The sequence below is a fragment of the Polypterus senegalus genome, chromosome 12 (genome assembly GCF_016835505.1).
Source record: "Polypterus senegalus isolate Bchr_013 chromosome 12, ASM1683550v1, whole genome shotgun sequence".
NCBI classification, from domain to species: Eukaryota; Metazoa; Chordata; class Cladistia; order Polypteriformes; family Polypteridae; genus Polypterus; species Polypterus senegalus.
Genome location: NC_053165.1, coordinates 71,098,227 through 71,240,879, shown reverse-complemented (window position 1 = coordinate 71,240,879; position 142,653 = coordinate 71,098,227). Strand labels below are relative to the sequence as shown.

The following is a 142,653-nucleotide window of genomic DNA, read 5'->3' as shown; positions in this document are numbered from 1 at the left end:
TGTTGTGAGCACATGTGAAAAACACCAGCTAGCTTGACCGAGTTGATTGGCATGCGACATTAGGCTACTGGCTTCATGGGAGAGTGCTGCTGACTGTCCCCAACTTGCTAAGGTTATGTAAATGAAGGCTATGACTGAAAATTGCCAGAAAAGTCCCATGATGTAACCTGACATTACGTCTTGTCTTTGGTCAGTGTGCCACAGAGTTGGCGTAGTCTTGAGTTTAAATCATATATCTGGTCTGGTTATTTTCCATGTGAAAGGTACACATCCTTCCTGTGTGGGTTTTTTTTTTTTTTTTGAATATTAGGAATTTATCTCTTATGTCGTTTTTTGGTTTTGACTTATTTGCATGTTGTTTTATCTGTATTTTGTTTACTTACGGACACCTTCGTTTTTTTTTTGTTTTTTAAACTGGTTACCAGGGTAACAACTTGCCTATGTGCGGCCCATGACGTCAGAGGCAACAGTGAAAAAGGTCATTATTTAGTTCACGTCTCTGTCCGAGATTATGGATGTCACCCTTGTTGTTTGCAGTTCCAAATTCTTATTTTATTAAAGACTTTTGGCTTTCCTTTTTGACATAGATTTTTGTTTCTTGTTAATTGTTTTGGTGCAACAGGATCAAAGGTCATTATTTAGTTCACATCCCTCTCCAAGATTACGGATATCACGTTGGTTCTTTGTGTTTCCAAATTCTAAATTTGTTTGTACTTTGGTAGCGACTTTTGATTTTTGTTTCTCATCTCATGGTTTTGGTGAAACAGGATTAAAGGTTATTATTAAGTTCGTGCCTCTGTCTGACATTACGGATATCACGTTTGTTCTTTGTGGTTGTAAATTCTAATTTTGTTTGTACTTGGGTAGTGACTCTGGGCTTTCCTTTTCGTCTTTTGCTTTTTGTTTCGTCATATGATTTTGGTGCAACAGCATAAAAGGTCCTTTTTTAGTTCATGTCTGAAAGATAATATTAAGTTGTAGTTGTAGAATTAGGCTTTTTTATGTAAATACTCGAAGCCCCCTGCTTGCTTTGGTCACCAAACCCAGGCTGTGCTACGCGCCAGCCACTTAACGTTTCTGCTGCTCGGTATTTGGATTTCACTTTTACCAAACAACAAATCTTTTAATTCTCACAGATATGCCTCTTCATTGGGAAGAAACACTACTTTTACCTGATGGCAGCACAAATTAGATAATCTACAAGTCTCCGAACAATATATTTGATCTGTTTTCACTGTTCCGTTATTTCACCGAGTAATAATTTCCATTTGTTAGCATTAAAACGATCTCTACTGCAAATTTTTGAGACCTTCGAATTTTCGTACTTCCATTACTTCTAACCTGCTCTGCATGTGTATCACACCGTTTTTGAATTCTTTACGGCGTTCTGCTTTGTCATCTACTCTTTGTCTTTTATTTCCGGCCCCAGGGGTAGTTAAATCTCTCTCTCGTCTCTGGATAAAAAGTCTCATCTCGTCCCAGGAAAAAGAGAAAATCAATTAGATAATGTTTTTTTTTTTCTTAGATAACTATGTCCATCGTTTGGTTGCCAGCAAAACTGATGGAAAAATTGTGCAGTATGAATGTGAGGGAGACACTTGCCAGGATGAGAAAATAGACGCCCTGCAACTGGAGGTACTGTATAGTCTGCAGTGCATATACACAAATCGGTGCAAAAGCACCCAGCTAGTGTACTTGGGAAAATTGTAAATCTCCAAAAATCTTAGCAAAAGGCTCAGTGCGAGTGAAAATTCCATTGGTGCCATCCATCGGGCGAGACGTAAAAACCAAGGTCCTGACTCGCTGTGGTCATAAAAGACCCCTGGACATCTTTTCAAAAGTGTAGGGTGTTCACTGATGCGCTGGCTAAACTGACCATCATGGCTTTGTCAATTTTAGCCCCCCAGTCATCCCCTGTGTGACAGGTAGCCCAAACACCATCAGACAGACACCTGGCACTGTTATAAAAACACATTTTTATTAACAAGTCCCAACACACAGTCCCGCACAGCACATAGTGCTCCTGCACTAAACACCCCAAATCACAGGCCTTTCAACGTCTGTGGGCCGCCTTTCTTCCCACCGTCGCTGGAGCTTTGTCCTCCTCCAGCACCCGACTCTCGCTCTCTGACTGTAGGAAGGCGGCCCCTTTTATAATCACCTGGATGTGCTCCAGGTGCTCATTGATGTCCTTCCGGCGGCACTTCCTGGTATGGCGGAAGTGCCACATGAGCACCCAGAAGCACTCCGGGTGTCCCTGGAAGGTCCTTCCTCCACCTTCCCAGGTGTGGCGGAAGTGCAGATCTCCTGATGCTCAGGGCGCCCCCTGGCAGTGGTAACGGGCCCCAGTGGGTCTGAGCCTCCTTGCTCCGTCCCTGTGGTCCCCTCATTATCCAGGGCGGTTGCCCCCTTGTGACCCAGAGGACGTATAGACTGCCTCCCGGTCCTTCCAGGCGTCCCAACTGGGCTGGCCCTCAGGCTCCTGCCACACTTGTCTCTAATTGGTTATCTCTCCCACCACCTGGTAGCTAATATGTGGGGAGCTTACTGACTCAAAATTGGCTGCTGTCCCATCATCCAAATAGAGGCTGCAAATTAGTGGTGGTCAAAGTGGTTCTCCTTTATGTAAAGTAGTTTACACTATGTAAATTTAATTAATTAATTGTGAATTAAAATTATAGGAAAATTAGAGCAATAGTAACACCTGAAGCTGTTACACATATAGTTTGTCATGTATACCAAGAATCATAAGAGTTGTGAGTGAGCGCAATGTTTCCCAACCTCATTGGTGACACGACTCACATTTTCCCAATACAAGTGTCATGGGGGGAATAGAGTGTGATCCGCCAGCAGCAACCTGTATCCCAAAAATGAGGCCATGACCCAGTGGTTGAGAAACACTGAATTAAAGAGTTCCCAAGCACACAATGTCCGGAAAACAATCAAAATACCCACTTAGAGGGGGAAATGACCATCAAATCCCAGCCAGTAATGAAATGGGCCACATAGAATCTTCATAAATAAGTATGCTCTGCGGCACAAATAACCTCTGAAAAGTCTCCTTCAAAAGGCGATCTTAATCTGAAACCCAAGAGACAAAGACAAAAAATAGAGCAGAGGTTCAAAATATCCATTTAATCTCAAAAAGCACAATAACAGTAGAGTAGTGCTTCCCAATCCATTTTCTCTCGTGGCATCCTTTTTGTAACCCAAAACATGCCAAGGCACACCACTATTTTATTAACCACAAACAAATTATATCTCATATACATGCTCAACTGGTGCGACTACCAGAGAAGCCAATTAAAAAGCAACTCTGAGATGAGCGTTCTCAGATAGTGAGCACTTTGGTGGCATCTCCCACCTGCTTTGAGTCTTTGCTGGCCCCTCTCTGCAACAGAAGCAACTAGTTTGCCCTTTATCCACCAGCCCATTGAGGCCTGTTGGCGACCACACAACCAGGCAGATGGTCTCCTGCAGCCAGGAGACACATCCAGAGCGCTCCAACAGAGCGATTGCGGAACTACTTTTATGCCAGCTTCGCCAGGCAGTCCTGTACTCCTCAGACAGGTCTTGACCACTTGCAGATATTGTACGCCTCAATTTCAGACCCTGGTATGCTACACTGTTAGTTCCATGGCGCAATGCACTAGACAAACTCACCACCACTACAAGAGCATTCAGGGGCTGTGGGTTATCCTTCTGTCTGTATAAAGCAGAGGGCATTCTCTCAATGGTGATGGTTCTCCTTGGGAGGGACTACCCACAAAACACATGGCACATAGTTAAACGTGAAGAAACTAAACAACCATGAATATAACATAAACAGTGAACAAACTACACATACAAGAGCCATGAGGATCCTCAGGTAAAATAGAATGTTTAAATTGCAGTCCCTATTAACCGCTGCTCAAACTCTAGTCCATGTACTTAGGGATTGTTACTTGTAGCAGCCCACCATCCAGCTAGGCCCCACCACACATCTATCCACCTTTTTTTTTTTTTTTGCTCCCCTTTTCTCTTAATTTCTCCACCTCAGTATTAAAAGACGTTTTTTGCAGAAACAATTCATTTTCTTAACTCTGGTATGGAAGTGATAGATTATTTCCTCATGATTTAAGTTTGTATTATAAGGCTGAAAAGTACCTTACAGTGAGAGAAAATTAATTTTAATGTCTGGGTCTCTTTCTAGTATTCATACCTACTGACCAGTCAGCTGGAGTCACAGCGAGTTTACTGGGAAAATAAAATTGTTCATTTGGAAAAAGATACGGCAGAAGAAGTAAGTATTGTGGAAATTTATTAAAGTGTTGACCTCATCTGTCAACATGTTACCATTATCTTTAATGAATGACACCCCAACAGACATGAGACGAGCAATACAGACATTAGTGTGCAGAAAGATGAACTGCTTTTGTCTCTCCCTGCAATCACACGTGTGGGTCACACTTTGAGGATGTCATGGCAATGTGGGAGAAATAAGCGGGCTGACCGGTTAAATTGGGTATCTTTGTATTGTCCTTATAAAGATTACTTGAATCGGTTCACTTACGCTTTCATCTGTTTATTGGTGTAATGCTTTTAAACTGAAGTTCATTTAATTTTGCATTCATGGAGGGTACATTTTAATTCTTTGATACTGTGTCATCTATCGGAGCTCATTAGATGCCAACTATTATTTACTATTGTCTTTATGTTTTTAAGATAAATAACATGAAGACCAAATTTAAGGAGACTATTGAGAAATGTGACAGCCTGGAACAGAAGTTGAACGAATTAGTTAAAGAGAAGCAGTCCCTGGAGAAGAAGTAAGTGTTGTGATAGAACCAGGGGCGTCAGCCAGACTCAAACCCCAAAACACGATGTTTTGTCTTGATAGAGTAATATATTGATCTACTTTCCCCTTTTGTATTATAAATTTGTAGCCTTTGCAAAATTCCTCAAATCTCACAGACTTACCACTGTTTATAAGGTATTGTACCATATAACTTCTCCCCACTTTCCCTTCTACATTTATAACCTCAGGCAAATAGATGTAGTAAAATACAAGCAGGAGTTAAATTACATTTTAAATGAGATATTACTGATAATATTCAAAAGTAATAACAATATGCAAAGTACATTTGAATATTGGCAACCATACAACCTGATTAAATGTTGATGTGTAGTTTCAGGCGGCACACAGACTTGTTAGCTATTTAAAATGTCTCTTCTTAAGTCCTCATTTGTTGTCAGCTTTCTTCATAACAGGTCGCTTGCCTGTCTCAATATGGCTGCCAAGCTATGCTCTTCATTGTGTTGTCCTTTTCAGTTCATGGTGTGTGAGATGCTCCTTCATCAGTTTGGTGAGAGAGTGAGATAAAGCAAGCAAATTAATAGGTTTTCTGTCCAGCCCCTAGAGCCAATAGGGCGTCATGGTACTTAAAGGCTTCTGATACAAGCCAGTTCGAAACAGCCATACTTCAGACCAATGGGGGAATAGAACACCTTCACATCTGCCACCCTCCAAACCATATGTTAAGGTAAAGGTTGGCAGTTAGGCAGCCAGGCTTTCTTGTGGGGTTTGACTGAGAGACTCCAGCAGAGAAATATTAACCAAACTGGTTTGAGGTGCTTCCCCCCCAATCCTGTTGTAAAATTACAAAGAGACCCATTCCTAAAGGGGGGGGGGAGGTAAACATGAATGCTTCTCACTAATGTAACACTAATATTACATTTGCTTTGCCTAAGTTACAAATAAAGACATACAAAATATTTATTAACTTGTATGCAAAATCTCACATCACAACACACGAACACACAGAGTTCCAGGTTCAAATAAAGTCCTTCCACAAAGTCACACAAGCACAAGTAGTTTCTTCCCACAATACCTCTCCTCATAATATCCCTCACCACCGCACTGCCTTCCTCCATTTGAGTGTTGCTCCACGTCCTCCCAGCTCCGACTCGCCTGGAGTACTTCTGGTGCCTGATGGAAGAACTTCCAGGTCAAATGGAAGTCCCACTTATTAGGGAGCTTGTCTCCCTGCAGTGCCCCCACAGCAGGGCTGTGTTGCCAGACTACATCTCCCATCATTTCTTCTTGGTCCCCAAATGGGCACCAATACGGAGGGCTGCTGCCAACTTGCATTCTGGGGTAATAACACATTTACTGCAGTATCTTCTGATGGGCTGTCCATCCAGCCACTTCAGTCATCACTTCCGGGCCTGGTTCCTTCCTTTCGTTTGGTCAGGACACCGATCTGTCTGCTTGGAGCCTCCTGTTCGGGTAAGGGACCATCCCCTTCTCTGGTAGGGATGCCCATCCAACCCTTGTGGCATTTATAGTGTCCAGCTGTTGAACCCAGAACCATCAGTTAGTCATGAGCTGGGCAAATGAGGACACAAACAGTCAAGTTTTAAGAAAAACAAACAAAGTGGAAGCAGCACAGTACTCCAGTAAATAAATAAAAAAATAAGTAAATAAATAGATTGTGACCAGTAGGGGGCATAGCAGCACCCCAGACCACTACGTCAAAAGCACTGTAGTCAAACATTAGAAAAAACCTGGCTTCAAAAGAAATGTTGGACCACCAACCGGATCCTTGCATTCATTCATTTTCCAATGCTTATCCAAAGCTGGGCCACAGGGGCAACGGTAGTAGCAGTGAGGCCCTTACGTCCCTTGTCCCTAAACATACTTGCCAACTCATACTGTGGGGTCCCAAGTCATTCCCTTACCACCTGGCCTGTCCACCCTAAGGAGAAAGCTAATTTTGCTGCTTGTGCCAGTTGTCTTATTCTTTAGGTCATTATGCACTGTGGACCAACCAGGTCATCCCATTTTAATCCTTTTAGCAGAAGCAACCACAAATAAAAAGGAACTTGAACATAAGCTGTAGCCTTCCCTTTAATTCAGCTGTGTCACTCGAGTGAGCGGGTCTTGTCTATTCGTGAAGCCCCATCATTCGGTGTGGCTTGACTCAAAAGCGAGATGCCTCCTTCTGTGGATGCCTGGTTCTATAGGATTTGGCCTGGAAAGGGAGGAGTCAGTTGCCCTCGGTGGGTGTCATCTTGGAGCTGTGGAGTTGAGGAAGAAACAGGTAACAGAGTTAGCGGCAGCACCCCCAGCCCTCGTTTCGGAGTGGCATTACATACCTAAATCGAGCCCAGAAGGCAACTGTCTAATGCGCATGTGTGACAACACATAGAACTATATAAATAAATAAATCAATCAAACATTGTCAATGGCCACCGTGGATCCGAAAACAAGCATGGGTTATGCTACTGAGCTTACGTGACAGATGGACGGACAGACCTTGATATTTTATGTAAAGATGGATTCAATTTCTTTATTTGTCTATATTAAATGCATTTCAGTTTGAAAACCATAATGATACTGATTTTTTCATAACAATGAATTTAATTGTTATTAATCTCTACCATGCTTGTGTACATTGTCAGAATTAAGTGTCAGTGTGCAAATGCAGATTTTCAACATGATCTTCTTGTGTTCGGTTGACACAATTTGTTTTCTGGTTTATTTGACATTCGTTAGCAAATGGTGCTACCTAGAACGTCCTTACACGTTTCTCATTTCTTTCAAGGTGTACACAACTGAATGCCAAAGTAGCCAAGCTGGGTGTGGAACTGAGAGAAGAACAAGAGATGAACAAATGTCTGCGTGCAAACCAGAGCCAGCTGCAGATGCGGCTGAAGGAGGAGGAGCGGCGTTTACGTGAGATGTGCGAGCAGAAGGACACAAAGATCATGGAGCTGCAGGAGGAGCTACGGGACGTTATGTTCTACCTGCAGACCCAGCAGCAGATCGACCAGATGCCGGCCGACACCAGACAAGAGATCCAAGAGGGCCAGATCAACATTGCCGTCGCCACCTCGTCTGCCTCGGTCGCGCCGGGGGGCAACAGCAAACTGTCCGCACGGAAGGGACGAGGGAAGAGGGGCAAATGAGTTTCTGTGAGAGGATGCTCGTCCTCCTCCTTCTCCTCCTCAATCTGCCTTTACGCACAAGTCAGCTGTGACCCGCTTGGCATCCTCTACCAAATAGCATCGCCCCAGACTTGCCAGCCTCGGCACAAAGGGCGTGAGTACCTAAATTTGCACATCGGCTGCGGCGTGCCGTCTGACGCTCACAAATGCTGCTTCTGAACAGTATTACGTATCGACGGAGTCAGCCTACTCATCGTTTCTTGTGTAATTAACATGAGGTAAAGGAAACAACTGTCCAGCACTAATGGTGGTTTGTGTGTTTGCACACCTCTGTTCCCAGTAACAGCCTGCGGTCTGTCCTAGGACATTTTGAAGCTCTGCCCTTCACTGTCCACCTCCACATCAGCTTGTTTTGGGTTTTTGTCCAATGAAATCTTCACCGTCTCAGCTGTCCAAGCCTTTAAATAATGCTAGCCGGTCAGACGAGTCTTTACTTTGTGTTGCACCTTTTACAGAGAGCCTCACCACGAAGCTGTTTAATGGCGGTACATCTCATCTCCTCAGTGACCATTGTAGGATCTCACAGAGTCAGTGCATGACCTGGCAGATAGGACAGTGGCCCACCACGAGGCACACCCCGTCCACATACCCACCTTCAAAGGAGAATAACCCGCCCCCTTTTGGGATGTGGGTGAAAATTTAGAAACTCCTTGCAAAATCATGCGGATGAGGGAGGAAAGTTTAAAGTCCACCGATAACGGCAACTGGCCTGCGTCAAACCCAAGGTGTACCACCCTGGAGCTAGACACTACATTGCAGAAAGTCATTACAAGTGCAGAGCGATACCCGGAACCGAGCTTTGTCAGCTTCTGTGCTCAGGGGAGACAAGATGGTGGAGGAATTGGACTGGGGAGCACAAGATTTCACATTTCAGTTCCTGCCATTTGTGTGAAAGGTAAGGTGTTTGGAGCCTGGGCTCTCTATGTGGAAGGTGTTGAGAGAAAATAAAAAGTTGTTTTCCCAGTTTGAGGTTTCTTCCAGAATGTGAATATGGCATCCTTTAATTTAATTTATTTATTTCAATCTTCTTCCTCCTCATAAATGTGCACATTTTGTGCTTCACGGGTTCAATTATGTTTTTGAGACGACTGCTTTAGCTTTATGTTGACGTCGCGTCACGACAATCTCTCTGACAAATGTGTGCTGTTTGTTCATTTGTAGAATGTTACGCAATAAAAGGAGAGGTGTTTTACTTAATGGCGGTGAAGACTCTGGTGTTTGAACCCCTGGCCACACTTGTGCTGATGTCTGCTCTGTATTTAATACACATTCAGGTTCCTCACAACTGACCGAAAAATAGTGGATCTGCACTTAACATCTGGTGCCAGAGACCACAGGACACCTTCCGAGGTCTTCTAGAGTCCAAGTCTCATCTGGTCAGCATGTGGAAGATTCCCAGAATTTTGGGCAGGTGGTAAGAATGTGTTGTCTGTGAATTGTGACCAATTCAAAAACTCTGTGAGCGGTGCGCTTCCTATTGATGCCAGTGGATTTCGATTTGTCCAACCCCACCTTTTCTGTGTAGTGTCACCACAACACTCCACTACACTCCACCCGTCCAGAGTGCAAATCCCATCCTCGTTGCCAAGCACCACAAAGTGCCTCCGTTTGTAGATCTGCATAGTAGTGAACTGCCAGTGGGTCAGCGGCAAACCCCTCACATCTGCCTCAGAAGTGGTCTCCTTACATTGTGGACTGATGGGTGAGCTTTGGGCTTTGTGGGAACATCAGCTGAACTCATTCTCTGGGGGAATCAGGGCCCCACAGCATTTTTTGTGCAACACCTCCTTGCAGTATTTAAGGGAGACATCGTGTTAGTGCACCAGGAAAAAGAGTGTGATTCTGACTCAAGTTCTGCTGTGTTCATGTGGGATTCCTTTGGGTATTCTGGTGTCACTGGTAGCCCCCATGTTAGTGTGTTTTAGTTTAGATTTTGTGGCTGCACATGATGCAACCACTTGCCAAGATCAGAGGTCTCGTTGGCAGCTGGATGACAGCTCAACTTATTCAAAACAGGTGCTGTCTGAACCAACAAGTGATGTTGCCAATCCCACCACTAATACCTGTCAGGGTGGATGTGTAGTGGGCGATACACCCCAAGTGAATTTCTTGCAGGGCGACAGCAGGTGGCATCCCATTCTGAGTTGGCATAGTAGGGTGGTGCCATGCCTACTACTACTCCTTGAGCATTGTTTTTGAGTGGGTGTTGCTTGAATTCTTATTTGCAAGTATTTCATGTATTTGGAGGGGGTTTCCATTGCAGTGGAGTGGCCTTCCTTGCCTTGGTGATGTGCCTTGTCCTGTTTTATCCACAGCTGGTTCTTCTTTGTGGCCAGTGTGCTCAAATGGTTTCCTTCCTCCCTGTGTACCTATATAGAGGAATATATGGGTTCAGTAATTTAATGGGTGGGTGGTTGGATAGATTCTACCAGGCCTTGTTTCTCATGATTTGCCCTGCTGCTGCTATGTGTCATTTTAAAAGCAAGGTTTGTTCCCTGGCTTGTGTTTATTTGGTGTTTCATTGTTCAATGTAACTTTTGTTAATTTTAAGGGTTTTTTTTTTCTTTTTATTTGTTATTTTTGTTTTGTCTGCCATTATAATGTGTTGCTACTCCCTGTACTTTGTATTTGGAGCCTCAGGAGGTGGGGCCACACTGACAAGACCCCTGCTGGCTTCTCCCTCTGGCTTTATAAACTCAGTCAGACCCAGCAGTGGTTTAGTGAGTTAGTACTGGAGTCTTTTATTGTGAGTGTTACTATCGTATATACTTGCATTTAAGTTCTCCTGCAGATAATTCGGGGCTTGATTTTATCGTATACTTTCTTGTATTTTATAATGTCAGTCATATAAGTCGAATGTGGAAAAGTCACGCTATTGGTCCAAGAGATTACGATATGCTAACACCCACCTGAGGGACTAATTACAGAGCACACTGCCTTTTTTTTTCTATGTATTGTGCCTACTTGATCACACGGTAACACCTGAACTATTCCGAAGCAACGTTTGTACTGATTTGTGTTTTTTGTATCTCACACCCTCTTGTACCTTTATAATAAGAGCATTCCTTGTCTACAATGGAGCGTTTGATCAGAAGAAAATATGAAGCTGGTTTTAAATAAAAATGTGTTTAAGTGGTGAAAGAAATCTGTATCTGCGCTGCTGAAACAAAGTTCGATGCGTCTGAAAAACTGATGTGAGACTGGAGGAGGTAAGAAGATGGAAAAAAAAAATAAATAAAATGTATTTTTGAACAGCGAATAAGTCAGGGTCTGATTTTATGATCGATTTTTTGGGTTTCATGACCCAACTTATACGTGAGTATATACGGTACAGTGAGGGCTTGTACGGTACTCTTGTGGCCTCGGAACCCCTGCAGATTTTGCTTTTTTTTTCTCCAGCCCTGTTGATTTTTTTTTTGTTTTGTTTTTTCTGTCCTCCTGGTCACCTAACCTTACTTTATTATTTGTTACTGAGGGGGCGTCCTGTTTGTAGTTTTGCAAAGAAAGGTTACAAAACAGCTGGGAAAAAAAATGTATATATATATATATTTTTTTTAATGAACTCAAGGATGTGATTTATGAATCTTCTGCGAATAAGCAAGTTGCCACTTTGTGTCTGGTGCTATCAGCGCCCGGTGTTCATAGAGCCCGTTCTGTTGGACAGACAAAGTGTTCATTTGTTCTTTTTGTCCCCCTCCTTAAATTAGAGTAACATGTCTTTGACGTTTGTTGTGCCGTGTCACAGGCTGCTCGGCTGCTTAAGAGTTCCAAGAAAGAAAAGGGCAGTGGGAGTGCGTCGCCACCACAGGGACGCTGGGAATGGAGAGGAATTTGAAGGGAGAGCCTCATCACTGTGTTTGGTGGAGGCCGTTATGTGTTGGTAAACTGTGTCTGTGGTGGTGGCAAGGGTGGCTGGTGTGAGGGCATCCCAGAAGCAAATTCTCAAATAGGAGAAGGGGTTACACAAAATTTACAGGGGGGTAATAGGTATGGCTCCCCCAAAAGCTGAGCAGCGATCAGATAGAAGGATAACTACTGTTTCACATTTCCTGGATGTTACTTGCTCTTCAGTACAGGGGGCACTTGGCCTGAAATTGTCTGAAATCTCCATTCCTCCCTCACTCTATAAAAGAGCAGACTCCATGATGGTTGTGGCTCTCGGGTATATCGGGGGTTTAAGATAGGCCTTGAGTGGGCAATATGGTGTTGACTCTGGTTTGTCAGGTGGACAATATAAGATCGGCCTTGAGTGAGCAATATGGTGGTGTTTATTGAGCTTTTCCAAAGATCTAAGGTAGGTCTCAAGTGGTGCATTATGGTGTTGACTCTTTGGTTTGTCAAGTGGAAAATACAAGATAGGCCTTAGCTTGGTGGTGTGTCTCGTATTTATGAAGGATCTAAGATAAGCCTCATGTGGGTAATATGCTGGTGACTCTCTAGTGTATAATGTGGGCAATATAGTAGTGAGTGTCAGGTTTATTGAGGATCTCGGATAGACCTTTGATGGGCGATATAGTGGTGTCTCTCGGGTTTATCAAGGGTCTAAGATAAGCCCCGAGTGGGCAGTATGATTTAGATTCTTGGGTTTGACAAGTGGACAATAAGGTGGTGACTCTCCAGGGTCAGGGATAGGCCTTAAGTGGTCAAAATGGTATTGATTCTTGGATTAGTTCAGTTTGACAACATAGTAAAAAAGCCTTAAGTGGGCAATATGCTCTTGTATCTCAGGTTTATTAAAGGATCTAAGGTAGACCTCAATTTGGGAAATACGGTGGTGACTTTCAGGTTTATGAAGGGTCTAAAACAGACTTGAAGTGATCAATGTTAGTGTTGACATTCAACGGCTACTCTTGTAGGTACACCTTCTCCTCTAAATAGGCAGACCCGTGTCCGAAACTCTGTTTCTATAGCATGCAGACTGTTGTAAGTGCCATGCAGGAAGGATGGTCATCCCCACCAGGACTGAGGATGATTTGCCTGGCCTTGAGACTATAATAGAAGTGGAGACACAACCTGGCAGGGACACCTTGCAAACCTCGTCCTGGCTGGGGACAAAAAAAAATAATAATAGATTGGCTGGGTGATGTTATGCAGGGTGGGTGACAGTGTTAGTCTTGGCCAGTCCCAGGATTGTTAGTAACACCTGAAACAATCACGAGTCTTCCTTAAAAGGAGTCCGCCGCCACACCTGAGATAGAGTCGGGCAACACATGAAAGGAGAGAAAGGAGCGTTTAATTGCTCTACTACTGTGTTAACGTTGGTTGTGCTCACTTGGTAGGTGGTGATGACGAATAGAGTTTTTTTATTTGAACCAGGAACTGTGTTGGGTGAAATTGTATGTGAGGTTTGGGGCTCAGTGGTACGCCCCCTTGTGGCCACATTGCGTTCACTCCGAACAAGACAGTGAGGCCTTTTTAAATAAGGAAAGGATCAGACGAGTTCTGAACTGTGGCATGTTGGAAAAGTTCAACTGACCTGTCATCAAATGCAATTCACTAACCAGATGTTGAAGTTATTTTTTGGTTTCTGTATTTCATTCTTTTTCCTCATGAAATCTTGAGATCAAACAGTCAGTTTAGGGGGTTTTGAAGATCCCTTTTTTTTTTTGGTTTAAAGAGTTATGAAATTCTTTGGATCGTTTCGTTCACTGGTTGTCATTTTTCACGTTCGCCACCCTTTTTGGTTCTCGTCGTTGGGACTGGTGTACTTGGCAGAATCTCAGGGTCACACATAGAGTAAGAGCTCAAGGTCCAGCTACCCCGTAGAATGGTGGCATTTCAATTTATTCTTATTTAACTGCCAATACCCCCAATTCATTGTAGCACTTCCATGGAAAAAAAAATGAACCTGAAGATCTAATCAAAGTAAACAACGACGAGATTGAGCTTCTCACAAAACCCGGCAGAAGGGATGCCACCTCCCTAACGTGTACAGCAGCCCGTGACGTCAGATCTGCAGCAAAATGCAGGATAATCAGAGGGGGAAAAAAAAGGGAGCCGGCGTCGTCAAACGAAATGTGCCGAGCAAAGGAAAAAAAAAAAAAAAATGAATGCATTGCAGATAAAATCACTAGGGAACGACACGTGAGAAGGAAGTACAACTCGGACATAGTTGGGCAGGAACAGGACAGGTGAGGACCAGGCACAGGTTCAAAAAGGAAAATAAGAGGTCACAGGAAAGGCACTGGAGAGAGTGGCCATCTCATGTTTCCTGAACTCCGATTCGGTTCCTGGCTAGAGGAGTTTCTCATGTTCTCCGTGCAGTGGGGTAGCTTTTGCTTATACCACCCAAACTCATTCCACACCTTTTGTAGACAGACGTCCGAGACGGGTCCAGCTGCAGGCCTCTGTGACTCTAGTAGCTTTGTTGGACAGCCAATCGGATGGCAGGTTTTTGTCACTTGGTTAACTTGACTTGACTCAGACGACCCTAATCTTAACCACCATGTAACCAGGTGTTATCACTGACAGCGACAACCTCCCCAATGGAGCGGAGCTCCAGGGGTCTGCAGCTAGAGTCTGTTGGGATGTGTGGTTGTAGTAGACTGGTGTTGAGTTAAATACTGCCTCATGCAGTATTTGGTAGGAATTGCACAACTCGGACAAAAATATTAAAGGGATGGGTGGACACGTGAAGGACATGCCAACACAAGTGACGTCACCGCCTGCCATTTCACTTCCGTCAAGGCTGCATATTCTGTATGGTCAGAATTTTTGTTTTGCGTCTTCTTAAGTTCTTTCCCCACATTTGTTTTTGGGGTTTCTTGACCCAAGGATAGGATTGCTGGTTACCGGAGTAGGTATGAGAGGACAATGGAGGACGTAAAGTTTCAGTCTTCAGGTCTCATTCGATCGCACTGACGTACACACTTCGTTTTGAGCAGCAGCAGGCGTGAGGGGTCAGTCGTGATGATATCACGTCATTACAAAGACCATTAGGAACACCTATGGAGAATCAAGTGTGCTGACAGAGCATGAAGTGTTGGTGCATAAATATCATTCACACATCCGACTGTTACAAAGCCTGCTGGGCGGAAGACAAGAGGGTCTGGCACTCAAGTAACTCTAGTTAAGGAATCCATTTTTGATATGTTTTTTTATTACATGTATATATTTTGATTTCATAATGTATTTGGGCTGTTTTCACCACCCTGTTTGCTGAATACCGGGCAGTGCCATTTTATATTCCCACTCGGAGGTCATGACACCTTGTTTTCGACACCATGGGATAAAAGACTGAATGTCGCTCACTCCCGTATTTGAGTTTACGGATTCTTGAAACCTTTTGATTTTGAAAACCTTTGTTTGCTTACCCAATTCTCTCGATTTCCACTTTTTCCATCTATGCCCGACTGATTTTTTTTTTTTTTGCTGTCAAGAATGTGACTGTGGTGTCCATAGCAGACTTCGAAAACCAGGGGACGTCCTGCTGTTGCATATTACAGAATTTACTGAGCTTCTGCAAAAGCAGTGATTGACAGTTGCATCCCTATTGACGTTACTTTGGGTTCCCTGTGTGATGGTGCGGGTTCTGCTCCATGCTCCCATCTAGGCTTCTGGGGAGCTCTCGAACCCGAGACCGTTGGTAATGTCACCGATGAGCTAGACAGTAAAGACGCCAACAACGAAGCAAGGGGATGGTGCAAAAAGTGCTTTTATTGAAAACAAAACCAAAATCAGTGTCCAAATAAATAAGTGCAGTGTCTCAAATAGTTCTTAAATAAATAATCTGTCAAAACAGGTGAACTGTGGAGGTTAAAATCCAATAAATACATCCTTTTAAAATGAGGTTAAAATGATAATGGCTGGAAGCAGTCTTGTCTTAAAACTCCAGTACTTTCTACTTTCTACTATACGGGCCCCGCAACAGGGGAGTTGCCCTACCAGCAAATGCAGCCCCCCCTATTCTGGTCTGGTAGCCTGCTGCCTTCTTTTCTCTTAACCTCCATTCCCGTTCTTTCCTTTTTTTCTGACTCCCCTATCTGCCTCACGATTCTACTATATATTACGGGGACGTGGATCAGGTGTGACGATTAGCAACTCCCAGCAACAATTACGCCCGCATCATGAAGCTCCCAGGAGCCGCTCCAGCCACACTACCAGGCCCCCTCTAAGCCGTGAGTGCAGCGATTATCTGTTAAAACTGGTCTTTTCAATTTGAGCTGTAGATCCGCTATACCACCCCCTGATCACCAGAAATCCATCTCTACCAGTTCTCCCGAGGGGAAAAATGGCCCCGCCGGTATCTTGGAGCCAGTCGAATATTGACTCACGTCTGCAAGGACTGAATACTTATTTAGTTGTCGCTTTTTCAGTTGGCCAATTATACGCGGAGGTCACTATGGTGCTGCAACTCTTTACTGTTTCCTTCCATCCATCCATTATGCAACCCGGTATATCCTAACTACAGGGTCACGGGGGGTCTGCTGGAGCCAGTCCCAGCCAACACAGGGCGCAAGGCAGGAAACATCCCGAGCAGGGCGCCAGACCACCGCAGTCAATACAAAATATAAAGTAAAAATACATCAAACAAATGAACCTGCACTTGACCTTTGAAAAGAATCGTGGCTGGCTGGTGTGAGGGAGACGAGAGAGAGGAGGGTTATCGTGTAGGACTAAAAAGGCTAAAACTGTCGTATTTAAGGTAGTAGTCCTGTTAAGTCTGCTGTTAGGATTTAAGAGGCTCGTGGCTACAGTTGTCTTCATTTTTTTTTCTTTTAGATGGAGAAATCTTAGGGTGATGCTAAAGGACTTCATTTTTGTAAAATACATTTTTTTCCTCTCATTTCTTTTGCATACATTGATAATGTACATCACCATATAGTTCACCAGGCTTTGTAGACCCGAAGTTTTATCATCCATCACAAAATTATAGCTGGGCCTCTGCATCTTTAGTTAAAGGGTCTGTGTGTGTGTCTGTCTCCGCATATAATCAATACAGTAATCCCTTCTCGATCACGGGGGTTGCGTTCCAGAACCCCCCGCGATAGATAAAAATCCGCGAAGTAGAAACCCTATGTTTGTATGGTTATTATATATTTGAAGCCCTTAGAAACTCTCCCACACTGTTAACATTATTAGAGCCCTCTAGACATGAAATAACACCCTTTAGTCAAAAGTTTAAACTGTGCTCCATGACAAGACAGAGATGGCAGTTCTTTCTCACAATTAACAGAATGCAAACATATCATCCTCTTCAAAGAATGCGTGTCAGGAGCAGAGAATATCAGAGAGAGCGAGAGAAAAGCAAACAATCAAAAAATCAATACGTGCTTTTGGGCTTTGAAGTATGCTGAAGCACCGAGATAAAGCGGCATTTTTTAGAGGAGTGTCCGTATCCTCTAGGCAAACAGCCCCTCCGTCAGGCAGAGAGAGTGAGAGAGACAGAGAAAAGCAAACAGTCAAGCACCTCGAGGGAAGCATATCGTATATCATTGAGGAGTTTTATTTAATATGTAATACATGCTCTGATTGGGTAGCTTCTAAGCTATCCGCCAATAGCATCCCTTGTATGAAATCAACTGGGCAGACAAACTGAGGAAGCATGTGCCATAAATTAAAACACCCATTCCACGAACCAGTGAAAAATCTGTGATATATATTTAGATATGCTTACATTTTAAATCCGCGATGGAGTGAAGCCGCGAAAGTCGAAGCGAGATATAGCGAGGGATCACTGTATATATAAAATTGAATGGGTCTCTAAGTTTTTATTACATATATATTATATGACTTATATAATGTTTTCTATACAGTGGAACCTCGGTTTGCGAGTGTAATTTGTTGTGGGAACATGCTTGTAATCCAAAGCACTCGTATATCAAAGCTTGTATATCAAAGCAGGCTTTATGGGAACACGCATTAGAGAAAGAACATCAGTCGAGAGAGGTTCAGACGCACAATAATACTTAGGAAACGTGTTGGGAGGAACACTGAGAGTCGCCCTCAAACATGGTGAAGCTGTTGCAAGATTATGAATAATGCTTTCACAGAAAGTAATGGGCTCCCATCTACCATTGGTGGTAGTCAAAAAACAGATAGGATTGCAAGACACCATGAAATGACAGATTCTGAGCATTGGGCTTTACGGGAACGCAATCGAAAGAGGAAGTGGCAGCCAAGACAAGGTGAGACATATAAGGATACCAAGGAAAGACATAGTAGGAATGCTGAACGTTGTCCTCAGACATGGTGAAGTATTCACAAGAAGATGAATGACGTTTTCGCAACGGGTAATGGGGGCCATCTACTAATGGAGATAGTCAAAAAGCAGAAAGGAGGCGAGTGGCATGCCACAAAATGACAGAGTCTGAGAAGCAAGCGTTACAGGAACGCGATCGAGAGAGGACGTGCCGGTCAAGGCAAGGATACCAAGGAGGACGTAGGCTGAGGGGACACGTGAGGAAAGAGATATCCAATATTTTTAAAATGTATTCTATGACTTGTCAAGTGACAAGTAACAGTTAGTTTGGCCACATTTTTTGTAAAAAAGAAAATGCCCGTGTTTTACATGTTTTGAACGTACACCTGGATAACTGACATGTGGAATATATGACTCGGGTAACGCAGGATCTTTTTTTCCACGGCAGTTCTTCTCATCGTTTTCCGTTGTACATCATCGGTTGCCGTTGCACACCATCGTGAACTTTGTTTCCATTCGGCTTGAGAACATGAGATTTATGTTTTTTCTTAGACAGGTCTGTCTCTCTCTGTAGATTCCATATCCAAAACAGGACATCAGCAACCATGACCTTCCATACCTCACTCCCAAATGATCTTCAAACTCTCCATTCTCATCCAGTCAGAAAGACTCTTCATGAACGTAAGCCTCTCCCTTTTCCGTGATCTCTTCTTTCTTCAACTTTTCCTGTAACCTACCAGATTTACCATTTCTCATCATGGGACAGAAAAACTCTGTCTGTCTCTGTGTGACTGTCAGCAGGAACCTTCTTCTGCAGCCAGACTTGAGCAGAACTTCCTCACTGGTGGGGACAGCTGACTTTTGTAATTCTCCTCAGGAAGCACAACTCCACTGATTCAATTCCCTTACCCATAGTTGGTGAAATTGTCCAGCAATCTGACCCATACGAGGGAACAGGGTAGACACGGCACTTGAGAACCTTCCTCTGCTTATGAGGGCATTGTTGTCCTCTATTGGATTTCATAATCAGACTTTGCATGAGAAGTTCCAAGTAGTCTGACCTCCTCAGTAGTAACTAGGATGTCGCAGATAGCCGCTTCTTCATTCTTGGACACAGCCATACATTCTGTAGTCTTGATGTTTTGCAGTAAAAGTGTGGGCTGAGAGTGAGAGGGTTCAGCTGATGACCCCCAGAAGTGCTCTGCTTGCAGTGTTCAGAAAGGGTCTTGGCGTTTCTCCTGTTAGCTCACACTGCAAAGAGACCACCTTCTGAACCAGACTTTGCTGGTTGTGGCGGACCACTGGCAGTGCACTGAGAATGCTTTGTGTTGGGTGATTCCACAGCAATTCGATTGGCGACAAGGCTGTTATTTGCAACGTGGATGGGTGGAGTGTAGTGGCAAGGCTGAGCAGAAGACGGCGGGGGCTGACCCAGAGGGAAATCGGCAGACGTCACTAGGAAGCACACCACTCACAGTGTTCAGAGGTGGGATATTTGTGGTTGATGGATGGATGTTGGCTTCTTTTGGGTCAACACTTCTGCACCACATACTGTGGGTTCAAGCCTGGCAGTTTACCATGGGGCAAATCTGCAAACCGGAATGCCTTATGGTGTGGAAAAGCAGCTTTGCTCTTGCATGATGCCCTTGCTACATCAACATAATGTGTCAGATTACATTGAGAATCGAACACTTCTTATGATTAACACCCCTGCCTTGTTTTCATGTATACATTCTGAAGTTTGTGTGGGAAAATTGCGAGCTCACATTTCGACCTGCTTTTTGTGCATACCTAAGGTTTCTAAATGAGGGCCCAGGGTACTAGAAACGACTTACAACATTTCTGATATAATTGGTTCAATTTCTTTTAGTTTTCCATTTGGAGCACAGACAGGCCAAGTGACTTGCTGAGGGTCACACAGAGTCAGTGGTGGGATTTGAATCCACATCTTCTGGGTTTGAAGTCCAAAACTGTAACCAGTACACCACCCTGCCTACAGAACTGTCTTATACTGTAATTGGAAAGTAAAAGACGTGTTCTGTGTTGATCGGATTCAGAACACAATTTGTTATGCATTTTTGTACACATCACACTTTATACAATCCAGACGAAAACCTCCAGCAGACCCATGTGAAAACTTCATGGAGGAGGCCACCACAGAGACCCATGAGAAAACCCACCAGCAGACCTTTGAGAAACCCTCAGGTGGGACCCCCCCAGCAGATCTGTGAGAAAGCCTCATGGATGAACCACAGCCACACACACATGTATTGTTTTTAAGTATAGCCAAATGTATTATAGCGTCATGCCAGGGCTGGATGGGCTTTGGGGGTTACCCCATATTTCTCCACATTAAAGGTGGCAACCCTAGACAAAGCTATTGTAATGGCAGTGACAGCTCTTTGAATTTGCTGACCATCAATCTGCTTGAACTTGTCCTTAAACGCCAAGAACTCGGAGCCGTCATGGCAGGCATCCTCCTATGACTGGACGCCAATTAGAAATACACACGTACACGTACAATAAGACAGGCAACTGCTGCTTTATTAAACTTATAAGATATATTCTAGAGTGCCACTTACGGCGCAGAGAAATGGCTCGAGCTGTTCACGCCGGTGTGACGTCTCCTTGTCAACTTGTAAAACTGATTTAACGCGCCTGTGACCCGAACGCAGCCACAGAGCGTCGGCTCGGGTCCGCGCACGGGGGCACAGGCAGGCGCGCTCGTGAATGCGCGCCCACCCGCTCGCTCGTGAATGCGCGCCCACCCGCTCGCTCGCTCGCTCCCTCCGTGTAGCGGCTGCATACTTGTGCCGGCTCACGTGGTCGCTCTCAGCACTGCCAGTTGCGCGATCGTCCGACTTCCTGTAAATAGTCCGCCCAACCTGCGCCCCGGTATTTGGGAAAAAAACGAGTCGCTCACCTGAATCTTTCGAAGGAATTGGTGGGATCGTCCAAGCGGGAACCCTCGCACCTTTAATCGGGGGCTGTCAAGAAGTGTCACGGCGAGAAAATAGCAATTAGCGAGGGGGACGCAACGTTGTGCCTTGGTGATATCCTTCCGCGATTTTTTTGTCTCCTTTCAGACTGTTTTGGTCTTTTAGCCGAATAGCAACGGAGAAAAGAAACTCAAGAGAGTTCGGGGGAAAAAAAATCGTAAAGAGGCGAGCGTGCGAGCAAAAGCTGCGATTGGCGAGTCTGACGTAGTGTCGGAGGTTGTCGGCTTTACTACACATTAAAAGGACACTCGAGCTCTTATTATTAGTCTTATTATTTTCCGAAGAAGGAAACAGTTTTTTTTTAGTTTTAAAGCAGACGTTTCGGCCCGTGAATCCCAAACAAAAGCAAAGCATCCAATTCAAGTTGTTTATGGGAGTAGCATGTCAATGAAGCAGGCCGGCGGCACCCGAAAACCCGGCGGCAGCGGCGGTCCTTCTGCGGCCTCAGGAGCAGGAGGGAGCGGTGGGCGACAGAGCCTCGCCAGGTCAGTATTCTTGCCTTTTCATACCTTTTGCCTTTTGTTGTCCCCGCTACGTTTTATCAATTTTAGCGACGAGCTGGTGTGAAGCGGAGGGGCGGCGGCGAGGGTGACGGTGAGGGAGAGAGGGACGGGCAGGCTGGCGTGTGTGGCGACATTCGATTTGGAGGTGTGCACGGAGCGGCCTAGTTCGGGGCCGTCAGGCCTTTGCCAGCGGACCGCAGCCGATCTGTGCCTCCCCTTCTCCTCTCCGGCTTGTCTGTCGTTATGTGTTTTCTATTGCGGGTACTCCTGCGGGACGGCAAACTGCGACAGGCACCGCCGGTCCGTCCGTTTAAACGCACTCCTATGCAGGGGGGGTCGGTTAAGTGGACAGGCGGTCGCAATGTCAACACGAGCCGTGGACTGCAGGGACCTGTCAAACAGGCGACCCGTTAATCGTGGCGTTCATTTTTGGCCACAACTATGGCAGGCCCACCCCCAAACCGCGTTGGAAGAGGGAGAGTTGCGGAACAGCGTGTGCGTTTCATGAAGCTCAACCCGAACTATAAGAGCCTGAATTTGAGCTTTTACTTTTAAAAGTTCATTAAGGTTGTTAAATCGTCCCACCAATTATCGAAGAGCTATAGTAATGCTAGCCTCATACTTATGAATGTGATGCAAGATTCGCCCCGTCCATCTTTTCTTAGTGGCAAGAAGGCCCCACCGGTGGTGATCTGGACACGCGATGGGTCATTTAAACCAGAAGGGACTGCCAAAGTGATCTTCAGTTCATTCTGCAAATCTCAACAGGCTGCCAGAGTCGAAGGAGGTGACAGCGATTGTGACCTGACAATGTCTGTCTGCAGCTGGCTGTGCCTCCTGCACCACATCATTTGGTGGTGGTGTTTTAGTCAAGTGGGCTCCAGCTCCAGAACTCATTTTGCAGCAATAATATTAGGCCTGTCTAGTGTTCTGGTACTGCAAAATGACCAAAACGTGTTCTTTAAAATGGTACGGTACCAACAGTTTGTTTTTTTTGTGTTAGAAGTAAACTGTAGTTTTCAAAAATCTGCACAGCTCTTCATTCTTGCACTTTGTGAGTTTGCTGGAGTCTCCACGGGGGACAAATATCGCCTCCTCAACGCTCTCCAAAGGGGAGCCGTCGCTTGAACTGAGCTGGCGAGGCGTGCGATTATGCCAGGGTGGCTGGAGTGAGACCCGGGTGCGGGGGGCCGAGTTATCTGTTTTGGTACTGGTAAAGTTGGTATTGATAGCCAAGTGAAAATGTTTAGTACCGATCTAATGCTAGAGGAAGTTTAGTGTCGTTTTCTTTAAATGTCATTGATGTTACACGACTTGATTCGTATCTTTACCAGCCCACCCAGTTTGAAGGCGTACCATGTGATTCGTATTCCTTATATTATGATTAAGATGAGGGTGGTGAGAAGGGTTACCCTTCTCGTGAATAATAACGATGGCCGTGGCAACTAATACAACTGGCACGTATAAACCATGTGATGTAAACGAGCAGTCCGGTTTGCTGTGGGGCCGAGCTCTTGAATCGGAGAACTGCCGCTAGACCCTTTCTCCCTAGCTATACTAATTTGTATAAATTAAATGTCCCTTAAGAGGACCTTGCAGTTTGTTCATGGAAACCTAACTGACCCCTGGCATTCTTGTGCACGTTTATAGACAACAGCAGAATTTTAAGCCCGGTCCCGCCATTTTGCACACTCTTCAACCCCTCCTTACGCTTGTGCACTTCTTCCCACTTGTTTCAGGATTAAAGATAAGAGGTTTGACATGAGTTTTGAACAAAGCTTTTGCTTTTGGGAATCCAGTAAGTTATAAGACTACATTTGTGCCCCATAATAACAGTTAAAGGAATAGTCCACATAAAGTTTGGTTTTTATATGTCTCGATGTATGCTCAATAATCCAGGTAAGGAAATTGTAGAAAGTTGATTCTGTTCATCTGGACATAGTTTAAAAAAATATATGTTTCATCACTCATCCAAGTGACTTCCTCAGTCTCAGTTGACTGCAGGTTTCTCCAACCTTATAAACTGCACCTTGGCCCAATGACCGAACTAGCACCATTGGCTGACAACGGGCCGTGTGATCAATGATATGCAAATAGTCCATTGATCAATGGCCATGAGTCACTTGGATGAGTGATGAAACGTATTGGGTGAAAAAAAACTATGTCCGGATGAACAGAATCCATCCATTTTCCAACCTGCTGACTCAGGGTCACGGGGGTCTGCTGGAGCCAATCCCAGCCAACACCGGGTGCAAGGCAGGAACCAATCCTGGGCAGGGTGCCAACCCACCGCAGGATGAACAGAATCAGCTTTCTAGAATGTTTTTTATATAATACGAATTTTCATGGACTCTCACCCTCAAATCAGTTTGGGGAGCATACACTGGTACAGCGAGTTGCCGCACCCACCACATGAAGAAACAAGTCGGGGTCTTGGTTGGTAACTAGGTAGACACGCGCTCCAATCCCACCCCCTGGAAATGACCCTCTACCTGCTGCAGCCAGGTGTTATGTAGGCGCCCCCTTGGTTTGGTCCTGTGAGCCAGATCACCCTAAGGTAATGGTGGCACATGGCTGTAGTGCCGGAACTGGCGCTCCCTCACAATGCAGGTCATTTGGACTCCATGAGCAACACAAAGTCAAACCAGCGGTACCCAAGGATTCTCCAAAGAGACACAGGAGTCCAGTCTTCATCTCAGGTCACTGGATAGTGTCCATGTCTAACAAATAGGGAGCACCAGGACACTGAAGACTTGGACCTTCGTCCTTTTGCTGAGATATCAGGAGTGCCACACACCCCCTTAAAGTGACCTCATGACCCCCCTGCTCTCCCAATCCGTCCACTGACTTCATAGGAAGAGTCACGAATGTCACTGCCGAGGTCAGTAGACCGACACTCTCCCTGCAGACAGACTGCTAAAGGCCGTGCCCAAGAGCTCACTTAAGGCCTGGGTGTTCGTGTTTATCAGGACCCTCACAAGCCCGGACACTCGGACTCCTTGCTCAGTCTCTCAAGCGCCCCCATCAGAGCCTCCATTGACTCTCACCCTGAAGCGCCTCAGCTCAAGTATTTGCCCTGTGATGGTCAGTCGCAAACCCGCAATGTCTGTGTTAGAAATGGACCACTTATAGTTTGAGCTAGTAGGAGATCCCCATTAGTCGGTCGCAGAGACCCTTTCTACCCTACTGTTAGCCGAGCTCTTAATGGCGGCATCCGCTGATCTCACTCTTTGTGTGTCTGCCACCATCTTTTCTGCGTCGTGTTGTAGTCCGTGCCGATCAGTTTCTGTTAAGCAAGGGAAGCAATCCTGACTAAGGATTGGGCCCTAAGCCCCATTTTAAAGGAAGATTCCGCTTATTTTGATGTTTCTTATCCTATGTACTTCACAGTGATTACCGAGAAAAAATTTCAATCTTTTGTCTTCATGCAGAATGGAGATAACCAAGATTGTGGTGTCACAGAAGCCAGAGGTGCCTAATTCTGTACTTGCGTGATCCACATGTCTGTGACCCAGTCATATCCTCAAAATCTGCAAAACAAAAGCCTGTTCTAAAGGTGCTTCCAGAAATTTCAAGCGCTAGTATTGATTAGGGGGACGAGACTGTGGAGAGGAGTCAGGGGGAGAACTTTGGAAAGTGGCTGCATCTTAACATCAGCAAAAACGAGGAAATGCTCATTGACTTGGGCTGCACCAAAGAAACTCTATGCCTGGTCCCAGTTCAATGAGTGGGTTAAGAGATGGTACACTCCTGCCATTACTTGTGGGGGGGTTTTAGGGGCTCCACATCAATGACAGGTAGGACTGGTCTAGGAACACAGAAAAGCTAGAGAAGAAAGGACAGAGCAGACTCTTTTTCTTTGGAAGATCGCATTTCTTATTGGGGGAAGTGACATCCTTCACATCTTGTACAGCTCTGTGGTGGCCAGGTGACATCACTTTAAGAGAGGACCCCTAATTAAAAGGGCAAGATCAGTTATAAAGACGCACTGTGGACCCCCTGGAGGTAGTAGTGAAGGAGAGAATGAAAATAAAACTGAGGGCCATTATGAACATCTGTTTTGTCACTCATTTGCATTTGTCTATGGTCAGTGTCACTACTGGTAGCATGAGGCCATACCTGGACCCTACAGAGTTCCCATAGGTAGGCCAACTTCTCCTGGATGGCAGGCACATCAATACATGTCATTGCCAGAAGGTTTTCTGTGTCTCTCAGCACAGTCTCAAGGGCATGGAGGAGATTCCAGCAGACAAACAGGCAGGAGAACTGGACAGGGCCGGCCCCTCATAGAAGGTCCTTAACCCATCAGCAGGACCCATCGGTGTCTACTCCTTTGGGCAATGAGGAACAGGATGAGCACTGCTAGAGCCTACAAAATGATCTCCAGCAGGCCACTGTTGTGAATGTCTCTGACCAAAGAATCAGAAACAGACCTCATGAGGGTGGCTTGAGGGCCCAGTGTCCTCTAGTGGACACCATGGAGCTCGATTGGCATTTCCCATAGATACCAGAATTAGCGCCCTGTGCTTTTCACAGATGAGAGCAGGTTCACCCTGAACACATGTGACAGACGTGAAAGGCTCTGCAGAAGCCGTGGAGCACGTTATGCTGTCTGTCACATCGTTCAGTATGACCGGTTTGGTGGTGGGTCAGTGATGGTCAGTCTGAGGAGGCATATCCATGGAGGGTCTCGCAGACCTCTACAGGCTAGACAACGGCACCTTGACTGCCTAATAGGTATCGGGATAAAATCCTTGGACCCATTGTCACACCCTATGCTGGTGTAGTGGCTCCTGGGTTCTTCCTGATGCACGACAATGACCGGCCTCATGTGGCGAGAGGATGCAGGAATTTATACCGTTGACTGAACGCTCACTCGCCTGACCGCAATCCAATAGAACACCTTATGGGTGGGACATTGTATCGGTCCATCTGACACCTCAGACTGTCCATGAGCTCAGTGATGCCTTGGTCCAGATCTGGGAGGAGACACCTGCCTGCCTGCGAGTTTTTGGTAAAAGGACGATGCCAAACAGTCAACACAAAAAAAGTTAGTATTGCAAAGTAGAGAAACGTCCTTGTTAAAAGAAAATTCTGTTTAAGACTTTGACTTTGTTTCATTTCTCTGAGTTTGCTCACACAGTCGAACCGTTTCTAAACGGTCAGAAAACAGTATGCCTACCTATTTACAAACTGCAAATGGGTCGAACAGTCCATGATAACAATGAGCCGATTTACAAAACGGACTTCATTAACACTCTGTGTTACAGGTGTAGCCAAGAAGGTTCTCTTTCACCCGAACTACAGGGGGTAAAGGCTACACCGTAATCTATAGGGTGGTCCAGATCTAATTCTGCAATTTTCATTATGCTATAACTTAAGTTTATTACGTAGAAAATCACCTGGAAAATCCTGGACCATCGAGAAGTGTGCGAACTGACGACGTGAAGAATCGTGTTTGCGCCAAACTGGAATCGTCCCCGCATATATCAAAGTCAGCCAGACTATCTGGATCTACATAATTAGATCTGGACCACCCTGTAGAGCTATGAGAGAAAATGATATTCTATTCAAATTTAAGCAAATGCTTATGAATTTAACTTAAAATGTTAACTTTCAAAGACTGGCTCTTTCACACATCTATCTATCTACGTGGCACCCTAAAGTTCTCCCCAAATTGAAATGTTTCGGTTGCTCAGTCATTTGAGAGTCTTCAATTCAAAAGAAATTTCTCTTAATGATTTGTGCTGATATTTTTTTTTTGGTCACCATTTTCTTGTATCTTATCAGAATTTTTATCTCTGATCTGCATGCAAACATGATATTAAAATTTTTTTCTTGTTTGTCACTGCTAACTACAATGTAAAAAGTTTTTAGGTAGAGTCTTCTTTTAAAGGTGGAGATTGGGGCAAGGTCCCCCAAGTGTGCCCCCCCCCCCTTGTTTTAACACTGACCCTGACCCCAACTCCCTCTTTGGCCTACACAGCAGCTAGCAGCACATTTTCAAATGTCCTCGCCCCAATAGCTATCAATGCGACAATTTAATGTTGCCTGCGCTTCCTTTCCAGGATGTTTCCTTTTGTGTAGCTGGGTGTATTTTTGCACGTTTTTGACCTTGAATCACTCTTCTTTTGTTAGGTCCTTGGTTGACGTTAGATTTCTCATCTGGGATTTGTGAAGAGTAGCAATATCAGCCATAGTGTTGTGGTAGTGCATCCATCCAATCTTCTGTCTTATAAACCCTGGGGTATGAAGCTCAACTCTTGACAAACTCCTCCTCATCGTGGTTCATCACTTTGACCACTCGTGTATCCGTCACCTTCTTGGTATTTTGATATCGTTATCTTTGAAAGTCTGTGAACCCTTAGACCTGCTCCACGCTAACAGACAGTTGTGTGCGTTTTGGCCTTTCATACACGCTGAAGTAGCAGTTTGAAAACTTACATGTTCATATTGCAGCAGAAATTGAGTCTCGTCAGACTAGGCAATACTTTTCCCGTCTTCTGTTGTCCAATTTTGGTGCGCTAGTGTGAATTGTAGACTCTGTTGCCTGTTTTTAGTTGACAGGAGTGTCATCCACTGTGGTCTCCTGCTGCTGTAGCCCACCTGCCTCAACTCTTGAAGTGGTGTGCGTTGAGAGATGGTCTTCTGCATACCTCTGCTGTAATGAGTGCTTATTTGAGTTACTGTTAACTTTCTATCAGCTCGAACCCGTCTGCCATTTTTCTCTGACCACGAGAAGGCATTGTCACGCAGTGAACTGCTGTTCACTGGATGTTTTCCCTTTTTCGGACCATGCTGTGTAAAACCTAGAGATGGTTGTGTGTGAAAATCCCAGGAGACAATGTGTTTCTGAAACGCTCACAGCAGCCTGTCTGGCACCAGCAACCATGCCATCAACAACAACAACAACATTTATTTATATAGCACATTTTCATACAAAAAAGTAGCTCAAAGTGCTTTACATAATGAAGAAAAATAAAAGACAAAAAATAAAAATAAAATAAGTCGGCATTAATCAACGTAGTATAAGAGTAAGGTCCGATGGCCAGGGTGGACAGAAAAAACAGTAAAAACTCCAGACGGCTGGAGAAAAAAATAAAATTTGTAGGGATTCCAGGCCACGGGACCACCCAGTCCCCTCTGGGCATTCTACCTAACATAAATTAAGTAGTCCTCTTTGTATTTAGGGTTCTCACGGATGGAGACCATGTTCAAAGTCACTTCAGTCCCCCTTCTCCCCCATTCTGATGCTCAGTTTGAACTTCAGCGGGTCATCCTAATGATGTCTACAAGCTGAAATGCGTCGAGTTACTGCCATGTGATTGGCTGATTAGATTTTTGCGTTAACGAGCAGTTGAACAAGTGTACCTAATAAAGTGGCCGGTGAGTGTAGATGGTTGTTAATGAGTACCCTAAATAAAGGCAGGTAAGAACGGGCACATAAAACTTTTACATTTTTCTTTTCAACTGAGTTTCAATTCAGTTCATCTGGTGGATTTGTCTTTTGTGATGTGTGTGCTAACGATGAGGAATTGTACTGCGCTCTACAGACTTCACGTCTTCAATCGTCTCGTGCTTTTGTGTGCACGTGTTGCCAAACGGAACTGGGTAGCCATGCAGGAAGCTAAATCACTAGCATCTTGAGTGGCAGCAAGTAGGCCATTTCAGGTGAAGAGTAGAAACCGCTGCTTGGCATGCCTGGCATCCTCAACAAGCATCCCGCTCCATGCATATGGGTTGTTGGGGGTAGTCGCTCTTGGCGATCCCTCCAGTAGGATGGCACACCTCTTTTGAGGATCAGTCATCCGTTATTATGCCTTTTTCAGCTCTGAGGCACTGTATGACTAAAAATGTCAAATACGGTCAACAACAACAACATTTATTTATATAGCACATTTTCATACAAACAGTGCTTTACATAATAAAGAATAGAAAAATAAAAGACACAATAAGAAAATAAAATAAATCAACATTAATTAACATCGAATAAGAGTAAGGTTCAATGGCAAGGGGGGACAGAGAAAAAAAAAACATGCATACTGTCGATCACGGTTGTTAAACTCCGGTCCTGGAGGGCTGCAGTGGCTGCAGGTTTTCATTCTAACTATCTTCTTTATTAGTGACCTATATATGCTGCTGATTAAGTCCTTTTTCTCTTAGTTTTAATTAACTTGACTCCGCCCCTTGTTTCTTTTTCCTTAATTAGCAGCCAAACAGTAACGAGATATAAAACGTGCCGCCACATGTCCAGCTTACCTGTGCCCATCACACAATATGTGGAAATAAAGAAAGGTGGAGGTGTCAGTAAGGTTGATCTACTCAGGTCACCAAAACCTTTTGACGGTGTTTTTAACGAGAAACAGAAACCTGAGTTTTGAAAATGTCTGCTGTGGCAGAACCAGAGCAGCAACAAGCCATGGACTGAAAAACGAGCATAATTAACAGCAAGAATTGGCTTCTCATTAAGAAACTAATTGGAGTGAATTTGGTTGGAGTTTGACGCCCCGATTTAGCTGGTCATCTGTTGGCTCGTTTCACGTCTCATTTCTGTTTGGCAGTCATTTAATGAAGATAGGAATCAATTCAGAGGACTGAATCCTTAAAAACAGGGCTATGAAAATGAAGGGAAAAGGCGTTCATTAGCGGAGAAAACTGATCAGGAAAAGGGTGAGAATGAAAACCTGCAGCCACTGCAGCCCACCAGGCCTGGAGTTTGACACCCTTGCTGTAGATACTGGTGGTTCATTTTACTTTGAATTACTTGTTTAATTTAAAGTACTGTAATATTACCTCATTAACATTTTATTGAGTTTGAAATATTTAATATTTTTTTGTGAAATTTCTGTAACATAAGGAATACATTATGCCATTTTGGCCGACATTTCTAATGTTAGTTGTAACATAAATAGAAAATTGGCAGCAGTGTGACGCATTCCTAACTCGAGGGCTGCCTGCCTGTAAACACTTCAGCACATAAAAAAGGTATTGAAATCTTTACGGTATTAGACTGTGATATTCACCAAATCACCCAATACTCTTGTGTGCAGAAGTGAGCCCTTTTCAGTCTGAAACTTGCGGCACCTCCTTTAGCAGCAGTAACGTGACACATTCGCCTCCTTCAATCCGTTATCATTCCCCGACGTTGAGCTGATGTATTTTTGTTTTTTACGACTCTTCTTCAAAGAAATCCTCCAGCTCTGTGAGGTTTGAAGGTAACCTTGCATGAACCGCAAGCTCTCTTCATTTTTCGCCTACTACAGGTCCTTGGGATTTAGGTCAGGGCTTGGGCTTGGCCATTGCAGGACATGAAATGTCATCTCCTATGCGAGTTATTCTTTGGTGGGCCGACTTAAACAGTTAAGGTTGTGTCCAGTGTCACAAAAACAACAAAGAGACATCACAAAGGTTTGGAGCAGCCACTCATATAATATGCTTTGGCTGCAAAATGGTAATGGTTGGGATATGCTCACAGGTTAGAGTCTGGAAAAGCACTGATGGTATGAAGGTGCAATGGCAGCTTTACAGGCCAGTACGTTATCGGGGACGAAACGAGAAGTGACATCATCAATTGCGTCCGACCCGGAAGTGACGTCTTCAGGGACCGGAATCGAAAGTGATGTCGTCAATAGCACCAGACCCCAAATCCTAAAACCCCCCCGGGGAAAGTGACATCTTCAATGGATTTCCCGTGGATGGTCTGCAGAGGATTGGGGGGAGGATGAGTGCAGCTCGCCGCCCCCTTGTCTGATGTGGTACTATTATTATTCAGACCCTGTAGCTGCCTCCCGATCGCACGTGTGTGACATCAGCTTACTTTATGTTTTCAAATTGATGCAAAGGGTGCATTTCTTTCTCTTCTGTGTCTGACGCCCTCAGAAAATTTGAAAAGGGAACCACAATCATCCAGGATTTGGGATTATTTTGATGTCACTTCTGATGATGTTGATCAAAACGTGCCTAAGGACTGTGATGGCATTGTACTCCAACCCAGGGTATTTATTTAGCCAACCTGAGTTCGGCCACATCACGCAGTGCAAAGAGTGTGTGTAAGCGAGGCAAGGGGCACCAAGTCCGAGTAACGTTGAGACCAGCAGCTCAGTTCCTGGGTCAGTCCAAAATCCATTCCATTTATCACAAGATTTAGAAGGCAAATGGAAATCACTGAAGCAGTCGTGTTTTATCAAAAGGAGCAAATAAATATAAGACAGAAGCCTTATAAAAAAAAAAAAATGTGATCAACGTGGTTTTATCTTAGAAGAATAAAGCAGATAGGTCTGGCCAGCTTTGTTCAGCTGAATGGCCTGTTCTTGTCCAGATTATCTAAGCCGTTTAAAGCTACCTTCTGACATTTATTATGAAACTGAGCACTGTGTGTATGTACCATGTTGGCTGTGCTGTTGCAATATTATCATATTTTAGATGCAACACTTCATTGCCTAATAATGTGTAAGCATACTGTACTGTGAACTTGAAACGTATTTACACAGTGCCGCTCTTTTTGATTTAATGGTGCTGCTCTAAGTACATGCAGACCACAGCAGCAGTAAGAGGTGCAAAACTTCTTAAGGTTGTGCCATCATTTAAGATTTGATTTGTGCTTTGATTTTATTTACACGTGTAGCCTGTTATTTCTTCATACATCAACATCCTGATCTCGCATGTCCAGGTTTTACAGTTTTCCATGTTAACAGGAACTTTTTTTTTTTTTTGATGGATCATTTTCAGAAGTGATATTTGGGTTTGGACCCAAAAAAATGAACCACATCTTACATTTAATAATTGCCTTTTGTCCTTCCCAGGAAAAGTGCTAAATGGGGGAATCTTCTTTATTCTACCACTTTACCACATTATGATATTTGTATAGAAAATGGAAAATACTCTTGACAGCATAAAATAGATATTTTATTGTAGGGATTGTGGAGGAGAGATGAAAAAAGAGAGTGCAGGCAGGGTGGAGTAGGCGGAGAAGAGTGTCAGGAGTGATTTGTGACAGACGGGTGTCGGCAAGAGTGAAAGGGAAGGTCTACAGGACGGTAGTGAGACCAGCTATGTTATATGGGTTGGAGACGGTGGCTCGGGAGACAGAGCTGGAGGTGGCAGAGTTAAAGATGCTAAGATTTGTGACGAGGGTGGACAGGATTAAAAATGAGGACATTAGAGGGTCAGCTCAGGTGAAACGGTTGGGAGACAAAGTCAGAGAGGTGAGATTGCGTTGGTCTAGACATGTGCAGAGGAGAGATAAGGGGTATAATGAGCGATGGGTACTAAGGATAGAGCTGCCAAGTAAGAAGAAAAGAGGAAGGCCCAAGAGAAGGTTTATGGATGTGGTGAGAGAGGACATGCAGGTGACAGGTGTAACAGAACATGATGGACAGAAGAAGATGATCTGCTGTGGCGACCCCTAAAGGGAGCAGCTGAAAGAAGATGTATTTTCTTGTAATTTCAAGGATCATATTTGTTACATTTGCCTCTGCATCCTTACAGACTTGGTGACTGAATGTCATGGAGAGCACTAGGGCTTCCAAATTGGCCAAAAAAAAAAAATAAGGTTTGAATGTTTATATTAAAAAAAATAAGTAAATGTTATCTGGATGGGGTTTAGGCTCAACCCTGCCCTCCTCTCTCTTTGATTTGATATTTGCCAGGTAACTCTACATCTGTAGCAGCCATCTGAATAAGTTGGGCAAGGTAAATGAACTCCGAGTGCTTTAACGTTGTGATTTCTTGTCCATGGTAGTGTTTGAACGAAACCAAAATTTTGACTTAGGCAAAGCTTCTGGGGGTACATTAGGGAAAATATCTTTCACTTAATATCTCAGGAAAGGAGTGGGAGACAGCCATGCATAGAATATAGTCCAGCACCATATGTTCAAAGCATTCGGTCATTCAACTTAAAATCTTTTTATCAAGAGTATCTCTCATTTAAAATTGTCCAAAATGTTTCCAGGGCAAGATCCAAACTGTGAGCGAGTTCCATCCTCATTGGGGCCACATGTTGTGGTAGTGCACCAAATGAACATCATTCTGGACAAAAACCTTTGAATGCATCGGTGTCCCAATCACTCCAAACAAATTAACGGTCTCCCGGATGGGTGTAAATTGAAGGACAAATTGATTGTAACTGCCTGTACAGCAGTACTGACTGTAGAAGAAAACCCCGAGGAAGACCGGACAAGTTCAACCATTTAGATTTTTATTCAGTCATAGATGAGTACCTGGATTCAACATTGCAAGGCAGAAGAGCAAAGTTCTGTTTTTCGATTGGCTTTTTATTATTTCTTCTTCCTCCTCCTTCCCCTTACTTAATCAAAAAGCATAATATTGTTTACTTAAGACGTTTTATGTTATTACGCTAATGGGCCACCTGTTTTGTATTATTTTTGTACGTGTCTGATAGACTGTAAAGATGGAAGGGTAATCTTTCCTGTGTCAAATGTTTTCTTTTTGCTTTGTATAATTTCTTCTTCCTCCCCCTTGCCCTTATTTATATATAAAAAAAAAAAAAATGAACATGTTCTTTACTTAAGACTATTTTATTACGCTAATGGGCCATCTGATAGAGAAGTATCCCAACAGACTGTCATTAAAGCAAAAGGTCGTTCAACAAAATGACATTGGATTTTTTGGGGGGTGGTTTGGTGAGGGTGATCCTTTATTAAGTCGTGTTTTTGAATTGTTTTTTTTTTTTTATAATTTTTCTGAACAGTAGCTGTGATATGTTGTTATTTGGATGCTAAAGGTGGCAATGAGTAAGTAAAGCTGGGAAGAAATATTTTTTGTGTGTGTTTTCATTTAAGCCAGTAAAGCCAAAAAAAAAAAATGGAAATATTTTGAAGGGGGGGATTCTTTTCTATATACACTGCAAAAAAAAAAAAAAAAATGCTAAGGGATGTATCCATCTGCCACACAATTATTTGTGAGCCACTGGGGCTAGAACCTTGATATTGGGCTAAAACGAAAGTCTATGATGCGATATGCGTGAGTGAAACAAGAAATTTGGGAAGCGGCAACATCAAGAAAGTTGTCAGGATTTGCGTCTTAATTACTGAAGACTGCTCGAGAGGGTGTGGAAGAACCCCCAAGAAGAAAGGAATGGTTCAATCAATTAGATTTTTAATCAGTCACAGATGAGTCCCTGGATTCTACATTGCAAGGCAGAACAGAAAAGTTCCCTTTTTCGATTGGCTTTTTGTAATTTATTTTTCCTCCTCCTTCCCCTTACTTAATCAAAAATCATAATATCATTTACTTAAGACATCTTATTTTATTACACTAATGGGCCATCTGTTCTTCCTTTTTTTTTTTTTTTTCTTAACTCATCAGATAGACCCTAAAGAAGGAAAGTTCTTCTTTCCTGTGTCAAAGAAATGCATTCCTAAAGAATCTGGAAATTGTCCTCGGTCAGCTTACTGCACCCTGTCTTATGACAGACGCCTGTATGAATAATCTGCCGTTAGAGCAAATCGGCTTTGTCAGCTATTAACTAAAGTAGCTTGCTAGCAGTTCATTTTTTTTGTTTTCACATAGCACATACACCTGGTTTGCTCAACTGGAAGAATCCCAGCCCACGTGGTGGCTCTCTGGCTAAAGGATCTGGGCTGGTAAGTTGAAGGTTGCCAGTTTGAATCCTGGCAGTGTTTCCCAAACTCGGTCCTGTGGACCCCCTGTGGCTGTAGGTTTTTGTTCCAACCAGATTCCTAATCAGTGACAACACCTGATAGCACTGATCTCATTGAATTAGCTGCAATTAATTTTCATTTATTCTGCATTCAGAAAAGCCCAGCAGCATGATTTTTACATTTATAAGACATTTTAGAAATATTTCTGCTTTTGCTATCAATTTAAGTGCTTAACTCACTTTTGTTTGATTTCATTCTTTTTTGCCCTTTCTCTGTTCAGTTTTTCCCCCTCGTATCTTATTAATGACAATTAAAAATGAGCAGAGCAGACACACTGGCAAACACCACGTAATAATCAAAGGCCGCAAGTACTTTAGTGTCAGACCCGCTAATTAGTAAATAATGGATTAATGAAACAATTAGAACACATAGAAAAGTAGAATGAAAATCAAGATGAAAATATTGTTCAAAAGAAAAAAAATACATTCCCATATACCTACTTGGTAGATTTTAATTTATTTATATATATATATATATATACACACACACACAAACAAACACATACAGTACACCACCAAAATTCATGGGGTTACATTCCTAGAGCACCTGTGATTTGTGAAAAACCGCACATTTTGGATGTGGTTTAAAAAAAAAAAAAAAGCCTATTTTCATAGTTTAAACCCTAAATATGCCCCCAAGACACTTTTAATTTAATTTCAAACTCCGCTTAATACATTACCTAAAAACAAAGAATGTAAAGGTAAACCTGTATACTGTACTGCTATGTCTCCCGCAGTGTTAGAATGTCAAATACCGATGTTACCACTACATGTACTGGAATTCATGCCAGCATGCTTTCATTGCCAGAAGCCTTAGACGGTGCAGCTCATTTCGGCGGCATCTTGGAGCTTTAACCCTTAAACTGCCACATACTTGGCATCCCCGGACGGCAAATACTTTTTTGCAGCACTTTAAACGTCACAATTAACAAAGAAAAAGTGAAATTTTACTGGAACACATTTTTCATGCAAAGAGCATCACAACTTACTGCAACACTAATCATTTTACACACTGCTAATGAACTTTAAAAACTATTTTAAAAACTACTGGAGCAATATGTACCAAGTGCAATGCTTGGGGCACAGTATGGCACAGAAACACAGGAGGTTGTAGAGACCGGAACCACACAAACCACACACAGTGAATCCTGAAAAAGTTCATGAAAAACGGCAGCGGATGAAATGTAATGATGAAGACAGATAGTCCAGAGATCTGCACGTTGAATAGGAATGTCCTACCACTAGTTCCTGAAATGATGAAGACAGGTGGACGGGTTCAGGATCGCTCCTTTCTTTGCAGGATGGCCATGAATCCACTTAAAGTCCTCATGTACACAGGCAGACAATCCAGATGCACAAAATGATTAAGGACAAAATGAATAAGTACAGTATTCAGTAGTTCTTAGATGCTTGGGTGTTGCTTGCATTGTTGGAGTCTGGTCCTTTTTTCTTTTTTGGATTGACAATTTCACTAGTCTACTAAATATTTTTGACATGGTGCCTGCCACTTGTGTCTCATTTGTGTGTAAAGTTTGCATTAATATGTTGGTTCGCAGTGTTATTAGAGTGAGATGTGCGGTTGGTTGACCGGTGCTTGGTGCCTGACTGTATCGTGTGAAAACTTTGAACAAAAGGGTGCTGTGAAGTTTTGCCATAATTACACTATATGTGAAAGAATTAATCAACATTGTTTTTTCTTTTATACCAGTACCAGTAATGGTGTACTGCACGATAGCGTACAGAGAGAGTGAAATAGATAAAGACAGAGAGAGATTCATATATATATATATATATATATATATATATATATATATATATATATATATATATATAATACACATATACACACACAGAGTAGTGGACAAAAGTATGTTTACAGTTGTGAGTACGTAAAACAGTTTATTGTTGTATTATTCATTCATTAATTATTGTCTTACCAGTAATGGCGCACCGCACGTTATACACGTGACTTGATCATTCCTAGTTTTCCTCCTCTTTCTCTGTACGTTTATCATTCGTTCGCTCAAAGGTTGATGCGCTTGTTGCTTCCTGAGCAGCACTTCTTTCCTCCACCTTAGCGGCCCCCTTCTTCTCTTCCATTGCCATCTTTTTGCATTCAAACTGTTTAATTCGGTGTTTGTGTTGCCATTATTTAGTACGTTTTCTTTAATTTTTCACTTAACCTGGCACCTAAGTGTTCAATCTGAAGAAGATATGAAGAGGTAGGGAATGAGAACGGCGCTCTTACGCATGCGCCGCACGACCGGCCCGCTGCCGAGAGTTGCTTCTACAATAAAATAAAAAGAGGACTAACCTTGGAGGTCAATTATCGCCCCGAAAGCGGATAGTAGAGGTCACATGGTATACGTGTACCAAATTTCAGGTCATACGGTTTGCAAGCTACAGTTGATTTAAAATCCTGGACTGACAGACAGCCACTGTAGTGCATTATTACATAAGAAGGATTTGTCAGTTGTAGAAACATTCCAAAAATCCTCAACTCTTTTTAACTTGTGCTCTGTTTATAGAGAGGCATTGTTTTAGCATCAATTCTGAATGCATTTTAGGTACTGTATATGAGTTTATTACTCATATACTGTCATGTACCAAGACCAGCATCAGTGAAGTGTGTGTTCATCTCCACAATGTGACCGGCTAACGAAACGTCACCCTGGAGTGGTCTGAGGGGGCGTAACGGAGACATATTTCTCTGGATATTTCATATTTAGTATAAGACCAGTGAATCCTTCATATTAACAAGTCATTTTACCAGCATGTCAATATGCTACACCGCACAGAAAAGAATAACCAGTCTGCTGCTGATTTGAGAATTGTTATGGAGACCCAAATATGCCTTTGTTAAGGTCTTGGTACATAAAAGTAAATGAGTAATAGATGTGTTTTTGCCGTATCTTAGCTAAAGGGTTACTAAAGTGTCTTATAGTCCACTGTTGGATGCCCAAGTTAGATCCATTGGGATAGCAGTCCGAAAAGGACAGACAGGTTACAGTGTGGTGTCACCAAAAGCTTACTGAGTGGTTTTAATAATTCAATTTAATTCATGCCTGGACAAACTGGGGAGGAAGGCGGGCTCTTTTATAGGCACGGAGCTGGACAGTTTGACATCCGTGGCAGAGCGACGGGCGCTGAGCAGGGTCCTGTCAATAATGGCGAATCCACTGAACAGGATCATCTCCAGACAGAGAAGCAGCTTCAGCTACAGACTGCTGTCACCGTCCTGCTCCACTGACAGACTGAGGAGACCCCATGCTAGGCGACTCTTAAATTTCACCCGGGGGGGGGGGGGGGGGGGTAAACGTTAACATTATACAAAGTTATTGTCTGTTATACCTGCATTGTTATCACTCGTTAATTTAATATTGTTATTATCAGTCTGCTGCTGCTGGAGTATGTGACTTTCCCCTTGGGATTAATAAAGTATCTAACTATCGATCGATCACTAAAGGTTTTCAGATTGCGTTGCTGATGGGCTTCAACAGCATCCACAAGCATTTTCAGAGTGAAATGCATCAGAAAGCAGTAACTATGGAACGTGTTGCTGACTTCCCTTGGACTTTGTTTTGGCCTCCTTCTTCTTATAGAAGCAGATAAATTGTAATTCTCCATGGGATTAATAAGAGTTTGTCTAATCTAAAGTACTGTTCAAATGTTTGGTTACCCATTCAAGTTTGAACTAATTTGGAATGTAAATGTGCATGTTAACATATTTGGTGAATGCTTGGTGCTATTTTTAAGTTTGCTTGTTTTGCATTTCAGTAATGAAGTTTTCCTCATTCTATCTATTCTATAGTTTTCTTGGTAACATCTAAATGGGAAAGCAATTTGCATCAAAGACAGTTAAGGCACTACTATTTGTATTCTAAATGGATAATTTTAAACCATGAGGTGCCATGAGGGAACCAAAACCATTCGTTTTGTATTTCAGATTTTTGATGAATTGTTTTATTTTTTACAAGGGTACGCTCGCTTTTTTTCAACCTGCACTGTTAAGTTGTGCTTGAAGCTGTTGTGCTGTTGAAGCTGAAGGCGCCTGTGATCATGCAAGCTGGTGACCCTCGGAAACTTGCCATCTGATTAGCTTGTGACTTTGGCTCTGCCAAATCTCTTCATGTCAGAGTTTTTTCCCAGTTCCCAATGGCTTTTGGACTCCTCTGATACTTGGGTTTCTCTAAATGTAGATAATACTCTGACTCGTTTCGTTTGTGAATTCTTGCCGTTATCACTGGAATATTGTCCATGTAGCACTTCAGATGATGTAGGAACACGGTCTGTTCTGCCGATGACTTAAAAACGCCTAGCTGAAGTTAGGACACCTGTACAAACTGTACGCTTCAACTTGAAAGGATTGAGTAGAACTCCAGTGGACTTACTGACACTTGGATTGTTTTTGCAGTTTCTCTAAATGAAAGTCCTACACTTGTAATGGTAATGATGTTCGATCTCATTTCATTTGTCATTTGCCATTTTCTTGCCGTTCTCACTGGAATATTGTCCAAGTAGCACTTCAGATGGTGTAGGAACACGGTCTGTTCAGCTCGGCTTTAAGACACACGGAGAGTTTTTAAGTAATCAACACAAGTTGGGACACCTGTGCAAATTGTACACTTCAACTTGAGAGGCTTCATTTACTTGAGCTGTGGCAGAACACGTGTGGGTCGTGACCCATTAGTTGTTCCCTGAAGAAGATTATTTGTAATACTCTAAAATTTCCTTTTTTATTTCAGTTTTTGCTAACTTAAATTTTAAATCTCTGGCACTTACTGCTTACCTGCTCACCACTGCAGGTCATTCATTGCATTTCAGTTCATTAAATTTGAAGAAAAACTTTTAGTCATTAGTGTACAAATAGTGAGCAGTATACAGGCAACCCCCAGTTACAAGTCATTACCGAAGTTAAGGTCTACAGCTACGCTCAAGTCTGGGGGGCTCCATGGCCATAAACCACAGCAGTTGTTTGATTCCTTATCAATAAAGCAAATCCAAGACTCTCTTTACAGACAGTGTGAATTATTGGACTGACCTGCAGAAAGGCAGGCTTAACAGGGGTGCAAACGTTAAAAAGGAAAAGGAGACGCTGGTAGTCAAGGTTCTGGAAATAACTTGGTGTTTATCAGTACGTACGTATCTGCACGTTTGTGATTTTTACTTTAAGTTGATGTAAGCAGTGTGTATGGTTTCTGAACGCAGTGTTGAAGAATACATTGGTTGGTGTATCCGATTAGATTCTTCACCATGGGATTGTTGTCTTTCTAACACCCATGTGGAATGTGTACAAATATCTCCCATTGTGTTGTGTGGTTTGCAGAATCAATCAATCAACATTTATTTATATAGCACATATTCATACAAAAAATGTAGCTCAAAGTGCTTTACAAAATGAATAGAAAAATAGAAGACACAATAAAAAATAATCATATGTCAACATTAATTAACATAGAATAAGTAAGGTCCAATGGCCAGGGTGGACAGAAAAAAAAAAAACTCCAAAAGCTGGAGAAAAAAATGAAATCTGAAGGGGTTCCAGACCACGAGACCGCCCAGTCCCCTCTGGGCAAACACAGTGTTACGGATGCATTATTTATATACTTCTTTTTCTGCATAGCACATATTTAGTAGTTCTTAATGTGTTTTTTTTTGTGTTTTTATTGCAGGGGTCGCAACAGTGGAAAAGGTCCCCCGTCAGCCTCTGTAAGTATATATATATAAAAAAAAAAAAATATATATATATATATATATATATATATATATATATATATATATATAAAAATATTGAACGTCAACTAACAGATCCTTTTGTGTACAAAATAATTAGAAAGCTGGAAAAATGTACTAATTTTCAGTGGCAGAGAAGTATGTAAGAGTGGCACAGGATATGTACGAGGGAAGTGTGACAGTGGTGAGGTCTGCAGTAAGAATGACAGAAGGTGGAATTACATCAGGGATCGGCTCTGAGTCCTTTCTTATTTGCAATGGTGATGGACAGGTTGACAGACGAGATTAGACAGAAGTCCCCATAGACTATGATGTTTGCTGATGACATTGTGATCTGAAGGTCAAGGAGACCCTGGACAGGTGGAGATATGAGAGGAGAGGAATGAAGGTCAGTAGGACCACCAAGACAGAATATATGTGTGTGAATGAGAGGGAGGTCAGTGGAGTGGTGAGGATGAGGGAGTAGAGTTGGCGAAGGTGGAGGAGTTCAAATACTTGGGATCAACAGTACAGAGTAATGGGGATTGTGGAAGAGAAATGAAAAAGAGAGTGTAGGCAGGAAGGAATGGGTGGAGAAGAGTGTCAGGAGTGATTGGTGACAGACGGGTATCAGCAAGAGTTAAAGGGAAGGACAACAGGACGGTAGTGAGACCAGCTATGTTATATGGGCTGGACATGGTGGCACAGGAGACAGAGCTGGAGGTGGCAGAGTTAAAGATGTCAAGATTTGCATTGGGTGTGACGAGGATGGACAGGATTAGAAATTAGGACATTAGAGGGTCAGCTCAAGTTGGATGGTTGGGGGACAAAATCAGAGCAGTGAGATTGTGTTGGTTTGGACATGTGCAGAGGAGAGATGCTGGGTATATTGGGAGAAGGATGTTAAGGCTAGAGCTGCCAGGGAAGAGGACAAGAGGAAAGTTTATGGATGTGGTGAGAGAGGACATGCAGGTGATGGGTGTGACAGAACAAGATGGAGTTGGACAGGAAGATATGGAAGAAGATGATCCGCTGTGGTAACCCCTAACAGGAGCAGCCGAAAGAAGAAGAAGATAAAATATTAGGCTTTTAGTTCTTACTAAAATTCTGTGAGGAAATCCTAAAGGCTATCCATGATAATATTTTTATGATCGTTATCTGGGCAGTAAGAATTTAAAAAACAATGTTTAATTTGAGAATAAGTACAGATACATGTAGATAAAATAAGCAGTAACCAGAATTTCTTGAGTTTCCAAAAAACAAATTGATATCTTGCCATTTCCATTATTTCCATTCCACTGTCAGCACCCCTACTTCAGACAACAAGGTGGGTAAGTGGTGTGGTTTACCAAATTCAGGGGGTCTATTGGATGGTAACCACTGAGGCTGGGGAGCTCACACGCTTTGATAGTCTTGAAAACTTCACTTTATGGAACAAAATAATAAGAGTGAATTAACGTGTACAGTAAGGAACATCACCAATTGTGAGTCTGCCTTGGACCGGAGAACGATGGTGTTTTTGGGTTGGCTATGAAGGCGGTGAGGTGAAAGGTGTGCATCTAGGAGCCTTGAAATCTGCAGTCATGTCACATGTCCTTGAAGTGTTACTTGAAAGATCTGTAGAGGGAATGAGAAATGTTCTAAAGCAGTATATATTTATGTATATGTGTGTTTATAATATAAAATATGAATTTCTCAAGGTTTTGACCTTTTTACTTGTTATGCCTTTAGAGTACTTATTTAAGAAAGTGGAAACAAATCATATTGTCAGTAGGACTGTTTTTCTAATACAGTAGCCTTATCACTTTTCAGCTTTGCTAGGTGTTTTTAAAGCATTTTTAGCATTATTTTGTGTCAAATACGGCACTGAGATGATATCTTTATGTTTGTAAAATGTGGTTTGATTGTTACTTTTTTTTTTTTTTCATATTTTATTCATGATAATGTTTATATAAAAAACTTGGCTGTTCTTGTCCAAGAGCCATCGTGATTGTAACTAAGGGCAATAACTGTTTAGTCATCTTTTTCCAAGGCAGAATGTGGGAACAGTTTTATTGATCTAGCCTAGTAGTGTTTGTGTTGCCTTTCTGCCCCTTGCTCCTTTTGACTTGAATGTTTAAGTTGTGTCACTGTGGTGAGCGAGTTAATTGTTTACCGCCACAGGCTTTGCTGTTTGCAGACTTTCAGTTCTTCTCAAAGCTGTGGTTTGTCTTTATGAATTTGAGACGTTTTTTGTCAAAATCTACTTTCCTAGATGGAAGTTCACTGGCCTTCTAAGGGGGAGTTGCTGGTTGCACCCATTTATTTATTTGTTTGTGAGTGTATATTTTATTTTGTGTGTGTGTTGTGACAAAAGTGCCATTCCAGTGCATAACCTGGCACAGACAGACACAGGAGGCACACTTGTAAAACAAATACACAAATACATGTTGTATTTTTCTTCACCTGTGGGTAACGCCTTCTCCGTTCCCACAGGCACAACACAGTCACAATAAGCACCGAACACAATCACAATACTTCTTTTCTTTTATCTCCTCCACTCTTTTCTGTCAAGCTTTGTCTCCCTCCTCCCGACTCTGGCTCCTGGAGTAGTGGCTTCTGGCTCCTTTTATAGCCCACCTGGAAGTGCTCCATGTGTTTAATGACCCATTTCTGGCTGCACTTCCGGGTGTGGTTGGAAGAACCGCCCACACAGGCTCAGGAACCACTGCAGCACCCCCTGGTGACACCCCTGGATCCCAACAGGGTTCTAAAGTACTTCAATCTAAGGCACCACTGCTAAACTTGGGGGCTGCCCTGTAACATCCCGGGGGAGGTACTGTTCTGTCCATATCCCCCAGGCCATACAAAGAAGAGGCAAGGGCTTATATATAGAGAGACACACACACGCACACTTACATACATACATATTTATATTTATTTATATATATTTATTTATTTATATATATATATATATATATATATATATTTAAATTTATTTATATGTATATTTATTTGTATATATGAGTGTGTGTGTGTATATTTTATCAATTTTTGTAGATGGGGAGATGAAGGTTAATAAAGCAACATGAAATGTCAATGCATTATGCTTTGGTGATAGTTTTGCATATTCTGTTTCTCTGTTTATGCTCTTAAAGCTTGAAGGCATTTCTCGATTCCTATTCCTCCTTTGGACTACTGTGTACCTTCCTCTTCAAAACTGGTCCCGTCCACACGCAGCTGACACGGCATTTCACGATTCCTATTCGTCCTTTTCCAAACCCTTCCCCACGCTGCCTGAGGCCTCCCATACACCTTGCCATTTTCGTTATACTGCGACGGTTGTTTCCTAAGCCTTTGTTATAAAATGAATGACAGTATCTTCTTTGTCGACGGGTTTTTGTACAACGTCATCTCTATTCCGGGATCCGGCAACTGCCTGTTCTTATCAGTCGGTTATTTCTTGACACAAACGGTTGACGAAGGCAATGCACTGTTTTCTGTTCCTATTCTTAAACCGCCGTATGCTACGGCAGGCGTCAGCTATCTAGTATGTATGTATGTATGTATGTATGTATGTATGTATGTATGTATGTGTATATATATATATATATATATAATGTGTGAACATTAATGTTTGTGATACGCCATGTGTTGGAATGACAAATGCAGTGCACTTGTCTCTCTCATGCCATTTGGTAAGGGGTTCATTTTGGCATCTTTGGAATTGCTCTTGTTATAAGGGAAAATTCAGTAGTCAGAATGTCGCAAATTAAAAAAAAAAAAACAAATTTTGTACAGGTTGACATCTAAGTAATCAATGTAGACATCAGGATTAATACAGTATTTGTAGTATACCATGCAATGCGTATATGTCTGCCATTTGGAATGAGATCCATAAAAGCACAGTCAATGTTTGTGATGCACCATCTGTTGGAATGACAAAAACTGGATGGATACACAGAGACTTGCCATATGTCACCTGTGTGCTCTCAATTACATTTGTGTTACAGCATTCAGCTGTATTAGCTAAAGCACTGGACTTGAAAATCCCAGAGACCTCACCTCTGAGTCACATCGTGACCTCGAACATGTCACTTAACCTGCCTGTATTCGTGCTGTAAAAGCAGAAATGTAATCATTTGTACGGTCTCTTTGCTCTATAAAGGACCTTGAGGTGTTTGGTTGCTGTACCTGTGGAATGACCCTAAATAATGGTTAGTTATTGGTAAAAAATAAATAAAAAAATGAAAAAACCTTTTCAAAGACCACTAAGTAGGGTATGCCACAGAGGTTGGTTTATGATTTCAAGAGAATCTTGTGTTGCACACATTTGACTGACCTTCATCGATAGGTGAGGTTGTAAATTAATAATATTTATCTGTGTCTGCTTTTAGTCCCCTAGCTTTAATTTTACATTTTAAAGTTGCATAATTGTGATTTGTTTTTTATTAAACTTAAAAAGTATGTAGAATAGAGCAATGTAAACATTCCCCTACCATGTATCTAAAGGTGATGACTGAGGAGGTGGTGGTCTTATTCTTAACATGCTTTTGATGTCCAATCCACAATGCAGTGGTGGTGATGATGATGATGATGATGATACATGAGGGGGAGTCGAGCTAAAGTTAGAAAATAGGATTTATTAGAAAATGGAGCGAACCTTCACAAAACTGATCAGGTCATTTCTCAATAATAATAATACATGTTATTTATATAGTGCCTTTCCCATGCTCAAGGCGCTTCACAGAGTCTTCGAAAAAATAAAACAGCAGGGTATATTTTTAACATTGGATACAAATGTTTTCCTGAGTAGAACAATGAAACAGATAACAAATCATTAAATAGAATAAAGGGCAATAAACCAGAATAAAATACTAAATTCGATACTAAAAGAAAAACCTAACAAATAACCTAATTAGTGAAATAAAAGACACACACATTATCCTGAGCACCTGGACAGAGAGGTAAACTGAAAGAAATGGCAGAATGTTAAGTTAAAAGCCTTCCTAAATAGGAGTTTTAATTTGCTTTTTAAAGGAATGAATGGAGTTGGCTGATCTCATTAATTTTGGGATGTCATTCCCAAGTCTAGGTGCCATGGAGCTGAAGGCCCTGCTGTCACCCATGGAGTGCAGGTTAGTGTGGGGCACAGCAAGATTACCAGAATTGGAGGACCATAGTAGGCGAGCAGGAGCCTAGCGATTTAGAAGGTCACTGATGTAGTTTGGCGCAAGGTTATGTAAGGCTTTGTAGGTTATTAGTAGGATTTTATATTCGATTCTGTAAGACACAGGGAGCCAGTGAAGACGGAGCAGGATGGGTGTGAGATTTGAATCAACTGGAGCTGTGATGTAAGATTAGAAGGATCACCTGCCGGTAGGGGATTACAGTAATCAATGTACTGCATGATGTGATAAAAACAGGGACAAGTTCCTCAGCATTAGAAAAGGAGAGGAAGGATAGAACACGGGATATGTGACGAAGGAGAAAGTACAAAAGTTTCTTAATGTGGTTTATGTGGGAGGAATAAGAAAGGGAGGAATCAAAAATAAGACCAATGGAGTCTCCAACCTCCTCAATGCACTTGCGCCTGGAAGTGCCAGCAGAATAAAAAGCTTTGTCTCATCTTCTCCACCACTCGTGCACCTCCGTTATTGTCAAACACTACATGCCGAGGGGTGCTACAGTCACTAAGTGCAAGTTCCTGTGACTTGCTGGAGACCACTGTGAAGCGGCAGGGGCTGCTGTCTCAAGGAGTTCCTTTGTGGTCTGCAAGACAATGAAACACACACTGCTAAGAACACCAAGGCTTGTCTGGAGAAACTGACGTTTGAAGTATCGCCACATCCTCCTAATACTCCAGATTTGGCACCACCAAAAAAAAAAAAAATTATCTGGTTGGTCGTCGATTCAAGACAAATGACGACGTGAAGAAGACAAGAGAAATCCTTTTATTCTGCTGGCACTGCCAGGCAGGTGGCACAAGTGCATTGAGAAGGGTGGAGACTCCATTGAGTTATGACATGATCAGTTTTGTGAAGGTTCTCTCCATTTTCTAACTTTAGCTTCACTCCCCCTCGTACCTTATTAATCCCCAAGGAACAATGGTCTTTTTGCTTGACCTTTAGGGGTCAGCTGTTGTACGGCGAGTGCCCCCGGTGTAGTTTTCAGATTTAGGTGCTTTGGGCCTCGTCGTTGGCAGATTTCTGGGATGAGACAAAGTGATGGCTTTCTGCTGACGCGGTTGGAGTTTTTCCTGTTTGAGTGCACACGTTTCATGTTTGTGCCCCCATGACCCCTCCAGACACTCTTTGTGGCTCTGTGTGTGTCTTTTTGTGTCTGTCTTTTGTGATATTTGCCATATGTGTTTGGGACTTATCTGATGATAGCTGTTCATTTTGTTTTATTTCCTCAGGTACCGTTTGATGGCGTGTATGCGAACATGAGAATGGTGCATGTCCTAACATCTGTTGTAGTAAGTATGCAAGCCTTTCAAAACGGCTTGGAGGAATTGTTTTTATTTCTTAATAATGTCATACTATTTTTCAGTCCTCGGTTGCTTTAATTGCTTTTTTTTTCATATCTGTGTAAATGTTCGTTTAGTGAGTTAAGGTTTTGAGTTTCTTTTTATCTTTAAGTCAAATAGATTGTTAAATTTTATATAAAATGATCACACTGATATCTTGAGAAGTTTATCTTTTATTTTTCCTGGAAGTGTTTTATTTCGCTTTAAGAATTGTTACTGGTTAGTATTTTTCTGCTGTTTAAGCATCACGTGAAGTATCAAGAGGGACGTTCAAAAAGTTTGTACACTTTTTTTTATTTTTTATTTATTTAACTCTGTTTATTAAGAATTTCGAAAACAAAAGACATCACTTTTTTGCAGAGTCACCTTCCTTTGCGATGCAAATTTCCCAGCTCCTCCCTCCCACCTTCACCGTTTCCAACAAAAATCTAAAATTGTGGAAACATTTTGAACGTCCCTCGTATAATGCATTCTGCTTGGTATGTTTCATGTAGTGTTTTTGGTTTCTCATGTGCCTTACTTTTGTTTGTCTTCATACTGTGTTAAGAAAAGAACCTGAGAAATTGGAGGAGTGAGAGGAGGGCCCAGTCCATTTGTCACTTTGCTGATCGCTAAGCTGTCCTGATTATCTCCTCCAGATTTTACTTCCAGGTTGTCGTGGTCTCTGCTTCAAGCACATGACTCGGTAGTTTCAAGATGACAGCCCTCTCGCCACACACCCACCTGGATCTGTGTTACACTTTTAATAACAAAGAAGGAAGTTTAAGATTCCAGTCCAGGTGGAATTTCTGGATGTAGCAACCAATTGGCGGCTCTTGTCACAGACACTTTTTTATTTTTTTTTTTTCATTACCTTACTGAGAGAGTCTGTGCTCCCCGTCTTCATAAAGTTATCAGTTATTACTGGATGCATGTAGTCTGGACAAACAGGGTCTTGTATTGGAATGTGAGGAAACCGAATGACCCAGAAACCCCCAGACTGGTGGCTAAGGACAGAACATATAGAAACATTCAACATTAACAGCTGACTGCAAAACTAGGAGCATTGGTTCAAGATACTGTAGATAGAACTTTATTAATCAATCAATCCCCAACCTTTTACTGAAGTTCTTAAAATAAATTTAAATAAATACATACATAAATAAATTGATGAATGTAAGCACACACAACAACAACATTTATTTTTACAGCACATTTTCATACTAATTATGCAGCTCAAAGTACTTTACATGATGAAGAAAGAGAAAAAAGACAAAATAAGAATTTAAATTAAGACAAAGCTAATTAACATAGAATAAAAGTAAGGTCTGATGGCCAGGGATGACAGGAAAAAAAAAACTCCAGAAGGCTGGAGAAAAAAAATAAAATCTGCAAGGGTTCATAGTGCCACGAGACCACCCAGCCTACATTCTACCTCATATCAATGACCTCACTCAGTCCTCATTGTATTCCGGGTTCTCATGGAAGGACTTGATGATGACGGTCATGTGGATTTCTGGCCTTTAATCCACCCAAGGAGGGACATCACGGTGCTTTGATCAGGTTGTGTTGCCGCAGGTCACCACCCCAGAAAACCAGAAGAAGAACAGACGAGAGAGTAGGGGTCAGTACAGATTTTTGAGCCACCATGAATAATCAAGATATTTAATTGAATATACAGAGCATCAGGATTAAACTAAGATCAAGTTATGAGAAAGCCATGTTAAAGTAATGTGTTTTTAAGCAGTGTTTTAAAGTGCTCCACCGTATCAGCCTAGCGAATTCCTATTGGCAGTCTATTCCAGATTTGAGGTGCTTAACAGCAAAAGGCCGCCCGCCTCACCACTTCTTTTAAGTTTAGCTCTTGGAATTCTAAGCAGACACTTATTTGAAGTTCTAAGGTTACGATTTAGAGTGTAAGATGTAAGACATTCTGAAATATAAGATGGAGCAGATTATTTAAGGCTTTGTAAACCATAAGCAGGATTTTAAAGTCAATTCTGAATGGCACAGGTAACCAATGTATTGACATTATAACTGGAGAGATGTGTTCAGATTTTCTTTTTTCCTAGTTAAGATTCTAGCAGCTGCATTCTTCACTAGTTGAGTCGATTTATGTCTTTTTTTTTTTTGGGTAGTCCTGAGAGGAGTGCATTACAGTAATCTAGTCGACTGAAAAAAAAAACCTTGAGCTAATTTCTCAGCATCTTTCAATGATATAAGAGGTCTAACTTTTGTTATATTTCTTAAGTGGAAAAATGCTGTCCTAGTGATCTGATTAATATGCAATTTAAAATTCAGGTCCGTGTCAATAGTTACCCCTAAATTCCTTACCTCCGTTTTGACTTTTAATCCTAATACATCAAGTTTGTTTCTAATAACCTCATTATATTTTCTCCAATAACTAAAGTTTCTGTTTTCTCTTTATTTAGTTAGAGAAAATTACTGCTCATCCAGTCAGAAACACAAGTAAGACATTGTGTCAGTGAATCGAGAGTCGGGGTCGTCAGGCGCGATTGATAAGTACAGTTGTGTGTCATCAGTATTAGCTATGGTAGCTCACGTTATGACCCGAGATAATCAGACCTAACAGAAGCATCTAAATCGAAAAGAGCAGCGGACCAGGATAGAGTCTTGTGGAACATCATATAGAATATCAGGGGTCTTTAAAGTATAATTACCACAACTAACAAAGAATTTCCTACCTGCCAGTTAGGGTTCAAACCAATTTAAGACCCTGTAGTCTGTACAAATACCAGAATGACTAAAAAGGATGACAATTTTAAAGAGAAAGCAAAGAAGACTTCTGCCATGGCAGTCACAATGAGGCTTAAGCCGCTATACCAGCATATTGTAGTCAAAGCTATCAACTTCCAGACAGTGTCCAGAAGCCATTAAGAAGGCTAACAGACTGTCAGGTTATAGTGCGCCTTCATGTGTGGAGTACAAGTCACAGGAGGTTCTGCTCAAGCTTTATAACACACTGGTGAGGCTCATCTGGACTCCTGGGTGCAGTTTTGTTCTCCAGGCTACAAAAAGGACATAACAGCACTAGAGAAGGTCCAGAGAAGAGCGACTAGGCTGATTATGGGGGGCTACAGGGGTTGAAATGTTATGTCAGTAAATGTAAAGATCACAATGGGCGATCGGAAAATGAAGAGTACACCTTTTGAGAAAGATTTAGGAGTCATAATGGACTCTAAGCTATCAACTTCCCGACAGTGTTCAGAAGCCATTAAGAAGGCTAACAGAATGTCAGGTTATATAGCGCCTTGATGTGTGCGGTACAAGTCACATGAGGTTCTGCTCAAGCTTTATAACACACTGGTGAGGCCTCATCTGGAGCAAGGTGTGCAGTTTGGGTCTCCATAAGGACATAGCAACACTAGAGAAGGTCCAGAGAAGAGCGACTAGGGGGACTCCAGGGGTTGAGTGATGAGGAAAGATTTAAAGAGCTTAGCCTTTACAGTTTAAGCAAAAGAAGATGAAGAGGAGACCTGACTGAAGTGTTTAAAATGATGAAGGGAATTAGTCCAGTGGATTGAGACATCGAGAACATGGGGACACAGTTGGAAACTTAAGGGGAAATTTTGCACAAATATTAGGAAGTTTTTCTTTACACAAAGAAGGATAAACACTTGGAATAAGAGACCAAGTAGTGTGGTAGACAGGAGGACATTCGGGACTTTCCAAACTCGACTTGATGTTTTTTTTGGAACAAATCAGTGGATAGGACTGGTGAGCCTTGTAGGGCTGAATGGCCTGTTCTCGTCCAGATTGTTCAAATATTACTGTTGGTATAAAGGCACACCCGCCGCCTTTCTTGACAAGTCTGCTGAATAATTCAGGAACGTGGACAAGTTTCTCATTTGTAGCTGTGGTCCAGGTACGTTAACTTGGTGTGGTAAATAACCGAGAGGCTGGGTAGCCATCCATTGTGAAAGTGAACAAGGGTGTGCACATAGAATAATGACGTAGCTGGGTTTTGAACTTTTCTAACTGGCAAAACCCAGCATGTGCTGACTGGCAGCATCACCTCTTCCACCTGGATTCCCGACATGACTGTGTGACCAGACGAGGCCCAGCCCGCATCATTAAATTGGTTGACAGCGTCCTCTGTCCTTGGTTAGATTGCCTTCATTTTTCTGTTTGTTTACTAAGGTTGAAATTGAACAGACTTGGTTTTTATAACTTTTACCAGATTGAACTAGAAATAAGGATCAATGAAGCTAATCTCTTGTTTTGTTTTAGGGTACAAAATGTGAACTAAAAGTAAAAAATGGAATAGTCTATGAAGGAGTTTTCAAAACCTACAGCCCCAAGGTAATCCTCCCTTTGGAAAACCTTTTTCTGTTATTTTTGGTGAAACAGTCTAACACTTTACTGTTCAACCTAATTCTAATTATTATTGCTTTTTATTCTTTGTGTTTGCAGTGTGACTTAGTACTGGATGCAGTTCACCGTAAGTGCTTAGATAGTGCTCTTGGTCCAAAGCGGGAGGACATTGTGGAGAGCATCATTTTTAAGTCCTCGGACGTTGTCGTCGTGCAGTTCAAAGATGTAGACTTGAATTATGCAAGGAAAGGTAATGTCACATTTTAAGCAGTTTCCCTGCCTATTTTGGGTTTTCTCAAACTAATGAATGTTTGTTTGTTCTCACGTTAAAATTGTTTTCTTTTTAGGCTTTGTTTCAATTCTCTAAAGTTCAGAGAAAAATAACTCGTTTAAAATATTCCGAATAGTCCTGCACTTTTGCACCAGAGTAATAAAAAGAAAAATGTTTATTTTTTTGATGTGCAGGTCAGATCCATTTAGCCAATTTTTTTTTTTCCCTCGACCCTGCTTATTCCATTTCAGGACTGCAGGCAGTCTTAGGCTATTTTAGTGTAAAGAGTGGTAGGTCTTTACAGAGCGCACACATGCAAGTGGCCTTTCTCGCTCATTTCTAGAGATGAACAGTCACTAATGAACGTGATGTACGTGTCTTGAGATGCGAGACATTTTGTGTGGACGAGTCATAAAGTCCAGTCGGGCATGCAAGAGCCTGATTCTGAACTGAGAACATTCCAGTTGTCAGGCTCTCATGCGCCACTCTGTTAAATATGCTAACCATATAGTAGTTTAGGCACATGAAAATAGAGGACAATCCTTAGATTGGTGTTCAGAAATTTGACATCTTAATCTGCGTCAAATTCAAACGCTTTTGAGTAATGCTACAATAGCGGGTGGAAACTCAATGATGGCATCAAATGTTGTGTATTAAATATAAATAATGCAATGCACTGGAAAAACTTTCACTCCTTCTGTTCAGTTTTCACATTTTTGTTGAATCTTACTGTGTTATCTACAGTCATATGAAAAAGTTTGGGAAGCCCTCTTAATTCGTTGGATTTTTGTTTATCAATGGCTGAGCTTTCAAAGTAGCAACTTCCTTTTAATATCTGACATGCCTTATGGAGACAGTAGTATTTCAGGAGTGACATGAAGTTTATTGGATTAACAGAAAATATGCATCATAACAAAATTAGACGGGTGCATAAATGTGGGCACCCCAACAGAGATAGGACATCAATACTTAGTTGAGCCTCCTTTTGCTCCTTTGAGCCTCTAGATGCTGTCCTCCTATAGCCTGTGATGAGTGTATGGAGATATTAATCACCATTCTCCCATATAACTACAACAACAACAACAACAAAATGTATTTATATAGCACATTTTCAAACAAAACCTAACTCAAAAGTGCTTTACATAATGAAGAAAAGAAAAATAAAAGACAAAATAAGAAATGAAGACATTAGCTAACACTAATGTTTTCTAATGTGCAAAATCTCTCCAGTTCAGTTCAATGTGATGGACAGCCTGCTTCAAATCATCCCAAAGATTTCAGAACATATTCAAGTCAGGGGACTGTGACGTCCATTCCAGAAAATTGGACTTCTCCCTCTGCATTTCGAACTGTGTTTTGGGTCATTGTCTTGTTAGAATATCCAACACCTGCGTAACTTCAACTTTGTGATTGATTCTTGAACATTATCCTAAAGAATTTGTTGATATTGGTTTGAATTCATCCGACCCTCGACTTTAACAAGGGCCCCAGTCCCTGAACTAGCCTCACAGCCCCACAGCATGATGGATCCTCCACCAAATTTGACAGCAGGTAGCAGGTGTTTTTCTTAGAATGCGGTGTTCTTCTTCTGCCATGCAAAGCACTTTTTATTCTGACCAAATAACTCCATTTGTGTCTCATCAGTCCAAAGCACTTTGTTCCAAAATGAATCTGGCTTGTCTAAATGAGCATTTGATACAACAAGCGACTCTGTTTGTGGCGTGAGTGCAGAAAGGACTTCTTTCTCATCACCCTGCCATACAGATGTTCTTTGTGCAAATTGTGCTGAATTGTAGAAGGATGTACAGATACACCATCTGCAGTGAGATGTTCTCGCAGGTCTTTGGAGGTGATCTGTGGTTGTCTGTCACCATTCTCACAATCCTGCTCATATGCTGCTCCTGTATTTTTTTTGGCCTGCCAGACCTGCTGGTTTAACATCAACTGTGCCTGTGGCCTTTCATTTCCTGATTCCATTCCTTACAGTTGAAACTGACAGTTTAAACCTCTGAGATGGCTTTTTGTAGCCTTCCCCTAAACCAGGAGACTCAACAATCTTTGTTTTCAGATCTTTGGAGAGTTGCTTTGAGGATCCCATGCTGTCTGTCACTCTTCAGAGGAGAGTCAAAGGGAAGGAAGCACAACTTGCAATTGGCCACCTTAAATACCTTTGACCACTCATGATTGGACACTCCTGTCTATGAAGTTCACGGCTTAGCGAGCTCATCATACCAAGTAATCAGCACTGAGCAGTGACAGGCATTCAAATCAGCACAATGACAAGGGGACCCACATTTGTGCACAGCCAGTTTTTCACGTACTCGGATGTTCTTAGGAAATGAAAGACATACCACTGTTATCTTTTATGTGGAAAGGAGAGTCAGTTATTATGCAGGCTGAGAGGGGTTCCCAAACTTCCTCATATGACTGTTTATTAAAATTAAAAAAGGCATACTGTTTGTTTTCAGTCATACTTGATTTGAGAACCACTAAAATGGGGACAGACATGAGAATTCTGCAGCCTGGATGTCCCTGTTGGCTAAGTAGCGCAGTCCCCAACTCCGAATGCTATTGAGGACTTGTCTGCATGTCACCCTGGGATGGGGATTTGATTTAAATCTGCCTGACGTCTACTGGCTCATTGATCCGGGAGTCAAATGGTTCAGCTGGCAAGTGGGAGAGAGAGGCTGTGTTACACTCCTGTCTCAGGCTTGTCGCTCTCCCTTTATTTATCTCTTCACGTTTTTAGTCATGTAACAATGTTTTTTGCGTTTTGCCATTTTTGGAGTTGCTCTCCTTAAAAGGAGTTCTGCAAAATTCAAAATATTTACTTGAAATTGTACTCTGTAAAAGACAAAAAAATGTTTGTGCTAGCTGAAACCTAAGTAATCAATGTAGACGCTTGCATTAACTTTTGCCATGCTCCACGCAGTGTATATGTTGCTGTTATATGCCATTTGTTATGGGGTTCATAAAAGCAGTGTTAATGGTTGTGATGTGCCATCTGTTGGAATGACAGATGCAGTGCATTTGTTACATGCCATTTGGTATTGGATTTACAAAAGTAGAGTTCATGTTTCTGAATGACCTATGAAGTGCATTTTATTACTCAAAAAACAAGAGACCTACCAACTGGACAGGCACACAGACAGACACACAGGCACCTGTTCTTTTATTAAGGTGGATTTGCCTTATGTCTCTGTCATAAACCATTTAGTCTGGGGCTTACAAAAGCAGTGTTAATGTTTGTGATGTGCCATCTGTTGGAATGAACAAATTCTGTGCATTTGAGTCTGTTGTATGCTATTTGATATGGGGTCTGTAAAGGCAGAGTTCATGATTGTGATGTACCATCTGTTGGAGGGACAGAGACATAACAACCGGACAGGCACACAATCACTTACTCTTTTAAGGTGGATATATCTTTAGGTTTGAGTTTAGTAGTGGCTGCTGTTTCATTTAAACTGAATTTGAATACGTGTCTGGCTTTTTCCAAGCTTCTTACTTAAGATTTGGTTTTTGTAGAAAAATTCCAAATATTCGTCCTGGAGTTGGTCATTTTTTTTTTCGTGATAATTGTTTTGTGTACATCGTGCAGTGATACTTAACATGATGTTGAGCTAAGCACAGTGTTGCTCATTTGTTTTTAGTAGCATCAAGCATTTGCTGGAGGATGTGGCTGTCATTTGTTTTCTGAAAGCTTAGATCTCTTTGCTTATCAGATTGTAAGCCTAGCTCCACATTGGCATCATTCTGGCACCGCGTTTCTGAGGTCCGTGGTGTGATCAGCGGACCAGAGCAGGTGCAGGATGTTTGTTAGAATATGGTGTGGCTCAGATGTCGTGTGTGTGTGTGTGTGCAAGAGTGACGAGTGGCCACAGAGCACTTAATGGGCATTCACGTACATGAGACCAACTGGCTCTGCCTCCCTCATTATTGCCCCACTATTTGCTAAGTTCATTGGAGAACCGGTGGTCTTAGTAGGACAGATCGAAAGGGAGGAAGAAATCAAGGAGACTGAGGAAAGGAAGAGCACAGTGAGGTTGGAGCTGGTGACGGCACAAGGAGGCTCATAATCGAGGAAGATCCGCGAACCAAAGTAAGCATTAGCTTTCTGCGCCCAATAGCCCCCTGATGACTATCATGGGCTCCAGGGGTCCTGATGGAAGTGGTGGCAGCACGAGGAAGTAGTGCTTGGAGTGTCCCAGGGTCAGGGAGCCTTAACGTGGACCGCATTTGCTGTTATCTCATGCCTGATGGATGAGCCTGGTAAGATGAGAAAGCAAGCAAACACTGGGAATGTAATGAATGGAAGCGTATCTGACTGGGATTTTCTCCTTGGATTCATTTATAAATAATTTGTAATTTATCTAACCATCCTTCCATCCATTGTCCAACCTGCTATATCCTAACTATAGGGTCACAGGAGTCTGCTGGAGCCAATCCCATCCAACACAGAGTGCAAGGCAGGAAACAATGCCTGGGCAGGGCGCCAGCCCACTGTAGGACACACACACACACTAGGAACAATTTAGGATCGCCAATGCACCTCACCTGCATGTCTTTGGACTGTGGGAGGAATCCCACACAGACACGGGGAGAACATGCAAACTCCATGCAGGGAGGACCCGGGAAGCGAACCCATGTCTCCAAACTGTGAGGCAGCAGCGCTACCACCACTAGAAACTATAAAATTATTAATTTATTTATTGAATTTCAAACTTCCTGTTATGGATTATCACTCGATGAAGATTTTGAGGCACCACAGCTGACAGTGCCTTTGTTTGAATAAATGCACTATTCACTAATTCCATTGATAACGTTTGTTGTGTCCTCAAGACCGTAGAGGGCTGTGGGCACCCTGAGCGTCACAATTGCTTGGCATGGCAGAACAGTTTTTTGTATAATTTGAAATCTCTGCTGTATTCTTATTGTGTACGCCTTCTGGATTCCTTAAGAAGCATAAAAAAATCAGGACTGGTGCTTTGAGTCTGTGATGTGGCAGCTGAAATGGTCTCGCCATCAAATCTGAAGCAACATTTTTCGAGAGAAGTTCACATTTCTGTAGCCTCTTTGAGACTGTGAAGTGCTTAGTAGAGGCTTAGCCTTAAAAGGAGGGCGACTGAAATCCTTCTTTGGAATTGACACGCATGGATTAGCAGTCGAGGTTGTGCCCTTGTATACCCAGATAATTACCCAGAATCCAACAGAATGATCCGTGTCCTAAACCAAAGTGTTAAACACCCCTCTTCTGTGATAGTGTAAAGGGGAAAGACTGATTACAGTGGAGTTGGGCTTGGGCTGTGTGTTTAATCTGTCCGATTTCAAAGCAGGGTGAAGAAACGTATTTTTATTAAACTGTGTCCCACATGATGAGGCAGGATCGATTTTTATTCCAAACCTCACAGCCGCAGACTGTTTTGAGCTGGCTAGACTGCATGCTGACAGTTTTAGGTGCAAGAGTAGCTGAAAGACCTCCATTGTAAATGTTATCAGTAAACGCGTTCCTAAACGGATCACTCCAGGAGATTCCCTAAGGATTGTCCTCGGCACTTGAGGTGACTTGAGCTGGATAAAGATAGCAAGACCTGCCTGTAACTTAACAGCTACCGATCTGAGAAAGTTGGAAGTGTTGCAATTAATGAACGGGCATCTTCTAACATGTAATCTAATATTTATCTTAGTCATGATAAATAATGTAGTGAGAAGTGGCCAACTTGAGAACACATCAAGGAGAGAAAAGAATGGGAAGTTAAACTCATGCTAAAATTGAACACATTCCAACATGGTGTTAATATGGAGAGTGTGAATGTACAGTTGAAGAATTATTAGGAAATTCTATTACATTGTTATCAGTATTTAATTATGCACTTAATTTACGTCAGACATGAACAACTTCAGTCCTAGAGGGCCACAGTGGCTGCAGGTTTTTGTTCAAACCCAATTTCTAAAGTCACTTCTTGCTGTCGAAATGCTTACTGCTCATTTTAGTTGTCTTGATTGTTAAGAGTTTTTATTTTAGTCTTAAACAGCTGCATTTAATAATAATAATAATACTTTACATTTATATAGCACTTTGCCAACTCCACATATGGAGGAACTGGGACATCAAGCCATGTTCTCCTTACTGTGAGGCAGCAGGACTACCACTACGCCACCCGAGCTGCTTATCAGCAATAAGATACAAATGGCAAAGGACCCATCTCGCTTGTTTCCGTTTCCACCTGTGTGCACACCTCATTAACGGTCTGCTTCAATACAATATTTAGAAGGCAACTAAAGAGAAAAAAAGTGAAGGACTGAGAATTATTTCTCCGTTTTGGGCTTCAAGTTATATTGATGTATGATATCAAAATGACCTAACATTGCAGAGTGGACGTCTAGGATGGAGTGACATCCCGGCTGCGTTGGACCCTGTTTCTTTGCCTGGCCAGGAGGCCAGAGTAGTGAATGGTCATGGGGTAGGACCAGGCGACGACGTGTATCAATATTTAGGGGTTAAAAAAATATTAAATAATAATAAAATAATTTGAAAAGTGTTTTGAGTGACATTTGGAGGTTATAGAAACAATTGTTTGCTTTATATCCTTTTTTATCATTAGCACATTATGTAGATGGGTTGGCAAGTGCTTTTTTTTTTTGTCAATATTTATTATTATTTTAACTTGCATTTTAACTTTGCAAAAAATGATTGACAGCAGCACTAGCCAATAAGGGACTTCTTCTACAGCACTAATATATCTATCTATCTATCTATCTATCTATCTATCTATATCTATATCTATATATATCTATATATATATATATATAGTTTGTTTGTTCGTCCGTCGAATCGACAAGGACCATCTAGTCATCTGGTTAAGGATGGGTTGGGTCTGGGTGGGTGCGTAGATGACTTACTAGTCCGATACGTACTCGGAATAGTCTCTGGCAATGCGGACAGGAAATGGTTGCAGTAGACGATGGTCTAATGCTGTCTTTTTTTATAATTTTTTTTATAATCTAATAAAAGGCAAAGCCCTCACTGACTGACTGACTCACTAACTCACTCACTCATCACTAATTCTCCAACTTCCCGTGTAGGTAGCAGGCTCATTCCTTACGGCTTACTTACAAAAGTTAGCCAGGTTTCATTTTGAAATTCTAAGCGTAACGGTCATAACTGGAACCTACTTTCGATCATATATACAGCCATAGCCTGCAGCTCGGTCACCGTGTGAGGTGGAGTTGCGTCCCGCATCATCACGCCTCCCACGTAATTGAGTGCCTGCCCATATAAGGTAAATATTCGCGGGTGAAGGACTGTGCTTATGCAAACGAAGATGAGATGGTCTGGTGTTTGGCACAAACTCAGCAAAAGTGTGAGAGAAACTTTTAAGTGCCGGGTCTTAGCTAACATTAAATAAAGCCGTGGACATCGCAAGATCACACAAGAGAGCGGCTCACGTGAACTGACTGTGAACGCAGTACATAGAGAACAAGGAAGAGCTCCAAAGAGTGCTTAACAATAAACACATTACACAATTGAGAAGGCCGCAAAAGAATATAAAGCGAGTGATGCATACAAGCATATTCATAAGTGCAGCTACTGCGGAAACAAAGCATGGTGTAAACCGTAAGTTTAAATTAAGTTCATAGACACGCTGGCGTTAGTCATGCCTAAGATGAATACGATATTCATGAGATAAAAGTTTAATGAGAGGACACGCGGTATAAACAAGACTTGGTCACTTTCTAACTAAGTTAAAATTGCTAGTGAAGGACTGTGCTTATGCAAACGAATAGAAAGCAAATGTTACGTTATTTTTAAAATGTTTCCTTTTCTTTTTCATAACTTCTTTGTCACTCTTCTTCTCCACTGCGAAGCGCTGGTATTTTGCTAGTGTGTATATATATATATATATATATATATATATATATATATATATATATATATATATATATATATATATATATATGGTCAGGTTTGAGATCATATACCAGTCCATCTTCCATCCAGATCAGATTCAGCAGATGATCCTTGCCTGGCCAGGAGGTGGTTGTAACCACTAACATTGCATGCACCTCTGGTGCGCTGGATGGCCGCATTCCTGAGCCAGTGTACCCAGATCAGCACCTGCAGGGTGTACTGGGAGTTGTAGTCCCATGGGGTTACATGAATGCAGACAGGGGATGCTATAGGATATGGCTGGCCCTACTTTGTAAGGCTTCTGCCTGATCCGGAAGTGCTTCGCAAGTGTCATGTACCTGAAGTGGAAATACTCCCAGTATATAGAAGACCATGCCGTCTCACCCAGGCAAGTTGGAGTTGGGAAGTAGAGGACAAGGCTTTCCTGGAGGAGACTCATCATTAGATTGTAATTACTTGAGTTCTGGAAGAAAGAATCTGTGAAAGGAACTTTAATATAATAAAACTCGATTTGAACCCTTGACTGTGTATGTGAACTTATGCCTGGAGTCAGGAGCTCTGGGGCGCCACCTGTTTACAACATTTACAAGCCATGTTATGTTATCGTCAGAAACGGTTTTCTAATTAAGCTTGTTAGGTTGGAACAAAATCCTGCAGCCCTCCAGACTCAGAAACAATGCTCACCCTGATGGTACGTTAGAAACATCTGAATCTACATGTTACTAATGTTAGTGAAATGAAGCCAGTTTTATCAACATGCAGTGCACGAGGGACAGACGAGTTTCCGCACTTTTATTTTTTCGTTGGAAACGGTGAAGGTGGGAGGGAGGAGTAGTAATTGGTTGTGTCTGAGAGTGTCATGTGAGTGGGAAAATTTGCATCGCCAAGTTAGGTGACTATGTAGAAAAGTGATGTTATTTGTTTTTGAAATTGTTAATAAGTAGAGTTTTTTAAAAAAAAAAAAAAGCAGAAACCTTTTGAATGTCCCTTGTAGTAATGGTCGTAGTGGATTTATTTGTCAAAATGTGCATTTCCAAAGAGACTGGAGGGCATGTTGAGCTGGGTGAATGTGCTGGAGTAAGGCAGAGTGCCGCTCTATTAAACTGGAAGCGTCTGGAGCAAATGCTTATCATTGGTAACCTCTGAGGAAGGCAGACCTCTGCTATGCTGAAGCGTTTGATTAAAATCGCGCTAACCCGTCATTAATTTGTTACTTCATGTAGGTGGTGAGGTGAAATGTAAAGAAACAGAGTGTAAAAGTAGCGTAAACACAATTATATATTTCATTGTACCACTTCAGACTTGTAGTCAGTTGTTTGTGTTGCTGGCCTAAACGATGGTGTCTGAGGAGACAAAAAATATCTTTTGTTACACTGCAAGGCACATCTCTCTGGTTAGCGTTGAACACAAAACTTGTGAGTATGTTTGAGTAGTGGGACGTTGTGTCCCGTCACTGCTGTAGGTGTCGTCCGTTTGTCCACCGTTAGCTTTTTACCCCTCGTAACGTGCATCCTGCTGGTAATCTGCTGCTTTGCTGGAATGGCCTGTCTTTGTTGGTACTGCAGTCAAGCCTCTTCCACTTTGGTTTCTGTTAGTATTGGCTATATCCTTTCATATCTTCTCAATTTTTTCTGTGATTGAAACTTTCAATCACTCTTTTTTTCACCTTAAAAGCTTCTGACTGGTTATTTTTTGATGATTTCTCTGTGTCAGGTGGTCATGGGTAAATTTCATGTGAAAGCATGACAGACGCTTGCAACGAGGTTCTATCTTACATCTGAGTTAACACTGCTTCCATAAAGGGACTTTAATGGTGGGGGTGAGTATTTGATATAATTAGACCCCCCCCCCACTTCAATTGCAGTCTGTTCTTCCAAAACAACGTTGTAGGATTTCACTAATTAAAAAGGTTAACATATTTGATTCAGCAAAAATGTGTTTTAATTTGGAGTGTATGAAGATGAATTTTTTTACAGTGCGCTGTGCCCATTGTATAAACGGATACTCTATCTGAATATTGTGACAGTGTCATGGGGTTGTTGAAGTTAAGGTTGCACTGTCCTAATTAACCACTAAAAGTGCCAGAGTTCAGGCTTCAGCTGTGCCCAGCCAGGAAGACTTCATCAATGCTGGATTTAGGGAGTGGTGTTTTAAAAAGAGATGCATATTGTAAAGCTAAAACCACAGCTTTAAACAAAATGAGCTGATTTCCCAAGATTATGTACAAAATATGTTTAAATATGATCATGCACATGATGTATTGTAAATGCTTATTGTAAGATTTACAAACTTTCTTTTTTTTATTGATCAGCTGTGCAACAAGGCATGCTATTTGTGAAAGTTTTGAATTTTTAATGATGAGTAATGAATGCTGCTGTGTTGTTAATCTGGTATGCCACCCTAATAGCCAGAAATGAACAGTCTGAGTATTAACAGTGCCTGACCCGTTCATTTACTAGCATGTCGTCTATGTGGCATATGCTCCTTTATCTTGGTGAGTGAGTATCTTTTGCATTAAATAATAATGTCATTTTTCGGTGTTTTTGTTTTCCAATAAATCCTGATGTGTGTGTGTGTGTGTATAATTTTTTTATTGCAGTATTTCTGTTTTCGACTGATTCTGTTTTTCAATCTCTTTCTCTTTGTAATCCTCATAGTTTCTTCAGAAACAGGTAAACTGTTTGCTCATACCTTTTGTAGCTTATCCTTTAAATGCACATTTTTACAGATATTATTTTATATCTTTGTTTTATGTGTCTGTGTGCCCCTTTGTCTGTTTTTGAACTTCGGTTAGTGCTATTGTCTCTTCTCTATTTGAGCAATTTCTCTTCTTATCCCTGTTTTTTTGATATTGGAAATAAATCAATCTTGGCAGGGTTGTGCCCATATTTGTTTTTTTTTTTTGTTTTTGTTTATATGATCTACAATATACGATAGTCCTCATGAGGTTCAAGATTTAACAGATTCGTGCTCCCTTCCTGATTTCTAGTATAAATTTTGATTGACTGTACGATAGCACGGTGCCGTACTTGTAATAAAGCCCGTGATGACAGTCACTATTGAAAGGTGCCAACGCTGGAATAAAAGTCGTCTTGTACCCAAGTCATTAAAGTTGCAGCAAGGCATGGTAGTGTACAGAGGGAGCATCACTTGTGCCTTTTTTCCCCCCTCTTCTTCTCTCCTAGCAAAATAAACTACTAAAGAGTTTGCCACAGCAAATCCTGTTTGGCAAGTCTTCAAGCTGCCCTGGTGCCTTTAATCCTCTCAAGTCCGCCATCCCAGGCAATTTACACTTAGCAGGATGACCCTACAGCCATCCTTCTTTATGGTGATCACAACAGAAAGTCTCATCACCACTGAGAGGTAGACTTGAGTGAAAACTACCCATAGAACACAATATGGGAGTGTGCAGCATTGCTAACGTATCAATTAATGTGATATAAACCCTGTAGTTAGAATGGGCACCTGATGAGCGGCAGGGCCGAGACAAAGCAGCCAGGATTGCTGCATATATTTATGTCCACTAAAGCTGCAAAGAAACTCCTCATGCCAGACAAATGCCATACACAAACTGTGATCGTCTTTGACTGGTGGTGGGAAATGGCAGTTGTAGAGTAAAAACACTGCCATCTAATCCTGACCCGGCTTGGCAGCTTTGTTTGTTTTAGTTTTTTTTTACCCTGCATGAAGAGAATTTCAGAATCTGTCCAGTGTTTAATTAAATTTTTTATTTTTAAATAGCCAGCCTAAGTAAACTTCCAAAAAAGATTTCATCAAATTATATTATGATGTTATTTTCATGTGACATTACCAGTGATTTGGTTCACTTGCATGAACATTTGTTTGTCTTGCATGAGATTGCACTCCCAATAAAACTGTCTGTTCAGGGTATTCCTGGGGTATTTTGATTGAGGTTTGCAGCATGTTTTCTACAAAGCCGGCCTTTAACCTAATCTACTACGACCTCCAGCTTATTTTTATAAATTGCAATGACTTACACACAACTGAACACAAGTGTGCTTGCATTATATAACTCGTTTTCATCTGATGATGCTTTCAGACGTCTGCAGGTTGGTACTTCCCTGTATTTGTAAATGTGTTTATTTGGAGACTTGATTAAGTTGGTTGGGCTGCCCACCCTGTAGCTCTCCCGTTATGACTGCCTTCTAATTTGTGGGCTCTGTGTTCATTTATATCCGCTCTCCAATGGTGTCCTTTGTGGTTGCACTGTTTAGGAATGTGTCCTTGCAGGTGAACCTCTCCACCATATATCAGCACTCGGTGTATGGGACAGGAGGATTCTTCTTATAGTCTCGTACTCGGGCTTAAACTAAGCATCTCAAATAAAACTGTCCTGCTATACGGAAATACGAGGTCAGTCAAAAGTGGGTTCAGTTTGTAGGCAGGTGGCAATAAAAAAAAGATGAAAGGTGTCCGTTTCTCTACTTGTTTAAAATCTCATTACTTGTTAGTTTATCTGGCACAGTATTGAGTGCTTGGCAGAGTTGGTTTGTTTTTTTTTTTCTTTGCTTTAATTTAATTGAGGGAGGCTCACTCCAGGAAATAAAGAATACAGTGGGTGAGTTCCCCAGAAGAAGGAAGGGTGTTTAAAAAAAGACTAAAAATGATCTAGTGTAATCCAATGCAAATGAGTACTCACTTTAATAGCCTTTTAATTTTTACATTATTTTGTAAAAAAAAAAAAAATAAAAATTAAGGATTTTTCATTAAGTATAGAAAATATAAAACAATTATATAAATAATTAAAAACATAATTCCTGCCATAATAGTTAATTGTTTTACAATTATGTATCTTAGGCTAGTGGTAATTAGAATAATAAAGATATTTTTTTGGTTGCGGTCAGTGTAAGGACACAATTGCGATAACGTTATATTTACACAAATGATATTCTAAAACCTTAAAATGTCATTTTTTATTCATCTGTAAAATACACTGAAGAAACTTATATTGTCGTTTCCTACGTTTTTTTTTTTTTTTTAAACTGTGCCTGCACTTTTTATCGTTATGTATTGGATAGGATATTTAGATGGTTCCCTTGTTTGTTTAAGGAAATTTTGCTTTTATAAGTGCTTTGGCCTGTGATTATTTATAATTTCTTATTTTTAATGGTGCTGTATAAAAGTACAAAGTCTACTATGACATAACTAAAAACTTAAATAGATATTTTTTGCAAGTTTATGAATGGTGCTGAGGCCAGTTTAAGACCCCTTAAACACTCAGGCCCCTGGGGGTCTTAGCTGCTTAACGGAGAGTTGATCACACTTTGAAGAATTCAGCGCGCAGACACCGGCTCGTTTAATGCACTGCAGTATTTCTCCCTCTTGATTTCGGCACTGGACCAAATTCGATTTGTTTTCATCGCATTCCGACCCTCACCATTTTGGCTGCCGGATATTCGGTTGTTTCCTCCAGCAAGGGTGGGCAGGATGGATTAAGGTTCACCTTGATCCTTTTGATTTTTCAGATGCTTGGTCGCTTGACCGGGTGGGGCGGTGTTTGGTTTGGAACCCAGAACGCTCTAACAGTGCAACACGAGACTGATGCAACGAAACGCACAAAGTGACACTGGTACATAGGAAAAAGCCAAACTGAAAGAGAACGCTTTCATGCGTGTTTAACACACCGGTCGTACCACTGTATTGCTGATGTGTGTGTGATCGGAAGTTTGTTTTGTTCTGTGCATTCAAACGTGGAGGACACCAAGGTTCAGTAGTAATTAATGCTGCTTCAGAAATGGAGCGTCCATGTTTCCGATTTACTGCCACCTGTATGTCTATCTGGGTTTTTTTTCTACTACATTCCCAAGGACTTGAGAGTTAAGGCAATTGGAAATCGTGAATTGTAACTTTGAGTTAACAGTACAGGATGTCCTGTTTATGTAATTTACACAGAAACCGATTCATTTGGCTTTACCCTTCTTTGCAGACGTATTTTGATGACAGTTCTATGTGTCTCAGCTGCCCAACCCATTACTCTTTATGACAGAGAAACGCTCATTGTTGCCAATTTTGTTAAACATACTGGAAGAGTTTGACAGGGTCTCTGGCCCCCAAAACTTCATGTCCCACTCGTTTGTCTTGCACATCATATATAGATCATTAGGTCGTTCTTCATTGATTTGTCTTAGAGCAGACCAGATAGCTAGGAGTTATTAAAAGGTTGAATTTTATTCTTTTCAATGTAATAGATGACATCAAGAAGATAGTAATAGAGGATCATGAGTTGACGTCTCTTTAACTGTGTGAATTAACAGTGTCAAGACTAATGTCCATCCAAAAATTGTATTTCTCTAATACTAGTGCTTTGGATGGGCATTACTTGTGCTTATTTGTTGTGTTTTTTTAAACCTCCTGAATTGGACAGATGCCTTTGTGTATAAACTCTCTTTCTTACTTTTTTTTTTTTTATGGAAAAATTATATAAATTGGGAAGTGATGTGTTTTTTTTTTTTTCCCCAAACTTGTTGTTGTCCTTGTGGTAATAATCCTGCAAGGCATGATCTGATAAAGTGCCATTCTCTGTATGGGGATCTGACCTGACATGTTGTCCTGGTCGGTGGCCTGATAGGTTTTTGTGGCGTGCTTTTGGTTGTTTCATTTATTTTGTGTTTCCTAGTTTTTCTTAAGACCCCCATCCCCACCTGTTCTTTATTGCTTAGTCCTTTTTTTGGTCTGAATGTACTTACTGTACATCTGCATTGTGACATTAATTCTGTATTTTTTTTTAATCTTGCCAATTAGATACATTTACTGATTCTGCCATCAATGCTAGAATAAACGGTGAACATAAAGAAAAGGATTTAGAGCCGTGGGACAGTGGAGAGACGGCAAGTGAGGATTTAGAAGCCTTGGAAACTGATGTGGTATGTATGTCCGTAAGAACACAGAACAAAGCATGAAGTTTATGTGTTTTCATTTGTAATCCACTAACTTGAGTGATGACTGAAACATCGTGCAGTATGAAAACCAGCTTTAAAATGCAACATTACCAAAGCCCATTGTGTGTGCTTGTCTTTTTTTTTTTCGAAAAATTGTAATGCAACTGAGCCATAAACCAACCTCCTCTTTATTATAAATACATATTCCCTAATTTTAGATGTGAGTACATTATAAATACATTTTATACATGAGTAACCTATTTTTGATCTCGCAAAGTGTATTTTAAGGGTAGATGTCTCTAAAGAAAAAGGCATTGCACAAAACACAAGGCCATTCTTTCAAGAATCTAAAAATGCTGGAACTAAACAGTTTTTGTTTTTAGACCTGGGAGTGCCACTGTGCGCGATTTGTGCCCCTTTGGCTTATTTGGGCTGAAGACAAAAACATTTCAAAGTGCTCAACTCTCCCAAAAATTAGGTGAAATATATTTCAACCGCATTTACTAAAACAATAACACAGTAGAACTGCAGAGGTACTGCTCTCTGTAAAAGTGTACCATTCAACAAGTTTATATTTGTAACTTTTTTTTTTTAGCCTCTAGTTGTGTTTTGGTCAAATTATTGGTCTGGCTACTTGGATTTGAAAATTGGAGGAAACCAATCTTTATTGCAAGTATAGTATTTCCTCTTGTTAAGTTTTAGTGGTTTATTAATAAGCACCATTTATGGTTTCTAGAGTGGCTTGCTAAAACATCAGTGACTGTAGTATTTCCGTCTTAAAAATCGGGAGTGCTCTCCCCATGACTTTCTCATATACTCAGATATGGGAATGGATATGTGAGGAGTAAAACGCAAGACAAGAATTATATTTTTATTTTATGTACATTAAAGAACCATCAACAACAAATCAAATTAATAATATATTAAACAATTATTACAAAAGTAAAGTTGAATAAATCAGACTACAGCTGCCTGAATAAAAGTTAAAGTAACACTTCCTGTTAGCAGAAATATCCCAACAGCTGTTAGAAAGTTACGTTTTGTACCTGATACTTGTATGCAAAATATGGTTAACCGAAGTGAAAGCAAACTCAAGTTATCGTGTTTACACACACACACACACATAATTTCAAAAATAGTATTTTTGGACTCGGGGAGGTCTAAAACATCAACAGTCATCAAAATCTCAACATCAAATATTTGGATGATGACAATACTTTTTCACTACGAAAAAGTAAATCAGACTCGGGGAGGTCTAAAACGGTGAGATTCATCAAAATCTTGAGGTTGAATTTTTTGAATGATTACAATACTTCACATACGAGAAAGTAAAAAGGTCTGTAAAAGTCTCTGTAGAGTTTGTTTTCCAACAAGTCAAGTCAGTTGTGCCTGTAATGCAGGGTGGGCAAAGTCAGTCCATGCGGGCCGCAGTGGCTGCAGGTGCAGAACACTCGCAAACCAAGTTACTCGCAATGTATGTTTAAATATAGATATATATTTTGTCATAAGAAAGAGTCAAGACATCATAAAGATTTGGGGCAGCCACCCATATATTGTTTTTCCCAGCTACAAAAGTTTGATTTGAAGTAGCACGATGTGCACAGAACAGAGTCTAGAACAGAACTGTTGAGTTGGAGACAAGATGACGGTTTTAACTGATAAAACGGGAAATGACGTTATCGGTGCTGGAACTGGAAGTGATGTCTTCATGACCAGAAAGTGACATCATTGTCACTGCCGGAACCAAGTAGTATTTCTCGAGAATGGTCTGAGAGAGACAGCACATTCTGTCACTCCCTGGTGTGGTATGTAATTACTATTTTGTAGGCACTTTAGTGGTTTCCCATGCGCACGTGTGTATAATATAAATAATCCTGTGCCTTTAGACTGATCTGGACAAAATTTGGCAAAGTTGCTGTCTAGAAAAATACGGACAAGAGAGACTACTGTGGAGCAAAATATTTTGACCCTGCCGTTCGTAGCATTGTTGTATCCATCCATCCATCCCTCTGTCCATCTATCTATCTCACCCTGTGTGCTACAGTTTGCACACAAGTGCCACCTGCTGGCTTAGTGCAAGTGAAACACACTGAAGCCAAACTTGCAGTCAAAATGACCAGAGCTTAACATCACTTAGCCGAGCAACACCGCGTGTGCTGCTCTTATCTACTGTAATATAGAAAGGGGTATTGTGTGCTTTGGCAGGATGCTGTTGGGTGAGGTCTAATCAAGAGTGGAAGTGCAGTACAACACAAAGGAGAATCGTAGGGTTTTTGTTTAACTCCTACTTTGTCTTCTTGTCTTGATAATTTAAGCGCTGCAAACTATCAACCTTGAACTATTAGGACGGTGTTCACGATTATAACACAGCAAGGTGTTACCACAATTCTGTTATCCAGTTGGACCAGAAAAGAACCAATTCTCAACTTTCAAGAGCAGAGACGTTGATGTAGGCAAAGTGATGATAATGGGTGGGACAGCTAGCAATACCAGCAGGGTCACCATTTAAATAACACACAGAAACCTTAGATTTTTTCTTTTAACTTAATATGCAGATATACCCAGGCAAGGCCGGGCACTTGGACTAGTTAAAATTGTACCCGGCAGAAGTATTGCTCTTGTTTCCATTTCCTCCTGCAGATTGTCAAACATCACACAAGAAGAAATTCAACTGTCTTTGATCAAATGCAGCCCCATCCGTATAGTTGACTTTAATCACTGTCTTTGCCAAAATGAATAATATAAAATGAAAAATACCTGTAATGACATATGGCATTGGAGGACAATGTAATCACGGCCTATGAATCAACAAAGAAACAGTGCTTCATTTCAAATTAAGCTTTGAAAGTGTGCTAGAAGTAGTGCAGGATGCGTATTTTATGTTTAAACATGCATGGTGCAGAAAACCGTACTGTGTGTGAGTAGCTTTCAACTGAGTTTGTAGTGGGAGAGGATGGCTTGTCACTTGAGTACAATTACCTTTTCTCAGCATCTCACAAGTCCTTTGGAAAGAAGAAACAAACTGTAGTGTTTTGGGTGTAGTGGACAGAAAGGTGGGAAATGACGACAAGGTGACAAAATGTGTTGTGCTGAATGAAAAGAAAATGAGAAGCCAAGGATGTGAGCATCAACATTCCCTGTTCATATATTCAGTGGATAAATATTGTGTGTAACCTTAGTATTTATTGATTTGCTGTGCTTTGTCGTCTTTCCCTAAATTTGTTACAAAATAGTATATATAACAAAGCATCACTGTAACTGAATAATATATGTGTGTTTTTTTTTTTTTTTTTCTTTTTTATTCTTCTCTCTCTATCTCCTCAAGTCCAATGGCTGGGATCCCAATGACATGTTCAAATTTAATGAAGAAAACTATGGTGTTAAATCTACTTATGACAGCAGTCTCTCCTCTTACACGTAAGTTGTAAAATATCACATTTTACTGCATTATTTCACAAGCCGTTTTGCTTGTTTCTTGACTAAATAGTCTGTTATGGATTGCGCATTAAATTATCAGCTTTTTTTATTTACTATTTAATGAATGGGGCTTTTGTTATGCAACCTTGAGCATACTTGCCAGAGGCTTATCCAGCTTTATTTATCTTTACTATTTTTTTTTTTTTGTCGGCTTTTAAATGCTCAACTAGTTTGAGTAGCACATATTAAGGTGGCTGAAAGGAGGAGTATATTTTTATTACACTTAGTAACTGTTTGGGAATAAGTGTGACAGGACAAGGTGACCAAATCGATCAACTCAAGTGAAGAGTCCCAGAAGAAAATACAATTACTTTACAGACACCTAACAGCCATTATCAGTTAGGCATACATTGGTCATATATTGCTTTTTACACAGAATTTTAAATAGAGGGTAGGGGGCAGCTCATTGCTCCAGCTAGGACTTAAACATGAAAAGAATCTGGACTGAGATTTGATGCCATGCAGATGAAGTTCATCAGCAGAGCTAAGTGGTAGAAGCTTATTAATGTCTCCATATACAGCACGTGATTGATAGATTTATAGGGAGAGATATACTGTGTACACATGTTTGTGTGTGTATATGTGTGTGTATGTATGTATGTGTATATATATATATATATATATATATATATATATATATATATATATATATATATATATATATATATATATATATATATATATATATATATATATATATATATATATATATATATATATATATATATATATATATATATATATATATATATATATATATATATATATATATATATATATATATATATATATATATACACACACACACACTAATGACTGGGAGCCTGATCGAATCGGGCTACAAATTCTACATTTGTGAAATCCATACTTTCTCTGCAAAGAATTACTTGTATTTTTAAGTCCTTGAAATGATTTTGTTATCACGGCACTGATTTGTACTTATTATAAACCTTTTCGGCCGATGTAACGAAGAGCTTCCTGTTTAAACGGGGCTGCGAGACGTGAACTCAGCTCTTAGGCGCACCTCATTTGATTTTTTCCGGCAAACAATTTTTCAAAACAACAATGTTTTACGACTCTAATCAGAGTCAGAGTAATAATTATGTTGGCGTGGTCATTTTAGATCCGAGATCGGCTAAAAGTTAAAACGGTGACCGTTGTTGTTAACCAGCCGTCATTACTCAGTTTGCCAATAGATATCAGAAGGACGGGTGCCAAAACTGAACTGCCCAAAGATAGATTTTGATGTACCAAGCAATTGGCGATACATTCTAAATTATTTACGGTTCTGGAACTGTTGAAGGGTTTAAGTCAGTCGACGATGTTAGTCCTGGAAAGTACGCCCCACCAAACCAACGTTCCAAAAACCAACTGATCTTACTGTTATCTGCTCGAACCAACACCGACTTACTATACTCAGCCGTCCAGCGGTGTCACTGCAGCATTTGAACATTCTTAGCCAATCATGCAATACTGCGTCCGCGTTTGCCACATTATGTTCTAACTACATATATATAAATAACATAGCATTGGGGAGTAAGGTGGGGACCCATGAAATACAATTATAGAAAATTGATTTTGGAAGGAAGGTTTAGTATTATAGTTTTTAAAAGTAATGTAAGTAGTTTGTAGTATTGCATCTTTCTTTACTCCGCGTCTAGAATCTTGCAAAGATGGAGGGTTTCTTCCATTTCTAATCCCCCAAACTAGTTTGATCTCACCTGTAATGCCGTACTGTTTACAAGTTTTGTTGTCCATGTATTGTCTTTATGCTTTACTCTTGTGGTAGCAGTTACTGAGCCTTGTCTTTAATATATGCAGTGTTAGTATTGTATGAAATGTTCGTGAAATATTTTAAGTATTAAAATTTGAATTACATCTTCATAGGGTGCCTCTAGAGAGGGATAATTCAGAAGAGTTTTTGAAACGGGAAGCCCGTGCAGCCCAGCTGGCAGAAGAGATCGAGTCCAGTGCTGTCTACAAGGCGCGAGTAGCACTAGAAAATGATGACCGCACAGAGGAGGAGAAGTACACGGCTGTGGCGAGAAGCACTGAACGAGAGGGGCACAGTTTAAGGTTGGCAGCTTTGTTTCTGTGCTTTATGACAATGAAAAGTTTTCTAACTAAAGCTTTAGACTTCACAAAGTTATACTTTTCTAGATTGAATCACGCACTGCATGCAAGGAAACAAACCTTTCATACTTTGAGCATGTTAGGTTAGAGGAAGGGAATGTATGCAGTGGAAAAATCCAGCTTGCCTTGTAGCCGTGCATAGTCAAAGGCATGTTCTGTTTAACTTAAATTGTTTACTCAATAGTCATAAAGCATAAGAACAACCATCTAGAACTGTGCCAATGAAGTAATCAAATGCATGTAACCAAAGTCCCCTAAATTACTAAAAAAGGAAGAGCTCCAAAAAACAAATAAAACAAACTTAAAAGTACACAAATATGCCCTGAACTAGACCTTAAGCACACTTACATAAAAAGTCAGTCAGTCATTTTACAACCCGCTATATCCTAACACAGGGTCACGGGGGTCTGCTGGAGCCAATCCCAGCTAGCACAGGGTGCAAAACAGGAACAAATCCCGGGCTGGGTGCCAGCCCTCCACAGGGCACACACACACACACCAAGCGCACGCTAGGGACAATTTAGGATCTCCAATGCACCTAAGTTGTAATTATTTAACCTGTTTTAACATGAACAAATAGTGGTAAAAATCTGTTAAGAGGTCTTACCTCTCTATTATAATAAAAAAAAAATCCTGGGACGAGACATGACTTTTTCAGAGAGATACTTTCACTTCCCACGAGATGAGACTTTGTGCCAAATTTATTTTAACCACACCCAGGGCCGGAAATAGAAGACAAAGTAGAACATCATAAAGAATTCAAAAACGTTGGTGTGATACACATGCAGAGCAGGTTAGAGATAATGGAAGTACAAAAATTCAAAAGTCTCAAAAAAATTATAATGAAAATTATTTTGCAGTGAAATAACGGAACAGCGAAAAGAGATCGAATATATTGTTTGGATTTGAACTTTAAGTCAGAGACTTTTAGATCGTCTAATTGTTGTTGCCATCAGGGAAAAATAGTGTTTCTTCCTAATGAAGAGGCATATCCACGTGAATTAAGATTTGTTGTTTGGTGAAAGTGAAATCCACATACGTGAGTGGCAGAGACACAAAGTGGCTGTTGCTTTGCATAGGCCAGGGGGTTGGCGAGCGAAGCCCCTTAGTTTTTTAATATAAAAAAAGATGCGATTCTCAGTAAGAAAATTCACATGCACATTTTCATCTATTAATTATTTTGGTTAGTCACTTGTTTTTGTTCAGACCACCCTTGAGTATAAAGTCAGCACCTTCAGGTAGTAGTTACACCTCCTTGGCATTAACTCTAAGCATCTCTTGGGCATTTAAGCCCCAGTGTGTCTCAGGTTAGGCTGTTATGATTTGATGTGAAGTGTGAAATCCAAATAATGTTCTGGACAATATTCTATTGCTATCTAGGGCATAAAATAACATCATACTACAAAGATCATGAATATTCCTTTTCATTTTGTCACTCTATGGCAACTCATCAGTATTCATGAGTGGGATGAAGCCTTCAGCCAAAACAAACAATGGCAGACAAACGCAAAGCTGCGAAGCCAGTTTTAGAACAAACTAAACCAACTGAATTAAGCTTTAGTTACGACAGTCTGAGTTGGTCATCGGACGTTGACACGGATAGTCAAACTGATGTACACTGTACTGTACGACCGAACTGCCATGATGTGCTCGGTGACTTCAGTCTCATAAAGCTGCAGCAGGGTACAGTATCTAAGTGGCAAAAATGACTGGAATCAAGCAGAAGGACAAGGAAGACATTAGCCTCCTATGCATTCTTATGGTGTGGCATCTGTTAATGTTCATGTTGGCGGAAATGTGGAAGTCAGTAAGCTTTACACTGTGGTAGCCTACAATAACACACAGGACGTGACGATCATGTGGAATGGGCCCAGAAATTCTTCTACTGTACTTACTGCCACGTCAGGCTGTGCGTTGGTGACTGTCTCAAAATGTCACACGCAGGACATGCACTAAATCTGCATTGCTCCACCAGCGGGCACCAGACAGACCTCTCCTCCTGTATTTATGTTGATATTTTGGCATTTACATGTTTCTGTTACATTTAATAACTTTCTTTTGTTTTTGAAAAAATTGTGTTTGCCTCATTTTTCAGGGGGTTAACATAACGGTTGAGCGATTTTAGTAGTGTGAAAATCGCTATATAAATTATTATGTGAACATTTGTAGAAAAGTGTTATGGGGGATCTTGTTAATTTCAGCACCTACTTAGTATGTTTGCCTTTCCTAGTTGGGTTTACAAAAAGGAAAGTGTAATACAAATGGCTCATCTGTCATGTTTTACCTTTCTCCATGCAACTTTCAGTTGTTAAGGGATTCCTAAACCTGGGTTCACTTCCCGGGTTCTCCCTGCATCTGCATGGGTTTCCTCCCACAGTCCAAAGACGTGCAGGCTAGGTGCATTGGCGATTCTAAATTGTCCCGAGTGTGTGTGTGCGTGCCCTGCGGTGGCCTCGTGCCGTGCCTGGGGTTTCTTTCCTGCCTTGTGCCCCCCCCTTGACCTTGTAGTTAGGATATAGCGGGTTGGATAATGGACGTATGGGTAAACTTTGTGCGTGACTGAACACAGTTTAACCATTTCTCACATGAATGTTCAGATTTGCTACTCTTTTTATAATTGGTCTGCAGTTACTTAGTGTTTATTATGGAGAAAAATGTCTATTGTTGATGGCCTTATGTTTTTTTTTTTTGTTTTTTTTTTTTAATGTGGCCGAAATTAGGTTTTTTTAGTATTTGTTTTGAAATATTAGTAAATTTCTCAATTTTATTTAATTGATTTGTAATTGAAGTCAGAAGTTTCAATATACTTTGGGTGAATTTTTTTTTTAAACTCGCTTTATAAGTCTTAAACAGATTTTTATACTAACAAACTAAATTTTGCTTATCGTTTAAGATGTCTGCTGTGTGCAGGGCAAAAGTCCTTTTTTCCATCAATGTTCACAGACTTCTGAGTATTTCACTTTTTATTGATAATATCACAATTCCAGTGGGTCACACGTTTACATAAATTTTGTTCATATTTGGTTGCATTGCCTTTAAATTGTTTAATCTAAGCCAAACGTTGTGTGCCGCCTTCCACAAGCTTCCCACAATAAGTTGCTGGAGTTTTGGCCCACTCCTCCAGACAGAACTGGTGTAACTGGGACAGGTCCGTATGTCTCCTTTGCTCACACACACTTACTCAATCAGATTGATGTCAGGGCTTTGTGATGGCCACTCCAGTACCTCGACCAGGTTGTCCTTAAGCCATTTTTGCTTGTGGTCCCAATCCATTTGGAAGACCCATTTGTGGCTGAGCTTCTAAGATGTTACTGCAGTGTATCTCTCCATCATTTTCCTTCCTCTTGATGCCATCTATTTTGTGAAGTGCACCAGTCCCTCCTGCAGCCCCCTCAACATGATGCTCCCACCTTCATGCTTGATGATTGTGATGGTGTTCTTTGGCTTGTACGCCTCACCCTTTTTTCTTCCAAACATAACAATGGTCATTATGGCCAAACGGTTCAACCTTGGATTCATCAGACCAGAGGACTTTTCTCTAGAAGACCAAATCTTTGTCCCCATGTGCCACTGCAAAGTGCAGTGTGGCTTTTTGATAGCATCTTTGGAGCAGTGGCCTACTCCTTGCTGAGCGGCCTTTCAGGTGATGTTGATGTTGGACTTGTGTTACTATGGATATCGATACTTGTCTACCTGTGTCCTTCAGCATCTCCACAAAGTCCTTTGCTGCTGTTCTGGGATTGACTTGGACTTTTGGTGCCAAAGTCCGTTCTTCCCTAGGAGGCACAAGGCATCTTTCACAGTGGTATAATGGCTGGGTGGTCCATGGTGTTTATACTTGCATATTATAGTTTGTACGGATGAATGTGGAACCTTCATGCAGTTAGAAATTGTGCCCAAGGATGAACCACATTTGTGGAGGTCTTGGCTGATTTCTTTTGATTGTTCCCATTATGTCAAGCAAAAAGGCAACGAGTTTGATGGTAGGCCTTAACCTCCATTCACATGTTGACTCCAGTGAGGCTAATTGGCTATCAGAAGCTCATTGTCTGATTGCCTAAAGGCTTGACATCATTTTCTGAACTAGTCCAAGTTGTTTAAATGCGCAGTTAACAAAGTATATGGAAACTTGTGACCCACTGGAATTGTTAGATAATCAATAAAAAGTGAGATACTCTGTCTTGGAGCATTATTGGAACAAAATAACTTCTACCCTGCACAAAACAGGCACCTTAAACCGTATGCCAAACTTACAGTATGTTTGTATAAAATCTATGGAGGGCTTATAAAATGAAGTATAAAGAGTTCACCCGAAGTGTATGCAAACTTCTGACTTGAAATGTATTCTCCAGATTAGATTGAATAAACTTTATTAATCACATTTGGATGTCACCATCACTTTGCAGTTACTCCAGGTCAGGTCAAGTTGGGGAGCATGACAGCGCGTTGCTGCACCCACCACACGACAAAACAGCTCTGGATCTTTGGCTGGCAAACACCTAGGCAGACAAGTGGTCCAATCCCAACCTCTGGAAATGCCACAGCCAGGTGTTACATGGGTGTCTCCTTTGCCTGGTGCAGCCACTCGGGTCCTAAACAATGAGGATCAGCCTCAGGGAATCACGCCACATGGCCGTAGTGCCATAACTGACACTCCCTCACAATGCAGGTCATGTGCCCCATTCCGGACTCCATGAGCAACACAAAGTCAAACCAATGGTACCCAAGGATTCTTCAAAGAGACAATGAGAGTCCAGTCTTCATCTCAGGTCACCGGATAGCATCCATGTCTCGCAAACAGGGAGCACCAGGACTCTGAAGTCTTGGCCCTTCGTCCTTTTTCAGAGATATCGGCAGGGCCACACGCCCCACATAAGTTAAATGTCCTGTGCTTGCAGGATGTCTCTGTCGTGTTAAATTTAGTCCCATGAGCAGTGATATTTTAATTGATTATTTATAAATTTGGCCCACATCAAGAGTCGAACAGAGGTCAGAGTTCAGTGGTCGCAGGCTCTTCTTTTTGGTGTTCAGTGCAGCTAAGTCAAAAAGCAGTATTGGAACAAAAAGGGTGCTATGCTGTGTTAGAAGCTGCCTGTTTAACTCTCTTTTCTGGTTTTTGACTGTCTTTCTTTTTCTCTTTCTGTACATTCATGTCTAGAGACAAATACGTTCCACCTGGACAAAGAAATCGAGATGGCATGTCCTGGACAAGTGTAAGACAGAGTTCTCCAAGAATGACACAGCCAGGCTCTGTATCTGCATCTCCACGTGCCGTCACTCACAATTCCGAGTACAGCCCAAGCTCTGGAGTAGAACAGAGGGTGGTTAATGGAGGTAAACGTCTCCGGCATAAATGTTATCCTATCCCCACTTCCAAGTGTTTTGTTCCATGAGCCTGTGATGTTGTGTGTGCGTATTTGAGTTGCACTGCTGTACTGAATTGTTCTTTGTTCCTATCTTGGTAGCAATTGATGCTAATTGCAGAGTCTGTTAACCCAGCTTTATCCTTGGTTTTAGGAATTAAGACGTGTATAATACATTTTCTTCTTAGTGATGTAAATATTTTGTAACATATATTTATGTTCGACGGCCTTCCTGCAAGTGCTCAGAACTACTTTTCGTTTTTTGAGAACGGGTTGTGCTATTTTGGTGATCTGTAATTTATTGAACATTTAATATGTGATAGATAAAGCTATAGATGATTTGAATTTCCACATTTTAAGATAGGGTGTATGGTTTTAGAACCGGGGTTTACAATCCGGGGTGTTTTGTTTCTTCATCCTTGCAATAAACGTAATCTTACCTTCTGCTCTTTTAATTAGTGTGTTCTTGCATGTGTTCAAGCAGCGTTTTTTTAAATAGCTTAATGTAGCTAGTTTGTCATTTGTGTAGAAAAATGATTGTAAATATCCTTTAAAGAGATTTATAAAGGTTGTCTTCCCACCTCTTAATCACAATAAAGTTTGGAGATGTTTAATATAACATGCTTTCTTTTGTTTAAATTAAGTAATTGACAGGGAGCTTGAAATGCATAAACCTTAAACATATTTGAGTAAATGGTGCCCTTTTATTACTTTACTAGCTGTGGTTACAAATCTGACGTAATCAGCGTAGACCTGAACATTAACTTTTGCACTGCACCTTGCAGTCCAAATGTCTCTGTTAGGTGCCATTTGGTATGGGATTCATTAAAGCAGTTTGAGTGTTTGTGATGTGCCATCTGTTGGAATGACGCATGCGGTGCATTTCGTGACTAGAAATGTCAGTGATGTGCCACCTTTTCCAACCGGACAGACATCCTTTTATTAATGTGGATACCAGACGGTGCTGGTGAGATAGCATACATACATACATGTTATGGCAGTACTTTAGAAACAAGTTCACATTTATTCAGTTAACTTAATTATTTTATTTAAAATCACTGACAGGTCACACACAGACATGTAATTAATTACCGTATTTTTTGCTTCATGATACATACTCAACAATAAAACACAACTAGGTTTAGAGGAGGAAAACAAAAATATATATATTCTGAACCAAATGGTGTACAAATATGTTTAATAAAATATAGCAGAATAATATTTCAACCATGTAAAGTCAACAGCCGGATTAAGAACCATCATCACTGTCATTAACAAATGAGGAGAGACTTTAAAGTTCAAGCATTCTTCTAGTTTTCTGGAAACCGCAAGAACTTCTCATCGCTGGTGTCAGAATTTATGAAGCTCAATTGCCCAATTGCAAGTGAATGTGCCCAAAACATTAACATTTATATGTTACCTGCATAAAAGCCAGTGTTAATCGAATGGTATTTACCTTGAGTTATTTACTTACTTCCTACAGCTTAAAGTCACAAGTACTCTGCAGAGCTTCCTGTGTTTGATCGACACCGGCATGCTCCAAAACATATATGTGTAATGCCACGAAAAGTGCACGCTGACACTTCAGTTTGTAAGCAATGGTACGAGAATGCAGTCACATACACCCCCTGTCCAGATCTAAACACTAGCATGGAGAACTGCTCGCTTGCGTACTGAAGAGCCTATGGCTGCAGGTGGAAGCTGTCGTTGCTGTACTTTGTATACAAGAGCCAGATCGAATGTTATCTACCTTGGTTTATTTACTTATCTTCCTACAGACTTCCTAAGTCACAAGTAGACTGCAGAGTTTCCTGTCTACATACACAAAGTACAGTGACGGCAAAAGTGCGACGTGCATTTTTTCTCCGATGTAGAACCCTCGTAGTCATCTGAGTCAGGTCAGGTAATACACATCACGGTCTGTGATGCAAAATTTGCTCAATAAGACGTATCCGATATTTCCACCCACTTTTTGGGGGATAAAAAGTGCGCCTTGTGGGGCGAAAAATATAAAATGTAAAAGTATATTCGTTATCGTACAAATGTTTGCAGATAAACAGACCATCAGTGCTCTCAGAGATGTGTGTGAGCCGGAAAGCTTAGACTTGACTGTCCAACACCTCCATTACCAGATCTCCCTGCCTTGTGTTTTGCTCACTCCACTAGTGTACCTTTTGTCCGTATTGGAGGGTCAGTGCTTTAACATATGTAGTTTCCTTATTTATCCTTTAAAATATATACAGCTTTTATTTCTGGTAGTTACCCGACATTAGAGATGTCTGAGCAAGTCAGAAACTGAATAATTGCATTAACAAAATGGCTTCTCTCTCTAAAAATTCCTTGTAATTTAGTGGCAACTTGTTTACTTTTAAAAGATTTCAACTAGAAAAGGGACAAAGAGGTGATATAGCATTCGTAACACGAATAAAAGGATAATATTTTAGGACCACTTGAATGGTAGTCTCGGGTCATCTATGTTAAAACTGCATCTATTTTGAGGTTTACTTTATAATAATTAAAAAGTTGACTTTTCAGAATAGGATGACATGGCGGTGCAGTAGTGGTGTCGCTGTCTCACAGTGTGGAGAGCTGGGTTTACATCCCTGAGTGGAGTTTGGAAGTTCTTCCTGTGTCTCTGTGGGTGTGCTCTAACTGTCCATAGATGTGCAGCTTAGGTGAACTGGTGCTGCTAAACGTGTATGTGTGTGTGTGTGTGTGTGTGTTTGTGTCCTCCTTGCAGTGGACTGGCGCCCTGTCCAGGGTTTGTTCCTGTTGGATTTTCAGCATTCCATCCGTCGATGCTCAAAAATTCTTCGTTGTGTCATGAAATGCAGAAAGCCATTGGAGAGCACTGACCTATCCATACACATTGCACATTTATTTATCTACAGTTGATCTGAACTTGCAAATTTGTAATCAAATTTGGTTCATTGAAAAAGAACGACTTTGTGTGACATAACTGAAGTGCCTCTTGCACCATAACAGTGCCCTGAAATAATTTAGCTTTTAATTGTAAAATCACTCTGGCAGTGTGATCGTTGAGCAGATGTTTGTTTATGCATTTCCTCACTGTTTAGGTTTGTGGGTTGTTTGGTTACAGGAATAAAACCAAACATGCTCAGGGAATGCTTCAACGGCTTGCTCTCATTTCAAATGAGGGACTGCTGATCAAACCGACTTCATGTCCTTAGGCAGAGAGCAAAAAATGTATGTGTGTATATAAAGTCCACCTGCTTTAGTCTTTTAGAGCTTCATAATTGACAGGTCCTGTGCTGTATAGTAACTAACTGTTGTGTGATAGGTGAGCCCATCCACCTTCATTTCATATGTCACTATGTATTAGTACAAGACCTCGTGAAAAGGCTCTCCAAGACAAAGAGAGTCCGCAAGATGACCTCACCAGATAGAAAATATGGCAGTACGCTGACTCCAAGTGCCAATAAGAAGTTCCAAGACTCCCACAAATCTGGAATGGAAAGACCATCTCCTGGACTGTGGCGTCATTTTTATAGATGCCTTATTAATATAAACCACAAAATGTGCCTTTGTTTAAAATTTACCAGTTCTAAATGTACCGTGTACACTCCGGGTATAAGTCGGGTCTTGAAACCCAAAAAAATTTATCATAAAATCCAACCTCGACTTGTACGCCCGTTCAGAAATACGCTAATTATTTTTTATTTATTTTTTTATTTTTCACATCTTCTTGCATCCTTCAATGTCGCACCAGTTTCTTAGACACACTGAATTTTGTTACAGCAGCATAGTTAACAATTTCTTTCACCACTTCAACAACGTTTAATTTAAAACCAGCTTCGTATTTTCTTATTTTCTATCGAATCCTCCTCCGCAGATAAGTGATGCTCTTATGATAAAGGTATATCACACACAGAACATACATATATATATATATATATATATATATATATATATATATATATATATATATATATACATATGTATACACTCCTTTATTCAAGCGAGTCGGAACTGGGTGGTAGAGAGGAAACACTTGACTGGAGGAGGGCAGTGCGGTGGTGAGAGAATTATTGTAGAAAGGGAGATACCAGTGTTGTGTGCATATGTAACACTTTTTTGGAGGTATTTGAAATAAAACCTTCATTTATATTGATAAAGGACTGTGTTTTTGTGATCGTGTTGGGGATATATATATATATATATATATATATATATATATATATATATATTTTAAATCCCCACCAAGTTTTTAAAATGTGCAGAATGGTCCACATGGTGAAGATGAACACAGGAAATCTCACTCTGAAGCTCAATCTGAAATCGCTGAAAAATGTTTCGGTCAGCATCGCATGCAGTGAACGTTGTTTTCTGCGATTTCACTCCTCAAGACACCTGCCAGGAGGCCGACATGTTTATTACTTTTGAAAGTGAAACTGAATATCTTGATGTAGTCGGATGGCTGTGTGAGCTGATGTGGCAGTTACTGCAGTGAAGAGGGATACAAAATGAGGAGCTTAACTGTGGAATGCATTACATGCGTGTCTACAACAAGAACAAGAACATTTCTACAGCACATTTTCATACAAATAATGTAGCTCAAAGTGCTTTACATGATGAAGAAAGAGAAAAAAGACAAAATAAATAATTAAAATTAAATAAAATTAATTAAAATAAAATAAGTCAACATTAATTAACATAGAATAAGAGTAAGGTCCGATGGCCAGGCAGGACAGAAAAAACAACAAAAAAAAAAAACTCTAGACGGCTGGAGAAAAAATAAAATCTGCAAGGGTTCCAGGCCACGAGACCTCCTCATTGTATTCAGGGTTCTCATGGAAGGACTTGATGTCTACACAAAGGTGAAGGATTTTAAAGTTACTCACACATCTTTTCTAGCTTTTCCAGTCTCCCTCACCTAAAGAGGAACAGCAGTGAAACATTTATCACTTTTATTTTTTTCCTCCTCCTTTACTGAGTCAGAAACAAAACTGGCGGATTTTCTATACAAAGAACACACAGCCTCCAACTCGGCCACATCTTGTATCTCGGTCATTGTGACAGAGAGAGGATGTACAGCATAGTTCATAATGCCACTCAGTTTTGTTTTCATTCTCTCATTTGCTGCTTCCTTGGGGGGGTCCATCCCATAACAGAGCCAAACCTTTTAATTTGGTGGGCCTGTCTTGAAATGATGTTACCTGCCCAGCACATCACCCTATCCACCATAGAGTTGTAGAAGATGTGAAGGATGTCACTTCCCAATTTAAAGGGAACTCAAGTCTCTCAAGAAACAGGAGCCTGCTCTGCCTTTTCTTCTATGGTTCTCTCTGTGTTCTGAGACCAGTCCTTCCTGTCATTAATGTGGACCCCCACCACTCACTCCTTGAATAGTTACTGGACGTGAAGGCTGTTTGCCGTGGTGAAAGTCAGCACCCAGTTTTGTTTGTTTTCCTGACGTTTTAATTGCACCAATAAACAAAAGGCAGCAAAGAAGGGCCGGATGTTAACCGCTGCGTCACCTTCTCCTCCTCCTCCTCTTTTCCCCGAATCCTACCTCTGTTGAGCGCTGAAGACACTGCAGTAGAGCACATGTCTCACTTAACTGATTAGACCAGCACTTGGGTTTCAAGTCTTCAGTTTTTTAGATGAATACACTGCCAAATTGAGGCTTGACAAAGAGAAATCAAATTAATATGTTTTTAAATATCTTCTTCTTTCGACTGCTCCTGTTAGGGGTTGCCACAGTGGATCATTTTTTTTCCTCAAATATATTTATATATAAATATTTTCAATATATATTCAAGGAATTTTATGTTTAAGAAAAAAAGAATGAATATGAAGCCAAAGTACAGAATTTCAGTCTCTACCGACACCTCTTTACTGATTTTATGTCCATATTTGTTTCCCCCTTTGTGAATGGTGCTCCTTGTGTTCCATACCTCATTTCAGATGATTGTGTCTGGGAGAGTGAAGGTGTAAATCAGTTTTTCTTTTAAACCGGTTTCATTGGAGATCCTTGGAATGCATTAGATAGATAGATATGATACTTTATTAATCCCAAGGGGAAATTCACATACTCCAGCAGCAGCATACTGATTAAAAAAGAGTGATAACAATGCAGGTATAACAGACAATAACTTTGTATAATGATGACGTTTACTCCCCCTGGGTGGAATTGTAGAGTCACATAGTGTGGGGTCTCCTCAGTCTGTCAGTGGAGCAGGATGGTGACAGCAGTCTGTCGCCTGTCCTCCTCCTCTGTCTGGAGATGATCCTGTTCAGTGGATGCAGTGGATTCTCCATGATTGACAGGAGTCTGCTCGGCGCCCGTCGCTCTGCCACGGATGTCAAACTGTCCAGCTCCGTGCCTACAATAGAGCCAGCCTTCCTCACCAGTTTGTCCAGGCGTGAGGTGTCCCTCTTCTTTATGCTGCCTCCCCAGCACACCACCGCATAGAAGAGGGCGCTCGCCACAACCGTTTGATAGAACATCTGCAGCAACTTATTACAGATGTTGAAGGATGTCAGCCTTCTAAGGAAGTATAGTCGGCTCTGACCTTTCTTACACAGAGCATCAGTATTGGCAGTCCAGTCCAGTTTATCATCCAGCTGCACTCCCAGGTATTTATAGGTCTGCACTCTAACGGGGTCCATGAGGGTCCTGGGCCTCCTAAAATCCACCACAAGCTCCTTGGTTTTGCTGGTGTTCAGGTGTAGGTGATTTAAGTGTCCCTTACACGTTTCCTTTAGCAATTTCAGGGAATTTCCAAGCCCTCCCAACAGTCATTTTTAGCTTTTTAGGCTTTCAAGCTTGGCCTTCTTTTCAGCAAGTGACTTGCATACTGTGGATTTTAGCAGGCGCTCAACTTTTTAGCTGCGTATCCCTAGTGAACTTCGCAGCTCGCTCCAAGTCTTGACCCGCATCATTCACCAGATGCGTGTGTTTTTATTTTTTTAATTGAATGAACACAAAGTTTCTGTTCCCTTTGAGAGACCATCAGGTCATTATGTCTGCCGTTTTTTAACAGGTGACGCGGTTCGCTTTAGGTCGCCGCTTTCTCATTTTATTAAGTTGTCAAATTTTGTTTGTCAGAAGCTGAGAACTTGCAGATTTTTCAGGGTGCCCATTTAATAATTCTCCTATCGAAGACTTCACTGAGCAGCACAGAGCTTGAATTTAAGAACCGTTGTTTGAGTTTTATACCAAATGCAGCCTCAGAACTCCCTGGGATTTGGGAAGGGAATGAGGAGGATTTGAAAATGGACAGCGATAACCACAACCTGTATGAGGGTGTCCTGCAAAGTGCTGTACAGCATGTCAACGAAAATGAATAAGCTGAGTATTTTTCTTTGCAGATCAGGAGTTTGCCATGTGCCAAGTATACTAAATCACCCTTTTGTCTTGAATTTTTTGTTTTGATTAATTCATTACTCACAATTTTCTTTTCAAGCCGTTATCTTGATTAGCTGACAGAAAGGAGAAGTCAAACAAACGCTGCGTGTTGACACCTTTATCTTTGTGCGTGCAACACAAAGCACCCGGCAGCCACCCTTGTCCATACCTGTGAGGAGAATAATTTTTTTTCTTTTATTTTTGCATATATGTGACAGAATAAAAGATGACATTCTGTACTTTGCTTGACTCGTATTAACTATTTCTGCAGTTGAAAAGACAATTTTGACTTTGGCTTCCTTAAACTGGTAGAGAACACGGAACAAGTGCTTATTATGTGTGTACATTTATTAGATGAGAATAACTTTATTAATCTCATTCGGAAATTCAGATGTGTGGAACAGCAGAACCATAAAAAAACAAAGATGAGTATTCACAGGACAAAATAATCAATCGATTGATCGATAAGTGAATAAAAATACATTATAAATGTCGAATGTGCAGATATTTCAAATTGGTATTTCAGAAATGAATTTAGCAAGTACCCCAGGAAGAAGCATTGAGTTGCTTGATAGTGGTGTTCAGACAAGACCACCCCCCAAGGCGCCTCTTCGCACTCTGTGGCTGAGCGTGCTCCAGTAGAGAGAATGGAGGGATTTTTGCCACCATCCTCTTTTCTGCAACTGCTTCCAGTGTGCCCGGGGTTCACCCAGTGATGGAGCAGGCTTTCCTGATTGATGGCTTCCTCTACCTGCACAGTTTTCTTTCCACTTCCTGAAGATGTCAACATTCGACTTACTGAGCAAATTAGATCTGAATGAGTGAAGCTGCTGCTATGCATGGTGTGCCCTGTCCATTGTTGTCTTCCATTGTGTGTGTGTGTGTGTGTGTGTGTGTGCGCGCGCACCAGCTGTTGCCAGAACCCAGAACTAGGTTAACTGGACTCAGTCTAGAGGGTCTGCATTGGCTTGTGACCTGAACATTTAAAAGAGTGGGCCATCAGAGTATAAAAACCTCAGAGAAAATTCTGGAAAAATGATATGCATTTATAAGAATTCCTTCTGAATGCTTTGAAATGTGTATTTATCCCCCAGCATGTGCAAGAACAAACTCCCCTATTACATACTGTTCACGCCGTCTGGATGTCTAGTTAGGGAAGACCTTGAGCTTTTTTGGGGTTTCCCTCTTTTTTTTTTTTTGGATCACGATGTCCCCCACTTTTTTCATATACCTTTATTCTAATTATTACCTATGCAAAAAGTGAACTCATACTGACGTGGAGGAAGCCCATAATGTCATTAATTTGGTCTAAACAAGCCTGCAAAGAATATGGAAACAAAAGAAGGAAAGGAGAGTTGAAATACTGACAAAGAAATCACTAAGAAATTGTTAAAAAAAAAAATTGTTATACAGTGGAACCTCGGTTCACGACCATAATTTGTTCCAAAACTCTGGTTGTAAACCAAAGCAATTTCCCCCCATAGGATTGTATGTAAATATAATTAATCCATTCCAGACCATACGAACTGCATATAAATATATATTTTTTTTTAAGTTTTTAAGCACAAATATAGTTAATTAAACCATAGAATGCACAGCGTAATAGTAAACTAAATGTAAAGACATTGAATAACATTGAGAAAACCTTGAACAACAGAGAAAACTAACACTGCAATAGTTTGTGTTATAACGCTACCAACAGCTGGCTAAAAACACTTTTTTTTTAATGAGTTTTAAGCACAGGGGAAAAAAATGAACATTTGAAAAAATCCGTAATTTAATCAACCACCAAGAAAAGTAACATTGCAACAATGCACACTACGAACCGATTTCTGGAAACAGAAGTGAAAACAAAATCAAGCCCAGTGCATTCTTTAACTGCCTTCCTACCTTATACGTCCAGATCTCTCTCTCGCGCTGCCTGTGTGTGTGCGTCTGTCTCTCGCAGGCTGCCTGCCCGTGTGTGTGTTTCTCACGCGCGCCTGTGTGTGCCGTGCTCTCTCTCTCTCTTGCTCGCTGCACAGGAAATGCACAGGGAGAGACTGAACACGCACAAACCGAAAGGGAAACTGGCTTGTTCGTATGAGTGTGTGGTCGTGAACCAAGGCAAAAGTTTGGCAAACTTTTTGGTTGTAAACTGATTTGTACGTGTACCGAGACATTTGTGAACCGAGGTTCCACTGTATATAATATGAAGTAATATGAAAATACAGCAAATACAGTTTTGAAAACATATAATAAGAGACGTGATATTCAGAAATATAAAATAACTTCAATGATAGCTTTTTCTGTAATATTGTGATCTTTTTATATTTTTGTTATATTGCCAAATTTGATAATCATTGTTAAAAATCATATTAGTTTAATGGTAAAAACTATTTCTAAGTAGACAAACCCAAGCCGGTTGTAAAATCATAGAAGGGATGGTGAAGAACCCTTCAATTTATGTTTATATAAATGTCTCTGTAAAAAATAAAAATTATTATTTGTTTGTTTTTTTCTATCATTTTTAACAGTGAATTTCTGTCAGTCATTGTCTAACCCGCTTTATCCTAACACAGGGTCACGGGGGTCTGCTGGAGCCAATCCCAGCCAACACAGGGCGCAAGGCAGGAAACAAATCCTGGGCAGGGTGCCTGCCCAGCACAAGGCACACACACACACACACACTAGGGATAATGTAGAATCACTAATGCACCTAACCTGCATGTCTTTGGACTGTGGGAGGAATCCCACGCAGACACGGGGAGAACATGCAAACTCCAAGCAGGGAGGACCCGGGAAGTGAACCCAGGTCTCCTAACTGCGAGGCGGCAGCGCTACCACTGCACCACTGTGCTGCCCCTTTTCAGTTTTTTTCATTTTATAAATTGTTTAACATACCTAAATTCTCTAATTGCCCCCCTAAAAAATCAATTTGCGCCCCACGTTGGGGATCACCGATCTAGACTCATAATTATTTGGGCAATATTTTGTGCAGGAAATGACACCTTTATAATAAAAGAGTAAACCATTAGGTGTCTTCAGCAGAAATAATCTGCCATCCCCAGGGGTTAACCCTTAATGGCAAACAAGGGGTCCAAGGCCGTGGACTGTGGTTTGTGCAGTTTCAAGGTTGCTGATCATAAGTACCAAAATTTTTTTTTTTCTTTTTCTTTTTTTCTAGAGCTCAAAATGCTTTACAAGGTGTGAAAGTAGTAGTTAAGTGCAAAAAAAAAAAGAATAATAATAATGTATAATTATTGAAAAAATAATTAACTTATATAAGATAGATGTATAATTAAGAGAAGTAGAATCCTTAAATATAGAATTGTATTTTTAAGTCTCTAAGTAATGATCCTATGCTGAGGTCAGGATGGACAGAAAGAAATCAAACAGGAGGGAAAACACCACAATCTGTAGGGGCTCCAGGCCAAAAGACCACTCAGCCTCCAGTGGGCATTCGGCCTAACATACATGTTCTTATGTCATTTTTTTTGTGGCAATATGGTGTGTTATGTGTGTGTGTGTTTGCTCTTTGATGGACTGACGCCCTGTCTAGGGTATGTTCCTCCCTTGCGCCCTATGCTAGCCAGGATAGGCTCCAGAAGACCCTTGTGACCTCAGGACTAAGCGGGTTAGATAATGACTGACTGACTAATCATATTTAAAATATTTGATTCTTCCCTGGTGGTTGTATCCCTTGAAGAGCCACTTTGAAAAGGTGTTAATAATGACAACTACCATTCGTAAGATATTGTTTTAGACTATTTCAATGTCAGTAATGTCAGGTGATTTTGTTTTTTTTAAATAATCATTTACAAGGGAACTAACCCTCTATGGACCTCAGTCAGATGGTGAAAAATGACAAATATATATTATCATCAAGAATTTTTCAAGGTCATTGATTACAGCTACTGCGGTGGGCTGGCTCTCTGCCTGGGGTTTGTTTCCTGCCTTGCACCCTGTGCTGGCTGGGATTGGCTCCAGCAGACCCCCCAGTGACCCTGTGTTAGGATATAGCAGGTTGGATGATAACCGATTTATATTTGATTTCAGATCCTGTAGTAGCTAAAAATTGGACGTAAGAGAGGGACCAAGTTACCCAAATAATTCTGTAACATTTCAGTCATTTACAGCTCTGATGCTGATCTTTCTGATCATAAAATAGGTCATTACGATAACAATTGACGAGAAGAATTCAGAATTCATTGCAGAATTATGGTAGTTAAGGGTTCCTCTAGAACACCTCTTCCTCTTGCACAATTTCACTCAAACACTAATCAGCACATCATCATCATCATCATCTCATAACAGGCTTAAGTTTTGAGTTTGGTGTTTTTCCATCTAGCCATTTGAGCTCCAGACCGTCCTCAAGAAACTCTGACACAGACACACACACCCATCATCGAGATATTGATGTTTTCGGTATCAGAGTACCCTGAAACGTCAAAAACCTTTGATTGAAATTTTTGATGTATCTAAAGCTTTTGCTCCTCTCACTTTTGTGCAACGCAAAAATGAGAAATTTCTACTCCAATCAAGAATATTTGGACTTGAAACATTTCAGTTGAAGCACACCTTTTAATGTTTCTATTCAAACGATTCAATCAATTTAAATGCCTTTGGTTATGTTCCAGTGCTTAGTAAACTTTTTAAGCATTTGCAGGATAGCTATATTTCTTCGTTAATAAAAAAAAAACAAACGAAAACATATCCCAGTTTGAATCGTAAAGTTGTACTTTAACCACAAGACTAGTCTTAACAGCGGAGGTAAAAATGGTGACTGGTACTTTCATCATAAATTATGAGATGTCGTCATGGAGACTGGTACTTTCATCATAAATTATCAGATGTCGTCATGGAGACCAGTACTTTCATCATAAATTATGAGGTGTCGTCATGGAGACCAGTACTTTCATCATTAATTATGAGATGTCGTCATGAAGACCAGTACTTTCATGAGAAATTGTTTGACATCATTGGTTATAAAAGTAATTGGATTGAATGGAACATTTAGGAACCTATTGAAATCTCCCCAGACAGTCTGTCACCTCTGCTGATGCGCGCCGTCCCTTAACTGCAGTTTTTGAGCAGGAGCTTTAAGTCATCCATGCCAGTTCTACAGATTGCACATTCTGTAATGTTAAATTGTTACTAAAATGTTGACTTTGGTATTGACGCCAGCTTTCGGACCTCCATAGCAGTACCAAAACGGTTCCAAAGCCAATCCCGAGCATCTCCATACCCAGTATACAGTGGTACCTCTGGTCACGACCTGAAACGTAATTTCCCCATAAGATTGTATGTAAATACAATTAATCCATTCCAGACTGTACGAACTGTATGTAAATAAATACATTTTTTAAAATACAAAAATAGATAATTATACGCTAGAATGCACAGTTTAATAGTAAACTATATGTAAAAACATTGCATAACACTGAGAAACCCTTGAACAACAGAGAAAAGTAACATTGTAAGAGTTTGTGCTGGACCCTTATGAACCGCTTGCTGTAAACACTTTTTTTTTTTAGTTTTAAGCACAGGGAAAAAAAAATTTTTGCGAAACTTTTTAAACCATCCTCTACTGGCTTAAAATGGCTCACCTTTGCCACCCGAAGAGGGATATTTTTTTTTTTTTTTCCCATCAAATCGGAATGAACCTTCCTGGCATTCTCGCATACGATCGCCTCGCTTACGCTATCCCCAACAAGGTGCTTCTCATTCAGCAACACTAGCAGCAGTTTTTCCATCTCTTCCAGCACTTGAGGCCCCTGATTGGTTAACATTGTAACTCCTTTTGCAACATCAGCTGCTTTGTTAGGCCCTGAATACCCAAACAAAAGAAAATGGAAAATTGAGAATGGGAATTTATTGGTGTGTAGGGAAACTTGCCACCAGAACGTGTGGTCGTGAACAGATGCAAAATTTCCCCAAACTTTTGGGTTGTAACTCAATTATTGTATGTGTTTCCGAAACGTTTGTTCGTTCTAAAATTTAAACGTTACGTCAAAACAGTATTGACCACAAGGGCACAACGAACCCCAGTCTACCCAGTGAAGGGGGGAGATGGAGTAGACAGCTGGCATTTACTTTCAGTACTGAAAAAATACTGAAATGCTGCTATATTAGCATTTTAAAAATTGTGCTTTCTTATTCCATGCTGCCGAAACATTCAGCTTGCCTCTTGCTATGTCCTAATCAAAAACATTGTTGTTCATTTTATTTTCCTTTTAACTAGACTATAAATGAACAGTTTTGCCTGGCTACCTTTTTGTACTTGGAAGTTGTTTAGTAACATTGCTTTGTCTAGTCCTCCTAGTTAGGAGTCACACTGCCATGAGTATTTGTTCTTGAAACAGACATTCTACACAGCTTACCAGTTAGGTGCTTTCAAAGCCTTGTACCTCTTGTACAAGAAAAGACGAAATCTCTAGGGCTGTTAATAGTTTATGTGGTGTGAATAATCATTAGGATTAAAATTATTTTATTATATATTTTGGAAATACCAGGCAGATTAATTTGAATGTTTTTGGTCTCATAAAGAGGATGTGTCCTGGGAAATAAAAGAGCACATCACCTCACCCTGTGTGTATTCATTTACCTGTTTTGGTCTCCACGTTACAAAAGGGACATAACAGCACTAGAAAACGTCCAGAGAAGATCGACAAGGCTGAGTCCAGGACTGCAGGGGATGAGTTTTGAGGAAAGATGACAAGATCTGAGCCTTTACAAAGATGAAGAGGAGACCTGACCGCAGTGTTTACAATGATGAAGGGGATTAGCCCAGTGGATTGAGATGGTGACTTAAAAATGAGTTCATCAAGAACATGTGGACACAGTTGGAAACTTGTGAAGGGGAAATTTTGCACAAATATTAGGAAGTGTTTCTTTAGACACTTGGAATATGCGACCAAGTAGTGTGGTAGACAGTAAGATGTTAGGGACATTCATAACTCGACTTGATGTTTTATTAGAAATAAGTGGCTAGGACTGGCGAGCTTTGTTGGGCTGAATGGCTTGTTCTCGTCCGGATTGCTCAAATATTGCTGTTGGTATAAAGACACACCTGCGATATTTCTTGACACGTTTCTGCTGAATAAGTCAGGAACTTGAACAGGTTTCTCTTTTGTAGCCGTGGTCCAGGCACATAAACTTGCTGTGGACAATATCTGAGATGCTGGGTAGCCTGACGACTTTAAAACATCACACACAATGTTAATGTTATTTTGGGAGATTGGAAGGGGACAGGGTTGACGAGCTTTGTTGGGCTAAATGGCCTGTTTTTGTCCAGATTGTTAAAATGCTCAAATGTTTTTTGTTTTGAAAAAACAAGGATTACTCTGGTTGTATTGTGAAAAAGAAATAAAAATCCTAAGGAGATTTACTCACAGCTGTTTGTTGTTTTCTTTTCTCCTTGTAGATCCTCACATTTTGAAGAGTCTGCTTAGACTATTTACTCAAATCAGGTGTCTTTTTAGAGGGGAACATGGGAATGCGGCTGGGAGCAGGAGAAAGTGGGTGGGAATGGCAGTGATGAATCAACACAGTGTAGATCGATGGAGATACTGCATTGTGAAAGGGGTGTGTGTGGTGTGTGTTGATTCCATTTTAAAGTTAAACTCGGGTTCTGCATATTTAAAAGTTTATATTCTGAAGTAGTTTTTGCTTGCTTGGTTTTTAACACTGTTCTTGGGTAAAGTGTCTGTTTAGTTTGGTAAGGTTCTGGTCCCTAGCTAATTTCCACAGCCTTAGCATGCTGTCGTTTCACATGTGTGTTTTCATTATTGATTTCACTCGTTACTGAGCCGTGGGAGGCCGTACCTCTTCTACAGCTTCACTTTTTTTTTACGTGTAGTAGACTGCCTGGAGGCATGAAAAGTTAAAATGGCCAGTTATTTTAGCTTTATTTTATAAAGAAGATTTTTGGGGATTTTAGCAGTTGTGTTTTGTATCATGTTTAAGTTGAATACTGTTGAAAACAACAGGCCCACATGTTTTTATTGGCTCATTGTAGGCCTTCTTTTTGCCAAACTACCAATCAACCTGTTTTTTTTGGTTTGTGGCCTCTTCTGTCTGTCTGTCTGTCTCTCTGTCTGTTAGTTATATAGTGCCTTTTCTATCTGTCTATTATAAAGTGCCTTTCACATATATCTATGTATTATATAGGGCCTTTCACATCTCTCTATCTATCTATCTGTCTGTCTCTGTGTATCTATCTATCTATTATATAGTGCCTTTAATATCTTTCTATCTATCTACAGTATCTATCTATCTATTATATAGAGCCTTTCACATCTGTCTGTCTGTCATATAGTGCCTTTTCTATCTGTCTGTGTCTATTATATGGTGCTTTTTCTATCTGGCTATTATATAGTGCCTTTCATCTGTCTGTCTGTCTGTCTATCTCTCTATCTATCTCTCTATCTAATAGTGCCTTTCCTATCTAATCTGTCTGTCTGAAAATGGCCTTAAATCCTACGGTGGTTTATAGTGTCATCTGCTTGTTTCAGTACAATTGCCTGCATTTCACAATTCAAAGTATTATTAATTGTACTGGTGTTCAAAGTGCTCGCCTATTCCAGTGTAAGCTCTTGAAAGATGGGACTGCTGTTTTGTTGAGGTGTTTAATCTGCAAGCCCTGGTGTACGTGATGAGCCGAGGATTTTAATATATATATTTACACTTAGCTCAAATCACAAGTATGAGATATTGAAGGTAACGCTACAGGCGTCTGTGCCGCTCATGGTCCTATCAGACTGAACTGTCTGTCCACACTACGTGACCAGCAGGAATAAGGTAAATAAATAAGTAAATAAATGAATAAAGGCAGCTGACATTTGAAATATCTGAATAATGTCCTTGAGTGTTTGGTGTTCTTCCCTATGAATGCCATGCTGCCTATCTGTGTAGAACTCTGTATTTAACTTGTTTGGTGGGGATTGCCCTTCTTGTATCGGGTTGTGTGTTGTGTTTTTTATTTATGTTGCTGTACTTTTATCTGTGGTCTTTTCTTCACTCTCCATGCATTTTATTATTTTGTTTTAGTTTATACTTCATTTCATTTGTCCTGTCAGGTGTTCCCTGGCCATCGCCTTGCCCATCTCCTTCCTCTCGCCCACCTTCTCGCTACCAGTCAGGCCCCACCTCTCTTCCACCTCTGGCCGCCACACCTACCAGGCCCCCTTCCAGGCCATCACGGCCTCCATCTCACCCCTCTGCTCACGGCTCTCCAGCTCCTGTTTCTGCTATGCCTAAACGCATGTCTACTGAAGGTACAACGCCTTGGTTTCTCTTTTTGTTTTTGTTGATCTTGTGTCTTTGTGAGTGTCAGTTCCTCGTGTTTTCTGTCTCGCCCCTGTTTTTCCCTGACGTAAGAGAGAATGTCATTTAAAGCAGCTGCCTTTTGAAATGGTGGTTGACTGTACTGTTATTTCAGTTTGTCACTTATTTGTCACTTAGACTATAGTGTCAACAAAAGATGTTCTTGTGTTTTTGAGACACATTTTGTGTTTAAGCCTGTAAACAGAGTTTGTATTTGAAGACTGAAAATAAGTTAAAAAGTTGATATATGTTTGAAATGATTAAATGTATCTCTTCAGTTTTAACACATGCACCATTTTCTCTTAATTGTGTTCATTCAGACCTTTTGCTGCGAGTCCTTATTTTTATTAACACACGGTCTGGAGGAATGTGCTGTTGCTCATTTTCCTACTGAAATACAGTCCTTGGTTGGACTCGCGTCCATTTGTATTTGTCATATTGCATATAATCCTGAGTTTTGATTTTGTATTCAAACTTCAGGTCGTGTTTGTTTGCCCCCATTAGTAGGATTTTTTTTCCCCTTCCATGCATTGCTGAGTGTGAAAAATTCAGGCCTGCACGTAGTTACACTCGGCCATTTAATATTGCATTTTGAATGGTGGTGATTCATGGGGTGCAGTTTTGTACAATGGAAAGGCTTTTGTTAGGGAATATTGAACCAATTTATTTTCAATTAATTTTTAAAACATTGTTTGCCTCAAGTAGTTTGTAGTGATGGCCTCAAAAAAATGTTCACACTCCTCTTTTCTTGCAGAATGGAGAGGAACAATTCTGATATTTGTAAGGGTAGCCAATAGTGACCAAAGCCATACAACGGTGAACGATGTGCAAAAAAAAAAAAAAAATCGGGAATGGTCTCCCCTTGACTTTCTCGTATACATGGATATGGGGATGGATATTTGAGGAGTAAACCGCAAGACAAGGATTATGTTTTTATATTATGTGCATTAAAGAACCATCAACAACAAAGCAAATTAATAATCTATTGAACAATTGTTATAAAAGTAAAGTTGAATAAATCGGACTCTGTAGCTGCCTGAATAAAAGGTAAAGTACCACTTCCTGTTAGCGGAAATAGCTAAAAGGTTGATAGAAATCTATGTTTTGTACCTAATACTTGGATGCAAAATTTGGTTGACCTAAGTGAAAGTGTACTCGGGTTATCGTGTTTACATACACACACAGACATAATTCCAAAGATGGTATTTTTGGACAATTACAATACTTTCCCTACGAGAAAGCAAATCTGACTCGGGGAGGTCTAAAACGTCGAGATTCATCAAAATCTCAAAGTCAAAATTTTGGACGATTACAATACCTTCCCTGTGAAAAGCGCACTCAAGTTACTGTTATTATACACACACACACGTAGTTCCAAAAATGGTATTTTCAGACTCGGGTCTAAAATTTTGAGATTCATCAAAATCTCGATCTAATTTTTGAACGATTAAAATACTTACCCTGGGAGAAAGTAAATCGGACTCAGGGAGGTCTAAAATGTTGATTATCATCAAAATCTCGTTATTGAATTTTTGGAGAATTACAATACTTTCTCTATACTTTGTATACGAGAAGTAAAAAAAAAAAATAAAAAAAAATTGCAGTCTCTGATAAGTATAAATCCACTTTCGAAGATACAGTACGGCACAGTACACATCTTCTTTGACTTTTTAATTAAAAGTAGTAGAATAAATAATGTCTAAAATGTTGAGATTCATCAAAATCTTGAATTTGAATTTTTGGACAATTACAATAATTTCCCTACAAGAAAGTAAATTGGACTCGGGGAGGTCTAAAACATTGAGATTCATCAAAATCTTGAGGTCGAATTTTTGGATGATTGCAATACTCTGTATACGAGAAAGTAATAAAATTACACGGTACTCGTGTTCCATAATCCACTTGTCTGTTGTGTAGTCATCTGCCCAAAATGTGCAAAACTCTTGTGAGTTTTGCTAAAATATTGTTAAGTAGATACAGTACTTGCAGAATTTCTAAAGCCTTATGAGAAGGGGTTTTTGGACTGAAGACTGAACTCTTGACCAACAAACGATGGTCTTCGATTCAAACAGCCTTCCTGTGAGGATTAAAGTTGCCAGTTTAGAGTGTGCACTCATAATTGCAGAAGAAATACTTTATAATGCATTTTGGGAATATAACTGATGTGACTTGAGTAATGTCATGTCAGTTTTTTTAGCCCCCTTAATGCAGGCCTTGGTCGCCGAGGGTGTTGGAACTTATCACTGCTAGCATAGGGTGCAAGGCAGGAACAAACCTTGGGTTATGGTGCCAGTGCTTGACATGGTGAACACACACACACACACACTCAAACATGTGGTAGAGACAATTGAGAGTCGCCGTTTCACGTAACCTGCATGTCTGTGGTCAGTGGGAGGTAGCTGAAGAAACTCGCACAGACACGGAGAGAACATACTAACTCCGTGCAGATGACCTGGGATGCCAACCCTGGTCTCTTTACGGCGAGGCAGCAACAATACCACTGTACACGGTAACGTGAGGAGTTTTTCACACTGCCTGGTTACCATTAAATTCTTAGATATCATCATTTTTTCTCTATTCTGTGTGAAAACATGAGAGCAAATATTTTTTCTCTGCTATCAATACAAACTGCAACGTAGTAAAGTAATAAAAGTGTCATTTTTAGGTGGACTGTTCCTTTAAGCTTTAATGCATGCAGCTGTGGATAACATAAATGCACATGATATTTTAAAATGTGTTTATACCAATAATGTTAATTTATTTGTGTACATTTTTAGGATTTTCTTAGTGTGTATTAAGAAATTTCTGCCTATTTTCTGAATGTGGCTGTACCTTATTGTAGATACCAATGTATGTAAGACAGACATGCTGTTAAGGGTCAAGGTTATCCTTTTTTGGATACATTTTATAAATCCCCGAGGGATATTTGACTTTCGCATAGTCTGTGGGGGTCAGCCATTTTACAATGCCTTTGGAGCAATTTTCAGATTATGGGCCCTTAGAAAATAAAAATTGAAGGACAGTTTTTCCTCACATTTTGCAGGAGTTAAGTGCACAGGACTCCCCCGAATGTGAAAATGTCTGTATGCTCTAAGTTTATTGCCCTTAAACAAGATGCAAAAAGCTGCATGAAAACGCGAGGTGGAATGATCAGTGCACAAGCAAATCACGTCTGTGAGTCTGGCAGATTGAGACCAAGATGTGTGCCTTCCCCTCAGACAAAGTGTGTAGTTCAGCAGTTCTTTAGTGAACTTTCTACAACATTTAACTTATTATAATGATAAAATTATATGTATATTTATGGTAGTAAATGCCAAAAATGATTAATATTACAGATTCAAAAGAAATCCAACAAAACGAGCACTCATGATGACACAGTCCCGTTTTGCAAGATGATGGTGGTGTAGTTTTGAAATAAAACTCCCTGTTTACAGCTTCCTGTAAGCTATACTATATAAAAGAGAGAGATTAATTTCCCCCTGGGGACAAAAGAAGTTTAAGTCAATTCCACTGATCTTATAAAGTAAAATGTTGTTTTTTATGTATTTACTTTCTTGTATGTGACGTATAGGGAAAGTATGGTAATTGTCCAAAAAATGTAATTTTGAGGTTTTGATGAATCTCGACGTTTTAGACCTCCATGAGTCCAAAAATACCATTTTTGGAATTATGCCTGTGTGGCTCTCTCTGTGTATGTGTATAAACACAGTAACTTGAGTACACTTTCACTTAGGTCAACCAAATTTTGCATACAAAGTGTACTGAAGTTACCGTGTTTATACATACACACAAACATAATTCCTAAAATGGTATTGTCAGACTCGGAGAGGTCTAAAACATTGAGATTCATCAAAATATCGAGGTCTAATTTTTGGACAATTACAGTACTTACCCTATACTTTGTATAAGAGAAAGTAAAAGAAAAGAAAAAAAAATTGCCCTCTCAGATAAGTATAAATCCACTTTCCGAGATGCAGTATGGTACAGTGCACATCTTCATTGACTTTTTATTAGAAATAGTCGAATTTAGGGTCTGGGATATTTTGAGAGTTTGTGCATAAGGCCTGTTGGTGGTGAGATGTGCACTATTATGACTATTGTAGTCCGAAATGTAAGTGTTGCTGTAACTTGATACAGATGATGTGATTGCGTTTCTTGTCGCCACTTAAAGTTTATCATCGGTTTTTAAAAGAGTGTTGTTGGGGAGCATCAAAGAAGCAAGTGTCAGATATCAAGTATGCTTTCAAATGATTTCCTCAATATTTGATTCAAGGAAACTGGAACGTTAACTGACCACTTTAATAAGACAGTCGCTTGTATCCTGTATTAGATTGTGTAGTAAGCCCACGTAAAGTGGCTGACTTTGTGCATCGACTTTAAGTGATGCCAGCATGCAGCATCGGGACCAAATGGGACTCGAGGCCAACTGACGCCTGAGATCTGATATTGGTGATGATTTGAACTGTCGGTCCTAAGGCTTTGTTCAAAGAGTGACCTTTAAAATGTTCAGTGGTGTACTAATTTATGTTTCTGTTATTGTTTTAATTCAATATTTTAGCTTTATGCAGTTTATTTGTCAAATGTCATTTGAATTTGTTTTTCCTGTAATAAATTTGAATTGTGAAATGTGTTTATCAAAAAAAGAAAAAAATTCATTTTTATAGTTATTTGTTTGAGCTGCAGATATACGGATGTCAAACTTTTTTTTTTTTTTAATTTTATTTTATTTTTTTTGCATAGTGAATTCTGGGGTTCTTGTTTTTCTCCCCTATGGGCTACTCAGAGCGTAACAGAAAATATTTTTTTAACAGTTGCCTAACTAAACATTATTGAAAAGCAATGACCTGTTTTGTAATTATTTCTTTATTTTTTATGATTTTGTTAGGTCCTCCCAGGATGTCTCCTAAAACGCAGCGAACCCCCAGGGGCCACAGGGTCTCGACAGGACGGAGTGGTGTATCTTCTAGTGTTGAGTTTATGTCTCACACTGCAACTGCAGAAATGTCGGCAGCACCTGCCGCTCGAACCAGTCCTTCAGGTGGGACGTGGTCATCTGTGGTTAGCGGAAGTAAGTAGTTGCCTTCATTTATTAATAGATAGATAGGGTGAAAATCTTATAAACAGATCGATAGGTAGATGCATACATTATACCAACACAGATGCATTATCGTCTGAACACAACAGGATGACTGAAAAGGAAGAAAATGGGGGAGGGACAAGAAACACTTCTGACTCGACAGTCCCAGTGAGGTGCTATACAGGCATATTGCTGTTGGTATAATGGAGCCCAATCCCACTTTTTGACTGCTGGGATAATTCATCAGCTGAAGGCACTCTGTGTCAGTGTCACAGAGAGGATGTGCATCATTGTTCATAAAGGCACTCCTCCTCTTCTCTTCTTATACCTCCCCATAACTGAGCCTGCCCTTCTAATTAGCTTGTTGATTCGGTGGGCGCCTCATGAATTGGTGTTACCAGCCCAGAGCACCATGCTGGCCATCACAGAGTAGTAGAAGATATGAAGGATGTCACTTCCCACATTTAAGAACCATAGTCTCCTAAGGAAGAAGAGCCTGTGTTCTGACACTAGTGCAATGTGTCATTGGTGTGGACCCCCATATACTTGTAGGAGTGGACCACTTCTCCATCCACTTCCTGGATAGTAACATACATATTAGATGCTCTTTGTTGTGGAGATAGTCTGTCAGCAGTTCCTTAGTTTTACTGATGTTAGGCTGCAGACAATTCTAAAGTTCTCCACCTGACTCCACTCAACCCTGTGACTGATATACCCCAAAACAGCAGAATCATTTATTTTTTATTTAAATGTATTATTTATTATATTTAGAAACTTAACTTTTTGATTAACATGCATGTGTGCAAATCCAGTTTTTTTTCTATAGTTATCTTAGTGTTAGATTTAATTATATCTTGTATGTGATTTGGTTTAAGCAGGTTCAGTCAATCAGAGCCTACAGTATAAACGAACAAATTTGTTCTAAAGCTCTGCCAGTTTTATTGACAAGTGTTAAAATTAAAATATAAATGATGTTTGACTCTTAGGTTCAAGTTCCCGGTTATCTCCCAAAGGACACAGGCCTAAGTCTCCTCGACAGAACAGTGTTGGAAGTGCTTCTAGTGGTTCCTCGCTACCCTCTCCTCAGGCGGGTACCATCCCTGCTGAGCCTGTAGCCATGCCTGTTTCATCAGCTTCACCCACGACCACCAGTCCTGCTCCAAACAGGACGATTACGCCATCAGTAGAAGGTAAGTCGCTGCGTTTAATTCGTTTGATATTCAGATTCTAACTTTCTCAGGTCAGTCTGCAGAAAACGCCATTTTCATTTTAACACAAAATTCTAATAGTTAACACTGTTGATGATATCTACACCTCGAGGCAGACCAAATACAATAAAGGACACTGAAAGCAAAAGAAATTGTGAGGATTAAAGTTTTGCCAATTCGAAATTTCTTGCACTAATTAAAAGATTTGTGAAAACGCAATGAGAAGCAAGTTCAGCAAAAGCTTTATAACGACCTAGTTGTGTTACCTGTTGAAGTCGGGTAATAGAATAATTAACAAATATTTTTTAACGCTTTCCTCTGTACCCGCGTGTTTGTGAACTTCTCTTCACTTGCGCTGCCTTTCTTGAGCGTGTTGCCATAAAGCCTCTGTCATTATTTTCTAGGCACCTTTCTTCTCACCTCCTCTCCCGTTTTATACTTGCTGTTTTTGGCGACTCTCTCAGTGTGCTTCATACATCTTTACTCCATCTTTCACTTCCTCTTTCATTGCATCATCAAAGCCAAGCCGACTAATCAGATTGATCTTTGGACCGTACACAAAGATTTTAGGGTTTTATTGTATAGTAGACGTGTTTTGTTCAAATAAGGAACTTCAGCCTTGGGTTTAGCAAAAGAGAAATCAAAGAGGCTTTCTGATTGATATATATATATATATATATATATATATATATATATATATATATATATATATATATATATATATATATATATATATACACACATACACACACACACACACACAGTGGTACCTTGGTATACGTCCGCTTTGGAATAAGTACCGCTTGGTATATGTCCTGTTTGGACATGAAAAATTTTGCTTGGAATACGACTTGTGTGCTACCCTTGTTTACCTCTCGAGAGAGAGAGACAAAGGCACGACTGCCTGACCTCTGTTTATGTGCTGTCCTTTACTTTGATTCACCGTGAATACAGAAATTTGAGTTCCTTCTGAATCAAGCAGGGTGTGCACTCTTGTGGCCTTTTGGTACACACTGATTTGACGTAGTCTCATTTTGTTTGATATTTTCTTGCTTGTTGTGCTTTTTCGTGTTCTCGAGTAGACAATAAGGGAAGGCATTTTACAGGTACTTTAGTACGCTGTTTTTTTTCCATTTCTTGATATAATGCAAGCATTGCATAAAAGTATCAACCACAGTGACTGTTTAAAAATAACAAATAGGAAGTAATGCTTCCATAAGCAGAAAGGTATGTTGATTACCACCATGGCCAACACATACAGCATTTCATATGCCGAATCAGAACTGACTGAGCTGCCAAGTTTGACAGCTAGTATTGATGCAGTGGCATTATATAAATGTTTAGTAGGGCAAAGGTATGTGATTTTCACGGATTTCTAAAAATATTAAATGGAGTGAGAATCTTTAAAACTCTCAGAAGTAAAATCTAACATATTTAGTACACTTACGTTTTGTGCGATATGTGAAATGCAGAAAATAATTGATGAAAAATAAATTAAGTTGGATAGGTCAGTTATAATGTACAAGAGTTGAATGAAGATGACACTTCTTCACGTATGTGTAAATACAACTATGAAGAAGTAACCTGGGCAGGTTGGGGATTTTCTTCAGTCTTGTAGGTTTCTTAGTCCTTCCTTTCATAGAATAAATCAAACATGCTTATTTTAGGAAGCAGAAAAGTGCAGTTTACTGATAGCAGGGATCACAGAACCAGCCTTAACAAACAGCATTAGTTAGCCCTCTGCACTGCTCTGCACTCTACCTGTGCTCATGGGAATCTGCAGCGTGTCTGTTGACATACGCACTATTTTGCTTTTATAAAGTTGTTGTTTAGTAGAAACCAATCTTTTTTTTTTTTTTGAGGTTGCAGTAACAGTTGTTAGAAATGATTGATATCCGTTCAGATTCGGTTTCAAATGGAAAATGTTGTATGCGAAACTCATTTTATTCTAAACTGTCATTTTGACAAGGTGTGTATACTTGCGACATTAAATAATAGAAAAAAATGTTAACACCACCTGCAACTCAGATTCTTGTATTGAAAAAAACAAAGTCTAATATAGAAACGTTTTTGAGCTTATTTACAGCAAGTTTGACTAAAGTATATTGGTATTGTGTGTGATTAGATCACATATATATTTAAAATAAATGTCTTTCTGTTTGTCATTATGTAATTATCTTTGCATTTTGATTACCTATAATTGAAGAATTAGTTCAGCTTATATGTTCTGATATCTTTGTCTGTTTTACTTTGTCACATGTATGCCAGATATCTTGTATTTGTTCAATACTTTGAATCTTACCTAGTCATTCATTTTTGTTTCACGATTGTTTTTAAACGTTTTCAAGCCAAAGAATCCAGGCTTCAAGAACCACGGCAAAATTCACCCACTTCAGGCAAAGACAATCTCAAGGCAAATGAGACCTCACCAAACTTCTCAAAACCTGTTACTAAGGGTAAGGTTCCTTTTAAATTTATTAAACTTAATCTTAATTTGTCTTCTTCCTCTTTGTCTTTTCCCAGTTCTGTGCGAGTTCGATCTGCTTAATCAACCTTTCCCTAAAAACCAAGCCTTAATGCCAAGGAGCTTTTAGAAATTATTCTTGATCATGGCTAAACAGTTCATATTTTACCCAGTTTTCTGTGTGATTTGGTTTTGTTTTTCGAAAGAAGTATAATTCTGAGTTTAGGACTGTAACATTACTTCTTTAGCGCTGGCTTTCAATTAGGATATGCAGCATGGTGCGAATTTCCTGTTTCTCTGAAAACCTGTAGCATCCAAGTCACATTTCATCACTTCAGACAGAAGCATGTGGTACAGTGTGAAGAAATTATTATCTTGAGTTGAGACATAATATCACATACATGTTCATTATCATTTGGTGAAGTGGTTATTTGGAAGGTTCTCTAATTCATATTTTTTCCCTAGCTGTTCCCTGCATGGCCCCGGACCACAGAAAACAAATCGATAACTTAAAGAAATTTAGCGTCGATTTTCGAGTAAGTATTGGTTTGTAAGTCTACTGTGAAATCCCTGGCTGGTTTGTTTGTTAGTTGATGTCCAGCCAGAATACGACATGTTAAATCATTTGACCGTTTTAAGCTGTTCTACTGGCCTGTTTGCTTGTTTACATCATGAAGAAATGAAAAAAACTGTGCCCAATATGTATTTTAACATACAGTTTACATAAAATGCTTAAGAGGTATAACTTGTTTTTTATGAAAGAATGAAGGAAATTTATGTTGTCTACCTTTTATTTAAAAACGTATTGCATTAATTTTGCAAGTAACTACAAAACTAGAACAAATGCAGTTGAGTTAGGCGACCTACGAAATGCGACCACACACCGTATGTGCCCTGTCATGCATACTGAGCACTGTGAGATTGGCTTTATTTCCTGTGTCCAGTATTGCCATGATGGTCTAAGTCTTCTGTGTCCCCAAAGTAAATTAAAAGGTTAGAAAATAATCGGGTAGACAGCATGCTTACATTTACCCGTGAGCTTACCAGGCTTGTAGCACAAGGGGGAGTCCTGCTAAAATTAGAAAATATGATTTATCAGAAAATGGAGCGAACCTTCGCAAAACTGATCATGTCATTTCTCAATGGAGTCTCCACCCTTCTCAATACACTTGTGCCTCCTGCCTGGCAGTGCACTCGAGTTATTGTCGAACACTTAATGCCGAGGGGTACTACAGTCACCAAGTGCAAGTTCCTGCGACTAGCTGGAGACCACTGTGAAGTGGCGGGGACTGCTTTATCAAGGTGTCCTTTTGTGGGCTGCAAGACAATGAAACACACACTGCTAAGAACACTAAGACTTGTCTGGAGAAAATAAAGTTTGAGATATTGCCACATCCTCCTTCTCCTCCAGATTTGGCATGAGTGATTTCCCCCTTTTTGGACCACTAAAAAACCATCTGGGTGGTCGTTCATTCAAGAAAGATGACGATGTGAAGAAAGTGGTGTGAGGACAAGACAAAACCTTCTATTCTACTAGAATCTGGGCATTGCCAGGCAGGTGGGGCAAGTGCATTGAGAAGTGTGGAGACTGCACTGAGATATGACATGATCAGTTTTGTGAAGGCTCGCTCCATTTTCTAACTTTAGCAGCACCAACATTACATTCCCTTTATTTGCTTTGCTTGTGTGTGTTTTTTTTTTTTTTTTAATTCATTGATATTCTCTGCGGCCTTGCAGGTTTAATTTATATATACATGTTCAAGTGTGTTTCTGTTTTAGTTACAACCAAGTTCCACTCCTGACCCTGTGTTTGACCAGATGATAAGCAAACCACGAGACCCTCCTGAAAAGTTAAAAGACGCCCAGTCAGAGAAGTCCGAGTCACTTAATAAGGAGCTGCTGATTGAGGACAACTCTGCCAGCAACACTACAGGGGGAAGCAGCGGCGGCAGCAGCAGTAGCAGCAGCAGTAAGCCCAGTAGCCCTAGCACTCCTCCGTCAACACTTTGCACTTTAGAGCAGCGAAAGGGACCAGATGTTGCCTCTCAGGGGGTCCAGACCTCTGGCCCGGGCAGCAAACATGACAAAGACGACAAGGAGGAAAAAGCAGACACCACCCCAGAGTAAGTCTCTTATTTTTCAATAATACACTGCACAGAACAGCCGACAAGATCACTTTATTAAATGGGACAGTTGGACCGATTGGTTGAATAAATCAACACCTGCTGCTCTTTTTATTTGCGTTTTCTGCTTTCAGACAGGTCAGAAAATCCACTTTGAATCCAAATGCTAAGGAATTTAACCCTAGGACATTTTGTACACAAGTGAGTATTGCTGCTGTGCATTATAGCTTTGTTATGGAATATGGTACTAGGGTGTTGTACCGTGTTAGCCATTATGAATGTAGTGAGAATTCAAGCAAAATGACACTTTTTATTAGCTAACTAGAAAGATTACAATATACAAGCTTTCGAAGCAACTCAGGCCCCTTCTTCAGGCAGGATGTAATCTTACAGGATATAAACATGTATGGCCAGGTGGACAGAAAAAAAAAAAAACCTCCAGGGGGCTAGAGAAAAAAAAAAAAACATTCTGCAAGAATTCCGTGGCCATGAGACCACCCAGCCCCACTGGGCAAAAACTGCTCTGTTACCCTTCTCATCTTCTATTTCATTCTTTCTCTTATGGAACATTAGACATTTGACCACCAAGAGGACACCACTCGGTGCATTTGTCACTTGTTTGTTTAGCTAATAGCTAGGCGGTCCCAATATCTCATTTAGATTCTTCTTAACCTTTGTCAAGGTTTCTGCTGGAAATCCATGACACGGTAATAAAAATAACTATTAATTCTTTACATTCATGTAGTACTTTCCTCACTACTCAAAGTGCTTCAGTGAGTGGCGATCCACTTCAGCCACCACTAATGTGCAGCTTCCACCTGGATGCCATTTTTGCAGCAGTATGCTCACCATACATTAGCTATCAGGTGGTGAAAGGGTGAGAGATAATCAGCCAATGAGAAACGGGAGATGATTAGGGGGCCAGACTTAGCTAAATGCCAGGACATCGGGATACACCCTGCTCTTTAATCTTTAATGTCCACAGAGAGACAAGACCTCAGTCTACAGCACAGTGTCCCAATCACTGCACTGGGGCATTGGGATCCACACACAGATGCCCCCTACTGGCTTTGCCAGCTGCCCAAGCTCTTCAAGGTCGGTCTCCCATCCAAGTACTGGCTGATCCCAAACATGCTTAGCTTCAGGTGGATGACCTTTTCTGAAGTGCAGGTAGTATGGCTGCTGGCTAGTAGTTTGTTTCACATTCCCACATCTCTGGCTCAAGTCCTAAATGCACTTCCGCTGGTGACCCTCGCCTTAGTGAATCACCATTTAATCGAAATATTTCTGCTGGATCTACTTTGTTAGTGTAAGACTGAGACATTTGATGGTCTGGATTAGGTCCCCGCACAGCCTCCTCTGCGTTATATTAGACGGCTGTAATTCTCTCAGCCTGTCAGACAAGGACGTTGTCTCCTTAAGTCCTGGGATGCACCTAATTGCTCTCTTCTGAACAGCTTCAAGTGCTTTTCCTCACCTCCCTTGACATTAACCTCTATTCTTCTAGCTAGCTGAACCTTTCCATATAAACTCTTCTTCAGATACCATATTTAATAAGCTCCTGGCCATTGCTCTGACTTCTGGTGTGACATCACCCCAGAGCTTTTAGTTGCCCTTAAAATGCCCGTCTTCTTGGGCAGTCTTCTTTGTGTTTGCCTCAGAGTGGCTATACTCCCAAACCTTTTACTTTGTGACCAAGGTAAAGATTCAGAACAGGCCTCCTTTATCCGTGCCTTACAAAGGAAAATGAAGTAGCACCTGAAACTCGGTTTGGCGTCCGCGTTTTCTGTCTTAGGGTGGGTTAAGCGATGCTGGAATTTGCTTTGTAGCCTGACTGCTGTCATAATGGACAAATGGAGGCTGCAAAACGCTGACCCTATGGCTGGTGCGCCTAACTTTTGCCTTTGTTGTTGTTCAGCTGCCATTTTGTGGGTCTCATTCTTGGACATCTTGTTGTTGAACTGTGCCATCCTGGAAATGTCTTTGTGACTGGTGAAAAAGCCAGATTATTTGCCTTACTCGTTATTTATTTTCCCCTAACATTTATAAGGAACAGCATTCTATTTCTGGTAAATCGTAGATTCTTAACATAAAAGTGGAGTGCTGTCTAAATGTTAACAGTAGCACATTTATTTATTTTTCCCTGTTTCAGCCTAAACCTGCATCTACACCTACTCCTCCACGTCCTCAAGCTCAGCAAAGTCCATCCATTGTAGTGCAGCAGCATCCCACTGTGTACAGCCAGACGGTGTGCTTTCCACAGATGTACCCCCTTCCGGTTAGCCCAGGAGTGCAGGTAAGCCTGTCCTGTATATGATATGTGTATGTGTAAAGTGGAGGTGGAGGAAGGCGCGATGTGAGCCTCCTCACTTCTGTAACATTTTAAGGTTCTGCATTAATACTTTTCAGGGCATTGAGTAAGTACTGCAAGCATTTCATCCTTAATAAATGTCATTAATCGTTGGCAACAGAGTAAATGATTATATTTTATAACCCTTAACTTGGCTAACAAACATTTTCATAAATTGGTTTACCACAAAAAATTGCTCAAATGGAAGAGTGTGGCACAATTTATAAAAGTTTGGATATTGCAGCAAATCCAACATCCATTGCTGTTGTAGCAAAAACACCCAAATTTAACTTTCTTTCATAAACTGTGAATTTCCCCTTGGGATTTATAAAGTATCTATCTATCTATCATATAGTGCCTTTCACATCTATCTCTGTCTCTATCTATTTCTCAATCTCTCTCTTTATCTCTCTATCTATCTCTCTCTCTATCAGTTTGTAGTTATTTGCTTGCAGAATTTATGTCTGGTGCTGGTTTGCAAGCCAGTTTTATATCGAATTTTTAATATTTGACTATAAGTTTGTACTTAAACTAATTGTCAGTACTGTAGGATCACAGTTTTGATAACGGTGTCCCTTGGGCATTCACATACCTTTAAAGGCCCTTTACATTCAGCTGGCCAGTTTGAGTCCATTTTCTGTGTTGCTGTCTTATTTAAATGATAACCAGACACTGAGAAAATGCCCATGGTGGAAAAAATTTTAATTTCTAGGCATTTTATCCTATAGCCAGAACTCTTAATGGTCTGTAATTTTAACTAGAGGAAAGTTAGGACTTTAATTCTAAAATATTTGTCCAGTTCTCATCATCTTTTTTCTTTTGTATTGTTACAGTAGCACAGGGGTTGGCAGCGTCAGTCTTGGAGGGTCGCAGTGTCTGCAGGTTTCTTAATGAGAAATCAGTTATTGCTGATGAAGCATTTGCTGCTCAAATGACATTTTGATGCTTCATTTTAGTGGTCTCACTTGTTAAGGTTCCCCACCCTTAATTGCTTATCTCAGCCTTTAAAAAGCTGCATTCACCATTTCTAATGGCTCCATCCAACTTGTTTCCATTTACACCTGTGTGGATTCATCTTGCACTGTTTGATTTAATAAAACACTTAAGAGTAGAATGTGACAGACACATTTTAGGCTTCAAATCATTTGGGTGATATCTTTAGAAAGGAAAATAATCTACGATAGTAGAGCCTAACATTTCATAGTGACAAGCCATAAAATGAAATAAGGTCTGAGACTGGCAAGGATTAGGTCGGAATGAAAACCCGCAGGCACTGCGGCCCTCCAGGACCGACACTGCCCACCTCTGTGCAAGCAGGAAGTCCTTGATAGTGTGTGCCTGTTCTGTGTTTGTTTCTAAACACTTTTTACGAGAGGGGGGGATTTTTTAAGATTGGGCTTTACAATTAGTTACAGTAATCCACTGTCCCGTCATTGACACTTTTTGGTCCAAAACGTTACTATTTTTTGTCTTTCGTTTTTGCTGTTAATCTTGCCTCATAAGTTTCTTGCGCTGTGCTGGATCTTTCCTCCCTTTGACTGAATCTTCTTCGCCTCGTCTCCCTTTCTGCTAAGTCTGTTTTAATAACTTATTGGAAACCCACTGACTCCCCATCACTCTTAGGCCTCTAGAGTTTCTCTTCTCAATTGAACACCATTAGAGTTGTCAGTAGCAAGGAATTATTGGGCATCCGGGCTTAACATTAGCAAGTGGCAGCACTGAGTGAAGGTCATTCAGGACTGGGTTTCGAGTGTCCAGCAAGGCGGCTGTGGTAACCAGCTGCCACTCTCGCTTGTCGTTTTTGGCTTCTTCCACCTACATCATTTACGACTGACATAGTGATATGAAGTGCTGGGAGAAGGAGTGGGATGTGTGGGGTGGTCCCCGAGGGAGTGTAATTATTTCATTTTGTAATTTATCTGTGTACAGTGTTTTGTCTGATTTTAGTTATTTTAACTGTTTAATAAATTAATGAACCCCACTGCCCAAAAAAAAAAACAGTATAATCTTTGAAGATGTCTTCCACGTTTTGGTAACCCTTCAGCCTCGATCACCTGCGTTGGTTTTGGTTTTCAGTTTATAAGGCCGATTTCCCACTCATATAGTTAGTTTGCTATAGCATGCGTGTGTTTTGTTGTTTTTTATTGTTTGTTCTTTTTTTGTAGCAGACTGCCATGTACCACGTCCCAGTCGCACACATGCCAGTGAGCCAGACGAAGCCCTATAGAGCAGGTAAAGGTGAGAGAATGTTGGCTGCATTTTGTTCGATTTATAGCTGCATGTGTTGCATGAGATACTTTCCCCATATACTTTCCTGTACAATGCTGCCTTGTATTCCAAAGATGGCGGTTATGTTAAAATACATGAATTTCTTCTTTAGCGAATGCTTTACCCACTGTGCTCTTTATTATTTTAATGTATAAAGTTTGTCTCTCTATTGATCATTTGGAATTTGTGCTTAGCACTTGATTATGATAAAATCAACTTATATTCCCTGGAATAACTGTGTGTCTCTGTCTCGTTCTTTAATATGTCACTTGTGCTTTAGTACCCAACATGCCTCAACAACGACCTGACCAGCACCATCCCCAAGGCACAACAGCCATGATGCACCCGGTGTCAGCAGCAGGACCACCAATTGTAACACCCAACCCTGCATACTCGGCACAGTACGTGACCTATAACCCTCAGCAGTTTGCCAGTCAGCCCCTGGTTCAGCAAGTACCTCATTATCAATCGCAGGTAACGTGTATCCATTGCCTTCCTTCGAGCCGTTTTAGTTTTGTGGGTTTTTTTTCTTTGAACTTTTGTCTCACCTGTTTCCACCCTGTGCAGCCTCCACATGTCTACAGCCCGGTGTTACAGAGTGGTGCTCGCATGATGGCTCCTCCAGCGCATGGCCAGCCTGGGCTGGTGTCGTCTTCTACTACACAGTATGGTGCTGCTGACCAGACACATGCTATGTATGGTAAGGGGCTGGCTGAATTAGAGCAGCAGATGACGTTCAGCTATTGAGGGACAACAATTATAAGTACAGTAACTTAGGTTTATAAGTTGCTTCAATTGCGAGTGGAAGTTAGTACTTTTAATGTTCTTACTTTGCTCTGTTTTTTTTTAGGTGAGTTCACATATAATGGGTTAAGCACCTAATGTGAAAGCCCATGTCTGTCTGTCTGTCCACATTGGACCACTGGACTCCCGTGGACCGATTTTGTTGTCCTTCAAAGAAATTTGTCAAGATGGTTCAGTTTTCGTTCACATATCTCAGATTGCCCTGTATGAATTTTTAAAATTTCCCATTGAAAAGCATTGGCAAATTTGCAAACCCATCCATCTTAAAATGGAGGACCGTTCTGTGGGACTTCAACTAGGAACACGTTTGCTGTTTCAATTTGACCTTGAGGGCAGCTGCTTGAACTTGTCCATTTTGAGGATTTTCCTCTTTAAAAGTCATACAGTGCACACACAACAGCGCCCTCTTCTGGTTCATTAGGTAATTTAGATAGAAATGAAAGGCACTATATGATAGATAGATAAATAAATAGATAGATTATTAATCTCAAGGGGAAATTAACATACTCCAGCAGCAGCATACTGATAAAAAAACAATATTACATTAAAGAGTGATAACAAAGAAGGTATAACAGACAGACAATAATTTTGTATAATATTAACGTTTACCCCCCCGGGTGGAACTGAAGAGTCGCATAGTGTGGGGTCTCCTCAGTCTGTCCGTGGAGCAGGACGGTGACAGCAGTCTGTCCCTAAAGCTGTTCCTCTGTCTGGAGATGATCCTGTTCAGTGGATGCAGTGGATTCTCCATGATTGACAGGAGCCTGCTCAGCGCCCGTCGCTCTGCCACGGATGCCAACTGTCCAGCTCCGTGCCTACAATAGAGCCTGCCTTCCTCACCAGTTTGTCCAGGCGTGAGGCGTCCCTCTTCTTTATGCTGCCTCCCCAGCACACCACCGCATAGAAGAGGGCACTCGCCACAACCGTCTGATCGAACATCTGCAGCATCTTATTGCAGATGTTGAAGGACGCCAGCCTTCTAAGGAAGTATAGTCAGAGCATCAATATCAGTATCATGGAGGATTGACTAAGTCACTTCTCTGCAAGTAAATGGAAAGTGAAAGCAATTAAGTAAGAATATATAAGATTGAATTGATTATAAAGATTATCTGTGGGGGTTATTGTAAAGAACCTACGTCATTAACTTGCACCTAAACTGGAAAGGCGCAGCGGCCCAAACTGATACAAACACAGGATGGGTTTAGCAAATGACAGTGATGTTGGGAGTTTGTAGGGGCGCCTGATCTTTCAGTCCCAGAACAAAAATGTACAACCGCAGCAAATCCCTGATCATCTTACCCATCTTGTATGATTTGTATTCCTGTTATGTAATAAATCGGCTCCTTTCCTTGTTCTTATTTAAATAATTTCAACAAATGTTTTAACTATTATTAATATTACTATTAATAATAGTTAAAACATTTGTTGAAATTATTGGGAAATCATTTCAGTTGCTTTTCTCCACATATTTGGTGATACTGATACGGATTTTATGCAAGTCTTGGTCATTTTGTATTAACAGTCGCTAATTACTGAATAGTTCTCTATTGGGTATACATTTATGTTGAAGGAAATTGAACAGCAGTTAGTTACAGACGCTCCACCACTAACACACGTCATCGTGATGTCACTCGAATTGCCGCCTGCTGTTTATGAAAGCCATCAAGCCGCTACAAGCCCCTCTGTGCTCTGTTGTAAAAGGCTCTTTAACAAGCGGCCATGTAATGTACTGTAGTCTACTAACATGAGTTGCACTTTATTATTGCGATTACTTTTGAAAATGACTCATTGTTACAAATCTCATTAAAACCAAAAATGCACTGACTGACTCTAGGACAGGGGTGGGCAGATTCAGTCCTGGAGGGGCCGCAGTGGTTGCAGGTTTTTGCCCCAACCCAATTGTTTAATAAGAGTCCCTTATTGCTCGAGTAACACTTCTGCTTCACTTTAGTGGTCTCGCTCGTTAAGATTTTGAACCCTTATTGCTTATTTTAGTCATAAACAGCTGTATTTGTGGTTTTTAATGGTTCCTAATTAATAATAACATGCAAATGACAAAACAGACCAACATTTGTCCATTTAGTTCGTTACCATTTACACCCCTGTGTGTATTTATCATGCACTACTGCATTTAATACTTGGAAGGAAAGTGAAGAGAAAAAAAAGTGTAGGACTGAGAATTACTCATCTGTTTTAACTTTCAAATCATTTGGGTGATATCCTTAGAAAAGGGAAGAAAATCGAGGATATGACCATGAGCTGACATGGCAGAGTTAAAGCAACTAACAAGCCATGAAATAAAATAATTTACAAGGATTGGTTTTTAATTAAGCAACTGGGTTGGAACAAAAACCTGCAACCACTGCGGCCCTCTAGGACTGACTTTGCCCACCCGTGCTATAGGATGCCGTAAATAAAAGTGTGGAATGCTCCAACATGCATATCGGTTAACTATGTCACACCTGAATGTTACACCATGCCAACATTGTGCATTTTTTAAAAAATTTTTTAAACACAGTCCTGCTCAATACAAATACTCATGAGAACCAGAAGTCTTTTTCTCCTCTTGTGCACATTATACATTTACATTTGATGAGGTCGCTGATTTCCTGTTCTTTTAATTACATACTTTTTAAAGCTATACTCAGCAGTTCTCTTATTTATTTTTTTCCCCTTCCTACTTAATTTGAGAAGAGATTTTGCCTGACATATTTGCATTTCTTGGGTTCCCTTTAATGGATTTCTCTTGCTTATTGTTCTTGCATAAGAAATCGTTTTTTTTTTTTTTAGGTAATACTTTTTTAAAGTGAATATACCATCTCAAACTTTTTTTAATGCAAAAAAAATGCATTCTAGGTGTAATTATTAGAACTCAGTTTCAACATTAAGTATTTATTAGGTTAATGACTGGTTGGTAGGGTTAGTACGTTGACGGGGTGAAGATTTAACGGTTACGTTGACTTTGTCGATTAAATGCGGGGGCCATTTTAAAATGCAGCAGTGAAAATGTTGGCTAAGAGAGAGCTTTGTAAAAGAAAAAAAAAATATTTGTCAAAGGTTTACTGCAGTAAGGCCTGTTTTCAGGATACTTCTTTTATATTAAAATAACATGAACAAGCAAGTGGACGACTTACTGTGTTGTTAGATGATTTTCACGCTGCGGTTACTGTTTTAAACTGAGCATTCCCTTTTGATTTCAGTTTCGCCCGGTCCCATCCCTCAGCAATACACCCACCCCAGTGCTGCGCTGCACCATCACCCTCAGCATCCTCAGCCATCGGCCACTCCAACGGGACAGCAGCAGCAACAGCAAACACCACACGCTGCCAGCCATCCTGCTCCGAGCCCCGTTCAGGTGAGAGGGTTTCGTAAAATGCTTGCGAGGTGATCTATCATGAGGTGCGCACCTTTTGTTGTGATTAAATGTTCAAAGTGGTCAGAATTGTTCAATGTACTTTAAGTGGAGCAAAAACCCACCTGGGAGGTCTGGTGGCGGGAGGCCAGCGTTAAGCCGATCTTGCATTATGCAGCTTTCAGTTGCAGGGTAAGTCAGACTTGCCGACTTCAGGTACTGATCTCATCGCCGGACTGTGTCAGTGTACAAGGCTCTAAATCACTGGGCATGTCAAATTTATTACATATTAAGTATTTTTAGGTGAAATTTAAAAACACTATTACATTTCTCAGTCTTTTAAGTTATTTTAAAGACTGTATTCAGCTGCCATTTTTGTCTTGGTGCATTTTGCATTGCTGTCAGTTGATTCTTATATTGCTTTCTTAATCTGTTAGTCATTTTATTTCTATTAAAATGTCTTTCTTACACTTTCTAGTTTCTCAAATACAAAGTATAGGAAAGGTATTGGAATCGTCCACACAATCCATTTCAAGAATATGATGAGTCTTAACATTTGAGACCTCCACGAGTCCGATTTATTCAACCTTTCTTTTATAATAATTGTTTGATATATTATACATTTTTTTTGATTTGTTGCTGATGATTCTTTAATGTACACAATATAAAAATATAATCATTGTCTTGTGGTTTCCTCCTCAAATATCCATCCCCATATCTTAGTATACGAGAAAGTCAAGGGGAGACCACTCCCAATTTTTTTATTTTGTTTAAATATTTGGTTTGTTTTAGTTCATTTTATTGTGCAGCACTTTGATTGACACTTGTTGTCTGTCTTCTATAGAAATAAACACGAAATAAAATTTAGCAATTGCATTAAAACTTTCCAGTACGGTTGCGTTTGCCCGTTTTTTTTCTGACAGACAATTCTATGCTAACTGACGGAGCCAGTGCTGCACGCAGAGTTAACAGGTACAGCGAGTTCAGCCGCCATCTCTGCTTCCTTTGTTTTTTTCTTTTGTTTTTCTCGTACATAAGAAATGAGACCTCAGACAGATAAACTTCTCCTCTGTTCGTGAGGTCCTAAACACCAGTATTCCTTAATCCTCATGGCTGCGATACATAATTGTTATACTTCTGGATGAGCATGTAGCGGGGCCACATAGTTAGTGTTAAGTGTCAGTTCTGAGTGCGTCTCGTTTCATTGTCCCGTTTGCTGTTTGTATGTGTATCAGTTAATGATGTCCCCGTAAAGGAGGACAGATGATGGAAGGAGGCCACAGCCGCAAACCTGGAAAACACCTGTTCTTAATTAGCCATCACAGACTATTTAAGTAATCAGGAGAGAGAGAACGAAGGAGAAAGAAGACCATTTTGTTTCAACCACGTTTCAATTTGCTTGCTGTTTTTTCACATCGCGCCTTTTCACCAGTTTGCTTTTCATTTTGCCGGACTGTCTTTCAACCTCCATCTACTGAGTGGTCGATTCACCATCCACCATACGCCGAGGAATCACGGTGAGGTTGCTCCAATCGCTGGGAAAATCAAACAACGCATTTACCACTAGTTCAGTCATCCGTTTTCAGGACAGTTTTATAATAGGACTCAAGTTCACAATCATTCAGTTTATCAGTCATTTTGTTATTCGTCTTGTGTGTTATATGTTACAGGGGCAAGGGAGGGTTTTTGTTGTATTTATATTTGGTGGTGTCTTGTTGTTACTGGGGTGGAGGGATATTTATATCTGTTTTTTGCATGTCTTGTTTCATTTAATACATTTAATCCGTTTAATTTTACATCCTGCTTTTGTGTACTTACATTTACACCGTCGATTGTGGGGAAAAGTTTAATTGGTTAGAAGTACGGCTTGATAGGTAGATTATTTCTCAGTAAATTATCCAGGCCACAGGTCTTGGAGGTGTAGCTGCCGGCTGGGTAAAGGGGTCGGCCGTTACAAGCATTCATTGCTTGTCAGCTGTCATCCATGCCGAACTTCCATTATGGCTACCTGTCTGACGGGGGAGTCGTGGAGCTGCTTGGCTTTTATTGGCGTGAGTTGCGGGGTATGTCACGTTACATGGCTGGCCTTCACAAGCACATGCCACCAACTGCCTGCGACTCATTCAGATTATGCAAGTCGTCTAATGTGACATGGACTTTGTTTGCTGATATTTTTATTTCAAAGCACTAAAACTCAGATACAGTTTTTATCGTTTATCCAACGTTGGTTTATGTTAATTTTTATTCTAAGAAGAATGCAAGAAAGAACTTGTTAGCAAAAGTATGTAACCTCCACATTTGTTGTTTTTTAGAGCCACACTTTGCAATGCTAAGAGTTTGACGTCTTCTAGGGTCTTTCCATTTGTAGTCCATTCTGATAGGGTGATTAGTTCCAGGGCCCTCACATTGGTCGGATGATGCCTGTGCACCACAACTCTTGGTTCATGCCAGGGATTGTCAGTTGGATTGAGACCAGGGCTTCGACGTGGCCATTGTAGGGCAGTCACTTTTTCTTTTGGTCCATATGCCATCTCAAAGTTACTTTGGTTTTGTGTTTGGGGGGCACTATCCTGCTGAAAGATGATCTTTTCCCCAAGCTTTAGTTCTTTTAGAAGACGGAAATGTATTTTTTCTTGAGGTAGTTCATAATAATTCAACAATAAATTAATGGTACAAATTTTTTTAAACAAATCTGTGTCTTTATGGGTACTTGTTATGTAATTACTACTTTGTAAACTTCGTTAATTGCATTTACTGACAAGCTTGTCCCAGTGCTCTGCCCCTGCACTTAATGAAGACAAAAATGAACCTCATTGAACTGAGAGTTTAAGCAGATGTCCGGTCGCTGCTGATGAAAAACAACCCGGCCTAACCCCACCATACGTCACTGTAACCGTAGATGTAGTGCTGTTAGATGCGCAGGCAGTGTTATATTTACACCACACATTGCTCTTAGAGTAAATCGATATACTTGGCTTTCATCTAGGCACACAACTTTTCCCATGCTACCACTGGGTCACCTTGGTCCCTTTTGACAAACTCTCACCTAGGTCTTAATGGAGTACTGACTCTTTTTGTGCCACTCTTGGGGAGATTGAGTTCCTGATATGACTGATGGGTGAACATTTCCTCCAGTCTCAACACCTCAGCCCTTTTGGTTGTTTTATGAAGCAGTGCCTCCTGAGAATTGAACCTACTATGGCCACTGGGACATCTAAACGCTTGGATACTGTTAAATACCCTTTTCCTAATTTGGGTTTATTATTTTATCTTTACTGGGGGCTCTGCCCCCTGCTTGGTTCGCTCACCAACCCCCCAGGCATGCACTACACGCTAGCCCCTTCACGGCTGTGCCGCTTGCATATGGGGAAGCGGATGTACAATAACTATTTTACATTACAGAGGGGACTTAACCATAGTAAAAAATCAATGTAATAAATTTAATGAAAATTGTTTCATGTTGTGTTAGAGGTATTCGTTGCGCTATACATTTTCGTTCTGTTTGGCTTTGAAATGAACATGCAAATTCTTTTTAAACTTAAAATTTTGCTGTAAAACTTCAGTAAAAACAATATTTGGAATTCACTTTTCATCAAGATTGCTTTGAATTTTGATTTTGTGTTTGGAGTTGCATCGTGACGACGCAACGTATAACTGCCCGTGAGTGACTATCGGTTCTTTCTCTCTAATAAATTAACCAACTTTTTCGACTGTTTGTTCCTGTGATTTGTTGTCATAGCTAAAGCTATTCTAACGGAAAACTGTAAACGTTTTAATACGAATGGCATATCAAGATCTCCTGTGGTGTCTGTCATCTGTGGAAGATGTACTACAATACCTTTCTTGTTGCTTGTTCAAATTTTACACGCAATAACATTACAATATGTCCTCCTTTCTACAGTAAATCGGCCGGTTGAAGACCGGACTGTGTTAACGGTTGTAGATATTCTTCGTGATACTGTAAGTTGATGTTTTCATCTTCCGCACCATCACCACCAACTGTTTCAGCAGAGTCTGTTGATACGCATTTAACCAATTTGTGGGTAACTGATCGACAATTTTCTCGTTAATTCATTTGACTTCATCGTTTCTCAGTGCTGGGATTGCCCATGTGCTCATTTCTTCTGTTGATAACCCTTCGGGATGAAATTCTTCAATAAGATTTGGACATAATAAGTCTTTTATTGGGAACTTAAAGTGAGGAAAACTTAAAAATTTATAAGAGCTGAGAGCGCAGGAGTTGTGTCTGACACAAGCATTCCCATTAATGAGAGGTGAGAGGACCGCGGGCGTGTGCCGTGAACCAGAAATAGTTGAGAGGAGGGTGGGACTTGAAAAAATCTCTTGGCAATAGTCTCATCTAGAGATTTTCTTTTATAATAGAGAGATTTATTTATTTTTCAGAGTTATCCTTTAGATTCACGCAGTATGATCTCAAAACAGTGGTGAATGCGCATTGCAAGGCAGTTGTGTCCTCCACAACTCTGAGATTTCATAAGCAAACAGGTTATTTTACTTTATGATTGTTTTTACTTACAGAAAATATTGTCACATTGAAAAGAACAAAAAATAAAATACTGTTTATGTGCATAGAAATTAAAAAATATCCCATGTAAAAATGACCTCTGTTTTGTCAAATTACAAGTGGATCAAGGTTCTGAATAGGCACCGTACATGGAGTATGAATTATTGGGTGAACGTAAAACCATGCTTGCTGTGTTTTAGGGGGCAATAAGAGGGGTTATTGAGAGAGAGCCTGCTGTACGTGGCGCTTAGGAGTGCATCTCTCCTGTGAAGGCCACGTCCTCTACAATTTTCAGTCATAGTCTTCACTTACACAATCTTGGCAGATCGAAGGCAGTTGCCGCACAATCTGATGAGCATCAGTCGTGTAATCTGATACAGCCAGTGACACAGTCTGGAGAATTAGGTTGCGCGCGAGAGTTGAGATCCAATGACCACCCACCTAGAAGTACATTGAATGTAATATAACAAGGAGAAATACGGAACACTGGTGTGGTAGACTTCACAAACGGGAGAGAGGCTTGCTCATCCAATGTCCTGCGTTTTACACACCACGAGAGACTGGGAATTAAGCAAAAAAGAACAAGAAAAAATGGTGCAGAGACTGTGGCTGAACTCATTGTACCTAAAGCCTTCATATGAGCACCCGCAACGTCAAGCAACACCTGGCTGTCAGAACAAGAGGTGAGCTTCCGATACTTTAGAAGCTTCACGTGCCCAGGTGATGAAGTCAACATCCCATCCAGCTTGAAGTTGAGCTTAAGATAAGGTACTTGTGCTTAAAATAAACTTCAATGGGTCCATTTTCCTAACTTGCTCATGTGGTAGCTGCAGTCTTTTCCCAGTAAGCATCGTTGTATTTACAAGCTGCTACCCAGGTTTCATTGGTTATGCTAATACTTGTTTCCTCTGTGTCCTTTATTAGGCATTCATTGGTTTAACGCGCATTAATATTTCTTTCTTTCTTTCTTGAGACAGCATGCTCAGCATCAAGCCGCTCAAGCTATTCATTTGGGGAACCCACAGCAACAGCCCCTGTACTCGACCCTGACCCCGACCCCTCCTTCAATGACACCAGGCCCCAATCCACAGTCTCCTCAGACTAGCTTCACCACTGCTGCCCCAGCAGTTTACATTCACCCCCAACAGGTCCAGCATGGCTACAATACCTCGCACATGGCACACGTTCCTCAGGTAAGGACTACCTGACATGACCCACTTTGCTTTTTTTTTTTTTAGCTGGAATTTTCTATGAAGTTGTGAAGACAGGTGAGCAGAGACGTTAATTGTATGGAGGGTTCCACACAGTTCAACTGTTGACATTTTGCGGCAGTTCAAATTTGGAATTCAACCACAGAATGAGGAAACCGGTCCCTAATACTTTGTAAAGGTTTTGTGTTCTGTCATTTCGCTGTGCTCTGATCTCTGTGCCCATGTTTCTCAAATGACACTTGTCTATTTAAAGGCTCATGTACAGTCCGGAATGGTTCCACCTCATCACGCGACGCCCACTCACCCGCCTATGATGCTGATGGCAACCCAGCCTCCTGGTGGACCCCAGCCTCCAATTCCTCAGAGCGCACTGCCTCCTATTCCTGTCTCCTCAACTACACACTTCTCATACATGGCACATCCCTCAGGTAAAGACCACGGGCAACAGTATGGATGTGGCACTGTGCCGCTCATGCTGTTGGGGCTCAGTTAATATTTATTGTTTTTATCAAATGAGCATAAAATGTATAATTTTGAATTTCTAACTTTTGGTGTTGTGCCATGCTAGGTGCTTAGCTAATGTAATGGAAATGAACTCTGATAGAACTGTAATGCTCCTGCAGTGAACAGTTCCTTATGCCAACATGTCACTGTTGCTGTTAGCGTATCGACTCCTACATTTTAATTTCTTTATTTGTCATTTCTAGTGCACCCTTAAATACTCGTCTGATTGTCTGTTGCTTCCTCACCCCCCTCTTAATATGTTCTGGAAAGAAGTGAGATGGCAGAATGTGTCTTGTTTCCACTCTTTGATTCATACTCTCTCTTCTGCCCCAGATATTTTAAAGTGTAATGTTTTTAATTTCTCATTTCCATTTTTATAGCTTGATGTGTAATGCTATTATTTTTCTTGTATAGCAGAACATTTAAAAAATGTCTTATGTTAGAGAGAGTTTATTTTGTGTTTAGAATCTGGAGCCTGCATGTTCTCTGAAATGATGTCCTTACTTGAAGTTACTAATCTTCTTGTTCATGATGTTAGTTTGTTAATCAGTCAGGGCATTCTGGGAGTCTGCTAGTAATTTTGGATCAGTGTGTATTTGCTCATTTGTAGTGATTTGTGATGGGGGCAAGTGTTGCATTTCCAGTTCTGAATGGAGACCATCTTCATCTTTCAATCTGTGTCCATTCTCTTTACCCCATCCCCCTGTCTCAATGCACTGTGTTTAATATGTAGCTGTAATAATTGCAGGCTACCATCAGTTATGTCAGGTCAGTAGAAGATGAGATGACCTATTAACCCTTTCCCACCTATTGATGACTTGGCCACCCCATCAGGTACAGTAATTGCTGATATTTTTATAGGGTTGTCCTGTTACAGCGGTTTCTAAGCTTAAACTGTAGGGTCTGCCTTTACAAATTCTGTGCATTGTTCTCAGATATTAAAGGAATACTCCAGCACAGACTATGGTACTTTTTTTGATCTGTTACTTACCCCTTGTATGTAGCGATGCATGAGGAAAAAATTGTTAAAACCAGGAGATAAGACCAGTGCTTAACAAACGGCAAATATTAAAACACCCGTGAAAAGAAACCTCCATTTACTTAAGGCACGTAATCTGCATCTCTGACATCTAATGGAATGCTCACAATGTCTCACGCACTCGTGTTTTATAGTGGCAGGGTCCGAGGGTGACCCCATTCTGATTCTTGATTACACGGACCTGATCACAAATCTCCTTTGTGAGTTGACACTCTGCTGTCTTTCTACTGTCTTGTTAATGTGTTTATTGAAGTGTAAAGTGTCCTTGAGTATATGAAGGGTTATACTTAAATAAAACTTATTATTATCATTATTACTAGGGGGCTTCGCTCGCCATTCCCCGTGTTTGGTTTTCCGGATACACACTTTTAAGATTTTTTTTCTTTGAATTATTGTTATTTCATTAGTTTCACTTTTATTTCAGAACCTCGCTTTGTCCTGTTTTTTTTTTTTTCCCCAATGACACCTGGTCCGCGGTGATTATTTTACCTTTGTTTGAGAATTAATTTCTATTTGTTTTGCGCTACTGTGATCTTTACTTTCTTTTTTTATATATTATTTTCCTACTTTCATATTCTTTAACTTTCTCCATGTGTATTGCCTTAACGTTTTTTTTAACCTTTCGAATTCCACTGCTTTCATAATCTCTAACCTGCTCTGCATGTGTATAGCAGCAATGTTTGTGAACGTCTTTATGAAGTTCTACTTTGTCTTTTAATTCTGAGCCCTATTGGACCTGCTTTTTTTTTTTTTTTTTTTTTTTTTTCCAGTTCCGGGCTGATAATTACTTTCCTCATTTTCTGAATTTGCACCTCGATTATTCTTTTTCTTTTTTGCTCTTTTTTCTCTCCAACGCTTTTGAGCCTCTTTTCTCCGCACTGCTTTCTTGTTCGCGTAGTCGTCGACATTTCATTTATAACGTATTGTTCTTATACACTTTATCTGCGCTGAGACCCTGGATCTGTGTGTGCTCAAAGCCTTAGTTTACATGACTGAGTGTATTCCTGCCTGTGGTATTATTTGATATTTGGTGGTAAGTAGGGCGTGTCTTGCAAGAATCTCATGTTCCACGTCCCGAGAGACACTCCTGGGTCAGTCTCTTGGCACAAAATCTCATGTTTAAGGTCCCTGTGAGACGGTCCGTGGCCAATCTCTTTAGTCTCATGGGTCTTTTAAGTGTCTTCTGTGATCTTAACGTGAAGATCACGTCTCATATTTCTAGTGATTCTCTCCAGGATTTTTTTTATAGTAGATTATCGCCTGTCACAATCTGTAGCTCCACTTATCTCCATTCCTTCACATTTATGACCCCAGGTTACAACGCAGAGTACTAGAAGGTGCGGTAGCAAAGGTCTGCGCATTTATTCTAGTGTTAAAGACTACACCAAACAGGTAGTGAGTGAGACAATAGAGTAGCATCATCTTGCTAGGGGTCCAATATGTGTAGATAACCGGGTGTCACAGTAAGGGCAGACTGGCCTCTGCTCTGGCGCAGCCCCTGGATGGAACAGATGAGGGATGCTGGGCACCTCTGTTAGCCTCAATTCATTTTCTTCCTCTCTTTCTTTCCTTTCCTATGCACCATCAGGCCTGTTTTAATAAACGGCGTTTGGCTTTGATAGTTGTTAAATAAAATACGGAAAATGCTTTCACAAACAGTCACAGCACGCGCACTCAAATGAAAATGAGGTTTTGGATCGAAAACCTGCCTCATTCGTAGTAATCACATCAACGTGATGGAGTGTCCTCTGAGAAAAAGGAGTGCGGTTAGAGACAAACGGTTAAAGAAAAGCGAGTGGAAACCCAATCGGGAGGAAAGTGTTTGCCCATATCTGAGGTGCTTCAACAGGCAGAAGGTCTGTTCTGAGGTGCAGTCTCATGAAAATCCAAGGCCTCGTCCACACTACTACGGTTTAGTTGAAAAGTGCAGACCTTGACTCTGACCCTCCAGGTAAACTTTGGGGTAGGGGGCCTCTGTTTTAACTCCCGATCCAGGAGTACTTCCATTGCTCAATTTACTGCTTCTGGAAAGCGAGCGCGTCTGGTTTAGGCAGGGCCACATTGACTCTCGTACAATCAAAATACGATTTCCCACAGACCTGACAGGGCAGCCCCTTCCAATGCAGGCATTCAAACTGGGGCTCGCCAGACAGGGGGAGGCTGTGTCTGTAATGGGCAGTCACCCATTGTCGTGTCCTTCCAGTCTCCCAAGTCTATCCAGTGTGTCCGGCCGCTGCTGCAACATCCTTCCGTGTTTATGTCCTGGCGCTGCTCCCTCACAGGGGTGTAGCTACAGAAATGTGTCAAGTCCTTTTGTTATCAAGACTTTGTTGTCTGTCTCTGGTGTTTACCACCATGGAGCAGAGAAGGCCGGTCGTTAGCCACCAACGAGAGAGTGTTGTCCAGAAACGTTTTGTTTAGCAACGTCTTAACAGGAATACGTGTTGGAGACGTTGTCAGCATATTTAGATCATGCGACACGAGATTTTGTTTCATGGCTGTTTTGGTGGGGTTTGCTGTTGGTTCAGTGTAGCTCACCATTGAAGCTTGTTCTATCATACTGTGTTATCTCCATTTTCCATAAAAACTTGACATCACTACAAACAATACAGCCTAAGTAACAGATTAAAAGAAGTGATCATTTTTGGGTGGAGTATGCCATTAAAGGGCAAATAAAATAATAAAAAAACAAATAATAATAATTTGAACATATTAATGAAACTGCAAGGTGGGTCAAATCAGTCTTTACAGGTTGTTTGTTTGCCTCTTAAGTGTCGCCCACCCCCTGAATGTTGTATTTATGTTTTCTCGTCTTCAGTGCAAACCCACCATCAACCCCAGTTATAGGAGACACTAAACGGCTGCCGAGTTCCGCTTCCTCCCACGGACTCTCAGCCTGCTTCAGCAGATCCAAAGAAACCGATGGCTACGTGATCATCCTGCCAACCCCCTCCGCTTTCTTGTAAAGTCCATAGGAATGCTAAGAGGTCCGTCTGCGGTGGGCAGACCGTCGACAGACTTAAAGACGTTTTTCACGACGTGAAGGAAATTTCCCCGTTTAATTCTCGTAATCAAGTTGTACATATTTGACACTCTGGACTCGACTGCTGAGAACTGCAAAGTTTCTTGTCATTTCACCTTAGCCTGGTATGTTTCTAAAACTCTTCATCTAGTGAACGAATTAACACACCTGTCAATTGCTGCTGCTCCGACTAGGACTTGGAAGACGATTCATCATTCTAACCAATCAGGAAAGAAGGAAAGGAAAATAAAAGGAAGTTTGCAAAATCCCATTTCAAGAAAAACAAAAGTCTATTTATAAATTGACTGTGGAGTTTACCTCTCATCACCAGACAGTGAATTAATTTTTAAGTTAAAGAACTTTTACTTTGTAGATAATATAAATAAAATTTAAAAAAGAAATTAAAAAATAAAAAAAGTTTTAAAAACTGATCTTGTATGTTTGATGTCTGATTTTCGGCCATGTGCATTATTGTTGTTGTTGTAATTATTATGTGAAAATGTTTGCTTAATATTTGATTCACATTGTGGTTTTAAGTGAGAAATTTGAGACAAAAATTGTTAGAACTTGTAATTTTTAGCAGCTTTAAGTAAGAAAACGTGACAAAGCCAAGTCCTGTGAACATCGACACGGCGTCCGAGAAGAGGAAGCAAGGCCTGTGAGACGTGAGCACAGCTATGAATGAAGGTAGCGGTGTGTCTGTCGTGAACGTTGTGTTCTGGAGCCCATGCTGTCCTGCTGACGTGCTAGCCGGTGAGTCACGACTGGGGTCACGTGGCACCATATCCTGTACTAGTGAGTGAAGTGTGCTGTGTTAGCCTGGCACATCTCGTGTCCCTGTCTTCAGTTATGTGTTGTAAAGTGAGTTGCCTTCTTCATTGGGTGTTTCTTTTGTAAATTGAGTTGCAATTTGTAAAAAAGAAAACTAACACGGGTTAAGGACAGCAGTCTTGACTAACTCAAGTCTTCATATGACTTAACAGGTTAAAGAAATGAAAGAGCGAGTTGTGAGTCTGTCATGAATCAAGTGGCCCAAACCCGAATCCTCTTTACAGGTCAGTAGCCCAATGGCGTATTTGTCACCGTTCTCATTTTGAGAAATGCGTTATGTGAGCGTAAAATGGAATGGAAAACCACTTGACTCCAGGGTTTATATATATTATTTATTTTATTCATTCATTTCACTAATAGAACATTCTCTGTTTTTTACCTGTCTGTTAAACTTTGTGCATATTTAGCCATTTTATTTCTATGAACCTTTAACTTGTATTTCTTTGACTAAAATTGGCACATAATGATGACCTGTGAGGGAAAATTTACTTTAATGTATTTTTTTTTTTAATGTTTATTGTGTGTGTATCTATATGTGTATACTGTGTGTGTGTGTGTATATATACATATATATATATATATATATATATATATATATATATATATATACACACCCCCCCAGTAATGGCGCACTGTACGATAACGTGCAGTGAATCCAGTTGACTTGAGCATTCCTAGTTTTCAGACTCTTTCTCTGTACGTTTAGCATTTGTTTGCTCAGTGGTTGATGCGCTTGCTTCTTCCTCAGCAGCTCTTCTTTGCTCCACCCTAGCGGCCCGCTTCTTCTCTTATGTCGTCGGCATCTTTTTGCATTAAAACTGATTAAGTCAGGGTTTGTGTTTTAATTACTTAAGTACATTTTCTTTAATTTTTCACTTAAGCTGGCACTTAAGTCTTCAATCTGCCTCAAGAATAACTTAAGATATAAAGAGATAGGGGAAGTGATGGTGAAGGTGGTAGGAATGAGAACGGTGCCAGTATGCATATGCCACCCTGCTGCTGTGATTTGATTCTACAATAAAATAAAAAGAGGAATAAAAATGATCACCCCGAAAGCGGATAGTAGATGTCACGTAGTATATGTGTATCAAATTTTAAGTCAAACAGTTTGTGAGCTACAAGTGATTTAAAATCCTGGACAGACATATGGACAGCCACAGTAGCGTAGCGTATTAGATATAAAGAGATATGTATATGTATGTATATGCAGCCCCTACGCATTTATCCCAGGAAAAACAAGCCAGCAAATATTTTTTCAATAAGAACAAATGTTTATTATGTGTTACAGAACCCTGTAAATCCCAGAATGTTCCCATTAGCACAGTACAAGAGGTCTGTCTGGTGTCCACGGCTGCACATTGAGTGCACGTCCTTTGTGTGACATGTTTTGAGATGGCCGCCAGTGCACAGCCTGAGGTCACAACACTAGATGTATGTTTCTTTATGCAGCTTACTTTTATTTTTTTCTATTTTTTGCAAGTGAGGGAGTAGAATTTCGGTGCCTGACCTGCCTGATTGATGCGCCCTCTCTGCTATTGTAGGCCAGCACAGCCCAAGGCTTTTTAGTGACTTCCACGTTTCCCTGACATGAACATGGGCCACTGCCTCATTGTGAACTCTGGGTAGCAGACTCATGTCTCTCTTCACCTTGCGCTTGATCAGAATCATTTTGCCTTTTTGCCACGCAGCTAATGTTGCACCTCCGTGAACCTTCAGGTGACTGAATTCATCAAAGGTGTCCCGGCAGTTTGTTCATACAGTGCCATGTCGTTCCTCAGTTTGACCATCCGCATCAACGTCTGCTGACCCATTCACACTGTTGTTCGTCGGATGGTACAGTTTCTTCTTGATCTAAATCCGCCTTACAGCTTATCATGTACATATCATTTTGTTTTAGTTGAAAGCTCCGCCCCAGTTATGAATATTGATGAGTTACATTAGAGTGGAAGAACATAAACTTTTGGATGCTCATGATTTTATTTTATCCACTAGATGGCAGCAGAATACTCTCTTGAGGGTTATTCAGGGTTAAAACTGTAAAGCGGACCATGAAATGCCACCCTGAGTCTGATTTGGGGTTCACCAAAATGACACAGAATTCTGAGCCCGAGTCAAGCATGGGGTTAATAAAAGAATAATCTTAGAGTAAAAGAAGCAACATATGGCTGCTAGGCTGTTTGTATTCCATTGTGGTCAGTGCAGCTCTGTGAAGGATGTGTTCAGTCAAAGCCACCTTAATGAACCAATGTCCCTGCTCTGTGCTGTGTGTCACTCCACACTTTGGAGAGTCGGTGTTGCTGGTGTCTCATCTACCATATTTATTTGAGGTTATGGATGGAGATCATGACTGCGTTTCATTGTTAACAGGTGCATCACATCAAGCCATACAATCTCAATGGACAAACTTTAGCAGTAGAACGGGTCGTATTGAACTGTCACCAGATATCTGCTTTGTGCTGCTGTAGGTCTGCCCCGCCAACTCTTAAGTGGGGCCACCAAGGAGTAACCGCAGCTCCGCCACCGAATGGTGGACCACACAAACTAGCAGGGCAAGGGTGCAGAGGGCTGCAGCGCCATAGAAAATGGCTTCTCCTCCTTGTCATCTCTTACGCAACATCCGCAGAAGAACTGTGCGTCAGAAGCTTTGTGAAATGGCCTTCCATGGCCAAACTGAAGATCACTATGTGCAATGCCGGGCATCAACTGGAGTGGTGTAAACCCACCATTGGACTCTGGAGCAGTAGGTACAGTTGTGTTCAAAACAACTAGCCTGATCAGTCACTGATTTAGGTAGAAATTCTATTTCTACATGGCAAATAATTGACTAGTAGTAGTGTAATAGAAAACCAACAGTCATGACGTGTGTTCAAAATAATAGCAGTGTGGAGTTACGGCCCTCATTTATTGAAGGAAGGCAGAAAATGCTGTCCATGCTGACCAGAGACACAACAGCGTACTTTGATTAAAAAGAGGACTGGAGAGGGGAAAACATATAAAGAAGTGCAGAAAACGATAGACCGCTCAGCTAAAATGATCGCAAATGCTTTAAAATGGCAAATCAAAACCTGAAAGACGTGGAAGAAAACGGGGGGAAAACTGCCATTGGAATGGATCGAAGAAGAGCCAAAATGGCTAAGACTCGGCCAGTGATCAGCTCCAGGAAAATCAGAGAAGGTCTAAAGTTGCCCCCAAATACCTGGGTCACAATCAGAAGACGCCTGTGTGAAGCCCAGCCATCGGCAAGAAGCCCCCCCGCAGAGTCCCATTGTTGGGGAAAATAAAGACAGACGTGAGCTGAAGAGGTGACAGCACATTGAATGGCCTAAAGAGAAATGGCGTAACATTTTGTGAGAGCAGGATCGTTCTTTTTAGGCCAAGGGGCCGCAGACGACCCCCAAACACTGAACTCGTGCCACAGTATGCTGTGTGGGATGGTGGCGCAGGCAACATGAGATGGGGTGTCGGGCCTGTTTATGGTATACCAGGGGTCATGGATCACTCTGAATACCTCAGGATACTTGAAGAGCTCTTGCTGTTGCCTTAGGCCCTTGAAATGGGGGCTTCACCAAGACAATGACCCCCAAACACACACCAGTGAATGAGCGACAAGATTGACATTATGGAGCGGCCTGCCCCGTCCCCGGACCTTAATACAATAGAAAGCTTGTTGTGTCAGGGGGCAAAACCAGGAAATGCACAAGAACTAAAGAATGGAGTCCAGTCGTCCTGGGGTCGACGCAGACGTGCAGCCCTTCTCAGAATCAACAACATTTCACTTCAGTGATTTAAAGGAAAGCATAATCTTGAACCATTTTTAAGTTTATACAGTGAATGTTTGACTTTGAATGCAGACACTGGTATTTTTTTGATTTTTATATTCCCTATTCTTCACATATTGTAAAGGACTAACGCAGATCTGACCCAATGTGTGGACATAAAGAGCTACGATGAGGATTTTGAGCTTTGCTCACTTTTTTTTGAAGACCCTGCTAGTATTCTGAACACGACTGTACGTGGAGTGAGGAGTCTGGCTTCACCGTCTGCCATTCTGATGGATAACTGCAGGAGATGACTGCCACCTATAAAGTGGAAGACAGATAATGGCAGAGTTTGGACTCGGGCCCCTAGGTGCCAGTGAACGCTACTGTTAGTGCAACAGCAGACGAGGACCCTTCTGTGTTCCAGCACCTCTGTCGTCCATAAAGACTTGAAGGAGCTTGAATGGCGTGTGGAGAGTCCTGACCTCAACCCTGCGTAGCACGTCTGGGAGAAACTGGAACGCCGATTGCGAGTCAGGTGGTCTTCACATCCGACATCCTCCGTAGCTGACCTCACGGAAGCTCTTCTGACTGAACGGGCACAATTCCCCACAGACATCTGATGATGCCAACACCTTTATCCAAGGTGACATACAGCACTGGAGGCAGCGGAGGTTCCGTTTCTCTTTTTTGGTTTTTTTAATTGGGAGCACAGGAAGGTGAAGTGATTTTCTTGTGGTCTCACAGTATCGGCTGTAGGATTTGAACCCACTACTTCATGGCTTCAAGTCCAAAGCCTTAACCATCCTGCCGCAGTGGCTTATGGGAAGAAGAGTGGGGGACCAACTCATACAAGTGTGATGGTGTAGTATCTACAAACCTCTGGCCACTGTAAAAAGGGGCAAAACAAAGATAGCAAAATCGAGAACGGAGCACAATTAGCTGGCCAGGTGGCCGTCCGAGTCCTCCATCTTGAACACACAGCAGCACACACATGGAGGTGTGTTTGAATAGAGTAATCCAGATTTATTTGTTAAGTATGTTGTAGTAAAAAACAAGAAGAACAGAAAGGCTTTAATATGCATAGATCGGCGAGTGGAGCCCAGGTTAACTAAACAAGTGCGATGGCAACCGATGTACCCGAGGAACAAGAAGGAGGTGGAGGAGGAATTCTGCGCTTGCTGGCCCAGGGTAGGCCGTCCAGGATTCATTTACATTTACATGTGTGAAAATCGAAATGGCAAACTGCTTACGTTATTAAATAAGGCGTAACAAACGTATGTGCTTTTTTTAGTCGGGTGTCCGAAACAAATGAAAATCCCAAGTCTACGTGAAGACCCCTGTTAATTCTTGGGGGAGTAAACTTCTGAAGTTAATACTCGAGGTAAATGAAAATGTAATATTAAAACAAAGGGTCTTAGCTAGGATGAAACCCCCTCAAGAAGCTTCAAGACGTGTAAGTGACGTAGGAACCTCCAGAGTTTTTGCTTTCCTCTTTTAATGGCCCCTGTGGCCCATCTCAACCAGGAAGGCTGTTGGAGGCATCCCAGACATTTGGGTGACGTCACATATTGAACTGCACCCCACCCAACAATGGCACGTTCTTTGCCACATGTGTTTTGTAGTGATGGCCGGGAAAATTTTTGAACTCTTGCAGAGCAGAGATAAAATAAGTCGATGATCGTATGCTGTGCAACGGCAAACGACATTGGAAATACATTGACATGTTTCTCCTTTTGCCTGTCCCCTGTATCATTGGTCAAGGGTCCTGTCTTCAATTCAAAGACTCAGTTCTGTGTGACTTAGGTTTCCAGTTTACGGGTGTCCACTGATTTTTCTGGAAGTGTCTATTTTGTAACGTTTTTGCACTTCACATGTTGTGAGCATACGACTGGATGAGTGACCTGTGACGGTTCAGCAGGAAGTGGCAGGCGTCCTTCACGCCAGTCCATAACAAACAGGGCTACGGTGACAAGGGTGAGCTTTGGACATCGTATCTCGTTAGATCTGCCATGGACACAGCTTTTCCAACGTTGGGTCAAGTAAGCAGGGCGCCATCTAAGGGAACTGGAGAAATCTGAAGTTCTCCTGTGCATCTTCTGCGTTGTCGCTGTCTAAAGCAGCACAGCGGAGCGCAGGCCACCAACAGATCTGCTTTCCTGTCCCTGCAGGTCAGTCACGCCAAGCAGTGCAGGGTCCCGCTCTGTCCCACCCCAGTAACGGACTGAATCGAGAAATGGCTCTGCAGTGTTGTGGCCAAGGCAGAGAGCATCAGGAGGAGCTTCTGCCCTCCCGTGCTAAAGGACATCTCTTGAGCGTCCCCTACACCCAGTCCTCAGTTAAGCACAGTCCTGCCTCCTGATTGATTTGTTTATAGAGATTATTAACTAGGAGACCTGCTGGTCCAGTGTCACTTTTCTTTCCATCGTGTCACTGTGTCAATTACGGAGTTGCTCGTCAGGCTGACCTGTCACTTTGGCATGTGGTGCAGTGTCCTGTCATCGCATCAAACGTCCCTTCTGTCTGGCTTGATGTGAGGCTCCTGTAAGAATGGGTGGGCTTCCCCTCCAGCAGGTGTCTGCTGTGCCAATCACTGCACTGTCATGTTACAGAGTTGTCGGTCAGTGTCAGTGTGGGTCTCAAAGCTGTTTGTGGCACACATCCGCTTGTCACTGTGTTGTTCCCCTCAGCTGTGGCACACGCCCGTGTGGCAGTCTGAGCTCGGGGCTCAATTACGTTGGCGAGGTACCTCGCACCATAATGGGCGTGTCGAGTCCTAAGCTCTTGACCAAGACGAAGGCCCAAGGCCTGGTGGTTGGCGAGTTTTGGTGTAACAGAATGACGACCCTTAGCTTTTTATAGGCACAGATGAATGCCTTTCCTTGGCACTATGCTTGAAATCATATCATACCAAAATATAATAAATACCAGAATGTTGTCGTCTTTCACTTTATTACGTCTTGTATATTGTTAGAGTCAACCTGAGATTCAAATTGAGACTGTTGACTCTTAGAGAAACAGCCCATCAGAGTAGCGAACACTTACTTCCCTGCACGTTGTTGGTGTCTAAATCATGAACTGAATTGGATTATGTGAGACGAGGAACGCGAGATGTGTTTCCACCGGACATTATTCACATCATTAGGCGCCAGTCTTCTATTATATCATAAACGTTACCATCTCTGTCCTCCAATGAGAGAGTGTCTGCCATCACTACAAAGCGCCTGGTGTTTTTAGTTGCACCAAATGCCACCGCACTGTTGTCAGGGCACAGGTTTGCACTTCGCCTTTTGGGACGCTGCGTCTAGTCGGCCTCCCAGACAGGCTTACCGGAGAGATGGAGAGTCAACGGGAATGGGGCGGTCAAGTTAGAGATAACAACATAAGCTGGAACCTTTCACCTGAGTTATTTATAGAAGATGGAGTAGAACGCGCTCGGCCAGAAATGGCTTCTTCAGATCTGAGAGCCAAAGAAGATAAGGTTGAAAATGGTTTCAGGTGACATAAGAGAAGTGTATTTCACACCACAAAGACTTACTTTAGTCCATTATTAAACAAGCTGGTCTCACGCTATATCATTCAACCAAACTTAATGCTGGGAAGTTACAATAACAGCTACAGTGACTGAAACTCTTTGTTTCAAAGTACAGCTGGGAATTGCAAGGAGTGTCTGAGTACGTAGTTCTCTCGTGATTTTTCATCTCGGTGGCGCAGTGGGTAGCGCTGCTGCCTCGCAGTTAGGAGACCTGGGTTCACTTCCCGGGTCCTCCCTGCGTGGAGTTTGCGTGTTCATGAAAACCAGACCAAGTGACAAATCAACAGCGACCTCGCCTTTCTCCGAATAGTCCAAATGGATCATCATGTGAATGCACTGAAACGTCGTAAGCCGAGTGTCCCGATACCGCGTCAACACAGCATTAGGCACCTCGGGGGCCAGCAAATGGCGGCACCAGTTTGCATGTTGGGTTTTCCTGCTTTACAAGTGGAGAGGTCTAAATGAACAAAAAAAAGAGATGAGGACCCTCTACCTGCTGCCTCGGGTTTGGACAGCCAACATTCATAACGAACGACAAAACATGAGTGTCGCTGCTAATGTCGGCCTCTTTGGTTCCTGCCTTGCAAAAGGTGACATCTGAGAATCAAAAATTATAAATAAAAAAAAAAAAAAAATTGGGGGGAATGAACCTTAGGGGGGTCTGCGCTCACCAGCTGAGCCTTCGTTTCTAGGTTAGCGTTAAAGAGGATTGGGACCTGATGAACGTTCTTCAAGTCTTTACTGTCCATCACTCGCAGACATGGTTACCGTCCTGGTTACAGAAAGCCCCCTTCCTCCGTCCGTCCGTCCCTCCGTCCCTCCCTTACCATAGCCAGCCAGCCAGCCAGATTAAAGGCACCATGAAGAGGATGTTAGCTTAATGGTACTCAAGTCTTAACTTTTATTGCTTGAAGCTACAGTATGGAAAGAAAGGGGGCCTTAGTTGAAGAGCCGCCATGAAGGCTGAGACCTAAAGCCCTGCAGAGTTAACAGACAGGCCTACAAGCTTAATGCTGTTACTGCCCCCCCAACCCCGGGTGACTGCCTTAAAAATCGACAACGTCAGTTGTCCGTTTAAAAAAAGGAAATGGAACATTTTCAAGGCGAGCAAAGCTTTTAACACTGAGAAATGTTCATTTACTTACTTTTGAGGTGTGTGTGGGAGAGGATGCTGCCGCAGGCCCAGGTGGGACAAACCCGGGGTCCTGGGGCGCCGTTCAGGTCACCCACCTAAAATACATTCATAAATGGAGTCCCCGGCCGTGCCCTCCCGCCAGCAGTCCTTCCCTGTGTTTTTTTTTTTTTTTTTCCTCTCAGTCTCTCTCTTTCTCTCTCACACACACACTCGCACACTCACACACTCTTGCACACTTTTGCATTGTGTCAAAGAAACATATATTGATTGTCAGTGGCTCGCTTTCGCCCCCTGGAAGACTGGTCTAGTTCATAATCGGAGTCCCTCTGCGGACGGTGGCGGGCCTGCAGGCCCAAAGAGTCACTGCGCCGAAGTGCCCCCGAGAGCTCTTGAGGAGACACCACGTGGAAGATCTGCTCGGGCTGGTGGAGGCTGTCAAGTGTAAGTGCCCGGGGGCAGCTGGTCGCGCTGTAGTGGGCCAAACTGGGCTCCGAGTTCCACCTGTGCACAGAGAAGGGGATCAGGACGGTGTCACCGGAGGCACTTCCACCTGCAAAATAAAGAAGAGCAGCAGGTTACCATGGCGGGACGTCGTCGCTTAGGCGTTTACAGCTTGAAAACCGAAATGTGCTAAAATGAAGGAAAAAAAAAAACCAAGACACACACACTCGTGCTTACATACACACTGATAGGCTTGTGTTGAAAAACTCAGACACTCCTTTATTCGTCTTCTGTACACGCCACCCCAGAGTGTTCAACCACCGAGACTCTTCAGAACGCTCAGCAGAGCAAGAAAGCCCTCCTCTGATTGGTCTGTGCTTATTAATTAGCCCAGACCTGATTGGATCCTGGGCATTTCAACATCTTGCTTCCTGATTGGCCGCCTTTCATGAAAGTAAACCACATTTCAACATCACAGACACCGAGGAGTTGTGTTTTGTGTGGTTGGCAGCAGGGCCGGATTAAGGTGGGTGTTATTGATGCCGCAGCATTAGGCCCATTCCTGAAATAAGCCCAGATGAGAATTTTCCGGAAGCTGAACAGTTTTCCTTTGCTATATTAACATCAAAATAATTCTTAGAATGAAATTTGGAGTCTGACTTTCAGACGCCCAGACACAGCGTTACTTGTTATGCAGTTACTATTGTTCTTTGCGCTGTGACGTAACTATAACGTCGTTGTGTTTATTGTTAACGGAAGATTTCAAGTTAATGCTATCAATTTTACGTTAAACAGTTTACTTAGTAATTCAGCTGCGTTTTTTGCAATATCTTGGGGATTCTTGCCACTTTATTACTGTTCGGTAAGTGCCACGTAGTCAATGTTTCACCTTGAAAGTTAGTTGTACAGTAAAAACCGACGGCTATTTAAATGGTTATCTGTAAAGGTGAAAGTAAAAGGCGGCCTGCAGGCCTGGCATGGACGTTTAGAATTTTTAAAATCCTCGACAGGATTCTGGTCGATTATGAAATTTAAATCGTGGACAAGTTGTTACCCTCAAGAGCCTGAACTGAGTCACTTTGACCCGATGTCTCTGCCAATTTATTTTTTCTTACTCTGTTTCGTAAGAGAATTGTGACATTGTGTGTATTTCATTGTTAGGTTTTCTGCATTAAGTGCACTTTTCAGACAATTGCTGTTGAATGTTGATGTTCCGTAGTTTGATGTTCATCTCGAGTTGTTACGATACGACGTCGTTATTATTCTTCATGTTCAATAAAGGCTGGCTGGTTGGGTCACAAGCAATTAAGGCTCGTCGGTCGGTCTGAGTGCGCAGGTACGGTGAGGGTCGAATGCACCAATGGCGAGAAAAAATAAGGCCTTTATTGTACTGCAGCATCAGGCCCAATTTCGTCCTAATCCAGCCCTGGTTGGAACGCTGCATGCAAGCGCAGAAAGGCAAATTGTTTATCGCCCGCTCCGGTTTGGTGATCGGTCCCGTGGCTGGCGGTTCCACTTCTCGTTTCTGTCAGTGCCCGCTGTATGCTAGCAGCGTTCCCCTCCCTTCATGGATTTTTATGTTTCCCTCTGATGCACGCCTGCCCAGTGTAAGTGAACGTGTAATGCAAGTCATATGCATTTTTGGTTGGTTTCGTAAACGTTTTATTTTTTTTTTCCAAAGACGGCATTTTTCAAATGAAAACATTGTAATGCGAATGTTGCACTTAAGCTGTTGGGGTCCTGCATGTGACCCAGACTTGGTCGTCCTCGGCGTACCAAATGCATTCCTTCTCGTTTTCTGCAACAAGTTGCATTTGAGAGAAGTTGCAGAGGTAAAATTTGGGGGGTCTTGCGTAATGTTAGGTCCATTGATGCAATTTGTGTTATCTTCTCGCTGTGTAGCACCACAGTGGGTTTGAAGTTCAGCAAAGCGCATGGGATTAATAAAGGGGCGGCATTAAGCTTTTGGAAACTTCAGCCATTTTCAGAGACTCGAAAGTAACTGGCCGTGTGCCAGTTGAGCGGTGCCATGGGCAGCTGTGGCCCACCGTTCCCTTGTCATTCCATGACAAGTGAAGCAGATGAAAGCTGTGGAGTCGATTCAATCCATGGAGTTTGCATTTGGTAGCCATTTACTGGAACTCAACGTGAGGTGTCGATGGAGGTGAAGGAAGACGATAAAAACCAAACTAACCGTATCAGAGAGAGCTAAAACTTAAGGGGTGGCAGTCTGGCATGTCTTTAAAAAGAAGGAATGTACAGGAGAGCACAGCAACACCAAAAAGGCCTGCGAGACCACCAAGGACCAGTCATGTCGATGATTGCAAAGAAAACCCCCCCAGTAGAGCACACTTGAGGAGGCAGACACATCACCGATCGGGACAAGAGGGCCCACCACAAGGTGCAGAACACCAAGGCCAGACACGACTTTGGCAGACAACATCTTACACGACCTACCCAGTCATTGGTCAGACGAAAACCAACATCAGCAAAGTATGGAGAAAGAAAGGGTCAGCGCTAGACCTGAAGTGTCGTCTGGCATGAATGACTGCCAAAGGAAGTGGGTTGCTGGTGTTTAGTGATGATGTGACTGCTGGCAGAAGTAGCAGGATGATATCTAAAGTATAACGGGCACTAACCGTCTGCTCAGATTCAGACAAGAGAAGAGTATGGAGAAGAGAAGGAACGTCACACGTTCTGATGAATACCACATCATCTGTGAAGCATGGCAGAGGCAGTGTAACGGCATGGGTATACATGACTGCTAGTGGAAGATGGTCACTGGAGTTTATGACGATAGTAGCAGGATGATTTCCGAAGTATAACGGGCGCTATACTATCTGCTCAGATTCAGACAAAAGCTGCAAAACTGACAGGATGACTCTTCACAGTACAGATGGACAATGAGCCAAAACATACTGGGACAGCAAACCAAGTGCTTTTCAACAGAAAGTAGTGGAATATTCTTCACTGGCCAAGTCCATCAACTGATCTCAATCCAACTGGACATGCAGGTCACTTGCTGAACACTAAACTGATGGCACAAAGTCCAACAAACAAGCAGCACTTGAAGACGGCGGCAGAGAGACGGCCGTGGGTTCAGAGTTCAGGCAGTCATTATTAAAACGATGCTTCTGTTTTATATTCTATTACTCTGTTCTTTTTACTTTGCAATGGAGTGGCCGGCATTTCTGAAAGCTCAACGCTTTGTTAATCCCAAATAATGAAAGCTGAAAGTCTGCACTTGTGTCACCTCTTAACTTCAAATCCTATACAGAGAAAGAAATGAGAAAAATCGCATCCGTGTCCAAAGTCTTAATAGACCTAACTTTATGCAAGACCCCCCCATTGTACTGACTTTTCCCTCAGCCCCCAAAAACGGGGTCAGCACTTGAACGTCTTCACCCACTCAAGTGTAGAGACAGGCTTGAAGATTTCGACACGGCAGGTTCAGGCACAAACGTATGGCAGGAATTCACAAACTCTTTCCTTCCAGTGCAGTGACCGTTCGCCATTTCCTGCTGTACGTGCCAAAGGGTCTGCTCAGTAGTCAGTGACCGTCAAACACACACACACATGGCTCCACTCACAAGTCCATGCAGTGTTCAGGTGGCCATCAGGGTTGCATACGGTTAGAATTATTGCTGGTATTTGACCTGGTCAACAAGTGCCACCCACAGAGTGAAAGGCTGTGTGTGTGTTGTCAGGGGGCTAGATTAGACGTCCAGTTTAAACCACTGGTGTGTAAAAGGGGACTTACTCGGAACACAAATGAACAACAACAGAGCAACGCGCTTCTGAGAACTTCACCGAGAACTTCCTGCCAAGGACTGTGTGTGGCTTTAACAGTCTGAATGGAGGACGGCCTCTCGCTGCAGGCTCCACACACACACACACACACACACACACACACACACCTTCTCAGGGCTGACATTGACTTTTTTTTTTTCTCCCTCCCAGCTTTTTTTTTTCTTTTTGTTTTTTTCGGCTCTACGTATTCTAAGAACTGAGGTGTCGTCTCTGCTGCTGCTCATCTTCAGTGCGAATGGCAGCGAGTCGGAGTGGCTACCGGAGTCGGGCGTCTGTTACGTGGTGGCAAGTAGAGAGGCCTGAATTGAAAAAAGCACTGCCATTCGAATCAGAGGCCTGAGTCCACGTCAAGCCAGCAGCTATTCTGACCAGTCCAGACCACTGGTACAGAGCTTTAGGCGGAGGGGCCGTCAGGCCAGCCTTAGTTTTTAAATGCAGGGGGTCCATCGAGTCTGCCTTCATTTTTAAATGCAGGGGGTCCGTCAGGCCTGCCTTAGTTTTTAAATGCAGGGGGTCCATCGAGTCTGCCTTCATTTTTAAATGCAGGGGGTCTGTCAGGTCAGCCTTAGTTTTTAAATGCAGGGGGTCCGTCAGGCCTGCCTTCAGTTTTATAGGCAAGAGGGTCCGTTAGGCCAGCCTTCGTTTTTAAATGCAGTTTGGTGGTGTTTTATTGACTAGCTGTAGTGCCCGGCTAAGACGGAGTGGAACTGAAATAATGAAAGTAGACCTCAGCATTAACACTGGCGTTGCACCATCTGTTGGAGTGCATTTTTTAATAAAAAATATTTGCATGTGTCCCTCCAACAGATGGCATTTGAGACATTAGTAGTAATAAAGTGTTCTTTTAAGTTGTGAACTTCCCCTACTTCGACTGTTATACTGTTAACTTTTTATTTGTCTGCTGCTTCTCGTATTCAGCAGCACCCAAACACGTCTCTGGAGTTCCTTAGCGTGTCTGCAGCACAGTGCTGATTGATTGGGTTTGGTGTCTCCAGTACAGTATGTTGTCACGCACTGTAGTTCTATAATCTGCTGTCACTTCACAGTGTGTATCATGGATGCTGAGCAGCGCCTACCTGTGTGCTCATCTCCCTCCACCTCTGACACCGTCTTGTACGCTGAAGTCTCACGGTGATGGTGGACAAATGCGACAGGTGACGAGGGGCTTCTGGGGGTGGATTTAACGTCCGACCTACTGGCCTGCTTTAAGTCTGTCACCATTTCTTTCCGCAGGTCCCCCATTGTGTACCAGACGACTTGTGAATGTGGGATCCTGAACAAGCAAGTCCATCCACTCTGTTAGGGTTAGGGTTTCAAACATGGAGGCTGATGTCTTGTCCTGTGTTGTCCTTGTGTAGGCCCCACCGCTTTATTACTGCCCACCTCCTGCCGTGCCGTTCAAAGCTTTGGCCCCATCTGTGGATACAGTACTGTCACCGGTCTGAAGAGATGCCAGATGGCATCGGGGTTGTCATGGTGCCCATTTTCACTTTCGCCACACAGTTCCAGGGGGTGGGTTTGTCTTCCATGTTTCTGCTAAGTATCTCTTCACTGACTGCACTGCCTGCCCTCCCTTATTTGATCCAAAGTTGTCCAAATGTGTCATTGCTTGTCTTGAGTTTGTGTTGCATCATCCAAGCTGCAGCTCAGTGCGGGTAAGCCCGCCATCACTACCCCCTCACACATCCTCGCCCATACCGAGGTCTTCCTCTTCTTTATTCACAAGGATTGTGTTGGTCTACTCTCGGTCTCTCGGAGTCAGGCGGGCGAGGACCACCGCCTTGTGCCATGTGTTAAATGAATGCTTGTCAGAGTTCACGTCTGGTTTTATATTTAAACCTTCAGATGAAGGCAGGCTGGCAATTCGAGCTGCTAAATGTCCGAGTGGTCTCACGCGCCTTGTGTCTGCTGTGCCCCCGACTGCTCCTCCTTTGAAGATGGCACATCTCTTGGCACTTCTTACCATGCTGGAGTTCTCTGGCTCGGCCGGGACCACCCTAACGGAGCCCCAATCTCCACAAAATGAGACTTGACTGCATTCGTGTCTGCCTTGCTCTTGCAGACAGGTGTCTTCACTTTGTGCACATGGAGCGCCCGCCTTTACTCCTTTTGTTACAAGGTCCTACTTGAACAAGGGCACCTTACGTTTTATGTGACGCCGCCATCCTGTTACTGAGGCTTCGCTTCCCCGAGCGGCACCGCAAGAGGGACGTCACCCTGCTCGATGGAGTTGGGCTGCAGATTTCAAGACCTGGGGTCAACTACACCTGAAGTGGGCTGTTAAGAAGGTCACGACTGAGAAACTCATCTGTGCTCACCACCATTTACCCTGACCTCCATTCCTGTGTGTCACCAGTGTTGGTGCAGCTTGACTTAGGCAGGGGTAGATGGGAGCTGTGTCTCTACCTAGGACTTCACTCAAGTGTCACTTGTTACTTCAGCCGCTGTGGTCTTTGAGAAGATTTCACCGATGGTTGGAGGCCAAGCAGACTTCCTTCAAGGTGGCGGAGTGTTCTTCTGTCTCAGTGCTCAAAGTTGGTTTAGCCCTGAAGGTAGCGCACTTCTCTCTGGCCTGAATGGGCATTGAACCTGCCATCTGTGACCAGTGCTACATGGAAGACCACTTGTAATACCACATCACCCTCCTCTTAAAGATGGAAACTACGCGGTCAAAAGTGTTGCCTCTCTGCCTGTGGTGGGACTTGAACACACAACCCTCAGATCACTGGAGCCCCATCTCTACCTCGTAAGCCACTGGGATTCCTGTGTTTTGCCTCTGCCTGTTGGACTTTTATCTACTAAAAGAGACGCCTCCACAGCAAAAGAAGATGACTGCTGTCCCAGGACATCTCCCTTCCTACCCTGAGTAGGATTTGAACTCATGACTCACTGACTACCTTCCCCAGGTGGGATCTGAGCTAAGGCGTACAGGATCACCGACCACCTGCCTTAGCCCTCTGCACCACTCATGAGCCCCTTCTTAGTGAGGGGCCGAGGAGACTTTTATCTACTTGAAGAGCCTCCTGCACAGCATAAGAAGTATGACTGGTGTCCTCCATCTCCATTCCTTCCTGCCCTGAGTAGGATTTGAACTCGGGACTCTCTGACCACCTTCCTCAGGTGGGATTCGAGCTGAGGAGTACCGACCACCTGCCTTAGCCCTCTGCGCCACTCGTGAGCCCCTTCTTAGTGAAGGGCCGAGGAGACTTTTATCTACTTGAAGAGCCTCCTGCACCGCATAAGAAGTATGACTGGTGTCCTCCATCTCCATTCCTTCCTACCCTGAGTAGGATTTGAACTTGGGACTCTCTGACCACCTTCCTCAGGTGAGATTCGAGCTGAGGAGTACAGGATCACCGACCACCTGCCTTAGTCCTCTGAGCCACTGGTAAGCCACATCTAGTAAAGGAGCTGAGGACACTTTTATCTGCTCCAGGAGCCTGCGCCCCAGCATAAGGATTACATCTCTCCCACCTTCACTACTGGCCCTTGTGGGATTTGAACTCAGCACCTTGGGATTATGGACTCCCCTTCTTAGGGCAGCAGTCCACCAGAATCCCCTTTTATTTTATGGCTGAATTTTACTTTTATTTACTCAGAGAGCTCCTCCTCAGCATAAAGAGTCACACACACACTTACTGTGTACTTTTAGCCCACCATGGTCATCCATCACACCACTGGGATTTGATCTCAGGACTCTGGGATCACTGACCACCTGCCATAGCCCTCTGAGCCACTGGTGAGCTCCTTTGTAGTGAGGGGCTGATGAGACTTTTATCTGTTAAAGGAGCTTGCGCCCCAGCATAAGGACTGCTACCCCCTGTCTCTGGGATCCTTCCTACCCCAGGTGGGATTTGAGCTTAAGGTCACAGGATCACCAACCACCTGCCTTAGCCCTCTGAGCCACTGGTGAGCCACTTCTAGGAGAGGAGCTGAGGAGGCTTTTATCTGCTAAAGGAGCCTGCACCCCAGCATAAGGGCCACTGGCACACACCTGCCAACAAGGAGACCCTTTAACTGCACAGGTAGAAGAAACCCACCCTCACATCCAGTGGGCTCCTTCCAGTTTCCTTTGGTGGGATTTGAGCTGAGGGTTATGAGCTCACAGACCACCTTCTGTAGCCCCTTGAGCCACCAGTGAGCCCTGTTTTCAGCAAAGACTGAAGAGAGTTTTGTCTCTCCCCCCCCATCCCCGCATAAAGGCACCCTGCACCCACTTACTGGGCACTCTTTTACCCCAGTGGTGGGATTTGAACTCAGGACCTTGGGGGTCTTTAAGCACATGCCTTATCTCTGTGGGCCACCCAAGAGACCCTAAAACTGCAGCAGCGGATCAGTCTCTTATCTCTACATAGAGCTTCTCCACCACATAAGGAGGGCTAGCAGACACTTTCAGGGCACTTCTTCGAACCTCAGTGGTGGGACTTGATCTCAAGATGGAATCACAGCCCACCTGCCTCAGTACTTGGAGCCACCATAGAGCCCCCCTTTTTGTAGAGTGGCTGATCTGACTTTTGTCTGTAATGATGGATTCTTATATTACATAATGATAACCAGCTCTCCTCACAGCTACTCATCCTCATCATCATCCGGCAGCCACAGGGGAGCCACCAAAGACC

The 142,653-nt window shown here is 41.5% G+C and overlaps 3 protein-coding genes across 13 annotated transcripts in view; 2 read left to right on the top strand and 1 right to left on the bottom strand.

Annotated features, from left to right (window-relative positions):
• Positions 1-9,186, top strand: part of LOC120540977 (BRCA1 associated protein) — a 29,320-nt gene extending 20,134 nt beyond the window's left edge. For both annotated transcript variants that reach the window (XM_039772194.1, XM_039772193.1), the window contains exons 9-12: positions 1,526-1,635; positions 4,193-4,282; positions 4,705-4,808; positions 7,587-9,186. In XM_039772194.1, coding sequence (XP_039628128.1) covers positions 1,526-1,635; positions 4,193-4,282; positions 4,705-4,808; positions 7,587-7,950 — 668 coding nt within the window. In that variant the 3' untranslated portion in view covers positions 7,951-9,186. The remainder of the gene's footprint in view (positions 1-1,525; positions 1,636-4,192; positions 4,283-4,704; positions 4,809-7,586) is intronic.
• An 11,830-nt stretch (positions 9,187-21,016) lies between these two features.
• On the top strand, positions 21,017-124,870 carry atxn2 (ataxin 2). Of its 9 annotated transcripts, none has more exons than XR_005635908.1 (26): positions 21,019-21,614; positions 40,986-41,022; positions 47,423-47,482; positions 51,764-51,835; positions 51,947-52,097; positions 62,685-62,699; positions 66,790-66,911; positions 70,252-70,343; positions 72,291-72,479; positions 77,695-77,870; positions 94,331-94,528; positions 99,463-99,645; positions 100,641-100,844; positions 103,211-103,318; positions 103,792-103,862; positions 105,106-105,449; positions 105,584-105,650; positions 107,602-107,745; positions 109,968-110,031; positions 110,348-110,541; positions 110,635-110,767; positions 114,072-114,226; positions 119,726-119,941; positions 120,213-120,387; positions 121,212-121,297; positions 124,321-124,870. XR_005635908.1 is itself a non-coding variant. In XM_039772184.1 (25 exons), exons 1-25 carry the CDS (start codon positions 21,511-21,513, stop codon positions 124,347-124,349), a joined length of 3,312 nt encoding a protein of 1,103 aa, XP_039628118.1. In that variant the 5' UTR covers positions 21,017-21,510; the 3' UTR covers positions 124,350-124,870. The 9 variants fall into 9 exon arrangements, 1 of the variants encoding a protein (XP_039628118.1); XR_005635906.1 differs by having other exon boundaries at positions 109,968-110,037; XR_005635907.1 differs by having other exon boundaries at positions 109,965-110,031.
• Positions 124,871-130,118: 5,248 nt separating this feature from the next.
• sh2b3 (SH2B adaptor protein 3) overlaps positions 130,119-142,653 on the bottom strand; it is a 95,544-nt gene continuing 83,009 nt past the window's right edge. For both annotated transcript variants that reach the window (XM_039772182.1, XM_039772183.1), the window contains exon 8: positions 130,119-134,333. In XM_039772182.1, the coding sequence (XP_039628116.1) occupies positions 134,032-134,333 (302 nt within the window). In that variant the 3' untranslated portion in view covers positions 130,119-134,031. The remainder of the gene's footprint in view (positions 134,334-142,653) is intronic.

Bases quoted from the DNA above. Each gene is read 5' to 3' on its own strand.
- atxn2 (XM_039772184.1), top strand. From the start codon at position 21,511: ATGTCAATGAAGCAGGCCGGCGGCACCCGAAAACCCGGCGGCAGCGGC. The intron at 41,023-47,422 runs GTAAGTATATAT...TTATTTCCTCAG, and splicing joins AAGGTCCCCCGTCAGCCTCT to GTACCGTTTGATGGCGTGTA. The intron at 94,529-99,462 runs GTACAACGCCTT...TGATTTTGTTAG, and splicing joins TAAACGCATGTCTACTGAAG to GTCCTCCCAGGATGTCTCCT.